We start from the raw sequence: 139211 nt of genomic DNA, 5'->3' as shown, positions 1-139211 counted from the left end.
GGAGATATGCTGGATATTTTGCTAGCCAAGGCAAGACGCCAATATTGTTGGCCGTTAAGAAGTTCCTTGTGGCAACAGCTGTGTGAGGAGGAGCATTGTTCTGTTGGAACAAGGTTCGTGGATTCCTTGGATGAAAAGGCAGTACAACAGGCCTCAAACGAGGTCAATATATCGAGTTGCATTCAAATTTTGTTCAATGATAACCAGTTCTGTCTTCTGGTTGCCACAAATGACCCCCAAACCACCACACTCGCACCTCCATAGGGCTCCACTTCCTGTAGGCAACACCGCGCAGACCTGAACCCGACCATCAGGTCTGTTCATTTGGAACCTGCTTCCATCTGTGAAAAGAGCTCGACACCAATTTCGTTGCTGCCACTGACGAACATTCCTGGCCAATACCAGTCTACGATGTCGATGTTCAACCGTAAACGCCATGCCCTTGAAAGGTCGGTAGGAACGGATACCATGTGCACGAAGACGTCTGCTACTGTCCATCTGCTGACTCAATGCCCAAGCCTTTGCGCCGCTGATGACGTCACAGTTCGGAATCTGTTCCGCAGATGAAGCACCCGTAAATGGTGGTGTTCCTGGGGGGGTGGTAAAGCTTGGTCTGCCGCTCCCTGGTTTGTCTTAAACGTGTGACCAATCTTCCAATTGTTCGTTTTGCACAGCCATGATTCTTGCAACATGAGAGTGCAAGGCTCCCACCCCCAGCATACCAATTGCTCGTTCTCTTTGCTCTGATATTAATGTTAAATGTTTTGATGGTCAAACGGGTGACAGAGAACAGTTCAGCTCGTGTTTTATATATAGATTGCATACGGGTACTTTTCTGCACGTGTGGGAGGTTTTGGCGCTCAATGTGATTTTTGCCACTTAGGACATGCAGCACGTGCTTTTCATTCACGTAAAACGTTAATGTGTGTTTGTGAGATGCACTTCCAACCATATTTCACGTATATGGCCACTTAGACGAAAATTATGATAATTTATATTTTGGGGACGTTTCTTTTGCACGTGAGTGTAATATGAAGTCATATTGGATTAAACACGGTACGCAATGACTGGGTAGCCCCACTGGAGCCACTCTACCACATACAACAGGGAAAAGTTAGTGAGTGAGTTTAGTGAGTGAGTGATTTTAGTTTTACGCCGCACTCAGCAATATTCCAGCTATATGGCGGAGGTCTGGAAATAATCGAGTATGGGCCAGACAATCCAGGGATCAACAACATGAGCATCTATCTGGGCAATTGGGAACCGATGACATGTGTCAACCAAGTCAGCGAGCCTGATCACCCGATCCCGTTAGTAGCCTCTTACAACAAGCATGGATTACTGAAGGTCAGTTTTCTAACCCGGACCTTCACGGGTCTGTTTTTGAGAGCCTGACAAGCGTTTATTGCAATTACTGAAAACAGAAAAGCCCTCTCAGCGACAACGACGTCGTTTGACAATTGAAGAATTTGCCAGATGCGTAGGGATGCTTGAAAAGTGGGACATCACAACCTGTGTGCGAAATAGCCACTGGCCCGCTAGCCCGTGGCCAGTAAAAATCCAGTCGGGCCAGTAAATCTCCAGTCACTGGGCCGACTGGCTCGTGAATGTTCATGAGGTCATTTGCAAATATATCACTCTCTCCGACTTCTTAAGTTATAATACACTATTAATTATGCAAGTTCATCATATTAGCAGCTTAATGATGTAACCCATGTCATGCCGACAATATCTTATTCTCATCTATTTTTGTAATCTTTTGCTTAGTTTCTACATTCAAATTTCGGGCTAGTGAAATATTTTGTGGGCTAGTAGCTTTCAGGGATAGCTAGCCCGACAGGCTAGCAAAATTTGGAAACTCTTTCGCACACTGAACACAACGTCACATTGCCAACGTCCATGGTTGGTCAAACGTGGTCTGCAGGGCTTGGAATTGGGAATCGGAATCAGACTCATGGCTTCAGCTACCCAGTGACATTCGGGTGGTCGAGCACGTTCCGCCACCAGCGCGATGCACACTATTGAGAAAAGTGTAAGTGTGAATGAGTGTGTGTGTGTGCGTGCGTGTGCGCACACACTCCATTTCCACCCGAGTTTCAATGGTCATTGAACAAACTTATAGGACAAAAGGAGGGTGCGCACCCGCAAAGCTCCCCCCTGGCATCGTGGTATCGTGGTATAAACTAGGGCTGTAACGATGCATCGAACTATCGATGGATTGCAATTGTTGATGGTAGAAAGAAAAGTATCGATGCATTGGCTTCCGTTGATAAATGCGCAGCGCAAAATTCAGGAATTCATTGAGTTTATGTTTTAACTGTTTGCTTGAACTGTTTCTTGTCAGTCATTAAAAGAGACTGGAATACTTCAACTTGTTTTTATCGGATATATAAACTATACATTCATTTGGGAAATAACTTCAAATGAGACATATCAAGAAGAAAAAAAACTATTGCAATAGTATTGCAATTGTTGGTCGCAACAGACTATCGCTATCGCAATAGTAGGTTGCAATAGACTATCGCTATCGCAATAGTTGTTTTCCCCTCAACAGTCACCCCTATGGTAAACACTCGCAAAGCATTCGTCACTACTCGCCCCTTTCCGTTACCTCTAAGAAGACCCGTCCCCAATCGATAAATGTAATGCGCGAAAATACGAAAAAAATCAATCCGTATGCGTGTGAGGATTGGAGTAATTTTATCAAAATAATCCCAAGTACTTAATACGTTTATAGCAGCATGTGAATGTTTATAAAATAGTGAAAAGTATATATCGTCATTTCGACATTACAGGGAACCTAGCTAGCATAATTGCGTTGCCCAATTTGAAGGTTTCTTTATAAGCAAGGGAGATATTCGAACGGACGCACGAGCGTTTTTTGCTTAACGGCTCCTATGGTCTCTCTCACGATCTTGCGGGGCTTGCTTTGGATATTTTACGTGCGCTTTCCCACGTGATCGGTCTTTCTCATTAGGGCTGTGACGGGTAGGAAAAAATGGAATCGAGTACCCGCATGAAATTACCCGAATCGGAATCGAGTACCCGAAAATGTAAGGAATACAGCGCTTCCGTCAACTTTCTGAATATTCAATCACGATTTGACAGAGATTATTATAGAAAACTTGAAAGGGTGGCAATAAGACATTAAATATGATCTCAAGCTATATAAGTTACGTCTGGTTAACCAATATGAGTAACACGATTGCTTACATTGCTCGTTAAAAAAACCCTTTTCGTTCCTACTGTTACTGTAACTTGATTACTCAGATAAATTACAGTCGTTAATAATAACCTCCATTAATCGACAATACCAATGATGTAAATGTGTGTTACGTCAATAATGAAAAAGACAAGTTACTATCTGCCCTTGTCATTACAGAATTCTCTCCCTTTCCGGGTACTCGATTCCCAGAAATAGGACTCGATTCCAGCTGTACCCGACCCGGATTCGAGTACCCGTCCCAGCCCTATTTCTCATAAGGTATTACGCTCTATTTGGTTTGATTGTTTTATTTCATTATTATACGTTGTCAAGTTCTGCAAGTGTCCGTGGACGATGGTGATGTTTACTGACGCGTCGATCAGGTTCGTTCCATAGTGGCTCGATCGGGTTCAGATCAGGCGATTTGGAAGGCCAGGGAAGGACATAGCCGTTTGCATTGGCGAGGATAAGCACCTGTTACACACACATGAAACACCGGGGATCAAACCACACAACTTCTCTTCTCTCACTATCCTGAAGGGGGCATTGTCAGCACAGGTGTTACAGGTGTGTTCTGGATACAGAAATATACACTGAACAAAGTCAAAATACAAAATCTCACCTGGTATCACCAGGTACACTAAACGTTCGGCGAGTACTTTTTCTTTTCCGCAACCAAAAATCAAAACTGTATGTAATAATGATAATAATAGGTGCATTTTATAATGGGCTAAACTCCTTTCACTATGTGAATGCTATAGTGCTAACAAAAGTCCTCTGGTATTTACAAAGTTTGTAATTTGGGGCAAGATTAGGCTCTGTTGTAAAACTGATTAAACAGGTAAGCTTTAAAGTCCTTTTGTAGGTGCAGATATTTTCAATTTTTACAAGTCAGCATGCAGTTCATTCCACAATGTTGCTGCATTGAAAGAAAAGGATCTTTTCCAAAACCATCTAAGCTTTGGTTTTGGCACACTGGTTTTGTTTTGGTTTTTGTTGTAGTATATGGTCATTGCCCTTCAACTGGTTGCGAGTGGTATTGTGCAATGCGAAATATTTGTTACTGTGTATGCTCGTACTTATATAAGGCAATCAAATGTATCTAATACAACAGTGTGACAGCTCCGATCAAGAAAACAGGACAAATCAGAATGGATCCGTCCTTGGGTAAATTTCTGTATACAGAAACGTACCTGGGGTAGATGTCTTTAGTACCTGTACCAACAAAGCCCCTTCAGCCTCACTATCCAATACACCACAGAGTGGGTCTTTCTTGCCAAAGAACAGTGAGTGAGCTGGGTTTTACGACGCTTTCAGCAATATTCTAGCAATGGTACAGTGGAGGACACCAGAAATGGGCTTCACACATTGTACCCATGTGGCGAATCGAAGCCGTGCCTTCAGGACAAAGAACACAATACCATCAATATATAAGAAACATTTATTCAGCACCAGACAATAGCAGCTGATAACACAGTTCTTAAAACGACCTTGAAAGAAGAAAATGCAGCAGAAGTGAAAAGCACTTATTGATCTTAAGCCAGTGCTCATTAATGTCAATTTATACATCAAGGTTAACAGATTCTCCTCCTAGATTAAATATACTGTATCAAAATAATAATCAAACCGCCTTTTGACCCTGGAAATTAATGTGACCTAATTCTATTTTTTCACACTTTTGATTTCCCCCTCACACCTCTGGATCTTTTGTTTGCATGTTGTTGAATTCTGCTGAAGCAACATTCCAGCCTTGTGACACAGCCTGTATATAACTGAGTCTGGACCAGACGATCCAGTGACTGACAAAATGAGCATTAAATCCATGACTGACTGAGTTTGGTTTTATGCTGCTTTTAGCAATATTCCAGCAACATCACAGCGGGGGACACCAGAAATGGGCTTCACACATTGTACCCATGGCGTGATGAGCCAATGCTTTGACCACTAGGCTCCCCCATCGCCCCGGTTAAATCCATGACAATCCTACAAGTCATGACAAATTGTATTCAAACCCATAACACCGCACATCCCTTTAGGCCACCTGCCACCATTTTGTTTTCTAGTATCTGTTCAATATGGCACTATGACTCTAACCTAACATAAGCGAAGTTCTTTTTCTAAAAGTACACATCAAAAGCCTCACAAAATCAGTGCAGTTTCACCTGGGAGATGATATTGAAGTTAGTGAAAATGGTTTTACACTGCTTTTAGCAATATCATGGAAAGGGACACCAGAAATATATTTACACATTGAATCAAACCTGTTGTTTTTGTGTGACGATTGCTCTAACCACGAGGCTAACCTATGGGTCACAGGAGTTGGATATCGTCTCTACTCCTACAGTTAACTGATGAAGGTGATTTGACAAAGAAACACAAATATATAAGGCTATCACTTGCACTTAGGAGTGCAGATTCTAAATAAAAATGACAGAATTTGACTTAAATGATTTATAATTTTCCTTCAGTCTCAATGTCTGAAAGGTACTGGAGACAAAACATTAAAAAATTGAATATTCCTCCTACATATTTTACTGATTACCTCAAATATTATATTATGAGGCTATGGCAGTTTTTTTACTGTATATTTACTAGTAAATTGTAACTGCCTACAACAAATATCCAACATATTTAAAAAAAGGCACTTGACCATCAAAAGGGAGATAATTGCAGAAGGCATTACAAACATCTGAAACACAAAGAAAACAGCAGTACAAAGATCCAACCTAAACACAGGGATTGTTTCCTTATTTCCAGGCAACACCTGTGCAGGTACAATGTTACCAAACAGGTGTCTTGTATTGTCAGGCTGGATCCAGCGCAGGTAACATTTCCCAGCACAAGAGCGTGGCAGCATTTCTATTGGTCTATTCAAGCTCTATGAAATCATACCCTGATATAAAATGTAATATCAATATTACCCATAAGGACATAGGTATAACCAAAAATGTTTTTGGTATTTGTCACTCAGATTTATTCTGTTAGCTGACAACTGATGAGTCAGTTGTCTTCATTGTTTGCTATGGGGCACATAGCATGATATCAAATGATTAAATATTATGTCATCCCGTGTTCAAGAAGTCAAAGAATGTGCATTCAGTTTGTCTGAGCTGATGCTGGACTTGAAATTTAGAAATGAAATTCAATCATCCTTTGGAATACTGACCTGACAATTACACTGCATCAAAGGAGAACAATCTCTGGCTGTTGTGATTGGATGATTTTTAATGCAAGATATTTGTAGTTTTAATGTGTATCCATCCTGTCACTGAGTGACCATATTTTAAACTATTTAGTACTGCCTTTTTCAACAAGATGACTTATGCTGGATGTGACCACAGTGAGTGTTGTTTTTTTACCTGTGTTTAGCAATATTCCTGTAATATCATGGCAGGGGACACCAGAAATGGGACACAAGCAATGGGCTTTAAGCACATATAAGTACCCTTTAAAGTTGATTCAAGGATGGGGAAACTTAGGACAAACTTTCCCGAGTCCTTCAGCGTGGCGAGTGAACGCTCTAACCACTAGGCTACCCCAACCGCCCGGATGTGACCACAGATATTTTGGAGACAGTCTGGTTGGAACTGGGGTTAGGCTGTTTATCTTCCTGTACTCTGACAAGGATCTAGTAGAGGTAGCCATCTTTTGGGTTTTATTGCAGCTTTAATGCCAGGGCTGTACATGACAAGGGGAGATAATTGTAGAATGAAATGATTGCAGATTGACAATGCAGATTGAATGAAGACAGGAGACAACTACATGAAGAGGGGAGACAACGGCTGATTGAATGGAAACAACCACATAAAGGGGAGACAACTGCTGAAGGTGACAATACATTGTACATGCTCATTTTGCAGCCTAATCAATGAATCATGCTTTCACTGGAATCAATATTTTTCATATTGCACAAAAGAGCAGCTTCAATACCTTGAGCTGTGGAATCATTGGCATGTTGGCTCGACATTTTTTTTGTATGTGGGTGTGTGCATGTATGCATGTGAGAAATTTGGCACGTGTGTTTGGTTGTGTGTATGTATGTCTGTGAGTGAGTGAGTTTAGTTTTACGCCACACTCAGCAATATTCAAGCCATATGGCGGCGGTCTGTAAATAACCGAGTCTGGACCAGGCAATCCAGTGATCAACAGCATCAGCATTGATCTGCACAATTGGGAGCCGATGACATGTGTCAACCAAGTCAGCGAGCCTGACCACCCGATCCTGTTAGTCGCCTCTTACAATAAGCATTGGTTGCTGAAGATCAATTCTAACCCGGACCTTCACGGGTCGTGTGTGTCTATGTATGTGTGTGGGCGCATTGTATTCTTTAGGCCAGACCAATTTTATTTCTTGTTTTATGGATCCGCCGGTCGTATTTTTTCAAGAATAAGAAAAACAATAAAAGTTAATTTTCCCCACTCAAAAAATAAAATCCTAATGTTTTTATGTTCAAAAATGTAAATTTACAAGAAAAGTTTGTTTCAGATTGTGTTTTGCCCCATATGCACTTCATAAATTGCCAAAAGTATAATACTCTTAGTATTTATTTATTTTTATCTTTTTTCCCTCCTGCCTTTAGGCTTTCTGAGTACAAAAATCCGTAAAACAAGAAATAAAATTGGTCTGGCCTTACTCAACTTATCATCAACCATTGTGTAGGTTTATGTCTTAATTTGTCTTATCATAATTGTATATACAAGATTGTACTTTCAGTGTCTCAAAGGCCATACCTGGACAGATTTTATTGTTCTGTGAACATGTAGTGTATATAACATGTGAAACTACAATAAACCTTATTCTCTCTCACTGATTGTTTTGTGGAATGGCAGCCAGGAAGGAGAATAATATCGATCATATTCCCAGCAGGACCAAGAGGAGGCCAATACAAATTCAGCATCACACATGGCAGACAGTTACCTGTGACTGGTGAATGTTGAATAGTTAAAGCTGAGCAGAACATAGCAATCTGTGAATTAGTGACTAGTGAATATCGGTTAGGCAAAAAAAAACCCATGTGTGTTTAGGGTAACATGAAATACTAAAACAGGGTCGGTAGGTAGGGTTTATCTTTTTTTTTTTTTCTTACTTTTTTTTTAAATGCACTCGCATTTTTTCATAAAATCACATATTTACGTAATATCAGGAACCAATTTTGAAAGAAAAGAGGGGAAACCAGTTTAAAATTTTAATAACTGAAGCAACAACACTTTCTAAATTTAACATTTATGAAAAACAGGAGTAAGTGAGCACAGGTCACATATGGTCGCCCCCCAACAGTGGGGAGGACATACTGTTGGAGTAGCAAAATGTTTCGCTGTCTTTCAAAAAAAAAGAGAAAAAAGTTTAGGGTTGTGAAGTATGTGATGGGTTCGGTCGGGAAACTGTAAACACACAATTTATTTTTTGGGGCCTTAGTAAAACCTGAGCTACAAACCACATCTAAAATTTCACAGCTACCCTTCCTAGAGATTGACCTTACATCAGAGGTCATGCTTAAAACATCTCAGTAGAACAACAGTGTACAATATTTACGTTCAGGGCACAATCTGTAATCCATGCTCCCCAATACACAAAGGTCCAAGATATCAGACCTCCCTGTGGAATGAGACTTATTAAAGTGACATCTGTTTAGTTTAACAGGCCATCTTTAGACATTTTTCATTGTTGGTTGTGAACATTTGAGACATATATATTGACAATGTACATGGCAAGCTTGACAATGATTTCTGAGACATTAATTTTTTAGCGTGGTTTTGAACTAAGAGAGAATGAGTGTGGTTTTATGCCGCTTTTAGCAATATTCCAGCAATATCATGGCAGGGGGACACCAGAAATGGGCTTCACACATTGTACCCATGTGGGGAATGGAACCTGGGTCTTCAGCGGGACAAGCGAACACTTCAACCGCTAGGCTACCCCACCACCCCGTTTTTGAGCTGAGATTTCCAGCATAAACACATACATTTGTATCAGTGTACAGGCATAACTATTTAAATCCTATTTGAAAATTATACTGAAAAATCAACATTAAGTTAAGCCAGGCTTTTAAAAAATAAAAACATTTAAATTTGAAAATGATTAAATATGAAAAGTAGTGGTTATATTATCATAAATTGCTATCAACTTGATCAATAGCCATAAAATACTCATATGGCAAGAATTAAAACCAGCTGAAAGGTTCAAAACGGAGCAAGTTATAATCTGAGGATGAATCATAACTAACTAAAATTCAGAGAAAATGAACAAAAATAATTTGATTTCTGAGTTATTTACCTTACCAACCTGAACGTTTTGGCTTTTTAACATAAATCGGGTCTCATGAACAAATTGTCCAATGACGTATATTGAACATCACAGCAACAACAATCACACAGGTAATTCAACCATAAAAAATATTTGCATCGTTTTCACAAGGAAAGTTCATACTTCACCTCATGAGAACATCAACCAGATAACACACAAACACATGTATCCTTCCGCCTCGTAATGCTGATTCTGTTAGGACAAACTACATTCGTCAACATGTATTCCTCCGACACAAGCATCACCAATGCCAAGGTGATGGATCATCTTCACAGTTCGATCCTTTTTCTTCTTCTTCTTCTCTGTCTTCTTATCGTCCCCCTTCTTTTTGTCATCAGCCTATAAACAAAGACACAATGTAAGTTGTCTCTTTTTGTATGAGTGAGTGAGTGAGTTGGTTTTATGCCGATTTTAGCAATATTCCAGCAATATCACGGCGGGGGACACCAGAAATGGGCTTCACACATTATACCCATGTGGGGAATCGAACCCGGGTCTTCGGTGAGACGAGAGAACACTTTAACCACTAGGCTACCCCAAGATTGAAATACAGGCTACCTCATGATGGGTCTTTTGGACGAGGGTTGTGGGGTAGCCTAGATTCTCAGAGCGTTTTGTCAGTGAAGTCATGCCTAAGACCCAGGTTTGATTCACCATATGTGTGAAGCCCATTTTCAGGTGTCCCACATCATGTCATTGCTGGAATACAGTCAAACCCTGTTTATCCGGACATTTTGGTTACACTCAGAAATCGCTCGGATAGCGAGGCATCCGGTTAACTGGATCAAACAAGCAAAACGTATTGATGTATATTGAAAAATTATTCATGTACAATACAATTACAATGTAGTTAATCCTAATCCAAATTAACATGTGTTTTCGTTGCTGATGAGATTCTCTCACACCTGCCAAATCCTAATGAACAACTGAAGTGACCCGCATCCCTAGTGTTTTGATGGGTATTTAATCAATTCACATCAAATGGCTGCCGAGAGAGATAAAAAACTGAATACACTTAGTCGTGCGGTAAACATGCACATACACATGCACATGAGTACAGATCTTTCCGTCTGGGTAACTGGTTCATTTTTCAATGGAAATCTATCGGAATGATTTGAAAATTCTCATCCGGGTCCGGAAGCGCGGGGTCCGGCTAAGGGAGTACAATTACAGAGGAACAGGCTGCACGCTTAGCCAGGGACTAGGGACCTGTCCTATAAAGACAGCAGCCTGGGGAACATGGGCGTATGGACAAGAGAGGCCTAAAGGAAAAGTTCTCATTCGTACCACTCAGCGTCGAAGCAAGAGAGAGAAATGCAAATCGTGAGATAGGATAAGTTTAAAAATCATAAATATGCGAAATGCAGTCCTGCTGGTATATTTGCTTTAATGTTTATTTACTACATCCCCCAAAAGTTTTTATGATAATGGGTATTGCATCCCAGATGAGAATCTCACCCCTCAACCCGCTCACCTTCTTGGGGGCCCCCTTCCCGGGGTAGTTCTGTCCTTCGATGGTCACCTCCTCACAGTTGTCTTGTTGCACCAGGAAGTCCTTCACGTCCCACGCCTTTGCCCCGTCCGACACCATGAACAACACACGGTTGCTGCCCACCACGTACCTGAAACAGGTGGCAGTCATCATCATCATCATCATCATCATCATCATCGTCGAAATCACAAAAATCATCAAAATCAAAGGCAAGACCAATTTTATTTCTTGTTTTATGGATCCGCCTGTCGTATTTTTTCAAGAATAAGAAAAAAATTAAAAATTAATTATCCCCGCTCAAAAAAATAATAAAAATAAAATTCTTATGTTTTTATTGGCCAAAGTGTAAACTTACACGGAATTGTTTTTAGATGGGTTTTTTTGCCCTATATACACTTCATGATTTGACAAAAGTAAAATACTTTTAGTACTTAAAAGAAATTTATTTATTTTCCTCCTGCCTTTAGGTTTTCTGAGGACCAAAATCCTTTAAACAAGAAATAAAATTGGTCTGGCCTTATCATAATTATAATCAATGTCGTCATCATCACCATCAAAAGGAATAGTGAATTTGTAAAGCATCTAAGTTCAACTTAGCCAGATAACATTGGTGCCCTGTGGTGCGGTATATATGACTATGTCATGATTGTCAGGTCTGGTGCTGACCATGCCGACTGAAGCTTCATTTTAATGTTCAGTGACGTAGGAGGGAAGATAGTTCTACAGCACAGGAGCTCCTATTGACTAGGCTTGGTCATAACTGGCTGGGTTAGCAGTTGGCCTGAGAAGTCAATATGGGTCATATGTCTTAAATTAAAAACATCTGTTCTACACTGGACACAAGGCATGGTTTCTAAATGGGGCACATAACCTGAGTCTTATACATGGTGACACAAGGCATGGGTTGTACACTGGACACAAGGCATGGGTTCTGTACAGTTCACAAGGCATGGGTTGTACACTGGACACAAGGCATGGGTTGTACACTGAACACAAGGCATGGGTTGTACACTGGACACATGGCATGGGTTGTACACTGGACACATGGCATGGGTTGTACACTGGACACAAGGCATGGGTTCTGTACAGTTCACAAGGCATGGGTTCTGTACAGTTCACAAGGCATGGGTTGTACACTGGACACAAGGCATGGGTTGTACACTGAACACAAGGCATGGGTTGTACACTGGACACAAGGCATGGGTTGTACACTGAACACAAGGCATGGGTTGTACACTGGACACAAGGCATGGGTTGTACACTGGACACAAAGGCATGGGTTGTACACTGGACACAAGGCATGGGTTGTACACTGGACACAAGGCATGGGTTGTACACTGGACAAAAGGCATGGGTTGTACACTGGACACAAGGCATGGGTTGTACACTGGACACAAGGCATGGGTTGTACACTGGACACAAGGCATGGGTTGTACACTGGACACAAGGCATGGGTTGTACACTGGACACAAGGCATGGCTTGTACACTGCACACAAGGCATGGCTTGTACACTGGACACAAGGCATGGGTTGTACACTGGACACAAGGCATGGGTTGTACACTGGACACAAGGCATGGGTTGTACACTGGACACAAGGCATGGGTTGTACACTGGACACAAGGCATGGGTTGTACACTGGACACAAGGCATGGGTTGTACACTGGACACAAGGCATGGGTTGTACACTGGACACAAGGCATGGGTTGTACACTGGACACAAGGCATGGGTTGTGTACAGTTCACAAGGCATGGGTTGTACACTGGACACAAGGCATAGGTTGTACACTGGACACAAGGCATGGGTTGTACACTGGACACAAGGCATGGGCTGTACACTGGACACAAGGCATGGGATGTACACTGGACACAGGGCATGGGTTGTACACTGGACACAAGGCATGGGCTGTACACTGGACACAAGGCATGTGCTGTACACTGGACACAGGGCATGGGTTCTGTACAGTTCACAAGGCTGGTGTTGTACATTGGACACAAGGCATGGGTTGTACACTGGACACAAGGCATGGGTTCTGTACAGTTCACAAGGCATGGGTTGTACACTGGACACAAGGCATGGGTTGTACACTGGACACAAGGCATGGGTTGTACACTGGACACAAGGCATGGGTTGTACACTGGACACAAGGCATAGGTTGTACACTGGACACAAGGCATGGGTTGTACACTGTACACAAGGCATGGGTTCTGTACAGTTCACAAGGCTGGTGTTGTACACTGGACCCAATGAGATCCACCTACCGTTGCATCTCCATGTTGGCGTTGAACATGCTGCTGTGCCACAAACCGGTGATCTTCTCCGTTTCCTTCTCTGTCGGGTTGCCTGTGTACAGAAACATCCAGTGAGTGAGTGAGTGAGTGAGTGAGTGAGTGAGTGAGTTTTTATGCCACTTTCAGCAATATTCCAGCAATATCACAGCAGGGGACACCAGAAATGAGCTTCACCCATTGTACCCAGGTAGAGAATCAAACCCAGGTGTTCAGCATGACGAGCGAACACTTTAACCACTAGGCTATCCCACCGCCCCTTAATGCAAAAGAAAGGAACAGACATAGTCTGCTTCATGTATGGAACATTTCTGGAGCGTACAAAAGATTGCTCTTACAGTATAAGGGCTGTGATACTGACCTGTTACTAGTGGTAGTCCGGTTAATTGAGATAATCAAAGATTGGTCGCGGTGACTAATCGACCAAGCAATCGATCATGTTTTCTCATGATCGAACACAAACAATTTTGGAACACTTGCTTGCTTAAACAATATTTTTAACAAGGTTGGTTTTGTCTGTTACATATCATAAGCACTACCAGCTCGTTCCAAGTCAGTATTGAATTTATCTTATGGTCCTAACATACTACTCATAAGTTAAAGATGTAACATTTGCAAATGCATTTTGTGAAATTTGCAAAACACTCAAAAGAACTACATGTTTATTCTTTATTTTTGGTACATTAGCAAACATAACCAGGAAAATTTGATGCATGACGCTAACCAATTATTTTTGATGATTTATCGGTTGTAATTACGATCCCAGAATCACCATCTACTTGTCATTCCTAAAGTTCGACTCTCATCCTATGGGAAAAGATCATTCCAACAACTTGCAGCCGCCAGTCTCTGGAACAACTTGCCCACTCACATCAAAGAATGCTGAATCTTTGGACACATTTAAATCGTCTCTACAAACCCACTTTTTCATCTTGCCTATTACTAGACTTTCTATGTTCAATTGTCTCTCTGTAAATAGTTTTAACTATTTTCTTTCTCCTATAGTATTGTAGCGCCACGAGCGGGTATTAGTACCTGGATGTAGCGCTATATAAATACCCACATTATTATTATTATTATTATTAATGAACCAATGATCAATTATGAGATTTTAACCAATTCCCAACACTACCTGCGACAGTGGCAAACATCATCAGTGACTTCCCCTTCTTGGTCTGCTGCATCAACTTTTCAGGGTTGCTCATGTCCAGCTTCGACATGTCGATGCCTTTCTGTTTCCTCTTCCACTCTGGCAACTCGTCCTCTGGTAGAGGCTCCTCATCCTCCTGGTCAACAAGAGTGAGTATGTGAGTTTAGTGTTTACACCGCTTTTAGCAATATTCCAGCAATATCACGGTGGGGGACATTGTGCCCATGTGGGAAATCATACCTGGGTCTTCAGCCTGACGAGCAAATACCTTAACCACTGGTCATGGGGTATTCTGGGAGGATAAGGAGTAAGTGAATAAGCAGGGCTCGATTTAAGAGATGTTAACCTACTTGCACCGGGTGCAATCTAAGATAATAACCTAGTTGGACCAACCAATTCCAGTTGCACCAACCAATTCCAGTTGCAGTGCTTTTATTGCAATATGTAGATGCAATTATTTAGATGTTTTATTCAGAAGTTTACCCACTCAAAAATTGACTTGAACCTAGTGCAAGTTCGACTAATAACTAGGTTGCACTTTGTAATATTGGGTTTTCACCAGTGCAAATAACAAGGCACTAAATCGAGCCCTGATATGGTTTTAAACTGTTTTTAATAATATTCAAGCAAAGCAACAGACCAATGTGGGAATTCAAACCCAGGTATTCGGAGTGACAAGTGTATGCTTTAACCAATAGGCTACCCCACCATATGTATAACCAGATACAAAATACTTCCCGATGTTGCACATCTTTACATTAGCCAGTGCAGCAGAGTACATGTACTGACTGAGTTTGGTTTTATGCTGCTTTTAGCAATATTCCAGCAACATCACGGCGGGGGACACCAGAAATGGGCTTCACACATTGTACCCATGTGGGGATTCGAACCCGGGTCTTCGACGTGACGAGTCAACGCTTTAACCATTAGGCTGCCACACCGCTCCAGAGTACATGTAAAAACTTGTGCATGAATGCCAAAACTGTATGATCCATTCATTCATTCATTCATTCAGTTTTCTGTTCCACTGCTTTCAGCAATATTCCAGCAATATGAAATTGATATACTTTTGTTTCTGTGAAATGAACTGCTTTGATCTGTTGTAAAAGATATTTCTTGTCTGCCACTGAACAGGGCTAAATCTCCCAGAAACATAACTGAGGGGGACAAAGTACACAATTTATTTGCAACCTGTAACTGATCTTAAACATAGAATCCAAATATCCAAGTCTGGTAACTATGGCAACATATTAGAATATTAAGAAATTGTGATTCATCAGTGAGTGAGTGAGTGAGTGAGTGAGTGAATGAGTTTAGTCTTACACCACACTCAGCAATATTCCAGCTATATGGCGGCGGTCTGTAAATAATCGAGTCTGGACAAGACAATCCAGTGATTAACAGCATGAGCATCGATCTACACAATTGGGAACCGATGACATGTGTCAGCCAAGTCAGCGAGCCTGACCACCGGATCCCGTTAGTCGCCTCTTACGACAAGCATGGGTTACTGAAGATCAATTCTAACCCGGTGTAACAGGCCAGAGTATACCCCTGTCTATACCCGGGGTTAAACTGGGCTAGCCCAGACTTCACGGGCCTTTGGTATCATAAGAATAGGACACAAATGGCTGTGGAAAATCAATGACTCTGATACACAGACAGTCTGATATGTCACAAGTTGACAGAAACAGTTTCAACCTTGACATTTCCACTTCCACCACCAGATTTGGCTCTTATTATAAAATATTTATAATCCTGAATTGATTTTTGACTGGCAGCATCAAAGCCCCGTGCTACGGGGAAAGATACAGCTTTGTTCATCTCACCGCAGTTCAGAATAGAACAATGTGTCTCTAATACATATGAAGCAATTATGAGTCTGACGTAATCACATTAATCATAGTTCAACACAAGAGAGTGTTTTATGGTCCTTCAGCTTTGGGTTTCAGATCCCTAATCTATGTGATATTTAGATTTACGCCACTTTTAGCAATATTCCAGCAATATCATGGTGGGGGACACCAGAAATGGACTTTACACATTGTACCCATGTGAGGAATCGAACTTGGGTCTTCAGCGTGATGAACGAATGCTTTAACCATGAGGCTACCCCACCGCTCCCTTAATCTAGGGATACCCTGAATCTTAACTCTCCAAATCAAAGATACCATGTATGCAACAAAGCGAATGAGTTTAGTTTTACTCAGCATTATTCCAGCAATATGGTGGCGGTCTGTAAATACTCGAGTCTGGACTAGACAATCCAGTGATCAACAGCATGACCATCGATCTACACAATTGGGAACCTATGGCATGTGTCAACCAAGCCAGCAAGCCTGACCACCCGATCCCGTTAGTCGCCTCTTGCGACAAAGACTCATTGACTGTTACTTTAAAATACTGATCACTGTAAAATTTTGCAACAGTCAGACTTGATATGTTTTGCTTACTTATTGCCAGCAACATTCATTTCATGATAACCATGATATCAAAGGACCTTAATTTCAGAATATCTCTGAAATATTTTGTTCATTTTAGTTGCCTGACATACAAAATCCCATAAGAATACAGTTTTGCTAAAAGAAAAAAAGTGTCAACTGTTCCATAATTTCTGTATAATGATTAGAGGTTGCAACAATACAGAAATCTCGCAAATGATATGTATCCATTTATATCTTGGAGCGATACAATTTGATTCGATGCATATCATGATATCCTATCTTTAGTTTTTTCTTTACAAAAGTATTTTATAATCTAATTGTGATAATGATTTTTGTACAACTTTCCTGCAAAACTGACTTTATGGACTTATTTGGGGGCATGGAAGGCCCAGTCATATCTTTACAAAGTTATGTCCCTTAGGTGTGTCGGGAGATTATGATTGTTTAGGGCTCGATTTAGTGTTATTTGCACTGGTGAAACCCAATATTACAAAGTGCAACCTAGTTATTAATCTAACTTCCACCAGGTGCAAGTCAATTTTTGAGTTGGTAAACTTCTGAATAAAACATCTAAATAATTGCACCTACATATTGCAATAAATGCAGTGCAACTGGATTTGGTTGGTCCAACGAGGTTTTATCTTAGATTGCACCGGTGCAAGTGGGTTAACATCTCTTAAATCCCGAGCCCTATCGTTGAGTTTAAATCCCAGATTTGCTGTGCTGATATTTCTTGTATGTCAGCACCATTGAGATTTCTCCAAAGTGGTATTGGTATTCATTACTCACCGTTGAAGAATACCACTGTTTAATAATTTTACAATGTTATTACTGGTTTACAGTTATGATGTCACAATGCTAATGCCTCTGTCACAATAGTATTAGAGCCTTGCTTGACTCGCTGAGCTGAAAGTCATCACACTCGTTGACCCTGTCTGGCGCTGAGGCATTAATGGGTACAACAAGGACTGGTCGGCTCGGAGTCAGTATAATGTGTCTGAGTGGGGTATTCATGCTTCACTTTCGGCATGGTATCTCAGTGGGGTAGCACTATAAAACCAGCTTTAGTCTGGGCTAGTACAAGCAGCTGCACATACACATACACATGCATGCATGCATAGTCATATGGCCGAAATATTCTCCAGCACTCGACGTTAAACCCAATTTAATTTAATTGCGTCCATTGTCAATTTTTATATCATTATAGGATGCAGGAATTTAATGTCCTGTAAATCCCTGCATACCCTCAGAGTGAGGCTGCCTATCATCTGGAAGCACCTAAACCAATCAGCCACTGATGCTTCCACAAATCTGTACGTCTAAGGTAGTCCTGATTTAGAAATTAAAACAATTCCCAATCTGTCACATTCATATAAATAATATCGCAAAATCAAACTAACGTTAGAAGTTTTAAAGGTTAGATATTTTACATTTTTTTTTAGGCTTTTATTCTTTTATTGAATGCAATATAAAAACAAAATGATACAAAACCTCTTATCTAAGAAAATGGGATCTTTACTTTTGACATATTTTCCCAGCTCAATTACAGATTTAGAGATATTGTAATTCTTTTTTAGGTTTTTATTATTTCATTGACTACAACATAAAAACAACACCTCTTATTTAAAGAAACTGGGATCTATATTTTTTGACACATTTCCCAAGTTTCCAGATTTCTAGATATTTTAATTTTTTATATTTTTTATTTTTATTTTGTTGAATGCAATATTAAAACAAAATGATACAACACCTCTTTTTTAAAGAAAATAAGATCATTATTATTGATGCATTTCAATAAATGTCCTCTAAAATGACACTTAAGTTTCAAATTCGAATAAATATTGACATAGTCTCTCAAGCTTATCTGAAACTGTTCAACTTAAACAGATTGCCTTACTTCTTCAGGTGTAATCTGAGACCATAACATAAACTGATATTAAAAATTCAGTGGACTAAATTTCCAGCGAATCAGAGACCAACACGAAACATCATTAAGCATTTAGTGTCTCATCTCAGATCAGCCATATCCATATCTCAAATAGTTCTTTGTGAAAAAAGCTGCAGCTTATATATCCAATTTCAGATATAGCACCCTTTGAATGAATTATTTCATGAGCACTGCAACATATGTAACACATTAGAAATATAGCAAGAAATGAATAGATAAATTTCCTGGATATTTTTGGTTGAAAACATTCAGTAACCTTGATACAGTTGTGTTATATATGTTATCTATATGTTATATAAAACTGTTATATATTTGACTCACTGACCAATCAAAGATAAAACTACCAATGAAATTGAGTCCACATTATAGTTTTATGCATTTGATATACATAATTTTTTTATTATCTATATGGTGAAACATAACCAGTGTCATAAATATCATATGTGCATATGTGCACATATTACTTTTGCCAAGCAACCATTGTTTCTGAGTTCATTAAACAATTGAACCTGACGTCTATGAACTGGGCAGTCACACTTGCTTACCGTGTTGTACTGCAAAATGCACATGAATAAAATGAATAATAAAGAAATTATTACACGAGCAAGTGTGTCATACGACTTATAAGAAACGAGTGCGAAATTTTGTATTGCCCGATTGAGAATCAAAGTTCAGAAATGAGATTATACTTGACATATAGATAGCTACTCATATTTGTAAAGTGTTTGTTGTTGTTCTTGATAATGTTCACAGTGTTTGAAATTTAGGGGTTTATGGGGTTCTTGAAATTTGCTCCTACATATTAATCTATGGATCTCTTAAATCTTTAATGCTTAACAAGTATAACAGACAATAATAAGGACTTTTTGTTGTGAAACTTACATTGAGCTATATTTAATTTCAACAGTGAAAAGATTAGTATTTCAAATGATAAAGCGAATAAGTCAAGGATCAAAATAAACATGTGATTTAAACAAAAAAGATAGCAAATCCTAACAAATTAAGGGAGGCAACTCTGCAAAATGGATCTTGGCATTTTGTAATAGGGGCAACTTCTACAAAACTGTAACTTGACCGAATGTATCCAAGCAAACTCAATACGTTTTGTTCATGACCATACTTTAAACATTGTGGAGCTGTAACATGACCAAATATATCCAAGCAAATTCATTACGTTTTGTTCATGACCATACTTTAAACATTGTGGAGCTGTAACATGACCAAATATATCCAAGCAAATTCATTACGTTTTGTTCATGACCATACTTTAAACATTGTGGAGCTGTAACATGACCAAATATATCCAAGCAAATTCATTACGTTTTGTTCATGACCATACTTTAAACATTGTGTAGCTGTAACATGACCAAATATATCCAAGCAAATTCATTACGTTTTGTTCATGACCATACTTTAAACATTGTGGAGCTGTAACATGACCAAATATATCCAAGCAAATTCATTACGTTTTGTTCATGACCATACTTTAAACATTGTGGAGCTGTAACATGACCAAATATATCCAAGCAAATTCATTACGTTTTGTTCATGACCATACTTTAAACATTGTGGAGCTGTAACATGACCGAATATATCCAAGCAAAATTCATTACGTTTTGTTCATGACCATACTTTAAACATTGTGGAGCTGTAACATGACCGAATATATCCAAGCAAATTCATTACGTTTTGTTCATGACCATACTTTAAACATTGTGGAGCTGTAACATGACCGAATGTATCCAAGCAAATTCATTACGTTTTGTTCATGACCATACTTTAAACATTGTGGAGCTGTAACATGACCGAATATATCCAAGCAAACTCAATACGTTTTGTTCATGACCATACTTTAAACATTGTGGAGCTGTAACATGACCGAATGTATCCAAGCAAATTCATTACGTTTTGTTCATGACCATACTTTAAACATTGTGGAGCTGTAACATGACCGAATATATCCAAGCAAATTCATTACGTTTTGTTCATGACCATACTTTAAACATTGTGGAGCTGTAACATGACCGAATATATCCAAGCAAATTCATTACGTTTTGTTCATGACCATACTTTAAACATTGTGGAGCTGTAACATGACCGAATGTATCCAAGCAAATTCATTACGTTTTGTTCATGACCATACTTTAAACATTGTGGAGCTGTAACATGACCGAATATATCCAAGCAAATTCATTACGTTTTTGTTCATGACCATACTTTAAACATTGTGGAGCTGTAACATGACCGAATATATCCAAGCAAATTCATTACGTTTTGTTCATGACCATACTTTAAACATTGTGGAGCTGTAACATGACCGAATATATCCAAGCAAACTCAATACGTTTTGTTCATGACCATACTTTAAACATTGTGGAGCTGTAACATGACCAAATATATCCAAGCAAATTCATTACGTTTTGTTCATGACCATACTTTAAACATTGTGGAGCTGTAACATGACCGAATATATCCAAGCAAATTCATTACGTTTTCGTTCATGACCATACTTTAAACATTGTGGAGCTGTAACATGACCGAATATATCCAAGCAAACTCAATACGTTTTGTTCATGACCATACTTTAAACATTGTGGAGCTGTAACATGACCAAATATATCCAAGCAAATTCATTCGTTTTGTTCATGACCATACTTTAAACATTGTGGAGCTGTAACATGACCGAATATATCCAAGCAAATTCATTACGTTTTGTTCATGACCATACTTTAAACATTGTGGAGCTGTAACATGACCGAATATATCCAAGCAAACTCAATACGTTTTGTTCATGACCATACTTTAAACATTGTGGAGCTGTAACATGACCAAATATATCCAAGCAAATTCATTACGTTTCGTTCATGACCATACTTTAAACATTGTGGAGCTGTAACATGACCGAATATATCCAAGCAAATTCATTACGTTTTGTTCATGACCATACTTTAAACATTGTGGAGCTGTAACATGACCGAATATATCCAAACAAATTCATTACGTTTAAGTTCATGACCATACTTTAAACATTGTGGAGCTGTAACATGACCAAATATATCCAAGCAAATTCATTACGTTTTGTTCATGACCATACTTTAAACATTGTGGAGCTGTAACATGACCGAATATATCCAAGCAAATTCATTACGTTTTGTTCATGACCATACTTTAAACATTGTGGAGCTGTAACATGACCAAATATATCCAAGCAAATTCATTACGTTTTGTTCATGACCATACTTTAAACATTGTGGAGCTGTAACATGACCCGAATATATCAAAAGCAAATTCATTACGTTTTGTTCATGACCATACTTTAAACATTGTGGAGCTGTAACATGACCCGAATATATCCAAGCAAATTCATTACGTTTTGTTCATGACCATACTTTAAACATTGTGGAGCTGTAACATGACCCGAGAATATATCCAAGCAAATTCATTACGTTTTGTTCATGACCATACTTTAAACATTGTGGAGCTGTAACATGACCCGAATATATCCAAGCAAATTCATTACGTTTTGTTCATGACCATACTTTAAACATTGTGGAGCTGTAACATGACCAAATATATCCAAGCAAATTCATTACGTTTTTGTTCATGACCATACTTTAAACATTGTGGAGCTGTAACATGACCCGAATGTATCCAAGCAAATTCATTACGTTTTGTTCATGACCATACTTTAAACATTGTGGAGCTGTAACATGACCGAATATATCCAAGCAAACTCAATACGTTTTGTTCATGACCATACTTTAAACATTGTGGAGCTGTAACATGACCAAATATATCCAAGCAAATTCATTACGTTTTGTTCATGACCATACTTTAAACATTGTGGAGCTGTAACATGACCGAATATATCCAAGCAAATTCATTACGTTTCGTTCATGACCATACTTTAAACATAGTGGAGCTGTAACATGACCGAATATATCCAAGCAAATTCATTACGTTTCGTTCATGACCATACTTTAAACATAGTGGAGCTGTAACATGACCGAATATATCCAAGCAAATTCATTACGTTTTGTTCATGACCATACTTTAAACATTGTGGAGCTGTAACATGACCGAATATATCCAAGCAAATTCATTACGTTTTGTTCATGACCATACTTTAAACATAGTGGGACTTTACCCTCCTGTGCATCCTGGTGTGTGTGTAGTTGGCAGGTGATCAGGGACATTCAGTCAAATTGAACCATTTAGCCACAATCAATCAGTAGCTCAGTGTATATTGATTCCTCATCTTCTTGGACACACAGGGTGCACTGCGTGTGAAATAGTTTCCAAATTTTGATAGCCTGTCAGGCTAGCTATGCCTGAAAGTTACTAGTCCACAAAGTAATTCACTAGTAGACCCGGGTCATCATTAGCTGCTAATAAGATGAACATTTTTATCAAGCTATAATCTTGCATGATTTAAAATTGTATTATAACATAACAAGTCGGAGAGAGTGATATATATTTTACAAAATGACCCCATGAAAATTCACTAGCCAGTCGGGCCCGTGACTCTTGAGATTTACTGGTACAACTGGATTTTTACTAGCCACGGGCTAGTGGGCCAGTGGCTATTACGCACACTGAGGAGTGCATTTGTGTATGACAAACTAAAAGCACGTACACCATGATGCCCCACCCTCCCACAATTTATGCGAACATCAAACATTCTTTGTTAGGTAGTTGTAAACACATGACACTATATGCTGTGCGATTGGATAAATTGAATAAATGTCATATGAAACATAAACGACCGTTTCCTGAATATAATTGTTCGTGAACTACCCATGGCTGCGCCTGACGCTTCCCACGCCCTCCCCTGTATTCCCTTTAAATGTATCGGCCCACATCTGTCTTGCAAATACATACGCTTTTAGGTTCGTTTCATAAAATGTCACACATACAAATCGGGGAAATGAATGCTTTACCTCCATTGATCATAGAGTCTTTCCAAGTCCGCTTCATCATAGTCTCGGATATTTTTCTTCTTAAACTTGTCTTTTTCTTTTTCGCTCTACCTCCTCCTCGTCGTCTTCTACTTTCCCATCTTCCTCGTCATCGTCTTCATCTTCGTCAACGGTCTTTTTGCTGCAGAAAGCAACAGCAAAGAAGCAGAGACATCAGCAGATATACGCGCCACGCTTTCATCTTGACTATATACAGCGTACACTTCACTCGTTCAAATCAACTTTATTTTAGTTATCTTTTCGTGTTGAAATGCGATTGGATTTTGAGACTTCCCGAACAGGAAGTTGGTTAATAAGAGCAAATGTAAAACTAAAACGGAATATGATTTTTTGTTTGGGACATTTTAAATATAATAGCTATTACAAATGACAAAATGTCAAATGAAATTAATCAGTATTGTTAAATAATGTATGTCTCTTGGAATATTAGCCAAACTATGATTACAGAGTCAAAGAATGTGCACCGTTTTCATCTTACGTTACGGCTTGATTTTTACTATTTCTAAAAATAGTATCATCCATGGCGGAAGCGAGAGATGTAAGTCGATGTTTTGATTCTGAAATATCGTAGAATGTTGACATGTTGGGGCTTTTATCAACATTTTATTGTGTCGTTGTTTAGATGAAATGCAGTAATGATAAGCATGTTTATTGTCAATGCCTTTAACTCCAGTTTGCGTTCAGTGGTTAACATGTTAAAGGAAATGGTTTGACAGTCACTGACATCAGTAGACTAAGTCACGATTGCGTTGGGTCATATGGGTTTGACAACAATTGTGTCACCGCTTCTGTGGCAATTGGCGATATTGTTAAATAATTTTTAGGGTCTGCGAAAATACTGTCTATCAGAAATTGCAAGTGTTAATCGTACAGAAAGGATATTGATAAAGTTTAGCTTTGCTGGAAATATCAGGAGATTTACAGGTGTGACAACCTTGTGCTTGCATAATAGGTTTGATACAAATTCTGATGTAGAATTAGACACAAGAGCTGCACTTTTGGGGATTTCAATCATAATGGTAAGCGTCACAGTTAGAGGTGTTGAATATGTTATCTGTTATTAACTTGGCTTAATTATCAAATTAGCACATCAGATGTCATTGGTATCTGTGATTCATAAAACCATCAACACCATTCTAATACATCACCATGCTCTCTTATACGCATACAAGGCGGCGGGGTAGCCTAGTGGTTAAAGCGTTCGCTCGTCACACCGAAGACACAGGTTCGATTTCCCTCTTGGGTACAAATACTACAATGTGTGAAGCCCATTTCTGGTGTCCCCTGCCGTGATATTGCTGAAATATATAATAAAGGTGGCGTAAAACCCTACTCACTCACTCATATACACATACACACAAATACGATTATACAAAGTTTTCATTGCTTCAGCAATATTCCAACAATAAACATGATAAATGACTCATGGGCTAAGTCAAGTGTCTTCAAAAGTTCTTGAGTTTGCAACTCTGGTATCATGAATAGTATTTTATTAAATGCATATGTAACTGTTATGTTTTTCAAAATAATGCATGATAACATCAGTCAATACATTGCCAAATTTCACCAAGTGTATGAGTGGGAGCGTCTACCTTCAAACATTCACATTTAGATATTTATCATTCGTTTCCATACGTCATGTCTGTGAAATATTCAATTGCATTTTTAGAAAATTGACTACCCATTTGTTTCTGACATGCAGGTAAACAGTTTTCCATTTTATAAGATCACTGTATATATCATGATATGTTATCATCCAAGAAGCCTCTTTTACAATTCAGATACTAGAAAAGATTCACAAACAGTAATGCTTCATTCCCGGTTTGAGTTGTAACCAGTAACCATGACATATGATGATCTTCATTGGTGCTACATTTTAGAATGAACAAAGTAGTGATCTGTGGATTTCAACATTTTAAATTGAATATGTAAAGCGGGTCATTGTGACGTGAAACTAACGTATATCACAAGTTGTATCATGTTGTATACTCCCCAGGGAGTTGAGATTGATAATACAATATGCCGTTTGAGATTGACATCCAATGATCGAGGTAAAAACAACTTGTGAAGAGCCTTAGAGTGATCTAGAAGTACTTCAAATAGGGCACTATAGCAATGTGGCAGATAATGATAATGGGAATGTACCAATAAATCTGTTTGAAATACCACTGAGCATTATTTAGAGCCTGGAAAAGTGTAATCATTAAATGGAGAGGACGATAGATTTTGTGGTTCATGATTTCTATACATGTACATGCTGCTGAGACGTTGCTGGAATATTGCAAGCCAACAGAGAAAACTGCTCATTCCTCTTGAGACCAGGAGTTTGTATGATAAACTTGTATGAAATATCCAGCTTTGTTGCCTGTTTCAGATTACATGTTGAAGACGTTGCTGATCAAACAACGCAACCACCATGCCGGGGAAAAGCCCCAAGAAGAAGGACCTGTACCTGGGTAAAAACATGGCTGACCTCAACAAGCTGGGGGAGTGCAAAGACCTGGGGAATAATGTCACAATGTAAGTGGAGAATGTCAACCACCCTATTATCTCAGTATTCAGAGTCATGAGCTGATTCAACATTCGGCAGTGGCTCCTCACACTGTTGGACCGTTCCTCTTTAGTTGAGGACACCCCAGGAACTACCTCTGAAGATCCAAGTTACTGTATACGTATTATATTTCGCGCAGGTTTTATTTTCGCGCTTTTCGTGCAAAACATTTTAGCGCGAAAATTTATACACCGCGAATAAACCTGTCATTCATTCAGTCTAGCCACGCTCGCCCCTGAGTTGTTACCATAACACATCACGTTTGAAGACAGAAATCAACGGGAATCTTAAAATGACGACTGATCATACAATGGATTTCCCAAAACATAATTAAATAATGAGCCAAATCCCATCGCCGAATTAGCGAAAACAGCAGTGTGTGTTGTGGCCGCCATGGAAATTGGTCACATGACAGATGGTTTGATACAAAACAGATTACCGTGAAACGACTCGGAAAGAAATAATACAGCAGTATTTTATTTATTCATTAAGATTTTATTCACCAGTACATCATGAAGCGAATAGTCACTAACACTCAATCATCTCATTCACAACAACCCGGCTTGTTTGAAATCACAAAGAGCTTCATATACAGTATAAGTTTATTCGTCAAATCGTCAGAATTCGGAACATAACTTCCGGGAGTAAACGGATTACTGTGTACTAGTATATCGCACAGATAGGGATTTCCTGTGAGTAAGCAATAAACGCCGCCTGACAGGTTCAGCCACTCTGTTTGTTTTCACTGCTATTAGTGGCGGCCAAAGAGACAGCTGGCAGTTCCGGCAATTACTGATTGCGCGAATAATTGACCGCGCGATGTAGTCTAAACTGTCAATTCCGCGAAAATTGCACCACGCGAAAATAAGTACGTTTACAGTAGTACTGATCTTAAGCAACTCATGCTTGCCGTAAGAGGCGACTAACAGGGTCAGGTGGTCACATTCGCTGATTTGGTTGGCACATCTCATGGTTTCCCAATTGCGTAGATCAATGCTTTTGATGATGATCACTGGATTGTCTGGTCCAGACTTGATTATTTTATACTGCGACATGTCTATAGCTGGAATATTGCTGAGTGTGGTGTTAATCAAACAACAAACTCCAGGAACTTGACTGCTTTAAATCCAGTGTTAAGACTCATTTGTTTAGAAAAACATTCGTTAATGGACACCTAATGTTTCTGTTTGCCAAACTCTTCAGTGCTTTAGCACAGTTTCCTAGTCAACTGGATATTATCCCCATGAAAATCTCTCTCTAAAAATATTCACTAGAAATACCTCCAAGAGCAGAATCTTTTGTGATATCAAAGCATATTTTTACGAATCTGTCAAGTAGTGATCACATGATGATGCCAAGTGTTTGTGAAAAGATGAGCATATTCTTCCTCAACCTTAATAAACGCATGCAAAGACATGTCAATGGTTCATCAGAACGATTTCTTTATTATTCAATCCATACTCAGCAATATTCCAGCTATATGGCGGTCTGTAAATAATCAAGTCTAGACCAGACAATCCTGTGATTAACACCATGAGCATCGTTTTACGCAACTGGGATATGATGACATTTGGCAACCAAGTCAGTCACCAGAAAGAAACACGGAAACGTATGGTACAAGTCACGACAAGGAATTGCATCGGACATTATAGTCTGAAAGATAATGTCACTGTGTATGTTAAGTAGATTGATGTTCATGATGTCTGTCACTGGATTTTACAATTTACTTTTCAATTTTTGACTGACGGGGTAGCCTACTGGTTAAAGCGTTCGCTCCTTGCGCCAAAGACCCAGGTTCAATTCCCCACATGGGTGCAATGTGTGAAGCCAATTTCTGGTGTTCCCGCCCTGATATTGCCGGAATAAAACTAAACTCACTCACTCTTGTCCTCACTTGATTATTTCAAAAAATAACTGAGACTTTGATTTTGAAGTATTTATCAAACTGAATCTGTGACGACTATTTCCAGCATCATAAGATCTGCAGACAAGACATTTCGTGAAGCTGTGCACCAAGATGAACTTTCGGACGAGGAGCGAGCTTATGTCCTGTACATGCGGTACTTCAACGTCATACAGACGGCCAAGCGAAAGGCTGAATATATCAAGCAGAAGGTAAATAGTGACAGCATAATGTAAATTGAAAAGCAGAGGTGAATCAGTGTGTCAGAGAAGTGGCATTAGATGATATATGCCAATAGACTCACAAACATCCAGAATGTAATCCCTGTCTTGAGTGAGTGAGTGATTCTAGTGCAGTTCAGGAACTTATTTCAGTCGACTTGTTTATGTGAAATGATGATGACAAGAGTAGTCCCTCTGTATTTTCACTTGCCTCGGCCTAGTGACTGTGTCTAATTCTAATGAGTGTTTCTTCTTCAGGAGTACTTTGACAACCTCATTGGGAAGAAGAACCAGCTTCATGCTATAGAGAGAGCAGAGGGCTTGTCCCAGAACCTTAAAGAAAGGTAAAACTTAAAAATGAACACACATGTGCAGGTGTGAATGCAGGTGTGTTATGTAACCATAGCTAGAACAGTCATGTATTTGGAGACTGTGATGTAAGCCCAGGGTTTGCACGGGCGAATTCGTTTAAACCTTGTTATTTGCCAGTGATTTGCCCTGAGAAGGCCCTAAATTAAGCCGAACTTGTCAAGTTACAGGAAACTAATGTATCAAAAATATGTTCCAATGACAATGCGTGTTATTTAATCTCCATCACGAACCAAAACTTTCCCCGCGCCAAGAGTGATGGTGAGGATATAGTTTAAGAGTGGCTTGGACCAGAAGATGGGTCAATGCCATGATGTATCTGGAAGTTGATGTTTGATGATTGGCCCCACATTAAAAAAAACACGAATCCAACTACTTATATGTTTATTATGCGTTTCTACAGGGCCTTAAAATTGTTATTTTTCCTTATCCTGACTCATGCTAAATGCTTGTCTCCTTCTTGCGAATGATAGTGGAACACTTGAAATCCCTTGAAGTTCCCTTCTAATAAAAGTGGACGTAAAATCACCACTCACCCACGAGTTGCCTCCCTTGCACCTTTTGGCGCCCTTTTCAGTCACCTGACTGGCCATGCTTGTCACTCTGTCCTTCTTCACCCTTAAGGACGGTTGTGAGAGCACCTGGGTCCCTATACAGCACATATCCTTTTCTCTTTGGACCTATTACATCCTAAATTCAGCTGTATTCTGTTTTGGATTAGTATACTAATAATATGGTTTGGAATTTGTCTAAAATTTACGTTGATTGTACTTGATTTTCATCGTGTTTACATTTGATGAAAACTTCAAGTATAAAATATCAATATTAATCAGTAAATTACATATTTTTCCTTATCCTGACTCATGCTAAATGCTTGCAGAATCCGTCGGAAACGGTGGTGGGTCAGGCCACTTCCTGGATTCACTGGCTGTTGATTTACATCCTGTATTACCCCCCATGGGAACTTATGACAGTACTGCTGATGACTGTTCTTCCAACTTCCATCTGATGAGTCTGGGGGGGACCACAACTTGTCAGATTTCCTCCAAACTTCTGACATTTTCATTGGGACTTGAAAAGACCTTAAATGGGCCTAAAATATGATGGCTGATAATCTGTATGAACCCTGTGTGTGTTCCAGATATGACCTCATAGAAGCCGAGGCAGTGGCGAAGAAGCTGGAAGCTCTCGATGAGAAGAAGAAAGAGGACAAAAAGGAGGAGAAGAAAGATGTTGAGAAGGACGCAGCTGAGGAGAAGGGAAATGACAAAGAAAATGGCTCATCTACAGGTACAGGCTTTCAAGTTGTCTTGCTTTCAGTACCAACACTTTTAGGATCAAACCCGCGGAGATTCTAGATTAGAATAGGCCCCCTGCAAGCTGTGCATGAATATTGCTTAAAGCGGCGTAAAACCATACTCACTCACTAGTATGATGATTAGTCTACTTAACTGTCCAGTCAATAACATGGATGGAAACATAGGTGGATCCAGATCCCCCTTTTGTCCTGAAAGTTTATTAAATGACCATGGAAAATGGGTGAAAATGGGTGAAAACAAACACACACCACCAAATCACCCCCCATTCTGAACTGAGCACCCCTCCTTTCTCAAAAAGCTGTATCCGCCCCTGGTATACGATGACATGTGTCAACCAAATCAGCGAGCTGGAACATCCATCCATAGTCAGGTCCAGAGCATGGATGCAGGGGTGCCCCCCACCTCTGCCCTTTTTGTCCTGAAAGATTATTAAATGACCTTTGAAAATGAAGTGTGCACCCTCCCTTTCTCTAGAGTGTGCACACAGCAGTGTTCGAAATACCTGCCTGCCCAACCGCCCGGGACAGGTTATTTTCAACATTGACTGCTAGATTCTCAAATCCACCTGCCTGACGGCCGGGTTAAAATTTAGACAGGTATATAAAGATTTTCAGGATAATAAATCATTATTAATTCACTCGTAAATTTAGAGTAAATAAGTAAATTAGTATTTTTTGTGGGCAGGTAAATTTTGGTCGGGGCTGGCAAGTTTTACATCTAACCAGCCTTGTGGTCTGGCTGAAAATGTTGGGTGTTCATACCCTGGCACATACCCTTTGTCAAAAAGCTGTATCGGCCCCTGTCCCATGTTAATGTAGGATGGCATAACAGGGATTTACCTTGAGTCCTGTATTTGAGGGTCCCTGGCACCCATACTCTTAATTTTCAGGGGTCCTGGACAACACAATGGGGGTCCCACACACTTAAATATTTTTATTAATACTGTTATTTAGGAGATAAACATCATGTGTTGGCCAATTTCCGGGTGTTATTGAGTATTTGAAGCACGGGAATTCATTTGGAACCGACGGCATCAGCCGGAGGTTTCAAATGGAATATTCCTATTAGCTTCAAATACTCAATAACACCTCGAAGTTCAACTATTGATGTTTATCGACATTAATAACTTCAAAGTAAACCAAAGGTCCACACACATATTTGTGTCTGCACTCATTGACATAGAGTACGGGTACAGCAGTGCAATGTCATCAGCCGGCCGTTTCGGCTGTCTCTCATGGTAGCATCTGGAACTGCTCATTGGTGACGTCATTCGGACTTTACGTCACAATATGATTTGAATGACGTCATCACAGCTGACGACGTAACAATACAATGGTGTGAGCGATGTTTGTATGTATTAATACGCAGCGAATTTCCGGGAATCGAATACCATTTGATCACGTTTTTCAACCAATCAGATTAAAGAACACAGTGACTTTTGGTTTACAATGTATTGTGTATACATCATGATCATCACATTAATTGTTACAGTAACTAAATTGCAAATAATACCATAACCCAGCTAGTAGCAAACTCAGTTATAACTTATTGTTACTTGATTGCAACTTTTACAAAAGGTATTTTGACTTTTTCTGAGTCCCTCTGGATGCACTTATAAAGTTTGTTGCGTCCATTGTCAATTTGTATGCGTATAGGACGCATTAGGAATTCAAGTCCTGTAAATCCCTGACATAATGATGTATTGTCTGTGACTGCAGTGCCACCAGTGACGGCTCCAGGCAGCATCTCACCGATGGAGCTGTTTACACTGCTCAACGATCGGGAAACTCAGCTCATACTGATGGACGTCCGTCCGGAAGAGGACTACGCCGACTCCCACATCAGCCACAAGTCCTGTGTCAATGTTCCTGCCAGCATACTACAACCTGGGTAGGTGGTCTTTAATGTAGATATTGTAGCTATTGACTGCAGAGACTAATTTGTCCGGAGACTAATTTGTGCTGAGGACAGTTAGTAGTGAGTACCATGGTTTTACTCCGCTTTCAGCAATATTCCAGCAATATCACAGCAATGGTCTTCACACATTGTACTCATGTGAGGAATCGAACCCAAGTCTTCGGTGTGACGAGCTGACACTTTCACCAATAGGCTACCCCACCACCCTTGAGGACAAGTAAAACTCCAGTGATGTTAGCTCTCATTGTCTGATATCGTTTGAGGGTTATAATTCTGGACCTGTTCTTGATGCTGAGATTGTGAAGTTCTTGAAAGGCACCTGATGAACATTCACCTGATATACAGCATTAAACTTGATTCTCTCATCTGTCGACAGAACCACCGTCAACTACATCAGTAATGCATTGCCAGAAGCATCCAGGTCGCTATGGAAACAACGCGGTCAGGTCGATCATGTTATTCTATTAGACTGGCGGTCTACGTCACAAGAGGTCAAGATTGGATCAACTCTGAGAACACTAAAGGATGCCTTATTCAAGGTAGGTGGGAGCACATCTAGACAGACCTTAATGACAATGTCATCGTATCCCAATTGCTTAGATCGATGCTCATGCTGTTGATCACTGGATTGTCTGGTCCAGACTCGATCATGTACAGACCGCCACCATATAGCTGGAATATTGGTGGGAGCACATCTAGACAGTCCTTAATGACAATGTCATGGTATCCCAATTGCTTAGATCGATGCTCATGCTTTTGATCACTGGATTGTCTGGTCCAGACTCGATCATGTACAGACCGCCACCATATAGCTGGAATATTGCTAAGTGTGGCATTAAACAACAAACCTAACCAAACTGTAATGACAAGAACATCAGATCTAGAAATAAAAAAGGCAATACATCGCCTACAATGCTGTTTATAGCCTAATAGCAGTGCTGTAAGGGTCCACCTTAAACTAACACAAGATATTCCATTTTGTGTAGAAATGATTTGAATTCATGAACGGAAATGGTTAGATTTACCGAAATGTAACGGGAAAAGCCAATACAGTTCTTCATATGTACCATGTGAAATTTTACTACATGTAGTATTAGTTAACAGAGAGTGAGTGAGTATGGTTTGACACCTCTTTTAGCAATATTCTAGCAATATCATGGCGGGGGACACCAGAAATGGGCTTCACACATTGTACCCATGTGGGGAATCAAACACGGGCCTTCGGCATAATGAGCAAACGCTTTAACCACTAGGCTAACCCACGTTAACAGAGAAATAAGAACTCTCTCTTACGCCTTCAAAAAGATGTTTTATTTGTGAAGGTTATACTGCTCGTATCACCTGTGTAGTACATGTAAGTGTTCTGTCTGCAGTACGACGTCACAGTGATCCTGAAGAGCGAGCCCCTCGTGTTGGAGGGGGGCTATGAGCAGTGGCTGCTGTACTACCCCACCGTTACCACCAACTCCCACATCCTGTGTCCCTCTCGCCCCGAGGACTTCATCACATCATCAGCATGTACGTGTCAGGCTGCCGTTGTACAAAGCAATCTTAGCGCTAAGGTGTTGTTATCCCCGTACTTTAACATGGACTTAAGACAGTCGTAGTGCTAAGGTGATTGTAACTCCCACACCTTGTCATGGATTTACAACAGTCGTAGTGCCAAAGTGATCGTAACTCCCATACTCTAACATAGAGTTACAACAGTCTAGCGCTAGGGTGACATTGTCTCCCATACCTTAACAGGATTATGAAAGTCGTAGTGCTACGGTGATCGTATATCCCACACCTTAACATGGATTTACAACAGTCGTAATGCCAAAGTGATCGTAACTCCCATACCGTAACATAATTTTAAGACAGTCGTAGTGCTAAGGTGATTGTAACTCCCATACCTTAACATGGATTTATGACAGTCGTAGCGCTAAGGTGATCGTAACTCCCATACCTTAAGATAGACTTACGACAGTTGTTGTGCCAAAATGATCGTAACTTACATACCATAACATAAATTTCCAACAGTCGTAGTGCTAAGGTGACCGTAGCTCCCATACCTTAAGATGGATTTATGACAGTCGTAGCGCTAAGGTGATCGTAACTCCCATACCTTAACATGGATTTATGACAGTCGTAGCTCTAAGGTGATCGTAACTCCCATACCTTAACATGGATTTATGACAGTCGTAGCGCTAAGGTGATTGTAACTCCCATACCTTAACATGGATTTATGACAGTTGTAGCGCTAAAGTGATTGCAACTCCCAAACTAACATGGACTTGAGACAGTTGTAATGCCAAAGTGATCGTAACTCCCATACCGAAACACCAATTTACGACAGCTGCAGCGCTAAGGTGATTGTAACTCCTAAACCTTAACATGGATTTATGACAGTCGTAGCGCTAAGGTGATCGTAACTCCCAAACTAACATGGACTTGAGACAGTCGTAATGCCAAAATGATCGTAACTCCCATACCGTAACATCAATTTACGACAGTTGCAGCGCTAAGGTGATTGTAACTCCCAAACCTTAACATGGACTTACAACAATCGTTGTGCCAAAGTGATCGTAACTTACATACCTAACGTGGACTTATGAAAGTCTCAGCACTGAGATGAACAGTAATTTGTATCTGTCATAGTTTGAAATTCGAATGCGTAAACTCACTGACCTTAAGACAGAAGAGATAATCATTCCCCATCAAGAGGAGACAAATCATGCCAGTCCACTTTTCTGAAAGCTTAAGACCCCAGGGTCTCCTTTCACGAAGCAACCTTTACTAAGGTTAACCTTAACTCCTATTCTTTAACATTGCACTAAGGTTACCTTAGTGACTTATGATCACCTTAGTGCTTTGTGAAAGGAGGCCCATGGCCCTTATTCTCGAAATGTTCGTAGCCCTAAGTATTCTTAACTTTGATTGTAGCCAATGTGTTAAGAATGGGCCTAACAAGTTCGTTGGGCTACGAACGTTTCCAGAATAACTAACCAGTTGCCATAGTTGCTGTCCTTTTTATAGCCTTCAAAATTCACGCTTGTCCTCGAGCCGAAGACAATTAAGTTTTGCAGATGAGAAGTAAAAATCAAATGAACAGTTTTTCATATTTCAAATTTATCACAAATTTGAAGTAAAAAACAGTGACAGAAAATGTAATGTATGATCTTTACAAAAAAGAAAATTCAGCTTTTATAATATCTCAATGCCATCATTATCAGTATTATCAAATGGTTTATTTTTCAGTGGATTTTGATTACCCTGACTTTGATGAACCCTCCAATGATAAACAGCCACTTATCAACCAATCAGGAGCCTCTATCCCAACTCAAGCTCCCAATGGAATGTCACAGCCTTTACTTCCTTCCGTAGATCGCTCACTTAAACCCAAACCAGTCACAAGATCTGTTAATGCTGCCCCACTAAACAACAAGACCTCCGAACCCAAAGTAGCAAACAATCTCAAAAACACAAACACAGAACCACAGGGTGATAAACTTGATGGTTTTAAGATCATTTCAAATTCGCTCTATCCCAGTGTTGGGCAAATGGTTGCTAAGAACATTGTGCGAAGTAACTCAAGGACCGATTCTGGTGTGGCGCCAGTGGACGTGAAACCTAAGATAGAGAACAGCGATGTTGATCAGGAACTTGTGGAGTTGACAGAGATAAAGAAGAAGAAGGAGGAAGAACTACATGACTTCAAGTCTGAGCGGAAACGGATGGCGGCCGAGCACAAGGCACGGACAGCGAAGTTGGAGGAAGAGGAGGAGAAGTTGCGTCAGTTGGAGAAACTGCGGAGGAAAGAGGAGAAGGATGTTGTGGAGCTGATGCGGCTGAAAAGGAACCTGCAGGAAGAGATGAAGAATGAACAGATCAAGCAGGATGGAGAGAACAAACAAACAGAGGAGGAAGAGAGGAAGAGGTAAGCCAAAACAAATTTTGTAAGCAGGCTCTTGTGCTGTGATCAGTGTGCGAAATAGTTTCCAATTCATTTTCAGAAGAAGTCCTCCTTGGGGTACATATAAGCATTTAAATGTCCATTTTAAATCCTACGACAGTTGTAACAATATTGTAATAAAAATATTTACAAAACAAAAAACTCATTTTTGCCTTGTGAGACCACCCCTACAGGCCCCCCCATGGCCCCCTATATGGCCCCCCTACAGCCAAGAGCAGGTAACTCTGTCTGTTTACCTCGTATCTCACTTTTCATGCTGTCGTTCTCTAGAACAGATGTGTGTGATGTCCTTATAGTCTTATCTCTTCCTATAATCGACGATGAGTGATAAAGATTCTCCAACTGTATGTATGGTTCCTCTCTTTACGCACGGGCGTTAGATGGACGTCACATATTGATATTTTCATTCATCATTTGTTGTAACTTTGTGCTGTGGGTCTCTGTTTTCCAGCCATGTGGCAGGCAAAATGGCGGACCACACGGTTGTGGTTTCCTCTCTACATGTTAGATGTTTAGCCTGTAGTTGTGATATTATGTTTGCATATTATATGATAGGCTTGCCTTAATTCTCGTTTTTTAAAGCGAATTTACGGTAAGTCGTTGTGAGTAATTTGATGATGTGTTTGTTTCTTTTCACAGTCAATTTTACTCCATTGGCTGTAGGTGATAACATTTAAATATTGCTCGTGCATTTTATTTATTGCTTTTTTACTTGTATTTATATGTGTGCTGCTTCACAGTTCCGGCTAGTAACACTGACGTGGTTCTGTTTGTTGCGGTTTAAGCCCTGTGCGTTGTGTAGTGCCACACTACCGCACAGGTGTGCCTCCGGTGTTTAGTCGAGGAGGCTCACGCCCATCAAGGATGTTTATAATTAGTGCCCTTGCATTAATGTTTTCCTGTTAAGTTATGTTGTGTTATGTTTTCATACGTATACACACAACGTGCCTCATGGTGACCAAGGTTGTGTTTTTTGCGCTTCACGCGTTTTGTTTTATGTTTTGTTTCACTAATCTGCTTCAGGCGGGGGGTGATATTTTCCATGATTTATCAGGCTACTCCTACGTGTCTCATTTCTAGCACTGACCTGGGCTTGGGAAACCAGTCGGAAGCAGATCCCCGGCGCCGGTAGTTCAGCTTGACCAAGAGGCTATCGAGTGTGCCGGATATGCCAGTCACCTCGACGCTCCACGGTTTGTCTGAGTGCTTGGGGTACCCTGATTTATCAGGCCACTCTCATGTGCCTCGGAGTTTGGGTCTATCGTCAGTCGGCTGTCCTTTCTCCTTAACAGCTCTACGCTGTATGCTACACTCGGTTCATTGCTCTGCGGAGCTGGTAGAAAGGGGAAAGAGCGCCGGTGATTCTTCCACTCTGACGGAGGTCCACACTCATCTGGCCAGGGACTGCATTGTAGCTGTGCCAGCCAAATGATGAGTGCGGAAGTCTGTTGGGCTTCTTGTTAATCCCTCGTTATTTTGCCGGCTGCAGGGGTTTACTGTATTCTGCCGCAAATCTCGGTGGGAGTGCGACACGCACCAGTGTCAGCTTCCCTGGAGATGACGGAAATACTTCGTGCCCAGATCCAGTCTCTGCTGGGCATGGCAACCATCGAGGTGGTTTCAAATGGTCAGGGAAATGTGGGGTTAGACTCCACTTAGTTCCTCGTTACCATAAAGAACGGAATGTTCAGATCCTTTCTCATCTGAGAGCTGAACAAGTTAATAGAGGTACTGTCCTTTAGGATTGAGACACCGCGCTCAGTGATCTCATCCGTCGAGACAGGGAATTGGCGGACGTCAATCGACCTCAAGGTCGCATACTTCCTTGTTCCAATGCACCCCAATTTCAAGAATTACCTTCGGTTCTTCTTCAGCAGGACGTGCTACCAGTTTTGTGTGCTCCCCTTAGGCTTCTTTACGGCGCCAATGATGTTCACAAAATTGGGGTTTATTCAAGCTCAGATAGCCAGATAGCAGTGCTGGTGTTGTCACCCGTAACTAGGCGACTGGCTCATCGGGGTTCTAGAATAACAGTTGAGTCTAGAAACCTAGCGATCAGTGTTGGTCACTCTTATGAAACAGGGCTGAATTGGCAATCTCAAGAAGTCGGACCTCGCCTTGGAGCAGATTCCGGTCTTTCTTGGGGGTGATGCGAGTTTGAGGATGAGACCCATGCAGCAAGCTTTTGCAGCTGGGGTCCTACTCATGGAGCTACGAGAACTTTCTCGAGACCAGAGTGGTTGATTCCTCTTTGCAGTGGTGGGCAGACATCGGGCGTCTCTCCAAGGGGCTCCCCTGGAGATGCCGTCGCTCTCAGTCCAGACAGATACATCCCGGATTGGGGCGATGTTCTGGGCGACGTGTGATCTCTTGACAACGAAGTCACTACCTGCACATCAATGTGCTGGAATTGACAGCAGTCAGGTTGGTGTTCGATCCCTCACGCAGGGTTTCGAATTACCTTTAAGGCCAGACATTCTCTCTCTGAATGGGACGCCACACCCGAACCTCAGATTCTCTGGGTGGGTGGGTCTCTGTCGGGTCTAATCTCCAGACACGCGGAATTCCTGCAGCAGTTGCAGACACAATTCTGGTTTCGAGGCTTCTGACACCCATTCAGTATGTTGATAGGTGGGGCGCACTGGTGTGCAGATTCTGCGGATTTAGTTCGGATATTGGAGTTACTATAACCCCGTTTTGGTTGAGAGCCTTATGGCCTCCACCATTCCCGTGTACTCCATGGGTATTTCCACGTTTCACACCCAATTCGATTGTGCTCTGCCTAGGCAGCACTCTCTCGTACAGCGCTTCGTGTCTGCCCCTGACTTTTCAAGTATATCGTCTCTCTCACTTCACTTGTTGATGTGGAAGACGGCTTTACTTGTGGTGGTGAGCTCTGGTAGAAGGGTCGGGTACATCCATGCGATACCCACCGACCCAACACTGACAGTATTTTATACTGATCATGTCCGTATTCGCCTCCCGGATACCTACCACTCTCAGATCGATATTGCTTTCCAAGTGACAGCTCATATCGAACTTCCACCGCTTACCCAGCCTTCCACATCGGGGCCGATCTTTCGAGTGCTCACCCGTTGGAGTGACTATAACAAACAAATGAAAGGGATCCGTACGGGTACCGATGTGTTCTGTTTGGTGGTGGGAAGACTGGGAAATCTGCTAGCAAGCAGACTTTACCTTGTTGGCATGTTCCGTAATTATTCGGTTACAATGCTAAGGTTTATCTTCATCCGAGGGGTTGAAGGCACACTTGGTGAGGGCAGATCCTGCTTTGTTGACAATACACAGTGGCACTGCTCAATGAAACAAACACACACACACACACACACACACACACACACATTCATGTTAAAGGTAGTAACCGGGGACACTAAAAAAACACATGCAACTGGGGACTTTTTCCCCTGTTGGTCTAGAGCTATAAGATTTACAAGAGTTGCCTACCCGGCTATGTAACGTACTTCGGGATGTTGACAGAAACTCTAGGAAATTTTAAAGCAAGAATGATTTTTTACATTGGAACCGGGGTCACACACGAAGAGTGTGTGTGTAATTTTCACCGTGCAACCGGGGACAGTGTGTATAATTTTCACCGTGCAACCGGGGACAGTGTGTATAATTTTCACCATGCAACCGGGGACAGTGTGTGTAATTTCACCATGCAACCGGGGACAGTGTGTGTAATTTTCACCGTGTAACCGGGGACAGTGTTTGAAATTTTCACCATGCAACCGGGGACAATGTGTGTAATTTTCACCGTGTAAACGGGGACAGTGTGTGTAATTTTCACCATGTAACCGGGGACAGTGTATATGTCTTCACTACGCAAATGGGGACAGTGTGTATAAGAAACGGGGACAGAGTTTAGAAGAATTTGCTAAGCAAACGGGGACGTGTGTATAAAAATTGTTCTAAGCAATCGGGGACACTTTATAATGTTTAACAACCAAACCTGAACAGTGCTTATTTGATTTACTCAATACAACTAGGGAGTGTGTATAGGAATTTGTTCTGAGCAGCCGGAGTTCGTAAAAATAGAGTTGACTTGTGAACCAATGTCAATATCTGATTTAAGATCCCTCCTCGTTTATGCTTGGGGGAGTATACCCCCTCGGGAAGAAAGCATCGGAAAGCTACTTTGGAAGGGAGATCGTGTGTGGGGACTATTTTCGAGACAAAAATTGTCAAATCTACTGTATTTTAAGGTATGTTGTATGAGAAAAATGAAGAGCGGCCTAATGCAGCACACAGAATATATAACTGAAACAATACGGACCATTGCAGGCCGTCATCTAGTCCCCGAAATATTTTGATATCATAATTATATTTTTGATGTTATATAATAAAGTTTAAGTTAAGACATTTACATTTTAATTCTTAGGCGCCCACTGGAGGCAGCTTAGCTTATACAGACTTTCTGAAACTAATCTGGACTTGAAATTTTCTCTCATTTATCATAAACAGATAAATGGATGGCAAGACTAGAAAAGTCCTAATGGCTTAAAATGATTAATGACAATTATATTAATTAACGTCTATTAGGCATGAGTGTCCAAGGTGACCTTGTTGACGGGAATATATGTTGCTGTTTGATGTTATTGTTGTCGCCAAAGAGTGTTCAGTAAAAGAACTGTCCTCGGTCAAAAAAAGTATTGGTAAAAAGTCCTAAATGTGCCTTGTTAAAAAAACTGCCGGTAATCAGTTATTATTTTTTCTATTGACATACATACAAAAGATATATGATATGTCGTGTCATGACGACAGCTTGTTGATATGACTTAAAGTCTGTATCTTGATCAAGACAGTTCTATTTGAGAGTTCTTCATGTTTTTATCAAAATCTTTGATGTCACTCTTATCAAAATACATAAGTTTTTTTCTGCATTAGACGTTTTTAACTGGTGCTTTTTATTACCGAGGACTTTCTTACAAAGGACGTTTTTCTAATAATCTCGCCAAGGATCTTTGCTCACATTGCATCTCATAGGTGATGATAATTCCGATCACCAGACAGTATAAAATGACAAATCAAAGGCAGGGTCAAGTTGAACAATGTATTGTAGACTTCAGGCTTCCAAATTGAGAAACTCCAAGACGAAGTTATAGTTCTAAGGTCCTATGTCTAAGTTCAATCTAACTATCAAAAAGTCTCAGCTGTTCGTGTGGCGAAAGCAGACCGTCGGTGTGCATGCGTCAATTAAAGACGTGCATCACTGTAATATTTTAGATAACCTATTTATCAATTTCACAATGCCATTTCAACAACTTACGGCCAAAGAGGTGTGCATACAAAGGTAGCAGGACAATTGTAACCGTGACATTTCCCACCCAGTCAAGTGCTAACTGGACAATTGTCATCTTGGACAAATGCCACCAAACCAACATATTAAAACATTCGATTTAATGACAAGAAGACACAGACAACTGTATCCAAAAACTTATAACATGGTGACACATCATTATCTATCTAAATGTCTATTTGTATATATCTGCATTCGGGAGCTGTTTTATAGCTTATATAACAAACATCACCTGATATGACAAGCTATAGAACACATGTTCAATATACATTGTTTGCATTTGATCAATATTAACGCAAACATATACACTGTCCAGTGTATATTTGTTTGTTAAGGAACTTTCTTTGCCAAAGTACGGTTCCTAACAAAGTCCTTGACGTTTCGCCATGAACGTTCTCTCAGACACGGTTCCTGTGATAGGCACCTATCAATCTCCCTTTTTCCGGGAAGTTTCTTTAACATAATATTTCTCTCGAAATGTTTGATAACGGCAGCTTTCTCGATTTCCGACCAGGGTCGTTTGACCAATTTTGAAGAACCTGTTAAATAGAAAAGGATACAAATTATTCATTGCCGACAAACCTACAAACATGTATTCCATACCCGTGCCAATGACACGTGTCGCGTAATACCAACTCGGAGCATACCCAAGGTAATAAATAAATGCAGAAACATACCAGTTTGATTTTTAAGTAAATGAGCTGCATTGTCACTTATAGTGAGTGAAATGGCCAGTAATCAGAAATTATTGTTCACTTATCATTAACAAACACGTGAAATATTTTGTTTTGTAATAAATGTTCATCTCATTCACCTTTCGTCCTACGTTTTTTGCTTGGTGCCACTTCGACGCCAGGGCAATCCTCGTCACTGGATTCATTTCCGTCTTGAATGATAGACAATAGGATAGTATTTAGTGATGGCAATAAATTATGTTTTCTTTATACATACACTTGTTCCATTATCCCCTTAATTCATTATTAGTTCAATCAATAGTAGTTCTGTACAGTCAAACCGATGAACAGTTACACATTCTGCATATCTACATACCAAAGTAGTCAAGTGGCGACCCACATCCTCTTTTCCGCGTCTCAGTCCCCTTGCTCTCTGCAATACAGGAACGCTTTGTTTTAATCGCTGTTTAATAATAGACAATGATATTATCGTGAATAGGTACGTTTGGAGATAACATTTATGTCAGTACTTACCAGGAACATACTCATCTCCACTGGATTCTTCATCGCTCTGCACACCTTCGAGATCAACATCTGTAAAAGAGAAACATTTAAATTGAGAATGTTATTAATCCTAAGAACTTACTTAGATTACATCACTTTCTCTAAGAAACATTGGGTACTCTATAAAAAAATGCCTGTTCTGCCATAATTACAACAACAATATTGGTGAATATTGATTTTAGATCAGATATTTCTTACAACTTCTACTATCTACACATAACTGTCTGCACATTAGGGTAATAACATCTAACCTTCTTGTAAATCCACATCAATTTCATCCAAATTTCTCCCTTTCTGTTTGGTGTATTTGCCTTGTTCAAGTGTCAAGAGCAGTTTTGAAACTTTAGCCACCTGTAACGTTTCATCTGGGAGGCGGTAATACTCGCGATGCACCCGGATGTCATGTCCCATGAAGTTAGCCAGGATGTCCAGTTCGTGGTCTCTGAGATTAAGAATCTGTGACAAAGTCCCAATTTGTTTCCTGAGTTTTGTTGACCGAAGAAGTTCTGGCTCCTCTGCACCACATTGTTGACTGACTTCTCGCAGTACGTCCGACCCTCGAATATGGCCGAGGGAACCATAGTGGTTTCTTGCAAACACATGTGTGTTTTCATGGTGGACGCCAGCTATGTCTCTCTTGGCTAACAAGAGATTGACCCAACTTGTTAATTCTGATGTGAAGATCATTGGAACGGTCCTTCCTCGCTTACCGATGATCTCCACCCTCTGTAGTTTATGACAAAGGTCCTTCTCAAGTGGGGAGAGACTTTCCATTGCATCTCCTTGGCGCGTAAGACTTAACTTCTGAAAATCCTCAATTTGTAACTTCGATGCCTCACCTTGTCTTCTCCGATTAAATAGAATGACTCGTGCCAGTGAAGCTTCGTTGAGGATCTGCCATGCATTGACATCGTCAGATTGGTGTAAGGTAGCTGCCGCCTTGTTGCCAACAGACCGGAGGTATGCTGATAACAACATCGTATCTTTGACTAAAGGTACAAACTTAACCTTGTTCCTGCTTCTTTCATTGAGTGTCCTGTTAGCATGGGCGCTGACTTCATAAGGCCATTCCATTTCGATTAGATCAAGGAAATCATGGGCTTGCTGCTTTAGGTATTCATCTTGTGAAATCATGGCGTCTCTTCTTACAATGCCCGCGCAAGTCTTCAGTGACCCTCCTAGTTTTTTGGCTAATGACGGAGTGTCATAAGTATGAGTTCTGTCATTAAAACCAGCTATTTGTCTTGCTGAAGTCACAACCTGTTGGAACGAACCTGGATTGATGAAACTTTGCAAGTCTGCACCTGATGGCCCGACAGTAGCTCTTAGATTCAACAGAAGTCTCCCCAGTTCCCTCAGTGTATTTCGGATAAAAGCAAACTGGTCATTGTCGTGTCCATGTTTAAGAAAGAGTCTTTCTCCAAATTTCCGAATCAAAAGGTCACCTTTACAACAGAGACCAATGCTGTCTGCCCTCATAGTGGTGAATATTGCGTTGAATCCTCTTGATGAGCTCTCTGGGGCTGGTAACAATAAACGAGCTCTTTGAAGTACCCGTTTATGTTTTTTTTGTGATGGAGCAAGGCCACATCGTTTAACGTGTTGCCAAAGCTCTTTCTTTACATAGTAACCCAGGCAGTGTTCACAGGGAACATAATCACTCCAGGATGTATTTCCACTTGGTCTGTAGGCGACTATTATTTCTCCTGAACCCCTTTTAATCACCTCTGTGTTATGAAGGTGACTTCCTAGATTCCTCAGCTTGGTCATGATTCTGGTTCGTTCGACTTTGTTGCTAGTAGCAAGATACTTTGCTACCTCGGCTTCTTCTTTGTGCTTGCCTTCCAGGTGTCTTGGTAACTTTGACTGTTTTGAAAGACAGTACGGACAGTGAAATGGTTTGTCGTATGACCGGCCATTTGCATTGTTCGTAGTTGTAACTAATATATTTGGAGGAATTGCCGCTGTCTCACACGGCAAGGCTTTTGCTTTTTGAGACATAGGATAGATGTACGAATCCCCTGAATCGCTTTCAGAATCCTCTATCTTGTAACTGCTCCCCGAATCACTCCATGCTTGTTCCGAATTTGTTGAACTTTCCCAAGTGTCTTGAGTCTCCCCTCGAGAAGTTTCGTCAACTGCAAATGGCGCCAACGGAACTGGTGACTGTTTTCTAGAATCATTTGCAGTTGTAGATATTTCCTCAGCGGTTTCCGTAGTGCCTTGAGTCTCCCCCCGAGAAGTTTCGTCAACTGCAAATGGCGCCAACGGAACTGGTGACTGTTTGCTAGAATCATTTGCAGTTGTAGATATTTCCTCAGCGGTTTCCGTAGTGCCTTGAGTCTCCCCCCGAGAAGTTTCGTCAACTGCAAATGGCGCCAACGGAACTGGTGACTGTTTGCTAGAATCATTTGCAGTTGTAGATATTTCCTCAGCGGTTTCCGTAGTGCCTTGAGTCTCCCGAGAAGTTTTCGAAGTTTCGTCAATTGCAAATGGCGCCAACGGAACTGGTGTCTGTTTGCTAGAATCATTTGCAGTTGTAGATATTTCCTCAGCGGTTTCCGTAGTGCCTTGAGTCTCCCCGAGAGTTTTCGTCAATTGCAAATGGCGCCAACGGAACTGGTGTCTGTTTGCTAGAATCATTTGCAGTTGTAGATATTTCCTCAGCGGTTTCCGTAGTGCCTTGAGTCTCCCCCCGAGAAGTTTCGTCAACTGCAAATGGCGCCAACGGAACTGGTGTCTGTTTGCTAGAATCATTTGCAGTTGTAGATATTTCCTCAGCGGTTCCGTAGTGCCTTGAGTCTCCCCCCGAGAAGTTTCGTCAACTGCAAATGGCGCCAACGGAACTGGTGTCTGTTTGCTAGAATCATTTGCAGTTGTAGATATTTCCTCAGCGGTTTCAGCGTAGTGCCTTGAGTCTCCCCCGAAAGTTTCGTCAACTGCAAATGGCCAACGGAACTGGTGTCTGTTTGCTAGAATCATTTGCAGTTGTAGATATTTCCTCAGCGGTTTCCGTAGTGCCTTGAGTCTCCCCCCGAGAAGTTTCGTCAATTGCAAATGGCGCCAACGGAACTGGTGACTGTTTGCTAGAATCATTTGCAGTTGTAGATATTTCCTCAGCAGTTTCCGTAGTGCCTTGAGTCTCCCCCCGAGAAGTTTCGTCAATTGCAAATGGCGCCAACGGAACTGGTGACTGTTTGCTAGAATCATTTGCAGTTGTAGATATTTCCTCAGCAGTTTCCGTAGTGCCTTGAGTCTCCCCCCGAGAAGTTTCGTCAATTGCAAATGGCGCCAAATGAACTGGTGTCTGTTCGCTAGAATCATTCGCATTAGTTGATCTTTTCTTGGAATTTATGGAACCTTGGTCTTCATTATCCCCAGGCGAAGTGGTGGTACTAGTCCTTTCAGCGGCATTTTTCTACAAAAGATTGAAATGCTATATATCATGAACGACTGAGAGCCAACCCTACAAAAATCTTTTTACCTTTGTTGTCTGAGCGATTTGTTAGAGTTATCTTATTTACATTTATTGAATGAAAAAAGTATGATAATGATAGATACCTTACGCCAAGGGTATTGCTTGGAATCCTTGCCATAACAATACCGCAGCTCCTGTCCTTTAGTGATTGGTCTAAGAGCAAAAAAACCAATGCCAAGCCTTCCTTCCTCTTCTAAAACCTTTGGCATGCAGTTTGGCCTTTTAGGTTCATCATTAATCAGCCTTCCTAAGGTTCCATCTTCTCTTGTTGCATCAATCCTGGGAGTGCAAAATATATCTGTCAAGTGACTTAGTAACTTTTAGTTCTATTTTTCAATGTTTATCAGTTATCATTAATCAATCAGATATTACAAACTCAATATGTATTAAAGTCATATGATCCCTAAAATACCGTGAAGCCGATTAACGCACTGTTCTTTAAATAAATGCAAGTTTCCAATGAGGCAGATGATCCCAACTCACCAAAATGTGGACCCTTTATGTTGTACCTCAAACACGTATGTGTCATTGTCTTCGGGGCTTTTTGTAGTGACGGTACCTTCATATTTAAGCAGGAACTGACCAGTTTCAAAATCTCTTCTGCTGTAAACACCTCTTCCTGTAATGAGTAGTTTATCAAAGCTACATCGTAGGAACTACCCAGTTTCACAATTATTTTCATGATATATTATTTTATACTTTGTTCATTGCGTATGTTCTTTGTCTTTATTTCAAGGCATTACATTTTACATACCTGAGCCATCCGTATTAATCTGTACTCGAAAATCCTTCTTATTCCAAACATACTGCAGAACTTGTCCTTTTTGCTTATTTCTTTCGGATCGCCTTGTCCCTGTGAAATACCATAATCAGTATTAAATCCATGCTGGTAAATTAAATGTAAAATACATTACAAGCATTTTGGATGCTATCATTGGTACACAGTAGCCAGTATAGCTTGCTACCATGCGATATTAATTACATAAAGCATGCACTATCAGGGTACATATTAGTATTTCGGTGCGTGCAGTAAATGCAGGTAGTATTTATATGACAAACCCGAGCAGCCAGTCACAGAATGGGTACTATATTAATCAAAATGACACCATAGAATGGTTTCCTTGCCATCCAAGATTTACCTCCACATTCAAAGGCTTCGCTTCTGGCACGAAACTATGTTGCAAATTGATATTAGGTTTTGAAGAACTTATGATAAAAGTAATGAACATATTAATTCAGTTTAAACAGAAACATGTATTATGAAACAAAAAACCCCATTACTGGTGACCATTTAATTATTAGAATAGGACTTCAAGCAAAGATGTGAAACAAATGATTGTGCTATGCCAATATTCCAAGTGGGTCGTTTTTCATTATACTGTGCCTGTAATAATGCATGTGCCTGATTGAATCCCTTTTGAGGTTTCAATGCACAAATGCATGTAGTGTCAACATGTACATGTATGTATGTATGACTTCACCTGGCTTTAGGGGTGTCGCGATACGCGAATGTATCGATACATCGATACATTTTTACTGACGATACGATACGCGATACATGCTTGCGTGTATCGATTCCTATTTTAAAACTTTATCGATTCAAATTTTTATGCTATATCCATCTCCGTCAAAGTCTTGATAGTAAAATTATACCAGACCACTCCGATAAATAGATGTAGTTAGCTTTACTTAAAAAATAGGTTGGAAACTAACAGCTTTTGTGATTGGCTAGACTATTTTGATGGACCAGTCAGCGAACGTGTACGTTGCCGGTAAGGTAATGCTATGAAAAGGCGCGATAATTATGTATCGCGATACGTATCGTATCGTGACCTTAAAATCGTGATACGTATCGTATCGTGAAATTGGTGTATCGTGACACCCCTACCTGGCTTACTCCCATCGCTCTACCGTCCAGCAGTACATCAACAAAATCAACCTCAAATTTCAGATTCTGTCCAACAACTCTGCCACGCTTAAAATAGCTGTGGAATTCCTTGTTTTCATCGTGAGTCTTGACATGTATCACCAGAGGATCAGCCGATAAATAAGTATGTGCAAAAGTACATTATTATACTATGATTATTTTTTAAAATAATATTATGCATGGAATTGTGATTGTATCAATAAGAATTAATGTAAATTGGGTTAATGAAATAGTCTACAGGCTGGTCACTTGTAATATGATTGTACTTCTTTAGAACTAGAAATTCAAGATACGAACAATTTGTTCACTTGTAACGGACTTATGTTTCCTTACGGTTAACATCTGAACACATAGAAGTTATTGGAAATACAAGGAATGAATTTGCTTCCAGTTGTAGTTCAAGACAGAAGCAATCGTGTCGATAAATAGTTAGAGAATACCTACATCGGAGGGGATAATGTTACAGCTATCTACCAGGTACTAACATCATGGGTATATCTACCTATTTCGTATTTCAAATTAATTAAGATTTTAGGTGGGGAAGGTGAGATAGGTTGAAATGAGAGGGCAAGTGACTTGAACTTAGACTTGGGGTCTGAGCTTGACTTCCAGAGCGGAGCGGAAACACCAACCACCCCTTTTCATTAATGCATTTTCATTATCTATCTACCCCCTCCACATATAGAAAGTTAACAAAAAACCTAATACATGGAATAATATTTCATAAAAAATGTATAAATATCCACAATTATATGTGAACAAACCCGACGTAAGAGAATGGTCCCGTGTATTGTCTATTTTCGTCATATCTTCCTTTATTTCTGCGCATAGAAGAAAATACTAAGGAAATACGTTTGGTATACCTAGATTGCATGCATATACATAGTAGCATGCTTGTTTCCATTAGTTTTCTAAATCACATAATCATCATTCACAGATGCACTTTCACCATACCTTCTTGGACGTTGACGGTATCTTGGTTTGTTAAGTGTTTCTGAAGACATATTTTTATTGACATAAGCCAAATATCACACCTTGACAAGCACTATTTCATGAAATATACATGTCTTATGCTTTTAGAGGTGATATAGACATTACGTCCCTTGAACAATATTTCGGTCATTCTAGGTGTGTCATCCAATAGAGAGTGGGCTGACCATGATTGATTGACATAGAAAAAGACAGATACAGCAAGAGAAAGACAGTGGGATTACGAAAGATCCCTATCTAGTCTAGATTTTAGTCTACCATTTGACCAATGAGAATGGTAGGCACATACCTTAACATTTGAACAGTTGCCGTGGTTAAAAGTTCAACACGGTCGCTTCTGTGAGGTTCTGAGCATTTTACCACAAAGAATATTAAATAATATTTTGTCAAATGTTTTTTGTGAAAGAAATAATTTTTTAAAATTGGGAATTTCTGAAAACTCACACTTACCCGAAATGCCTTCATCTTCCCTCTTTCTAATGTCTTTCTGAATGTACACAATATAAGTTCTGCCTTCTGCCTGATGCGCCCACAGTAGGCAAAGTGCCGACACTGCAAGTCAATATGCCATCTTTATTACTTTATCATTGTAGCTTGAAATAAAATGGTTAATTAGCTCGAAAGCCTTAGAAATTGAACAACAAATATCGAACAGTTTGTTTAGTGAACAATTATCTTTTTCATAAACACATAACAATGAGAAATACATAACAGTCTAAAACACGTTGCTTTGTGCTAATAATTATACGTACCTTCTTCACAGTTGAGATAATTTCAGGATACTTTCTTAGTGCTGCTCCATACACAGTCAGGGTTCCCAGCTTTGATATAGCTTTCAAACACTGTGGCAAGTTCTGTAATGAAAGACTTCTCCTTGCGCTAATCCGTTTAAACATTTACGCAATGATGACGTAGATCAATCACCATTCTAAAACATGGTTTAAGAAAAATATGTGAAATATAACCTTACGTGAATAACAAGATATTTCAAAACTAAACTATGATAGCTCAAGGCAAAACTATTCTTTAATGCAAAACGTAATAGTATGATGCCTGAGGCCACTGCGTCTTGAAATAAGGAAACCTGGCGTCACTATTAAGTGTTGTATTTTATCGAACTATGTTTAGTTATTATCATTTAGTTATTAGCTCATTATTATTAAAATGTTGCTGAATAAACAAAGATCACAATCAAACCTGTTTTCCCAATTGAAGAGAATTCCTAATTTCTTTGTCAATGCAGCTTAGCTTGATAACTGTTTGTTGCACTGAAATAAATATTTATCCATAATTATAAAAAGTGTGTTAGCGGAGGTTATCAGATTTCTTTGTCATAAATATGTTTGTATATAGACACTATGTGTAGATCAAAGCTGACTTTCACTGAGCAGTTTAAATGCATGGAGATACAATCAGGTCCGGGATAAATACGTGTAGATATTTGGGATATAACCTATGAATACATATATTTTACAGTACCTTCCAAAATGAGGAGCACAATCATATGCTGAGATTATCAAGCAACTGCATGTATTTTCTTTTGCTGCTAAACTTACTTGTTTGACGTTGATATATATCCTAGCAACTAACATTCAAAATTACGACTGAACATGTTCAATGATAATTGTATATCTTCTTTAAACTACTTGACACATTTCTTTATCAGCGGGTAATTTTCCGCCAGCAAGTTATCAAAGTGGGCGCGTCATAGCGTATCAAATTACAACACTGCCTTCGCGATTCTTCCATACTGCACTAAAAACATGGGACTAAACTGAACCTGAACGTATTACTTGATATTGTAGCCTACAATCATTATTAATAATGTGTTGTTGATTGTCAAGAAGATGTAAATACAATGTGATAATACGATGTAATAGCCTAATTCAATACATATATCTGTTGAATATTGTCATTAGTACAGGCAGAAAAAAAGCGAAAAACATAATACTCGACTTATTTAATGAATTCCCGTCACACTTACACTACAAAAACTACATCTACAAATAATTTACCTTGACTGAGCAGAAACTGATCTTCCTTCATGTCGGCGAGTCCATGGCGGTAATCAATGCCGTTCCGTGTAAGCGGGGACACGTGTGTATAAGCGCGAAAGTTCGACCAATGCTATACACGAAGCGTGTGTGTAGGCGATTGTGAAATTTACATGCAACCGGGACAAGATACAGTTTCAACTAAAAATACATTTTCTAGCCTTGAAAGGGTCGCGGAAACCATTTTTACTCAGTATCTCAACCGGGGACGTCCCCGGTTCCGTGTGTGTCCCCGGTTGAAGGGTGTGTATAGATACCAATGTCCCCGGTTGCTACCTTTAACAAACACACACACACACACACACACACACACACACATGTTAAACACACACACCTTTAACGTTTTCTGTTGTTAAAAGACCTGTTGAACAGATAACATAGATATCTTAGATGAAGAAAATGTGAGAGATGTTGGACTGTTTCCTCTCTGATGTTTTGCAGATTGGCTGAACTGGAACAGATGCAGAAACTGGAAGAAGACAAGAGACGTCGCCAGGAGGATGTCGAGAAACTCCGACGAGAACGACGCAAGAAGGAAGATGACAAGCGAGCCCAAGATCTGGAGGTAGGTGTAACCATGGTCATAACTTAGAGCTGTAGATACAAAGTTAAGATTGGGTTGACTGGCTCACTACCTTCTTATCATTGTCATATTTCATTCAGCAGTTCCCTCCCTTGTTCAGTTTTCTCCCTTAGTTTGGTGTTGATAGTGAATGTTTACATATTGTGTATGGGTGTGGTTAAGTAACTAACACCAGAGTTTTATTATCCCGCACCACAAAGTGGGAGGGGGATATTGGTTTGAGCTCCGTCTGTGTGTCCGTCAGACATCATGGGGACAGATCAAAAACTCTTATAGATAGGGAAACCAAATTTGATATGTGTTTTCATGACATGACTGCCTTGATGGAGTTCAAAAACGGAAACCAGGTTACAATTTGTTACAGAGTTATGGCCCTTGTCATGTGTTCTTGATTCGTGCACGGTATCCCCAATGGGGCAGATTTTCTCAAAAAACGTTACAGATAGGGAAACCAAATGTGGTAAGCATTTTCAGGACACAAATGCCTTGATGCATTTCGAAAACAGAAACTGTGTTGCGATTCTTTACAGAGTTATGGCCCTTGTTTAGTGGTGGTTAGAGGCAGATGCTCACTCACTCACTGACCTTTCATTCCCCTATTCCATCCACCTTTCACGCCTCACCCTACCACCTTTCCTCTTTCCTCGTTCACTCACTCACTCACTCACCTTTCATCTTCCTTATTCCTTCCATCCTTCACAGGGGCATTGGGGTAGCCTAATGGTTAAAGCGTCGGCTTGTCACGCTGACGTCCCGGGTTCGAATCCCCACATGGGCACAATGTGTGAAGCCCATTTATGGTGTCCCCCACTGTGATATTACTGGAATATTGCTAAAAGCGGCGTAAAACCCAACTCACTCACTCACTCACTCCATCCTTCACACACTCACCCACCCTCTTTCCTCTTCACACTCTCAACTCACTCACTCACTGACCTTTCATCCTTCCTCAGTCCCTCCATTCATCATTCACTCACTCGATCACTCACTCACTCTTGTTTGTGAAGATGAAGGACAACATCCTCCGTGAGGCTGCTGAAGCTGCCCGGCAGGAGGAGGAGCAACGCAGACAGGAAGCTGCTGCCGCCGCTGCCAAGAGAGCCGAGGAGGAGAGACAGGAGGCAGAGAGAGAGAAGAAAGAAGAGGAGAGAAAGAAGAGAGAAGAAATCAAAATACAACAACTTAAAAAAGAAAAGCAAGAGCAAGAGAAGGTATGTTGACATGTCAAAGGTTATTCAGTGCTTGTCCCTGGCTGTGATCTTGGTGCTACGGTGATCATAACTTGCATACTTTAATACTGACTTACGACAGTCGTAGAGCTTTAGTTGTTTCAGAACTGGTTGCGGTTGTACAATGTGATGTTAACTCCCATACTTTAATACTGACTTACGACAGTCGTAGCGCTTTGGTTGTTTCATAATTGGCTGCTGTTGTACAATGTGATCTTAACTCCCATACTTACACTGACTTACGACAGTAGTAGTGCTTTGGTTGTAACGTAACTGGCTGCCGTTGTACAATGTGATCTTAACTCCCATACTTTAATACTGACTTTCGACAGTCGTAGCGCTTTGGTTGTTTCATAACTGGCTGCCGTTGTACAATGTGATGTTAACTCCCATACTTAAACTGACTTACGACAGTCGTAGCGCTTTGGTTGTTTCGTAACTGGCTGCTGTTGCACAATGTGATCTTAACTCCCATACTTTAACAGTGACTTACGACAGTCGTAGCGCTTTGGTTGTTTCATAACTGGCTGCCGTTGTACAATGTGATGTTAACTCCCATACTTTAATACTGGCTTAAGACAGTCGTAGCGCTTTGGTTGTTTCGTAACTGGCTGCCGTTGTACAATGTGATGTTAACTCCCATACTTACACTGGCTTATGACAGTCGTAGTGCTTTGGTTGTTTCATAACTGGCTGCCTTTGTACAATGTGATGTTAACTCCCATACTTACATTGACTTACGACAGTCGTAGCGCTTTGGTTGTTTCATAACTGGCTGCCGTTGTACAATGTGATGTTAACTCCCATACTTACATTGACTTACGACAGTCGTAGCGCTTTGGTTGTTTCATAACTGGCTGCCGTTGTACAATGTGATGTTAACTCCCATACTTACATTGACTTACGACAGTCGTAGCGCTTTGGTTGTTTCATAACTGGCTGCCGTTGTACAATGTGATGTTAACTCCCATACTTTAATACTGGCTTAAGACAGTCGTAGCGCTTTGGTTGTTTCGTAACTGGCTGCCGTTGTACAATGTGATGTTAACTCCCATACTTACACTGGCTTATGACAGTCGTAGTGCTTTGGTTGTTTCATAACTGGCTGCCTTTGTACAATGTGATGTTAACTCCCATACTTACATTGACTTACGACAGTCGTAGCGCTTTGGTTGTTTCATAACTGGCTGCCGTTGTACAATGTGATGTTAACTCCCATACCTACATTGACTTACGACAGTCGTAGCGCTTTGGTTGTTTCATAACTGGCTGCCGTTGTACAATGTGATGTTAACTCCCATACTTACTTTGACTTACGACAGTCGTAGCGCTTTGGTTGTTTCATAACTGGCTGCCGTTGTACAATGTGATGTTAACTCCCATACTTACATTGACTTACGACAGTCGTATCGCTTTGGTTGTTTCATAACTGGCTGCTGTTGTACAATGTGATCTTAACTCCCATACTTTAATACTGGCTTATGACAGTCGTAGCACTTTGGTTGTTTCGTAACTGGCTGCCGTTGTACAATGTGATGTTAACTCCCATACTTTAATACTGGCTTACGACAGTCGTAGCGCTTTGGTTGTTTCAGTAACTGGCTGCCGTTGTACAATGTGATGTTAACTCCCATACTTACACTGGCTTATGACAGTCGTAGTGCTTTGGTTGTTTCATAACTGGCTGCCTTTGTACAATGTGATGTTAACTCCCATACTTACATTGACTTACGACAGTCGTAGCGCTTTGGTTGTTTCATAACTGGCTGCCGTTGTACAATGTGATGTTAACTCCCATACTTACATTGACTTACGACAGTCGTAGCGCTTTGGTTGTTTCATAACTGGCTGCCTTTGTACAATGTGATGTTAACTCCCATACTTACATTGACTTACGACAGTCGTAGCGCTTTGGTTGTTTCATAACTGGCTGCCGTTGTACAATGTGATGTTAACTCCCATACTTACATTGACTTACGACAGTCGTAGCGCTTTGGTTGTTTCATAACTGGCTGCCGTTGTACAATGTGATGTTAACTCCCATACTTACATTGACTTACGACAGTCGTAGCGCTTTGGTTGTTTCATAACTGGCTGCCGTTGTACAATGTGATCTTAACTCCCATACTTACTTTGACTTACGACAGTCGTAGCGCTTTGGTTGTTTCATAACTGGCTGCCTTTGTACAATGTGATGTTAACTCCCATACTTACATTGACTTACGACAGTCGTAGCGCTTTGGTTGTAACGTAACTGGCTGCTGTTGTACAATGTGATGTTAACTCCCATACTTTAATACTGGCTTACGACAGTAGTAGCGCTTTTGTGGTTTCATACAATGGCACTCTGTCAGAGGCTATTCAGTGCATGTCCCTGGCTGCTGATGTACAATGTGATCTTAACTCCCATACGACAATCGTAGCGCTTTGGTTGTTTCATAAAATGGCACCCTAAAATGGTGCCATAAAATGGCATTCTGTAGCCTGGTGTTGATTATACTTCCTAATCTACTGAATAATGTGGGTAATGGTGTAGCTGAGTGGCTAAAGTGTTTATTTTGAAACTTACCGTATCTCACGGTATGCACCTCTGTTCTTCTACGACCATGTGTGGAAACGTGCTGTAGGCTAAGTTGAATGAAAACTTCCAGGCCTCTGACCATCTGACCTCTGCCCCCACTCCAACAGCAGACCTGTCAATCATCTCAATAAGTGTGCCGATCACTCAGATGATCACGTGATGTTCTGTGCCTGTCATACTCGTCTTGGAGCGTCCAGAGAGTCCAGTAATCTGTGATGTGGGGCAGGTCGGGTGGGTATCCATCGCGTGAGATAGGATAAGTATATAAATATACAATTTATAGCAAAATTTTCAAATTTTTAAACTTATCCTATCTCACGGTATGCATTATTCCACGGATGGCTGGTGGGCCGCAGATTACCCTGTGTCAACTCTACAACCGTGAGGTCGCATAACACAAGGAGGCCAGGAGAAAGCACCAACTCCCGATATGCTAACTCCAAACTTGTGATGGGTTGTTTCTGATAACCCCTTAGCTTACACAGCACAAAAACTCTAGGGAGTGGGCGGTCCCGAATTAATGTGGTTTTCGGCCGCACCTTTTGACAAGCAAAAGGACGCAGTTTGGCAAGTAGGCCCCGCCTCCCCGCGATTTATTAAGTGACCTCAGACTCCTACTTGAGCGAGTATCTCCGTCGTCTCTTTCGTCCTCAACATATTAGGGCTGTAATGAATACACTATGTTGCGAATATGATACGTATCACGAATATTGGGTAACGAATACGAATAATTATTCACGAATACAATATTGTAGTTAAGTGATTGATGCACAATATTGAATGCCCATGTTGACAGTGTTAATTTGTCACAGCAATAACCAGTCATCTCATGACACTCAAATTTTGTATGTAATAGTTATAGTTGACAGTAACATGTGCAGCCTTGGCAAACTAACATGACTTGCGCTACTACAAGGATAGTACATGTTCCATTCTTGCATATCTCATTTTGAAAAAGGACATAAGGGTTCAAGTAAAACACACTCCCTTAAAAAAATTGTAAATATTCATGAAAATTCGGTTCTGGTGACCACGAATAACAATTGAATTCATGAAGGGCTACGGTTCGATTCACCGAATATGCGAGTGAATCGTAACAGCCTTAATAACTATATAAATATACAATTTATGGGAAAATTTTCAACCTTGTCACACCAAAGACTTGGGTTCCTGGGTTCAGCTCCCAACATGGTTTCTATGTGTGAAGCCAATTATTGGTGCAACCTCTAGTGATATTACTGAAGTATTCTAAAAGCACCATAAAACCATACTCACTACTGACTTATTGCTTGTTTTAATTTGGTTTTGATTTGTTTTATACTAGACTTTCACCTTACAGGTTTACTGTCCGATGTTGACTGGTATTATGACAATGAATTATTAAGATATGGCTTAAGTAAAGCTGATGCAGTGTTCGTGTTAATGCAAAACCTGCGTGTTTCACACAAATAAATCTGCATTTCATGTACAATATTTTCTACCTGCGTGTTTTGTGTTCTGGGAACAAGTAACTGAGAAACGTATTTTCCCAAAGGAACAGCAAAATAAAATAAAGTTTCTCTTTGCTAATTTGACTTGGGCATGATGACAGTGATGCTCTGATATGCAAAGAAATGACGTCTAAATTTCCAAATTTTTGGGGGGGAACCCCAGCCGCCCCCCAAGAGACCTTGCAGATTTCGGGCACACACCTGCAGTGCATGCACCCTCAAGATTTTTGGGGCTATACACTGTGATGCAAGGTAAACATTTACCTCGTTTACAGAAGTTGAAAGAGCAGCGTGAACGTGAGGAGAAGATGAAGGCTGACGAGGAGTTAGCTGAGCGGCTGAAACATGAGGAGGCCGAGAGAGCCAAGGCTGAGAGGGATCAGAAGATGGCTGCCGAGAAGGCTCGGGCTGAAGAGGCTCGCCGGTTAGCAGAGGAGAAAATAAAGAAAGTCAATGGTAAAAATATGCAGATCATAGAGATCAGTTATCATTTACTAAATATTGTTAGATTATTTACTAAATATTGTTAGATTATTTACTAAATATTGTTAGATTATTTACTAAATATTGTTAGATTATTTACTAAATATTGTTAGATCATTTACTAATGAGCAAAAATAAAAGAAATGTCTGCCAAAATCAGCATATTTTTAAGAATAACAATTTCAACACTGATCTGTTTGAATGGCATTCTAGAAGTTGATGAATAATAAGAAAGCTATGAAACATTATGGATGACAATTTCTATATTATATTATGATGCGACATATAAGAACCTGTAATAATACATCATAATATAAAAAAAGTTTTCATCCATAAAGTATCATTTCTTTCTTAAATGTGAACACTTTGTCCCAATTTGCCTCCTCAGAGCGGTGGGGTAGCCTGGTGTTTAAAGCGTTCGCTCGTCACGCCGAAACCCAGGGGTTCGATTCCCCACATGGGTACAATGTGTGAAGCCCATTTCTGGTGTCCCCTGACATGATATTGCTGGAATATTGCTGAAAGCTGCGTAAAACCCAACTCTCGTACTCCTAAGAGTACTCCGAGAAACATCAGACAAAATTCAGAACTGCTGTTACCCACTTACACACTTGTGATAATTGTCATGAATACACAAAACCATTTAGAGAGGGGAATTGAGGAAAGGATACTTCAGACTCAAACATGGTCTTGACGAACAGGCACAGCTGGTTGAGTAATCTGAGGCACTAACATTCATTGCAGAGTAGTTTCCCTTTGGTGTGCCAGAATCCAGTGATCTTGGTGTTGAATCCCATTATTTGCAACAGTGCATTTATAACATATGGCTGTTGTCATGTTGTGACTGTTGCAGAGACGAAGCCACAGTGGAAACAGGTCCCGTCCAACAACCTGCCTGTTGGTTGGGAGAAGCGGCTTGACAAAAGCACCAACAGATACTTCTACATCAACCACAACCTTACTACAACACAGTGGGAGCCGCCAGTCAAGATTCAACCAGCTTCTACTACAGGTACGTGGTCACTCTCAACTCACTCACACAGCAAGGGGCCCAGGTGACCCAGTCCTGTTGCATTGTAAGACTTAACATTGTAGAGTTGCATTCCTTACGCTTGCCAGGATCTGGTGATCGATTGTATTATGTGTTGTCGCGTAATGAGGTGTAACGTCACGTGACTAATAACTGTTTCTCCAACAACAAGCTTATGCAAATTCTCCAGAATACCTGATTGGTTACAAATAACATAAGTTTCACAGCGCCCTCTTGCCTATATGTTCATGCCCCATTTTCAATTTGTAAATAAATTTAGGCTGTGCTTCACCTGCACAGAGAAATAATATCACCTGATGATGTAACAAGTATGGCAGGATATGAATCATATGACACCCATATTATCCATTCTCTTCCCACAGAGGTTACTTGTCATATCTTCCTACGAACCTCTGTTCTGATACGGCCATATTTCCCGGTTCTTGTAAAATCCCCTAGCGGCAAAAGATCACAACACGAATTATCTCCCTTCTTTCTATCCAATCAGAACACGTGTTACATCGACTTAGATTCAACTTGACTAACACAAGCAAATGTGAGGCCACAAATATCCCCCATCTGCCGGGGACTTGTGTTCATGTTACACACAAGACGTTTAATGGCTAGCTTGTCCGTTGTCAACGAGGGCGATGGAGACGCCACTGATACGCCATAACATGACTGAGTTCTGTCTATAAGAAACGTTTACGCATCGCGCAGGGGAAGAAGTTTAGTTTTCTCGAAGCATATGGAAATTACCGAGGCCTTGCGAATGATCACTTTTGAAACAACGTCGCTGATTGCACAACTAAATCTGATTGCCTCCAATCACGAGTCTTGAACGCTCACACCATGAAAGGGCCGTATTAGAACAGAGGTTACGTAGGAAGATATGACAGGAGTAACCTCTGTGGGAAGAGAATGATATTATCAGGAAACGTATCGTATCACACCCCTACTCAAGTATTACACCGCTGATAAACACCACCATTTTGCAGGAACGTTCACCACCAAGTTGAAAGAAGAACCTGCACAGTCATCACGGGGTCTAACTCGATCTTTCTCGTCTCCTGACATCATGAAACAGATGGCGGAGGAAGGAGACAAGCCACTCCATACGCTCAACTTTGACCGTGCCAGCAAGCCATCACAGAGGTAAAAACGTTTGGTAGAGCTGAAGTGAAGATGTCAAGATTATGTGACTATTTGAGAAAAGGATGCTTCAGACTCAATCAAACATGGTCTTGATGAAGAGGCACAGCTGGTTGAGTAATCTGAGGCACTAAAATTCACTGCAGAGTAGTGTCCCTTTGGTGTGACAGAATCCAGTGATCATGGTGTTGAATCCCATTATTTGCAACATGTGCATTTGTGATGTCATGACATCTTAAACTACTCAGAAACAATAGAAGCAAATTATGAAGCAAAGATTAACACGCCGTATGAATATTACTGAAATAATTTCATTATATCCGTGTTCTCCAAAATGTCAGCTCAGTGAATGTGTCCGTGTTTAGGTTCGAGCCTCCTGTGAGTAAGCCAGTGCAGAGACAGTATGTGGTGAAGAGACGAGACCTCAACCCCGTCTACGGCAGTGTGGTAAGTCGAATTACCCAGATTACATACAGGTCTGGTAGTCAGTATGTGATAAGTGTCTCTGTGTTGAATAATTACCCAATTACATAGATTACATACAGACTCATTCTCAATGTTTCCATTTTGTTATGTGATGTGCAAATACCTTGGAACAATCCATTCACGAGGAGCTTCATTTTGAGGCGCCAAAGGTAGCTTTGTGGTTTAACCACCAGGCTACCCCACATGGGTACAATGTGTGAAGCCCATTTCTGGTGTCCCCCCATATTTAGAACAAGTAAACCATTTCCCATCTTGATTTGAACCCATGTTGGCACCAAACTTTTAAATTCTTGATAAATCCTGTGTTTGTAAAAAGTTATTGATGATTTATTTTTGTTCATCTTCAGTTTCCAGATTATGCCAATATATGTATTGTTCTTGTGATTGACAGGGTGCTGCGTTGACTGGTCTGCGTAACCTTGGCAACACGTGTTACATGAACTCCACCATCCAGTGCCTAAATAACTGTACTCCACTCGTAGCCTACTTCCTTAACGACTTGTACTTGGATGACATCAACAGGTAAAACGATAATAAACTAGAATCTCCCTTTGAAGTCATGAGATAGGAGAAGTATATAAATATACAATTTATATTAAAATTTTCAATTTTGATAAATCTTTCTTAATACATGAATCAATGTTTTTCTCATGGTTTGATGAATACACAAACCGTTTTGAAAAAGGTCAGATGTTAAATATGTTTTATTTGTGATTACACTTTCTCCGTTAAGTTCAGACTCAGTATTTCTGTGTGTTGAGTCCCCTCTGGAATTCAAACCCACACTCTCAGATTAAGGCACCAAATCGCCAGCACGTTAAGTCAACAATCTAACCTGCTTGACCACCATGGCTTCCACAAAAAATGGATGTCTGAAAATTAGTAGTCTAGAGTTGTCTCCCACCATGATGATACGGGTGGAAGACGTCTTCAGCAGCTGACTGGCTAGCCCTATGAAGATCAATTGGGATAAAATTGGTCTTCACCAACCGATGCTTGTCATTCCCAGTGAACCGCTATCATATAGCCAAAACAATGCCGATTGTTTTGTTAAACAACAAACAAACTTTCCATGTGAAGAACTGAGTTTTCTGATTTTCTGCAACCCATGCTTGTCTCCCCATAAGAAACTGGTTGTTTTTGTAACATGAGTACACAACATCTACTGTGTGAGTGAGTGAGTGAGTGAATTTAGTTTTACGCCGCACTCAGCAATATTCCCACTGTATAGCAGTCAGTCAGTCAGTATGGCAGTGGTCTGTAAATAATCGAGTCTGGACCAGACAATCCAGTAGTAAACATCATGAGCATCAATCTACACAATTAGGATACGATGACATGTGTCAACCAAGTGAGCGAGCCTGACCACCCGATCCCGTTAGTCGCGTCTTACGACAAGCATGGGTTGCTGAAGACCAATACTAACCCAGATCTTCATGGGGTACATCAAGCATAGGTTGCTGAAGACCAGTTCTAACCGGATCTTCCCGGGCATCATCAGTACATGTTTGACTTTGACAGGGATAGCTTTCGGGAGGGCATGCATGGTGAGATGGTGGACGACTATGCTATTGTCCTGAAGGCCTTGTGGAATGGCCAGAACAGATGTATCACGCCCAGAGACCTGAAGGTAGGACACTAACAGTAGACAGGGTCAGGGCTCGATTTAACATAGGTTAACCTACTTGCACCAGGTGCAACCTCAGATAGAAACATAGTTGCACAAGCCAAATTCCAGGTGCACTGCTCTTATTGCAATATATAATGAAAGAAATGTCCTATTGAATTATTCAAAGTTTAGAAGAGCTGACTTATTTATGCTTATAATGTTAGTTTTATTGTTGATCCATTTCTCAGAAATTGACTTGCACCTGGTGCAAGCTAGACAAATAACTAGTTTCTTGTTTATGGCTGTTTGTCCTAGAGCAGAGTAAGGTTTCATAGTGCCAGCCCAGTGAGACACTATGTCACAGATACCATATCATGCAATCAAATCATCAGGGTACTCACTGTAGCCATCAGGTTTATACTGTTGCAGAATTTCTGTAAAGAGTGAGATGGGTTTATTTGGACCATATCTAACAAGGTGATACGATCCTATATTACAGAATACAGTTGGGAAATACAACCCCATGTTTGCTGGCTATCAGCAGCAGGACTCACAGGAGTTCCTCACCTTCCTCTTGGACGGTCTACACGAGGGACTGAACGAGGTGAGTAGCAGGTCAGAACATTGACTCACAGGAGTTCCTCACCTTCCTCTTGTACGGTCTACATGAGGGGCTGAACGAGGTGAGTAGCAGGTCGGAACATTGACTCACAGGAGTTCCTCACCTTCCTCTTGGACGGTCTACACGAGGGACTGAACGAGGTGAGTAGCAGGTCAGAATATTGACTCACAGGAGTTCCTCACCTTCCTCTTGGACAGTCTACACGAGGGACTGAACGAGGTGAGTAGAAGGTCAGAACATTGACTCACAGGAGTTCCTCACCTTCCTTTTGGACGGTCTACACGAGGGACTGAACGAGGTGAGTAGCAGGTTGGAACACTGGGTAGCTAGACCAGCAAGGTGGATATCGTGGGCTGAACATAAGGGTTTGATTGGGGTCACAACATGGGGGTTTAAAGCGGTGTATATTGGGGGTTTAACAAACGTGTAGCTGGACTTATGGGGTTTAAAGCTGTGTGTAGTCAGGGTTTAAAAAATGTTTAGCTGGGCTTATGGGGTTTAAAGCTGTGTGTATTCAGGGTTTTTATATGATAAGTAGTGAGGCCTATGGCATCATGGTGGTTTAAAGCTGTGAGTATTGGGGGTTTAACAAGATGGGTATTTGCGCCTATGGCTTGGTGGTTTAAAGCAGTGAGTATGGGGGTTTAAAGCTGTGAGTATTGGGGGTTTAACAAGATGGGTATTTGCACCTATTGCATGGTGGTTTAAAGCAGTGAGTATTGGGGTTTAAAGCTGTCAGTATTGGGGGTTTAACAAGATGGGTATTTACGCCTATGGCATGGGGGTTTAAAGCAGTGAGTATGGGGGTTTAAAGCTGTGAGTATTGGGGGTTTAACATGATGGGTATTTACGCCTATGGCATGGGGGTTTAAAGCAGTGAGTATGGGGGTTCACCATTAAAGGTCACGGTCGCCGTTAAAGAGGGACTGGATGTAGGTAGGGATTGAAATGTGGAGTATTAACAAGCACTCCAAATGAGTAGTGAAGGTACGAATAAGACAAGAAGGCAGAGATTGTATGATACCAATTTCTCGCTTTAATTGTCTGTAAAAGTATAATTTATCAACTGGAGTAAATTCATGTCCTGAACTGACCGCTTCACTGTAAAGAAATTATGCTGAGAGATTATTGTGTGTGTACTAGGTGAAGGTTCGGCCCAAGATACCGGAGCAAGAAAATGACCATCTCCCGGACCACCGGGCGGCAGAGATAGCCTGGCGTGACCACAAACGCCTGCACAAGTCCATAATTGTGGAACTGTTCCAGGTAATACCATCTGTGCCCTTTGGGGGGTGCTTGTGGTTTAGAATGCCTTTTTCTTTGAAGACCCTTGCTTTCCGATATCAATATGTACATGAATATTGCAACTTCTTTGTTGTCCCCCGCCGCAACGAGGAACAGGGGACTATGTATTTAGCGGCATCCGTACGTCTGTACGTACGTCCCGATTCTTGTTAACGCAATATTTCATGAACTGTTGTACCTAATGTTTTCAAATTTAGTGACAGCCTACATTGGGGGGATTACCCACACACCAGTCGATTTGGGTTACATTGACCTTATTTTCAAACTGTTGTTAACGTGATATCTCATGCACTGTTGTATCCAATGTCTTCAAATTTGGTGACAGCTTACGTTAGGGGATTACCCAGACATCAGTTGATATGGGTGATCTTGACCTTATCTTCAAGGTCACCACGACACTTTAACCACTTTTCAAACTTATTTTAACGCGATATCTCATAAACATTGCACCCAATGTTTTCAATTGTGTCGACAGCGTACATTGAGTACTTTTGCAGACACCAGTCATTTCAAGCATCTTGTATGTGACCAAAAAATAAAAAGTAGTAAATATGTTATAGATATTCCATCAGTGGCAAACACTTGTTGAGATTTGAATCTTGGACCATCTGATGCAAGGTATGCAGACCAATTGTATAGCCAGGACTGAAAACAGACAGTATAGTTGTTTCCTTTTTGTTTCACGCCACACTTAGCAATACTCCAGCTATATTCTGGCAGTCTGTAAATAATCATAAATAAAAGCTAGACCAGACAATCCAATGATTGATCTCATGATCTACACAATTTTGATACTGTGACTCACTTAACAAGCCAGGCTACCCAATTCCATTGGTCACTTTTTACAACAAGCAGGGGATGCTGTGGAACAATTCTTTACACAAATCTTTACAGATTTTACACCTGAAATAACTCTATTTCCCCAACTGTAATGATCTATCACAGTATTCGGTGATACATTTATGTAATGCTGCAGTGACCAGTGTTTGCATGTTACTGTACTATTTCATGTTACTCTACTTCTTACAGGGGCAGTTGAAGTCCACTCTTCAGTGTAAACACTGTAGCAAGAAGTCGGTGACGTTTCAGGCTTTCATGTTCCTCTCCCTGCCCCTTCCACAGCAGTCCAGGTGCTCTCTGAAGGTGAGTTATGAGCTTCAAAGTGTCAGACACAGGTTGAGGTGAGCTTCAGTGCCAAGTGCACGTCTACATCTTGAGCTCTTCCACAGCAGTCCAGGTGTTCTCTAAGGGTGAGTATGAGCTTCAAACTGTCAGACACAGGTTGAGGTGAGCTTCAGTGCCAAGTGCACGCCTACATCTTGAGCTCTTCCACAGCAGTCCAGGTGTTCTCTGTGGGAGAGTATGAGCTTCAAACTGTCAGACACAGGTTGAGGTGAGCTTCAGTGCCAAGTGCACGCCTACATCTTCAGCTCTTCCACAGCAGTCCAGGTGTTCTCTAAGGGTGAGTATGAGCTTCAAACTGTCAGACACAGGTTGAGGTGAGCTTCAGTTCCTAGTGCACGTCTACATCTTCAGCTCACCCACAGCAGTCCAGGTGTTCTCTAAGGGTGAGTATGAGCTTCAAAATGTCAGAGACAGGTTGAGATGAGCTTCAGTGCCAAGTGCACGCCTACATCTTCAGCTCTTCCACAGCAGTCCAGGTGCTCTCTGTGGGAGAGTATGAGCTTCAAACTGTCAGACACAGGTTGAGGTGAGCTTCAGTGCCAAGTGCACGCCTACATCTTCAGCTCTTCCACAGCAGTCCAGGTGTTCTCTAAGGGTGAGTATGAGCTTCAAACAGTCAGACACAGGTTGAGGTGAGCTTCAGTGCCTAGTGCACGTCTACATCTTCAGCTCACCCACAGCAGTCCAGGTGTTCTCTAAGGGTGAGTATGAGCTTCAAACAGTCAGACACAGGTTGAGGTGAGCTTCAGTGCCTAGTGCACGTCTACATCTTGAGCTCTTCCACAGCAGTCCAGGTGTTCTCTAAGGGTGAGTATGAGCTTCAAACTGTCAGACACAGGTTGAGGTGAGCTTCAGTGCCAAGTGTACGTCTACATCTTGAGCTCTTCCACAGCAGTCCAGGTGTTCTCTAAGGGTGAGTATGAGCTTCAAAATGTCAGAGACAGGTTGAGATGAGCTTCAGTGCCAAGTGCACGTCTACATCTTCAGCTCTTCCACAGCAGTCCAGGTGTTCTCTAAGGGTGAGTATGAGCTTCAAAATGTCAGAGACAGGTTGAGATGAGCTTCAGTGCCAAGTGCACGTCTACATCTTCAGCTCTTCCACAGCAGTCCAGGTGTTCTCTGTGGGAGAGTATGAGCTTCAAACTGTCAGACACAGGTTGAGGTGAGCTTCAGTGCCTAGTGCACGTCTACATCTTCAGCTCTTCCACAGCAGTCCAGGTGTTCTCTGTGGGAGAGTATGAGCTTCAAACTGTCAGACACAGGTTGAGATGAGCTTCAGTGCCAAGTGCACGCCTACATCTTCAGCTCTTCCACAGCAGTCCAGGTGTTCTCTAAGGGTGAGTATGAGCTTCAAACAGTCAGACACAGGTTGAGGTGAGCTTCAGTGCCTAGTGCACGTCTACATCTTGAGCTCTTCCACAGCAGTCCAGGTGTTCTCTAAGGGTGAGTATGAGCTTCAAAATGTCAGAGACAGGTTGAGATGAGCTTCAGTGCCAAGTGCACGCCTACATCTTCAGCTCTTCCACAGCAGTCCAGGTGCTCTCTGTGGGAGAGTATGAGCTTCAAACTGTCAGACACAGGTTGAGGTGAGCTTCAGTGCCAAGTGCACGCCTACATCTTCAGCTCTTCCACAGCAGTCCAGGTGCTCTCTGTGGGAGAGTATGAGCTTCAAACTGTCAGACACAGGTTGAGGTGAGCTTCAGTGCCAAGTGCACGCCTACATCTTCAGCTCTTCCACAGCAGTCCAGGTGCTCTCTGTGGAAGAGTATGAGCCACTCGCCCACAAAATGACAGACACAGGTTGAGGTACAGTGCCTAGGGCAGGACTCCATGGGGTGTTCTGTAAGGATGAGTATGAAGCACTGACCATCAAAACCTCTGGCACAAGCTGAGGTGCATGTTGTGCAACATGTTCAACTCCTGTTCAACTTAGTGTTGGAAATTGGTTAAAATCTCATAATTGATGATTGGTTCATTACAACCGATCAATCATCGAAAATAATTGGTTAGCGTCATTTATGAATGTGTAAATGCACAAAAAAATAAGGAAAAAAACATGTAGTTCTTTGGGGTTTTTTTTGGCAAAATTTCACATCTTTAAAGGATGACTAGTATGGAGGAACGTAAATTTCTTAGAGTCTTTAAGATAAATTCAATCATGACTTGGAACGAGCTTGTAGTGCTTATCAAATGTAACAGACAAAACCAACCTAGTGAAAAATACTGTTAATGAAAACAAGTGTTCTAGAATTATTTGTGTTTGATTATGAGAAAACATGATCGATTGCTTGGTCGTTTAGTCACTGCGACCAATCTTTGATTATTTCAATTAATCGGACCACCACTAGTTCAACTAACTCACCTTATGCAATGGGTCTTGGTCTGTTACCTGCCCTTCAGTTCGGAACTCTTCTCCCACACTGTTCAACATTAGCCTTGTTGTTTTATCACAATATGACCTATATGAGATAAATCAGCAAGTAATTAATTAATTAATTAATTAATATAATTAATCTGATTTCCTACAGGATTGCATATACAAGTTCCTCAGCCCCGAGATGATGACGGGCAGCTGTAAGTGGAAGTGCCCAAAATGTCGCGTTGAGAGAGATGCCGTCAAAAAAATCGACATCTGGAAACTTCCGCCTATTCTGCTCATCGGTCTCAACAGGTGAGCAGATTATCATTGCCACTGTTTTATTTCATCTATCACAGATTTGTCGTGTCCTCACCGCTTCCATTAGGTCCCAGAGTCCCGATCCACAAAGTGAGTGAGTGAGTTTAGTTTTACGCCAAATTCAGCAATATTCCAGTTATGTGGCAGCGATCTGTATATAATCAAGTCTGGACCAGACAATCCAGTGATCAACAGCATGAGCATCGATCTGCGCAATTGGGAACCGATGACATGTGTCAACCAAGTCAGCGAGCCTGACCATCCGATCCCGTTATTAGTCGCCTCTTACAATAAGCATGGGTGACTGAAGGCCACTTCACGGGTAGTGATGTATGGAGTGATCTGAAGCAGGAGTATATTAGTAATGTACTTGTAGTTCCACGGATCCATTCTCAAGGTGAAGTACCGTGAGAATGTACTTAGCGATCTGAAGCACATGTCACGATGATGTGTGTTAGACTTAATCTTGAAAGTCAAATTCAGTAGCGCTTCTAATGATGTTAGTCACATCTTCATATTTGTGTGAAACTTTTCTGACAGTATGAGGTTGGTGGTACAGCCTAGTGGTTAAAGTGTTCGCTTGTTACGCCAAAGGTCTGTGTGAAGCCCATTTCCCGCCTTGATATTGCTGGAATATTGCTAACAGCTGCGTAAAACCATACTTACACACCCATCAGGTGAAGGAGTAAGTATAAACTCTGAAATGTGTCTGCTCATCACGCAAAAGACCTGGGTTGGATTCCCCGATGTGTGAAGACATTTCTGATGTCCCCTGCTGTGATATTGCTGAAATATCGCTAACAGCGGCGTAAAACCACTCACTCACCCTTACGTATATATCAAAATACAGACGAGCGTTTCATACTCAACGCTTTTAAAATGATGTACTTCAGATTTGTGAGTGACGGGATGTGGACCCAGAAATCGACAAGCTACGTGGACTTCCCGGTGAGCGATATGGACATGAGAGAGCATGTCAGCGACCCCAAGTCCACCACCAGATACAACCTCTATGGCATCTCGGTAAGTACACCCTTTGGCTAGACTGACAAATTCCAGTTACCTTACGCCATTTTGGTAAAGAATTTACATGAGCTCGGTCCTTTGTAGGGGAGATTGGTATCTTAACGGTTAATGTGTCTGCTCATCACGCCAAAGGCCCAGGTTCAATTCCCCACATAGGTACAATGTGTGAAGCCCATTTCTGGTGTCAATAAATGTCATTTTTTCCAAAGTTGAAGAAAAATAAGAAGTTGTTGAAATATGTGACAATGCTCTTAAATTCTCACAAAAACAAACTGACACTGATCGTTTCACCTCAGAAAAAAATGAGACTTTGTAAGCTGACAATTGTCTCTACTTTGGTATCATGACATCATATTTTGTTCAAATGGTTAGATTTTAGTTTTTAGTTATTTATGCGGATGATATTTGAATTCAAATGCTGACAGTAATATTTTAGAACTGTACGTCTTTTTGGATGCTTTTAACTGACTCCATACTTTGCTGTGGCAGTATCTTTTTAGGGAAGGTGAGCTTCTGTACCTGTGTTATTTTCTTGTTTCAGAATCACTACGGGACCATGGAAGGAGGCCACTGTAAGTGACATGAAGGACTTTGTACATAAAGGGAACAATGAAATCTCAGAGTTGGGATAAATATTTCTTATAAGTTACAAAGTCTTTCTGTTGTTAAGCACTGTTCTTCTAGTATTCAGTGCCCTGTTTCAGAAAGCCATCATAGCGCCCTGACTGTGGTAAGTCTATGTTACAGTATAGGAGGTACGACAGTCGTAGCGCTACGATAGCTTTGTGAAACGGGGCCCAGGGCAGCGCCATGTAACTGAATTAGCTGACAGACTGACAGTCACAGTCACTTGCTGATATTTAACCAGTGTTTGCCCTGTTGGAAAGCGGTGGGACCCAGAACCACAAAAAAGTTGTGGGTCCTGATCAGAATTTATAGGACCTATATTTAATATGGCAATAATACTCTTGTTTATTGGGGATGAAAAAGCTGTCAGCTATGAGTACCTGCAGAAAACATAAGTTGTGGGTCTGAGTGGTTTTCAGTCGGCTTCGGGCCTAAGGACAGACGTTAATTTCGAACGCTGTATTTAACAAAAACTAAGTTTTTTGTTTTGTAAATATTTATTTTTAAAATGTTTGCTTATGTATACCACAAGGAGGACTCATCAAAGAATCAGCAACCTCTACAGGTTTGTTCGAATGTTTAGGGTCTTGCAGACAATGAGTGTCCTCTAAAGCGAGGAAAGGTGTAGCGTACTGTTGTTTTGATGATAGAACCAGCAATGTATCAGTGATCATGTAGACAGTTGTCTAAGTGAAATGTCCGATGCCCATAGCTGCTCCTGATACCCTGTAGAACGGTTGGGTAGCCTAGTGGTTAAAGCGTTCACTCGTCACGCTGAAGACTCGGGTTCAATCCCCACATGGGTACAATGTGTGAAGCCCATTTCTGGTGTCCCCCGCCGTGATATTGCTGGGATATTGCTAAAAGCAGTGTAAAACCTCGCCGCTCGCTCGCTCACCCACCCACCCAACCACTCACTCACTCACCACATGCCCTGTAGGTACAATGAATATGTTGGTGCATCAGTTAAGATGCAGTTTATTTTTTTTCTGCATCTCATCACAGCATGTATACAAACAGGACGCACATTGGTTGTCTGTGCAAAACTTGACCCATGAAGTGACCAAACAAACATATTTTTCAAACGGCATTAAACTCACCTCACTCACTCACCCTTCTTTCAGACACAGCCTTCTGTCGAAACCCCTGCACCAAGAAATGGTACAAGTATGATGACCACGAGGTGTATGAAATGTCACGCTCCGATGTCAAGGTAAGTTTTTCAGTTTTGCAGTGTTTTCAAATTTAGTGCATAAGTCCCAAAACTTCCAAAGTTAAATTTAAGCTTACCAGATTTTTAAACGTAGTATTTTTGTTCTTAAAATTCGGCTAAACTTTTCCTACAATCGCCAGCGGCTGAAGGGATGGTGTAAATCCAGCTAGGGCCCATGCAGGAAGCAATTGTGTAAGTCCCCATGGTTCCTAGTATGGTGATCTACCTTCAGTTGTTGGCGATCTATAGCCTGTTTTTTATACTGTATTGTCCTCTATAGTTAAAGTATTTTAGATTTCATTACTAGTTTTAAATATATATCTGTGATAGTCTAGTTGGTTTTACTGTCCTTTGTCGACAGATATTTTAAATTGATTACCTTGTTTTTATCGCTATATGGCTGTAATATTGCCGAAGCGATGTAAATTTTTAACTCACTCACTCAAATTTAGGGTAATGGGGTTAGTGAGGTCTTTGAATCAAGCAACCTCCAACTTGGATGTTTAACATGGAGTTTGCTTGCTATCTTCTAAACACTGCTGGTTAACAGTGGGTTAGGTGTTGGATTATTTTCAAGCCTGATAGGTTGAATGTTGACAACAAACACACACTCATGTTAGGGAAATTGCTTTTGATAAATTTTACTTTAAGTTTGAATTTTAATGGCAGCCAGTATGGTTAAAAAGACAAAAATACAGGAGTCGGAGACATGAGTCAACCACAGTGTATATGTTATCAGGGTTTGTTATCTGTTAAAATCCGTTATCTGTTGTTATGAATCTGTATTCTGTGTTCTCAGTGTTAGCTAAGGCTGGGACGATACACTATGTCACGATACGATACCTATTGCGATATTTTACCTGCGATACGATACGTATCACGATACATACACCTTGAAAGAATGACACAGTATTAAGATTTAAAATGATCAAGGTATTTGTGTAAAACAATAACACTATTGTAATAAGCAATCAAGTAACTCTATCATGCTTGCGTATTTTTCTCTAAATAATTACTTTAACATGTTTAAGAAATTACTGTTTTGAAAAAAGTTGTGTATCGTTTTGTATCGATACACCAGTCAACGATACGATAGCTGTATCAAACTTAAATGTATCGTGATGTATCGGTGCATCGGTGAATCGTCCCATTCCTAGTGTTAGCTGTATTGCCAGAATCACTAATTCAGTCATTTGTTTTGTTTTTGTTGCAGACATCCGCCGCCTTTGTACTGTACTACACGTCCATAGAACTTACAGCACCTATTTTCAGCCCTTCCCAGTAAAGCTTACAGCGTCTAAATACAGCCCTCAGCTGTAGCGCTGACAGCATCTAAATACAGCCCTCAGCTGTAGCGCTGACAGCTTCTAAATACAGCCCTCAGCTGTAGCGCTGACAGCATCTAAATACAGCCCTCAGCTGTAGCGCTGACAGCATCTCAATGACATTTTGTCGTAATCTTGGGTTTCGTTGTAATGAGAAGAAACTAACAATGCAAATTAAATATCTTAGTTAAAATTGACAAGTGAGGGATGGTCAGTTGACGTGGCACACGTGTGATGAGTTAACGACTTATCTGGCCCTTTGTACAGTTCTTGGATGGCTGTATGGATAGGTGGATATATGGATTTGTGGCTGGCTGGATGGATGGATCGATAAGTGGATGGGTGGGTGGGTGAATGGATGGATTGGACGATGGATGGATGGATGGGTGGACATTTATTTAGGTGTAGATATATATTCAGAATCAGACTCCACAATGGTGCAAGGTCTTGTTCTATATCATAGTGAGAACAAACAAATGATTCCGGCCAATTAATGAAAAACTGTCATTTAAAGTTAAAATATTCAAAGCACATTGGAGAACAACCTTTATCCTCAATCCAAAAGGCTAATATTGCCGATTGATGAAAATCGGAGTTATTTATAGAAAACAATTGATCTCAAGATCAATTACTGAAGATTTATAATCTTTAGTCCAGCTACCCGTATGGGTATGAAAGTAGTTTGTTACTGTATTTGAAGCAGTGGATTTCAGCAGAAAAAATACTCTCGATGTGATGCAGTGTTTAAAACTCCCAAAATTTCAAGCCAGGCGGCCGGACTGGTAACTTAAAAAAATTACCAGTCCGGATACAAACTTGCCTGTGCGGTTGTCAACAATAGAAAAACTGATTGCCATTTCCAACTTGCGCAAGCTCCATTTACTGTTTGTAGGCATCGCTGTGAACTACATAGCACTAACAGGCAATGCACCGAGTTTAGGTAAACTGATGGTACATGTGTTATGATTGGTTATCGTAACATGAACTGTACAATCGTATGTAGTTTAACATGATTTTCATAATACCTTAAACACCTCAAACTGACGACAAGAGAACCTGTCTGATATTATGAAATATTTACTCTTAGGGGTAAAAATATCTACCAGACCACAGGACAGGCTACTTTTGAAATAGACTGTTCCGGACAGTCTGGCAGGCGGGAGTTTTAAACGCTGTGTGATGGTTAGTTCCAGTGAGGAATCCAAGGAAGAACTTGCGCTCTCTGAAAATGTGTTGGAAGTAATGGAGTTACTGTAGGTACAATTTCCCAGCTGTAGTTATCTTCATTAAAACATTGTTGTCAGAAGTGACTAATAGGATCAGGTGGTCAAGTTTGCTGACTTCGTTGACACATACATCACATCCCAATTGCGTAGATTGATGCTCATGATGTTGATCACCGGATTATCTGGTCCAGACTCGATTATTCAGTCAGAAAAATTTGGGTGTTTACTATGTTAGCCAGGTGAGGTTTTTATATTTTATCATGAACCAAGAGGAGTCCTTTTAAGCCCTTATTTGTAGATTACTGATGGATTCACAGTAAGTCTTTCATTATCTCAAGTCACAAGTCCTGTATAAGTTACCTCCCTTGTTTGAGACAGGGACAACCCAGTTGTCTTAATGCCACTTGTCTGTACAGTGTTGCCTCCCTTGGATTCACTATCATTCAGGGTTCAAATCCCAAGTAAGGCCTGATGATGTTTCTGGTTTTGTTGGCGGCATATCCATAGCCCTGGTTTCACTGACAGTAAACTGAAGGGCCAGCCTCACTTTGGGCGTTCGTCCCATATCATACCGACTTGCCATGATATAACTGGAATACTGTTCAAATTGATATTAAACCCACTTTCACACAAACCCACTTTCACACACACTGGAAGCTCTTCAAGATGTATGTTACCAATGAAGAATCTCTCCAGAACTCAACATGATTGTGATCCAAAAGGAAGTAACTCTTCAAGATATATGTTTATAGCCATTGTTGTGTAACCAGGTTGATTTTGTAGACTTTTATGGTGTCCATCTTGTCATGCACACTGACATTTGCACACTGTCAGTGGCATTTGTTTGTTATTATTTTGTGCCAATATGAGACATGCGAGTTACGTCATTGTCAAATTGTTGTCACCTGTAACAGGCTTTTCTCATGTTTTTCGGTGTTTCTCATCTGCCTACGCTAGATATCCCAAGTGAAATAACTCAGAATTTTCTTATCTCAAATTTTCTTCACACTGTCAAATGTTTTTAACTGATATGAAAAAAATTTGCAGTCTCATAAAAACAAGTCAGTTTGCATTTTTTCGTCTATATTTGTAAAGATATTGTTTCTGTTAGGGTAGCCTTGTGGTTAAAGCATTCACTCATCATGCCAAAGACCTGGGTTCGATTCCCCACATGGGTACAATGTGTGAATCCCTTTTCGGTGTGCCCTGCCATGATATTGCTAGAATATTGCCAAAAAACGGCATAAAACTAAACTCACTCACCCATCTCTAAAAGTTTAGGGATGTTGGGTATGTTCTGTTAAGGAAGAAAGGGTATACAATTTGATGATGACGTATCCACTGGTGTCAGGATATTTGGGGGTGTTTTCTTGTGATGCTATCAAAACAATGGCCAATACTTTGTGTTATTGAACTTGATTTTATGCATGAGTAATCTGTATATTATGATGGTAGTATTTTGTGCAATGAAATCAATTTAATGTAAATAGTTTCAAGTATTTGTGCATTGTTATATTTATTGGACAAATCCAAAGTGATGTTTTTGTGTTTGATAAACTTAAAATCATGGCTGTGTAGGTATTTGGTTTAACTCTCAAGGTTAGGTAAATCTTGTTTATTGTGGTCCATGCAAACTGCTTTTTGCCAAACATATGATTACCCCAGTGGAACTACCAGATCAGCCAATCAGAAGACTTCTTTCAGATCTATGATAGAGCTTTTCAGCCAATCAAGACTCTCCTCTTTTATGCATCTTTATGTTGTGTATTGTTTCCATGAAGATCAGTTGTGCTGTATGGTTACTTTGGGGAAAGTATAAACACAATGGAACTACTAGATCACCCAATCAGAAGGCTTCAACCAGATCTGTGATAGAGCTTTTCAGCCAATCAAGTCTCTCCTCTTGTATGAATCTTCATGTCGTGTAATGCTTCAAGCAAGATCAGAAGCGCTGTATGGTTTCTTTGGGGAAAATGTATTGTCATTATTGCCTCTGGGAAGATCCAGGTTAGTATTGTCATTCAACATCCCATATCCCATTGGGTGGCTCAGTTGATGTATGTCATAGCATCCCAATTGTATAGATAAGTGCTCATGATGTCAGTCACTGGATTGTCTGGACCAGACTCAAATATTTACAATCTTGAATCACTTCAGTAATGTTCTTTCAGATAAGCAGATTATATAGCTGAAATATTGCTGAGCGTAACATATGTTATATTTGGGATTACACTTTCTTAGTAAAGTACATTTGTTGGGTTGAGTCCGATCCGGGAATTCAAGCCCACACCCTCACAGTCAGGCGCCTAATCGCCAGCACAAAAAGTCAGACGCCTAACACAGAGATGCCAACGTCTACGATTTTATCGTAGTCACTACGAATGTTAGCCTCAAACTACGCCATTGCGATTGCATAAGAAAAACTACGAAATTTGAAGAAAAAATTCATTAAAATTCGGATATATAGACAAAAACATATATGTTCGTCGATTAAATACATTTTTGGACTTCACTTACCTTCCATTCATCAAATTTAATGACATATTTGAACTGGAATCATTGCAAGTTACAAACGTAAGTTTAGCAAAATTGTCTATATATCAGAAATCTGAAACTGATTTCAATTTGCGATTTGACCCACTTATTGTTTACCGGCGGAAAATGACGATCCTATGGGAATGATTTAACCACGTGACTGTTCCTTCCGTTCGATTATACGAAACCGGTATGTGAAATTAGAGCTTCATTCTTGATTTTAAGTATTTAGAGGACTACTAATTTTATGGTCTACTGATTTTGATCCTTGACACTACTACTTGCAACACTTTGGGGTTGGCATCTCTGCTAACCCGTTCAGCCACCGCGACTTCCAGAAAACGGATGTCGGACGACTGGTAGTCTAGACCATAGTCTTTGTGTACGCCTCTGAGAAGTGTAAACGGCTCCCACGGCACATTGTTTACATTTAACCCCAATCTAAATGGCATTGTGTATTCACATTGCTGAGTGGGTTAAAGTACAAGGTGAGGTGATATGGGGTTTAACGTCGTGCTTGAGAATATTTCGCTCATATGTCGACGTGCATGCGTGTGTATGTGTATGTGTGGCTGCTTGTACTAGCCCAGACTTAAGCTGGTTTTATAGTGCTAGCCCACTGAGATACCTTGCCGCAGTGAAGCATGAATACCCCACTCAGACGCATTATACTGACTCCGAGCCGACCAGTCCTTGTTGTACCCATTAATGCCGAGCGCCAGGCAGGGACCAACAAGTACCATATTTAACGTCTTTTGGTATGACGCGGTCTGGGATCGAACCCGCGACCTTCCGTTCTCCGGGCGGACGCTCTAACCACTACACCACGGAGGCGGTCGGTTAAAGTACAAACAATGATGTACCTTGGACCTTACGGAATTAAATGTACTGCTCTGTCACTGTACGGGGTTATTCCCATCATGCTTAGAGTGTAGAGTTTGTTACTATTGTAAATAAACATATGCTGTGAGCTCATGGCCTGTAGGGCGGTGGGGTAGCTTAGTGGTTAAAGCGTTCGCTCGTCACGCTGAAGACCCGGGTTCGAATCCCCACATGGGTACAATGTGTGAAGCCCATTTCTGGTGTCCCCCGCCGTGATGTTGCTGGAATATTGCTAAAAGCGGCGTAAAACCAAACTCAGTCAGTCAGTCAGTCAGTCATGGCCTGTACAGTAATAGCTTAATTCAGCATAGCAGAAAACTTGCCCTTGTAATAACTTCTACATCTGTCTGTATGTACACGTGTCTATTCAAGACGATTGTAAATAAATATTTCAAAGCATGGTTGTTAGTTTTGCATGCCTGGATATTCTGGACTCAAATCCCGCGATTCTGATTTCGCTAGTCCTATTACCAGCAAGACGCCCGGGTTAGAATTGCTCTTCGGCAACCTTTGCTTGTCCTAAGAGGCGACTAACGGAATCGGGTGGTCAGGCTCGCTGGCTTGGTTGACACATGACGTATCTTAGTTGCGTAGGTCGATACCCATTCTACTGATCACTGGATTATTTGGTCCAGACACGACGCGATTCCTTGGATCTTGATTATATACAAACCGCCGCCATATGCCTGAAAAATTGCTGAGTGTAGCGTTAAACAAAGAACAGCAAGACGCTTTATCCCTGAGAGTTAATGGGCAAGTTATGGAATTAACCTTTTTGTCTTGCATTTTTTCTGTATAAAAAGTGTTTGTCAATTAGTCTTTTATCATCCAAAACTGTTCCACAGGAGATATTGCTTGTGTGAGATTTTTTATTACCCACGTGGTCAACGTATGAGTAGTTGCATACTGATCTCGTACGTCACACGAGTGTCCAATCTCCTACCCAGAGTTCCATGCGGCCAGCCAGCATAGTACCTCTGCCACATCCCAGATAGATGTGACGATTTGTCACATCTTGCACCATCCATTCAATATAATGTACAGATTTCTGAACTCTTTTATTTTTGACGAGCCTAAACATCTAATTAAACATCTTTGATAGAATGGTTTAGTTTCACTGAGAAAATATCCTAAAACATGTAACACTATTTCGATTTGCGTAGCGATCCTTTGTTTACATAGGTTGTACGGCGCCACTAGCTGTCATCGAAGCCGACAGAGAGCAAACGATGCAACCAGTTTGATATCTAAATATGTACTGTCATAAATGTTACTGTCGCAATTGTGGCAAAATATATATGTAACAATGTAAAACATTGTAAAGAGCGCGCCGAAAAGCTTGCGTAAGACCAGTCTCTTCTTCTCATGAATATGCGCGTTTGTTTACAAACGAGAAAAGTCCGGTCACGTGATATGCAAATTAGCCTGTGGCAGTGATGTTATGCTAAGTCATCACTGCGCCGGAGTGTGACGAGTGCCGTATCGCGTTGACCTGTGTCGACTTGACCTGAGATTCTAACGATTTGATTGGATAACCGATGACCTCTCAGTCAGGTAACGTTGTGACGGAACTACTTTTTCATTCATAACAAGCCCGTTTCACAAAGCCCTCTTACCGGTACGACCTCGTAAAGCAGGTCGTAGACCACCTCTTACTTTTTTACCCTGTTTCACAAAGACCTCGTATATTTACACTGTGCCGTAAACAGCCCGAAACTTAGGACCCCGACTGACCTGTCGTAAATGCTTTAGGAGGTCGTAAACACTCCAAAGATGGCGTGAACGATTATGGCGCTGTAAGTGATTAAAACGCGCTAACAAAGAAGACCTGAGAAATTTGGAGACAGGTCGAACGTGCTCGACACGACAAGTTAGAGCCCCAACTGAACAAACCTACAAGGCGTTCACATGCTATTCCGACCTCCCTGCAAGTGTTGTGTACACAGAGGTATTTGGCAAAAGGGGTTTTGCTCAGTGAAATCGGGGATCTCAATGGAGTATCCCGAGTTAGTGTGTCAAGAATACTCCGCGACACCGCTATTGCTCTGGCCGTGTATCTGGACTTGATTAAAAAACCCTGGGTGCCACAGGGACATATGTCCTTCCTCTTCACCCCTCAATTTGAAGTCCAATAAAATTCTTTAATATGTCACGCACACAAATATACTTCAAAGTTTTGTATTCTGCGGGAAATTCCCTGTTTCTTGATACCATCCACTAAAATCTCAGACAAAGCTAAAGTGCTTAAAGAACCTTTCAAAATAGGCTTCATCGTAAATGTCGCCATTTTATACACAATACGAAATCACGATTCACAGCATTATTTGCTGTACAGTGTAGACAGTATGTTTTCAAATGTGAAAATCGGATAATTACTGGGAGTACTGAATTTCAAAAATAACATATTAATGATCACTGAAATCAGTTTTTCATGATATCACTAATGATAATCTGAAACGCTGCCGATGAACCTAGAATCGGTTTGGATGTTTTCGAAAATATATTTACACGAACGCCGAAGTGCGCTTTCCACCATATTGGATAGTGTTTACAAAATCACGTCTCGCAAAGGCCGGTATTGAGTATATTTCATAGTCAGCTGCGACAAATGCATCACTGAATTGATTCCCATACATTTTAAAATCAAATCACAGTTGGTCTTTGTTACCAAAACCGCTGTGCTCGGAAGACTGCGCTACTGTAGTTTGAAATGTTACATATGGACAATAATCGACATCCCAAATCATGTTATGAAATGTTAAAGCTGCAAGACGATAGTGGCAGCTGCAACTGGGTTACGCATGCACGTCTACTTTTATTCCGAACTGGATTTTCTTACGTTTGCATTACACAGGAATGTGGGAATATAGAAACGTTTATAAGTGATTATTATTTTGTGCCAATATGAGACATGCGAGTTACGTCATTGACAAATTGTTGTCACCTGTAAAAGGCGTTTCTCATGTTTTTGGGTGTTTCTCATCTGACTACGCTAGATATCCCAAGTGAAATAACTCAGAATTTTCTTATCTCAAATTTTCTTGACACTGTCAAAGATTTTTTAACTGATATGAAAAAAATTTGCAGTCTCATAAAACAAGTCAGTTTGCATTTTTTCGTCTACATTTATAAAGATATTGTTTCTGTTAGGGTAGCCTTGTGGTTAAAGCATTCACTCCTCATGCCAAAGACCCGGGTTCGATTCCTCACATGGGTACAATGTGTGAATCCCTTTTCGGTGTGCCCTGCCATGATATTGCTAGAATATTGCCCAAAACGGCATAAAACTAAACTCACTCATCCATCTCTAAAAGTTTAGGGATGTTGGGTATGTTCTGTTAAGGAAGAAAGGGTATACAATTTGATGATGACGTATCCACTGGTGTCAGGATATTTGGGGGTGTTTTTTGTGATACTATCAAAACAATGGCCAATACTTTGTGTTATTGAACTTGATTTAATGCATGAGTAATCTGTATATTATGATGGTAGTATTTTGTGCAATGAAATCAATTTAATGTAAATAGTTTCAAGTATTTGTGCATTGTTATATTTATTGGACTAATCCAAAGTGATGTTTTTGTGTTTGATAAACTTAAAATCATGGCTGTGTAGGTATTTTGTATTTGTTTTAACTCTCAAGGTTAGGTAAATCTTGTTTATTGTGGTCCATGCAAACTGCTTTTTGCCAAACATATGATTACCCCAGTGGAACTACCAGATCAGCCAATCAGAAGACTTCTTTCAGATCTGTGATAGAGCTTTTCAGCCAATCAAGACTCTCCTCTTTTATGCATCTTTATGTTGTGTATTGTTTCCATGAAGATCAGTTGTGCTGTATGGTTACTTTGGGGAAAGTATAAACACAATGGAACTACTAGATCACCCAATCAGAAGGCTTCAACCAGATCTGTGATAGAGCTTTTCAGCCAATCAAGTCTCTCCTCTTGTATGAATCTTCATGTCGTGTAATGCTTCAAGCAAGATCAGAAGGGCTGTATCAGTTACTTTGGGGGAAATGTATTGTCATTATTGCCCCTGGGAAGATCCAGGTTAGTATCGTCATTCAGCATCCCATATCCGATTGGGTGGCTCAGTTGATGTATGTCATAGCATCCCAGTTGTATAGATCAGCGCTCATGATGTCAGTCACTAGGTTGTCTGGACCAGACTCAAATATTTACAATCTTGTATCACTTCAATAATGTTCTTTCAGATAAGCAGATTATATAGCTGAAATATTGCTGAGCTTAACATGTGTTATATTTGGAATTACACTTTCTTAGTAAAGAACATTTGTTGGGTTGAGTCCCCTCCGGAATTTAAACCCACACCCTCACAGTCAGGCACCTAATCGCCAGCACAAAAAGTCAGACGCCTAACCCAGAGATGCCAACGTCTACGATTTTATCGTAGTCGCTACAAATTTTAGCCTCAAACTACGCCAGTACGATTGCATTAGAAATACTACGAAATTTGAAGAAAATATTCATTAAAATTCGGATATATAGACAAAAACATATATGTTCGTCGATTAAATACATTTTCGGACTTCACTTACCTTCCATTCATCCAATTTTATGACATATTTTAACTGGAATCATTGCAAGTTACAAACGTAAATTTAGTAAAAATGTCTATATATCAGAAATCTGAAACTGATTTCAATTTGCGATTTGACCCACTTATTGTTTACCAGCGGAAACTGACGATCCTATCGGAATGATTTAACCATGTGACCGTTCCTTCCATTCGATTATACGAATTAGAGCTTCATTCTTGATTTTCAGTATTTAGAGGACTACTAATTTTATGGTCAAATTATTGATTTTGATCCATGACACTACTACTTGCAACACTTTGGGGTTGGCATCTCTGCTAACCCATTCAGCCACCGCGACTTCCAGAAAACGGATATCGGACGACTGGTAGTCTAGACCATAGTCTTTGTGTACCCCTCTGAGAAATGTAAACGGCTCCCATGGCACATTGTTTACATGAAACCCCAATCTAAATGGCATTGTGTATTCACATTGCTGAGTGGGTTAAGTACAAGGTGAGGTGATATGGGGTTTAACGTCGTGCTTGAGAATATTTCGCTCATATGATGACGTGCATGTGTGTGTATGTGTATGTGTGGCTGCTTGTACTAGCCCAGACTTAAGCTGGTCTTATAGTGCTAGCCCACTGAGATACCATGCCGCAGTGAAGCATGAATACCCCACTCAGACACATTATACTTACTCATAGCCGACCAGTCCTTGTTGTACCATTAATGCCGAGCGCCAGGCAGGGACCAACAAGTACCATATTTAATGTCTTTTGGTATGACGCGGTCGGGGATCGAACCTGCAACCTTCCGCTCTCCAGGCGGACGCTCTAACCACTACACCACGGAGGCGGTCGGTTAAAGTACAAACACAATGATGTACCTTGGACCTTACAGAATTAAATGTACTGCTCTGTCACTGTACGGGGTTATTCCCATCATGCTTAGAGTGTAGAGTTTGTTACTATTGTACATAAACCTAAGCTGTCAGTTCATGGCCTGTAGGGCAGTGGGGTAGCTTAGTGGTAAAAGCGTTCGCTCGTCACGCTGAAGACCCGGGTTCGAATCCCTACATGGGTACAATGTGTGAAGCCCATTTATGGTGTCCTCTGCCGTGATGTTTCTCGAATATTACTAAAAGCGGCGTAAAACCAAACTCAGTCAAACAGTCATGGCATGTACAGTAATAGCTTAATTCAGCATAGCAGAAAACTTGCCCTTGTAATAACTTCTACATCTGTCTGTATGTACACGTGTCTATTCAAGACGATTGTAAATAAATATTTCAAAGCATGGTTGTTATTTTTTGCATGCCTGGATATTCTGGACTCAAATCCCACGATTCTGATTTCGCTAGTGCTATTACCAGCAAGATGCCCGGGTTAGAATTGATCTTCGGCAACCTATGCTTTTAAGAGGCAACTAACGGAATAGGGTGGTCAGGCTTGCTGACACAATTGACACATGATGTATCTTAGTTGCGTAGATCGATACCCATTCTATTGATCACTGGATTATTTGGTCCAGACACGACGCGATTCCTTGGATCTTGATTATTTACAAACGGCCGCCATATGCCTGAAATATTGCTGAGTGTAGCGTTAAACAAAGAACAGCAAGACGCAAAGTAGTATATACAATAGCGGTACGAGATCAATTCCAAAAAAAGACTCGAAAATAAAGCTTTTGTCAGGCCCTTATCTCTCTCTACGCTAGTGTGTATACCACTGTTTGAACCCCCAGTTAATTTCCTGGTCACTATGACCGCGAACCCCCATTTCCTGATCACGTGATGCTATTGTGATTGCCCTTTGTTGTGTTGACCTTGACGAAACAGTTTAATGTGAATCGCCTATGAGCTGGTTGCAGGATACTATTGGGATTACTCGACAAGGTAAGTGTTAAATATTTTGCTTGGGGGCCGTCTGGTATGACCAATAATTCCTCTCCGACGAAACCTCTTTCTGGCCCATCTTTCAAGTAGTACAAGTTCGGCTCGTCGGCTTTGATGTCCACTTTATCTTATTGTAAGTTTTGACTGACCATGTCGGGTCGGTGGCTCGTTTCAGAGTGTCCCCTTCATGTTCTCCCGGCTGGTAGAGGTACCTCACGAGGACCCGGTCAGGTATCTGTTTCTCCATCCCACGCGATGGTGCAGCCGGTTCGGCCGTCACTGATTTCAGTTTGATAGCGTCAGCCGGTTTCTTGCCGGTGAAAAAGTGGTTTCGTTATTGATAGCCGACACCACTTGAGGTAGCTGCGCTACCCATTCCGTCGATCGTCTCCCCAGGTTGGCCATCTCTCTCGTATACTGATACCCGAATAAGCGCTTGGCCAAAGTCCTATTGAATCTCTCGACTATGGCTTGACTGCGATGAGCCCCGGCCGTGTCACGCCTGGCCTGGACGCTGTGCTTAGTTAGTAGTTGTGACACGGCACCCATGAACTCCCTTCCGGGATCGACTTGCAGTTCCATGGATCATGTCAGCAGGCTGCGATCGATGCCCACATTGTCCGTGAAAAGACCAAACTCAGTCAGGCTGACGAGTCTCTGAAAGCCACCATCGAGGAACGAATAAGCAATTTGGAAGAGGAAAGGTCGACCTGGCTGGAAGCAGCATCCTCCTCCCGAGAACAGCTTCGATTCCAGATCAGCCGCGTACGGGAAACCATCGATCGAGTCCTCTACCAGGACATACCGCTAGCTGACAGGATCCGAATCCTCTTCCGAGAGCAAGGGATCACCATCGCCAGCATTCTGACGGCATTGGGCTTCATCATATCAACCCTGGTCGTATCGCTGACGGGTGGAGGTGGTGGAGGTACACCAACACCCCCAAGTGGTGGCGACGCCAGAGACTGGGTGAGAAGACACCTGAAATCCCTCGGAGAGGCCCAGGCTAAACACGCGGGTAAGGCTGCGGAAGCCCTGCACAGCATCCTGGGTAGCATCGTCTCGTGGTTGCTGAGCACGCTAGCTAAAACTGTCACGTGGCTCGGACAAAACCTGTGGGAAGCCATCATTGCCGTGGCCGGGCTGGTGTACGTCTCGGCTAAGGAGATTTTAACAAAATGAGGCCGATTGCGACCCCAGCAATGACTAGCGTGGTTTTACTATCGATATGTTCCTTGTTCTCAGCCATTTCATGTAATGGAAGTGGCTGTGGCTGTGTGGGCCGAACCCTGGGCTCCAGGTGTGGTACAACTATACACGTATATGTTCGAATTGAGTCGTTCAATCTGGTGACACCGGCACGAGTAAACCCTTTCGAGGTGTCCAGCATGAATATTTTCCAATCGTCCGCGGTGGGCTGCTCCACTTTCTGGACGGTGAAAGCAACACCACCTTTAAAGTTTATACGGTCATCTCGCCATTCATTACTCGACAAAGCAAAGTCCTGGTGTAGTACATCTCGTTTCAGTAAATCATCACTGACTTCTTTCACGGGTCGCCCCCCATCGTATAGAATACCCAACCCGTGGTTCGGCCCCAGCAAATGCCAATCTGTCTTCGGGTCTCGTTCGAATTCACTGCAAACGCGTTCGTAGGCCAGTCTATCGTATGGGTTGTTTACTGCGTCCCATGCTTTGTCCTGTGGGAGCGGAGCGCTGATCTCTTTGAGGATACGCCTGACCTGGTAGTATACGTGAAATGTGAACACAGACTGACTCAGCGGTCCCTGCCGAGTATCGATGCTACACCAGACGGCGAAGTTGAGTTGATTCTGCCAGAATTGCATTGGGTTGTTTAACCAGGCGTGGACTGCCTTGACGTTCGTCACCGAAGCCTATAAGTGCCGAACACATCAATGAAATGGGCTCCAAAGTGCAACCCGGCCACGTCGACCACGATCTTCATGTTCGTGAAGTCTATGTCCATCTTAGGGTAAAACACTCCCGGGGTGTACATTTTAAAAGTATTATATATATATATATATATATATATATATATATATATATATATATATACTCTAATATGTACGTGACACTTCCAGGGATAACGAGCGGTGAGGCCGTTCAGCTGCTACATGTGATCAATAACACGTCGGGTCACCTCGAAGTCGCACTCTGCGATATCACCTACCTGCCGCGGTGGACCAACATCAACGATTCCAACAACAAGCTGTTCGTCAGTGGCGTCCGCAATCACATAACTGACGGCCACTACAGTGTGTGCTCCCTAAGCAATGAAGTCTTCGAGCCCGTGGGAGCCGAACTCAAGATTAACGACTCAAACGGCACGGTCGTGTTAACCAACAACAGAGTAAAGGCCTTGAGGCTCGGCTGACCATTGGTGAGGACACTCGGGCTCTCAGTCAGGTAACGTTGTGACGGAACTACTTTTTCATTCATAACAAGCCCGTTTCACAAAGCCCTCTTACCGGTACGACCTCGTAAAGCAGGTCGTAGACCACCTCTTACTTTTTTACCCTGTTTCACAAAGACCCCGTATATTTACACTGTTCCGTAAACAGCCCAAAACTTAGGACCCCGATTGACCTGTCGTAAATGCTTTAGGAGGTCGTCAACACACCAAAGATGGCGTGAACGATTATGGCACTGTAAGTGATTAAAACGCGCTAACAAAGAAGACCTAAGAAATTTTGAGACAGGTCGAACGTGCTCGACACTCATGTTGTTTGCTAACTGTGCAGAAAGTTAGAGACTCAACTGAACAAACCTACAAGGCGTTCACATGCTATTCCGACCTCCCTGCAAGTGTTGTGTACACAGTGGTATTTGGCAAAAGGGGTTTTCCTCAGTGAAATCGGGGATCTCCATTGAGTATCCCGAGCTAGTGTGTCAAGAATACTCCGCGACACCGCTAGTGCTCTGGCCGTGTATCTGGACTTGATTAAAAAAACCTGGGTGCCACAGGGACATATGTCCTTCCTCTTCAACCCTCACTTTGAAGTCCATTAAAATTCTTTAATATGTCATGCACACAAATATACTTCAAAGTTTTGTATTCTGCGGGAAATTCCCTGTTTCTTGATACCATCCACTAAAATCTCAGACAAAGCTAAAGTGCTTAAATAACCTTTCAAAATAGGCTTCATCGTAAATGTCGCCATTTTATACACAATACGAACTCACGATTCACAGCATTATTTGCTGTACAGTGTAGACAGTATGTTTTCAAATGTGAAAATCGGATAATTACTGGGAGTAGTGATTTTCAAAAATAACATATTATTGATCATTGAAATCAGTTTTTCATGATATCACTAATGATACTCTGAAACGCTGCCGATGGACATAGAATCGGTTTGGATGTTTTCGAAAATATATTTACACGAACGCCGAAGTGCGCTTTCCACCATATTGGATAGTGTTTACAAAATCTCGTCTTGCAAAGGCCGGTATTGAGTATATTTCATAGTCAGCTGCGACAAATGCATCACTGAATTCCCATACATTTTAAAATCAAATCACAGTTGGTCTTTGTTACCAATACCAACTGCGCTACTGTAGTTTGAAATGTAAACAAAGAAAAATTCCGATTAATACTGCGTAGCAGCCGGCTATTCATTGCTTGCGATGGCTCAATACCTTTAGAATATGTATGGAAAGAGTATCGATCATAGCAAGAAAGAGGAAATTAAAAATAGATACAATGCAATGATTTGATACTTCATAATAACTTGTCAAAGTTTCCGTGCAGCGTGACGCCATTACAGACGCAAAATCACGCAGAATGACAACGGTATAATTATCAGCATTTCTGGCTTCTTCTCTTACTTACAAAGAAAACTGATAACAATACACAGATAGTCAGAGTCACTCTGATTACTTACATTTCATATTTATGTACAAACGATCCCTGAATCAAGGGAATAAGAGTCCTAGCAAAATCCTGTGTACCCTTGTCAGCGGAGCCGCCATTTTGTAAGAAATCGGTCATCGGTTGTGATGTCACACGTCAACATTGTGGTAGTACTACATATTAGGCAATATCTTTGAGGTGAAGGTCGGATGAAAAAAAAAGTAAACACAATCGTCCTATCCTTCTGATTACACTTTCAGTACTATGTATATTTTGCGTATCATTCAGATATTATTTTTTTTATGAAACCAATTTCAGTACCTACATTTAGCCTTGTTCAATATCATATCATACGTGGATATAGGGTATACGTTTATATTCCTTGAGAGTTTTTGATGGTTTGAATAAAATGTACAAAAGAAATTGACACATTTAGAGTATCACACCATATTTTAAACCTTTACACAAGTGTTAGTAGATCAAGCGTAGCCATAACTGCAACATTGACTTTAGGTCCTATAGTGTGCAATATTCAATACATTGGGACTAATATTGCAGTTTCATATGAACAAGTTAATGGACAGCGACTTAATTCAAACCTTGTAAGTAAAACTGATAATATTAATGGAAATGATTTACACATTTTATCTTGTAATTTTCAATGGAAAATCCAAACTAATTCATTTATTGATATTTTTTTACGATAAGATAACCTGTACATTGAATTAAAAACATAACATTTGTATTGTTATTCAAACTGTTTTTCTATTTTGAAATACTTTGGGAATAAAAAGATAAGCAGGTGCTCGCTTTATGCGTTGCTATGCAACCAAGTACCTCTTATACAATGTACGACATGGATTTAGGACCGCGTCGTACGACTTGGATATGACGTCGGTTTGTGAAACGGTCGTAAAGGAGGTCGGAAGAGGGTCGTAAACAAGGTCGTAGGGTCTACGACCTCCTAAATTTAGGAGGCTTTTGTAAAACGCGGGCCAGGGTGCTACGGAGTAGTTTATGTAGGAGGCTGTACGAGGCGATGACAACTGACATGCATCGTGACGTCGGTTACCAAGGGCGCAGACGAGCAAGGCGTAGTGACGTCATTACAGTGTGACGTCATGCAAAAAGTGTACTACAGAACAATAGAGATTACTAAACGAGTGTCTGTCAGATACCATTTATCTTACAACGAGTTGTTTCAAAACGTATTTAACGAACGAAAGCGAGTTAAATACGTTTTGAAACAACGAGTTGTAAGATAAATGGTATCTGACAGACACGAGTACAGTAATCTGTTTCTTACACACCATAAAATCGTATCATTTTATGGTCGAATAGATTCAAATTTCATGTTTTCCTATCGTAGGTGCGCAATAACACACAACACAACGTTTATGAATGAGTGACGTCACTTGGCTTCCTAATCACTACTCATCCCCATGGTGACCCTCCACAAAAAGGTTTCTGCCACCTCTTCGCTTCATCAAGGCAATGGTGATAATGATAACTAGATAAGATCACTGAAAATTAATTAAACCCTCTAAAACGATGATGTTACCATGCAAATGTGGATGATTTTAATTCTTGCAAGCGTAAAATATTTGAGCGTGTGACGTCATCGTTATCGCTTGGTGGTTGTCGTCATCATCGGAAGATTGTTTTGGATATCTCTGCACATTGGGGATCTGTACTTGTGTACCAGTTTACGTTCAATGTTCTACCATCGACCGGAACCAAAAGTTTTGAGTGTGTGTAATTAGGTGTACCCCGTGTGCTTGAATGTGACATTGCTGAGGTTACGTTCACTATCACACCCTTCTCGTTTTACCGAGCCAGAAACTGCCACTTGGAATGTAATGGAATTTACGGAGTTGTCAGTATGAAATGAGAGTTGATTACATCCTGTAAGTTATCAAGACATAAACTTTTCATTATCATGCGTCGGAGGAATATCTTGAGCAATGACTTATGTGTAGATCAACCGTTCCTGTACATGTTCGATTGAACAGAAAGGACGTGTGCCGCCATTTGCACTCATGAAGCCTTGCAAAACGTACCATGTTGTACATTGTTTCAACGAGTGTGTTTTGGTTCAGATTGTCATGAGTGAATTTGATAACATTGGAATCACATAGTATCTCGGAGCTGGAAGTGGGTCTCCATCATGTGTATCAGTGAAAAATGTCATCTTCATCAATGCATTAAAGAAACAACAAGGCAAATTGATCTCTCGACAGGCACTGACTTTATCGTGTCAGGTATTTTTGCAAGACGACACATGACACTTGTCGCATCTCTCCAGTAAAAGTACCAGTGTTGTACATTTTGAATATTCGAAGGGAATCACGGGCTTTATCTCTAACGGTGATTTTCACATAATTGTTTACACAGGTATCACAGATTGTTGGAGCCATTTTGAATTCATGACTAGAAATCAAAAGTTTTAATAAAAGGAATTAGAAAATAATAAATTTGTGTTATATTTATTCTACTTGTGACTCATTGTATAAATACCTGTTTATGTTGCAATCGCGAAAATAACAGGTAGGTGTAAAGGGGTATTTTTTGCACGAGTAACAGGTTTCTGTTCGATTGAAGCACGAGTAACTTATCAATGAATTTTAATCAGGAAAGTAGTCCGTCATACCCTGACCCTAGGTCATCACCATGGAGTAGCCAATCACGGGATGAGAAATCGATCTCACACATATGTGTGATACCAGTTTTCTCACATGGATTTCTCACCCACGGGTGTGTAAGAAACATTCTTCTGCAACCTCTGTATGAAACCGGTTCCGGTTTGAAACCCAAAAATAACAAAAGTACGCTATTTTGTCAATTTAAAGCATGTAAGACGTGGGTAATAAATAAAATACCACACTCGGTCTCATAACAAACTCATGACCTTCCTATGGTTTCTGAACTCGCTTTCGCTCGGTCAGAAGCCATAGGAAGGACATTCGTTTCGTATAATTCGTATGTTATGAGACCTCGTGTAGTATTCTCTATTATTACCCACGTGGTCAACGTATGGGTAGTTGCATACTATTCTCGTACGTCACACGAGTGTCGTATCGCGTTGACCTGTGTCGTAACGACTTGACCTGAGATTCTAACGATTTGATTGGATAACCGATGACCTCTCGATTAGGTCACATTCTGACGTAACTATTTTTTCATTCAATACAAACACGTGAATTCATTCATTCTACAACTTAAATGCATTGTGGGAATGTAAACATTGCGAACGTTGCCGTGTCGCTGTTTAATTGTGAGTCGAACTGAGACATTATATCCGTCGAAAAACAAAAACCCAATGATTCCACCAGTGATGTTAGCCGAATGAAGCAACTGCAAACCAAGAAACGGGGTGCTACGGAGTAGTTTACTGTAGGAGGCTGTAGGAGGCGATGACAACTGACATGCATCGTGGCGTCGGTTACCAAGGCAGTGACGTCATTACAGTGTGACGTCATGCAAATATTGTAATACAGTATAAAACTCTTGCAACCTCTTTATGAAACCGGTTTCGGTTTGAAACCATAAAAATAACAAAAATACGCTATTTTGTCAATTTAATGCATGTAAGACGTGGTTAATAAATAAAATGCCACACTCGGTCTCATTACATACGAATTATACGAAACTCGTGACCTTCCTATGTTATCTGACCTCGCTTTCGCTCGGTCAGATACCAAAGGAAGGACACTCGTTTCGTATAATTCGTATGTAATGAGACCTCGTGTAGTATTCTCTATTGACAGTAGATTTTGTACGATGCTATGACGTCGAGAACTTGATGACGTCACAATGCTATGACATCACTGCACTGCAAGCCAAATATGGCAGGACCGTGTTCAGAGATGTACATTTTCATTGAAAACTAATGAAGAGTGAGTTTTGGATGATAAATAGAATCTCACCCACGTGTCTTCTGATACCAAATTTATCAACACTCGTTGAGAAAAGTAAAAATATCCTCTGCAAGCCCCGTACATTTGTAACTTTAACAACTCGTTGTGATATATTTAATATCAAAAGACACTCGGGTGAGATTCTCTATTTAACCCAGTACAGAAATCATAAGTAACTGATATACGTTTTGCATTATATGGATTCATATTTTGAACATTTACCGAGAGTAAAGTGCAAGAAATGGCCAAATGTTTGTTAGTCTTTAATAATCGTGTTTGCTTGGTCCTATATAAGACCGTGAATATGATATCTTTGATATGGACAGTTCTGTCCATTGTTGAAATAAGTAATTTCATGAGAAAATACCCCTTGACATTAAAAAGAACAAACATACAGGTCAGTTATACCATGGATGAAGTAATAAGTACTGCAGATCTACAATTTGTGCAGAACATTGGCGATATTAGGAAAGTCTTGCAATTTAGTTATCTTTTAACCTCAAATACAGAATCGTGATAAGGCTTGCGGTCAATCGATCAATGTTAATAATTTTGCACCAATGTAAGTGTTTACGTTTTTAAAAGTTAACAAATGTTGTCCTCAAACAAATGGCGAGAAGTCATCGGAATTCGTAAGTTAGAAGATAGTCTTAAGTTAATGTCAATGTATGGCACTTACGACTATCTTAGCGCTAAGAGAGCTTCGAAAATCTAGGCCTAGAATAGTAAATCGTGAAATATATTTATCACATATTTATATGCAAGAAACGTATTTTTTTTTCAATGCAGATGTTATATTTCACAAGATACTGAGGAAGTACAAATAATGTTTCTACGTTTTATACAGAAATAGTACTCGATTATATCAGGGTTATCCTGAACAGACCGTAAGTGACCAGTCAAATCACACTTCTAATTGATGCTACCATGGCTTATTGGTACCTTTTAGTCAGGCTGAATATGTCTCTCTGGTGAACTTTCTCTCTATATAAACACTTGGATTATTCAAAATGAACTTTCAGCCAATGACATTTAGTTTCTTTGTATTTTTGCAATTCCAAATGAACAATGAACATAGCTTTAGAAAACAGTTTAGTCCCAATTTTGACAGTGAAATTTCACACTTCTGTAATTGATCTAGCGAGTTGTCCCAATTTTGACAGTGAGCTTACCAGCACACAGATGTGGCGCCATAACTCTGTCACATGTCATGTATTCCAAACCACATTGGTACAAAGTTGCTGAAGCATTTTCAACACGACGTCTCTTCATCTGCTTCTTCCCACCTTGCAGCACCATAATAATCTTAATAATAATAATCTCCATAATCTTTGTCGGAATGTTCTTGTTTGAAAAGTAAAATAAGTTCATACACATTAAGGTGGCTCTTCTGGGCCCTCTTTGACAGTCTGCCGTTGTAACCTTCACAAGAGTTGTTGGTACGTGGTGTCTCTAAAGTGATACCAGGACAGATAAACAGTGATAATTATCATCTCCAAGCGGTATTAGTGTTCAGGAGTGTTACTTCTGTTATTTGTTCTGCATTCACATAATTACCCTTAATTGGTACAGATAGTTTTTCACAGTGGCCATTCTGTTTGTCCTAGTTTTGACAGCGAAACTTCACACCTTAACGGATCAGTGACACTACCGCAGCAAACTAGTAGTCACGTGAAAATGTGGGTAATCCGAAATAACTGTCCTGCATTACTTCATAGTTAATGTGGAAATCGAGTTTTCTATGAATTTCTAATATTTTAAACACATTCTGTGTTTTTACTGATCAAAAACGTTAATAAACTGACACACTTTCAGTTCAAAACAATTCTACACGTAATAGAGCACACTTGCACCAGTTCAGTGCATAATTTCGAATTGCAGAATGGACGCTGTCCCGGCAGTGGCACTATATATTGGACCATGTTTCCTCCGTCCGTCACTAGTACTTCATCTCCAGACATGGTTAGACATAACAAAGACCTTTGATATGAAATGCCATATACTGGAGATGAGAGTACCGATCTCTAATAGAGGCAAGTCTGTAACAGACGGAGGTTTGGTCTTCGTAATGCTCTTGAAATAAGCTTCATCCCCAAATCATCTCACGTTCTTCTCACTAAATTTCTTAATTTACTCAGGTGCCTCCAACGTTGCCGTTTAAAAAACTTTTCCTGTTTGGAATTTGGGGCAATGTTTTACATGTTACATCTTTGTTAGAATTTCAATATTTTGACGTCAATTCTCTATTTACAGATACTATCGATCAATTAACTCTTTCCTCTTTCCTCGTTCCCCTGTAACTAAACCTATAAATTTCTTTCCTCGTTCCTGTTACTAAACCTATAAATTTCAGTAACAGGAACGAGGAAAGTGTTTATCTTTGGATCACCAACAGATTGAGTGTCCCATACAATTCCAAACCCATGCCTAAGCAATAAAGGCTTTTCATAACTTGCCCATATTAGGCGTTTTCTAGATTCGATTGACATTAAAACTTGATAACATTGATAAGGGTATCTATCTTGGTGCATGTGTAATAATCTTATCCAATATTTAAAACATTTTACATAATAAACATTTGACAGAGGAAATCGTCCGCTTTCCCCATAAGCAACAACATTAGGAGATCTGTAACCAATTTGTAACATGAATTTGCAAAACGTACGATGGATGATTTCAATATTCTCTCTTTTTTGAAAACCCCAGATCTCAGCGCCATATGTAAGAATTGGAGCAATAAATATAAAAGGCATCAGAAAAACACATAATATACCGTCTTATCAATGATTTACTGAACAGTTCTTTCTTAGTATTACTTATTGCTTGATGCTATATACACATAAGAACTTCATTAAGCATCCCCTTTACAATGATAGGTTTCCAAAATGCACATAAAACATCTCGTTTTTCTGACCTGTATGATCCTTTGACTCATAAAGAACACCAATATGATTGGAATCCATGTTGATTTTATGATAATATTTGCTCATTTTTAAAAACACACACTGATTTTCCTACAAAACCTTGTCTGTACAAGTATGCCCCTGGAATGTTTAATGTTGAATTTATTGGTGAATTTGAACATTCTAAATGTCATTTTGCGTCTTACACGATTCAAGGTCAATAGCGAGTGTAACCTCCATGCCAGCCAGCACTCTCCTCATGCCTCCTGTTAGCCTCCTGATTCTCTGAATTGGCAGTCTACACCATTCCTTGTGTAAAGCAGCTTCCAGTTGGGCCAGGTTCTGTACAGGAGGATCCCATTGTTGCACACGACGACCAATCATGTCCCAGATATGCTCCAAAGGGTTAGGGTCGGGGCTCATTCAATCGTGAGGTATGCCAGGGAGTGCTTAACTAAGTTCATTGTGTATAATCTTACGGAAAAGTGATAGGGGGATGAAAAATGTACAGATCTTGAAGTTTTTTGCGAACATTTTAGAAACCTGAATCAGGGTGTTGTTGATTACTCATGACGAAGAAGACATTATGAAAATGGGACAATCGACTGAAAGTTACGACACTCTTAACAAACCTATCGATAGATGCGAGATAGATAAAGCGATTGTAACAAAGTAAGGAACGACAAAGAGGTAGAGATGGATTAATTCTTGTTTATTAGTCACATCAGCAGCGGCTTGGCAGTCGGGCAGCTGGGGTGATCCGGACCTGTTTGCTGAAATCAGCTGGGGTTGTTGCTGTCTTTGCTGCTGTCTGTGGTCTCTCTGCTTTCTGTCTGTCCACCTTCCCTTGGTCAATTTTAGTGGCTCAGCCATCTGTATCCCACAGGCTGTGCAACCAGCTGGACAGATGTCAGAAACGTCAGCGTTAATTCCCCATAGATTAGTTTCATCACCGGTCACAGGTAGTGTCCAAACATTAAAGTGTCATTGTCATCGTGGTGGATTACTTCACAGCAGTTCCTTGCCGCATGTTGACACATTCAGGGGACTGACCACGGATTCATCGCGTCCAAACATTAATATGCCATTGTCGTCATGGTGCCCATGGTTTACTTCACAGCACTTCTTTCCTGCATATTGATCTGTTGACATATTCAGGGACTGACCATGGATTGACGTGGGACTGACCGAGGGAGGGGCCATCAACTATGTTCCATTCGCCGAGCAGAACAGTCTATGTCCATTTGGACAAGACCAGAGGGTGGTTCTACAGTCAATAATCGCAGTTTCTGATCCTTACAAATGATCGTGAAATGCAGATCGGTAATGGTAGTAATTATCCACTTCCCATTACTGATATACCGTGCCATCGGTAATACTGAACGCAGGGTAACCTCTGTTTGACACTGCTCTCTAACTCTCTGCCCTGCCTTCACGAACAGTGCAATGATACAATTTTTGCTAAGATTGATCGGATACACTGGACTTTGAATGTGGCAATATGACGTCAACGACATGGTGCACACATGCTCCTCTGAACCCTGAAGGAACATATACTGGGTTCGCGCGGCATAGCAGCAATCATGTTTGCCTCTAGTTTATATGTGGCAACCGTACTGTTAATACCGTTTGGTTTAGACTCGATAGCATTTTGCATCATAGGCGTTGGCATATAATGGGCTTTGTAGATTTCAAACTGACCATTGAGATCTAGGAGGGGTAGGGTCACGATAATTAAGATTTCTCTTTCCTACAATACCGTCAGAGTCTTACAGAAATGCCATAATTCTTTCTGTGGGTCTCCAGTTAACTTGAAATTAGGGGGTAAATGGATTTTCACATCCTGTAATAATGCTTGCAAATGTGTAGGGCTAATTGTACTTGGCGACAAGTGTCCAAGATAGATAGATATATTTTATTTCCTCCATAGCATATGAAGATAAATACAAGATTTACAGGTACATTACAACAAGTAAATCAATATGGTATTATATGGATATACACATATGGTATTATGTGTATGGTATTTACACATGTCAGAAATTATACACATTCATAGAAATATCGTTTCCACAACTTAATAGTTCTGCATAATCGGCTTATGCACATTGTCCATGTTTCATAGTCGAGGTCCTTCGTGCACTGAGTAGAGCGACCCCCAAGCAGAAAACAGAGTAATATATCGTCATCATTATTCCAAAGGTTACTAAACGTTTCTACATCAAGAATGTCGATTAAATCTTTAGTTAGTCTGTCTCTTTCATACTGCGTTTCATTACAATAAAGAAATACATGTTTAACAATGTCATAGGCAAACGTACCACAAAGACATTCATGAGATTGAATTACGTAAGTACCGATGTGTAATAGTACTGCAATATCAAAGAAGCACAGGTGGTTTTTCTAAGGCAAGACACCACAACCTGCTCGGACAGTTTTCATAAGTAAGGTTATACCGTGCTAAAGCTGCTCTTGTAGAAAGTTCTGAAATAATACATTTGGTGTCTGCTTCATATGGTGGCTGATTAGGGCCATCGCTTTCTTTCTCGTCTCGCGCTATCGCTTTCTCGTCTCGTGCTATCGCTTTCTCGTCTCGTGCTATCGCTTTCTCGTCTCGTGTTATCGCTTTCTCATCTCGTGATATCGCTTTCTCGCTTTCTCGCCTCCGAATTTTAAGGCGAGAAAGCGATGGCCCTAATCAGCCACCATAGCTTCATGAATAGCTGTTTTAACCTGATGTGCCCATAGTTGTTTACTGGGAAATACAGAAGTTTCCAGGTACATATTTAAGTCATATATTCTATATTTTCTAACCAAAGCCAACATATGAAAGATGGGTGAGGTCTTACACTTTACACATATTGAAGGAGCGTCATCGCACATGAACTGTATAAATCTATAACAAAACATTTTCTTAAAAACAAAACTGATATCAGCACGTATTAATCTCCCGAGGAATATGAGGGTTTGCTGCTCTATGTATGGCTGCATAGAAATGAGTCCCAAACAGCTTCTGGCAATAACTGAGCTGGATCGTTTGTATAGACCTTGAACCTTTTTGCGGAAATATTTTTGTATCAATTCCAGCATATCATATTCTTTGGGAGATAACTCACACCAAACATTACAACCATACAAAGCACATGGTAGAATTACATTTTGCCAAATGCGTACAGCATGTCAGGGATTAAGACCACCAAAGTACAAGCCATGATTATGATTAACATTTACAATGAGTCGCAGTTTTCACATACCTGGATAGTGCGAGCAGAGGATGATCTTGATGTACAGAGGTTCACACTGGCATAAACAACACTTGTTTTCACAGGGATGTTGTTTCTGCCAATGTAGACGTCTGGAAAAGCACCGTTGCAAATGCTGTTAAAAACAATAATTGCACTTTTGCATGCGTTGAACTTGAGATGCCACCTGTTTGCATAATCATATAGAATATTCAAGACAGACTGAGTCCCTTTAGTAGTACAGCTAAGCAGTGTGGTGTCATCAGTTAGAGGAATACCTGGTGTATTACCCCAAGGGAGACAGAATCCATAGTTTGAGTGATTGAGTTCATGCAACAAATCATTGATATAAAGCGTAAACAACCAGGCTGATAAAACACGACCCTGGCCAACACCCTGACTTACATGGAAGATGTGGGATGATTGGCCATTACACTTAACGTAAGATTGCATGGATGAACACATAATATAGAGAAGACGCCATAGTTTTCCGGTTATTCCAAAATGATATAGTTTATAAAACAATCCATTAAGCAAAACTCTATCAAAAGCCTTTTCGTTGTCCATAAACGTACAATACACTGTAGAGTCTCTTTCCGTATAGTAAGAGATACTTTCGCGTAACATAAGCGCAGCAATCTCTGCACCAGCTCCCTTTTTAAATCCAATTTGAAAGGGGTGTGGAAAGCCTTTGTATTCTTTTGCCCACTTTTCAATTCTACACAGCAGAAGCCTTTCAAATAATTTACCAATGACAGAAGTAAGTACAATCCCTCTATAATTAGAGGGATTATCCTTACTTTTACCATGGCCTTATGTACTGGTAAAATGCTACCAATATTACACATCTGAGGAACATATTCATGTGAAACAATAGCGTTATACAACGTAAGGATATGGGGAAATAGCGATCTTCCCGCACGTTTAACATGTTCATTAAAGATGCCATCTGGTCCAGGAGATTTACCACATTTTAAACGTTTAATGGATACAGACAGTTCATCATTGTTGAAGGGGCACAGTAATAGTGGATTTACATCTTTGTGAAAATAACGATGGTCTTCTGGGGATGACAAGATATCACCAACAAAATTATTTACATGCTCAGTAAAAGATACATCAAATGATTCATCGTGATATGGTTGCGATAGGTCGTTAAAGTACTGACCAAACAGATTACATATATCTTCCTGTGTGTCGCAGGAGTCACCATTGTAATGTAAAACTCGTATATGATCTTAACTGCGTTTGTTACGCTTTGTAACTCTGAGATATTCTTGTATGTCAACTTCAGCAGCTTCATATATATCTTGAAATTTATCATTTTTGAATTTGCTTTTGAAGTGACGATGTTGTTTTCTAAAGATACGCTTCGCTTGTTTATATTTTACATAATACTAAGTATATATCGTCACTACTGCGTGGTTTTCCATGGAGACCCATTCTTTACGAGCAGCCTGCATTGAATTATGGTAATGTTTTAGATTATCATTTTTCCAGTAAGGTTTTAATTGGGATTGGAATTTTGCTGTGGGGTTCGAAATTTCAGCAGAAGCGTGAAGTGATTGGACTATGTATTCAAGATAATAGTCCATGTATGCTTTAGGGGAGGAGAAATCATGTAAATTTAATGAGACGTTTCTGAAATAGTTCTCAGTCTCATATCTATATAACATAAAGTCAACGTCACTGGCTTTCCTCCAGTTAACACGAGCGTTACCATAGGACCGGTGACGAGTGTCTGGAGCTAAGTATACCTGTATGGGATAGTGATCAGATATACTGTAAGGTTGACGGTTATGTATGGCGTAACCAATGACATTACATCTATGCTCTGTGTTGACAAAAACATAATCAATCATAGTTTTGATATCCCTACATTTGCTTGTATAAGTATATAATGTAGGATCATCAAGTGGAATGACAGATATCAAATTCCGTTCATGCAAGGCTCGAAGGAGCATTCTCGATCTAGATTTCATGTATTTACAGTCACGTAGATCTGTGTTAAAGTCACCGACCAGGACAGTCTCACCCTTATAGGAATGTCTGTCATATGCCTCAAAGAGGGTATTAATTTCTTCACTGTATATACATACTGTCCAAGACATTGGTAGATGGAAGACGTGCACCTATGATGTGGATCGGAGTCTTATCCGTAGTTAGCTGCACACCAATCACATGATCACTCCCGGGGATGTGCAGACTAGAGGTGGAGTAACTATCCCTTTTCCGTACAAACATAGCGACCCCTCCTGCTCCTCTGAGTGAGGAGTGATCAGTCTGACAATTAACATACACATCGAAGTCTGTATGTAGATCTGTAAGGAGGGATAGCTGATCCGTCTGTAGTCAATGTTCACTGATAAACATCACATCTGTGCAGTCTAGTTTGGTGTTGATTTCGTCTAGACACGTAGCGGCACCCCTAACGTTCCAAGTGATAATACGGGAGAGCGTCATTGCCATAAGTAAAATGTTCATGACGTTCATCATGGTCATTATTGTCTGTTATCACCGTACCATTGTTGCTTTGGCACCCACTCACGACAGTTGACGTTTTCGGGCCAGAAACGTCACTGGAGACAGCTATCCTGATGGCGTAGGTTGGGTTGTATCTGCTGTCCCAATGTTTTAGCAGCACAGTGTTCGTGACACTGTAATAATGCTTGCAAATGTGTAGGGCTAATTGTACTTGGCGACAAGTGTCCAAGTGAGAGCATATTAAGTTGAAGCTGAAGATGTTCTACATAAGCCATTAATATTTCAATGGTTTGTCGCAGTTCCTCAATTACCATACTTAATCTCATATAAGTGACTGTTATCCATTCAAGTTTATCTATCCGATCATTGAGGGTTAATGATACATTTGAAATTTTAATGTCCATTTTGTGTACGCTATTGATAATCGTATTGATTGCGTGTCTATTCTCGTTTATCTGCACCCTAGATAAATTTAGTATAGTTAATCCTTCATGTACAACATGTCCTAGTGTTTCCTGACTTCTGGCTAACTTACCGATATTTCTTTTTATAGTAGAGATGTCTGCTTCCGAGACTGTTCCAAACAAGAAGCTCATTCAAGCTGTTTACCTCCTTGTCTAATCTAACGAACATATAGTGAGTCAAAAAAGAAACTTCACAAAATGTAATTTGAAAAATAATGAATAATTTTTCTCTGATGATACATCTATGTATCCGAAATGGGATCCCTATCTTTCGACTCTAGAAAAACGTTAGCAAAACCCACTCAAACCCATCCATTCGTCGTGCAAATGACGTTAGTGCCAAATCAGGTTTTGCACGTGCAGTCGATCACGTGATTTTCGCATCGAAGTTTTCTTCATATGCACTTGTTTGCATTGGCCTCAAGAATTGAAAAAACACTTTGAAACCACAGTTCTAACGGTACTTGAAATGCCACGATTGTCAAATGTGCAATGTGAACGTGCCGTTGGCATGTTGCAAGCGGGAAGATCAGTTATTGACGTCGCAAGAGCAATGGGATGCAGCCGTCGTACTGTGTATGACCTGCGAGGTCGTCTACAACAAACTGGCACCACGTCTGATCGCCCAAGGTCGGGTCGTCCACGTGTGACGTCATGAGCAGAAGACTGTCAAATCGTCCTACGTCACCTACGTGACAGATTTCTGCCGGCTACACGAACCAGGGCTGAGATGTTTAGAGGTCGACTGTCCTCACAGACCATTCGAAATCTGTTGCGGGCTGCCAATTTCCACTCTCGCATCCATATCGTGGGCCAATATTGACGCCGTTTCATCAACGTCAACGTCTGCTGTGGGCCCAACGTCACATCCGATGGACCCAGAGAGACTGGAATCAAGTCGTCTTTAGCGATGAATCCAGGTTTACCCTCAGATTCGCGGACGGCAGGCATAGAGTCTGGAGACGACGTCATGAACGGTATGGCCAATGTTGTGTACAGGAAGTCGACAGATTCGGGGGCGGAAGTTGCATGGTGTGGGGTGCTTTCTGTGGGAACAACCGTTCCCGACTTCTGGTCATCTGTGGAAACCTCACAGCTGCTGCTGCACCGACCAGGTGCTCACCCCTGAACTCGTTCCTTTCATGGCGGCTCATGGCCCAGGTCTACAGTTCCAGCATGATAATGCTCGGCTGCATACCGCGATGTTGACACGAAATTTCCTTCAAAACGCTGGAATCAACGTCATGGACTGGCCATCGAGGTCCCCTGACCTAATCCAATAGAGCACGTTTGGGATGCACTTGGGAGAAGGCTTCGTGGTCTTAGGAACCAACCTCAGAATTTGCAGAAACTTGGCGCTGCCTTGCAAGAGCAATGGCGCAGAATCCCCAACCACGTGTTCACAAGCCTCAGGCTTGAGGATGAGGAGACTGTGTTTGGCAGTGGTGAATGCTTGGGGCGGCCATACACGATATGGAACTGAGAAATTTCGCATTTTTATTCTTGTGACTTGACATTCTGTATACCAATGTTTTGGAACGGCGGTGTAGCCTAATGGAACTGATTATGGCACTGTCAGTGTATCGAGTACATCACACAGATCTCAGCAATGAAATAATAACAATTTAACCATCTTACCATCTCTTGTTCTTTTATAGTGCCCTGAAGAAAGAATGTGAAGTTTCTTTTTTGACTCAGTATACTTTCTACTCCTTCGTTATTTTTGCGGTGATACCGGTCTACAAGAGTATGAACTTAAAGTGCAGTAGCTTCAATATCCCTACGACATTTGTCAAGATAAGTGTAATAAGGGTTTAAATCCATGAAAAATTACATTTTCAAAGACAACACTACCACTGGCTAGACCAATTATCAAAACAACGGCAAGAACACTCATGCTCAATTCTGAAACATCAGAATGATATGTTTATAATAGATTGAGCACATATATATATATGCTTCGGACTAACATCATTCCCCATGGCTATGTATCTTCCGCCATTATTAATCTAAGCCCTTTTAGTTACATGTTAAACTTTTTTTTTCTTTTTTTCTTTTTTTTTAAAAACGTGTCACTAACTATTATGAAGCCTTATAATAGTACCGCCACTGCCTCTAGTAGTCGTTTGACCTCTGCCTTGCCCTTAGGGGTTTCCGGTTTGCAGTCAATCATGCAAACTGCATGGTCATCGGATTGCGTGTCCGATCGTCTGTCGGTTTCGTCAGATTCACTGTCGTGTGTGGAATGATCTCTTGTCTTGTGATTTCTCATGCATAACCGCCTTGCTAGTTCAGCCAGTGGGATATCGTCCTCTTCTTCTAAGTCTGAACTCTGATGGCGGTAACGCTTTGCAATTCTCCTCGATGGGGGAACAACATATGTTGTTGTGTTGTTGTTGGAGTGCAATATTATGGGGTGAATTTTGATGATTCACAGATATTGAATCTTATAACAACCAGTGTTTGGTTGAGACACTGGTCCCAAGTTGTTAGATTATCTTCCAGCTTTTTAGCAAGAACGTCATGTAACGTTCTGTTGAACCGTTCAACTCTGCTGTTTGACTGGGGATGGTAATAGGAGGTCATCACGTGATTTATACCCAAGGATGCCAGAGTATCTCTGACTACTCTGTTCACATTCTCTGTCCCATTGTCAGTCACTATCTGCAAGAGAGACCCGTACCATGGAAATATCTCTTCAATCAGTAGGTGGGCACCATTTCCGCAGTTTTGTCTGGTACTGTGAATGCCTCTGGCCATCCACTAAAATGGTCCACAAAGCTTATGATATATTTATTTCCTGACAGAGTTGTTGGATATGGACCCGACAGATCCATACTGACCTTTGCAAAAGGATATGGGGGGCATATCCGTTGAAGAGGGGGGCTTCTGAGCCTTCATTGACCTTGTTTGACAGGCTACACATTTTGAAATGTATCCATATAATTGTTTATACAGATTTGGCCAATAATACTTGGTTTTGATGGCTTCAAATGTCTTGTCAATACCCATGTGTCCGTTTTCATCATAATATTGGTTGATCACCATTGGTTGTTATCTTGTCGGAATACATAGTCTCGGGTTTGGTTCTTCGTCTGCATCGCTTAGGAAATATAACAGTCCATCTATGATCAGGAACCTCTTAATGGCAGGTTGATCACCTTGGCCTTTCTCTAGTTGTACCTTTATGCCCTTAATGGTTTCATCTTCCGACTGTTCCTTGAGCATGTTTAGGCCTTTACCACAGGATCTTGCCATTTTCTTTATCCTGTCTGCCTTCGGTCGACAAGTAGCGAAATCCTTGGACTGAAACTTACCTGAATCAAGGACGATGATTTCAAATCCATTTTCTGGGCCATCGATTTCAATGTCGTCTTCAACATCATTTTCCAGGCTAAACTGGGGGGTTGGTACCTGGGATAGTAGGTCAGCGCAGGTATTAGTCGTTCCTGATATGTACTCAAATTGACAGGTATAGCCAGCAATTCCTAATGCCCATAAGTGTATCTTCTTGTTTTGCATAGGTGATTCTAACAGATATTTCAAAGGCTTGTGGTCCGTTCTGATGGTAAACTGGGCATTATGCAGGTAATGATCCAAATTTTGTGGGGCATAATGTATGGCAAATGCTTCCTTTTCGATTATAGACCAGCGGCCTTGAGTGTCGGTCAGTTTATGTGACAAGAAGTGAATTGGCTTTTCTACTTCTTTGTTCCCAAGATCTGCATCATCATCAGGATGAATCTGTGACAGGCAGGTACCAATACAACTATCACTTGCATCTTTGGTCAGTATATATGGTTTCAAGGGATCTGGGTACGTCAATAGAGGTACAATTGTGAGGCTGTTCTTTAAAAAAATCAAATGCTTGTTGAGTGACATCTGTCCAAGAAAACCTGGCCTACTTTTTTGTCAGATGAACAATTGGCTCGGCAATTTTTGTAAAGTTTGGGATGAACCTCCGGTAATAGCTACACATCACCAATGAAGCTTCGTACCTCCGCTTCTATTTTCTTTTCATTGGGCTTAATTCCTTGTTGATTAACAACAAACCCCAAATAATGAGTTTCTTCTTGGGCAAAACTGCATTTTGCAAGTTTTAGTTTCAATGGGTGCTGTCATACCCACTGGAATACGGTTTCAATGTGGTTGATGTGTTCAGATATAGAACTTTGAAAAGATGAGAATGTCATCCAGATATGCAATCGCAAAAGCCTCCAAATCTTCCAGGACAATTTTCATGAGTTCCATAAAAATAGATGGTGCGTTGCATAGACCACATGGCATCACTGAGAATTCAAATAACCCTCTATGACAGACAAAAGCAGTCTTTTCACTATCTTGTTGGTCCATCTGCGCCTGCCAAAAGCTGATTTCAAATCTAGAGTCGTGAAATACTTTGTGTCGTCTAATTGCGTAAGTATGTCGTCAATCAAAGGAAGAAGCGTTCAGATGGGACGAGTGATCTTGTTCAGAGCTCGAAAATCTATGCAGGATCTTTTGCTACCATCTTTTTTGTCAACAACAAAGACAGGAAAACTGCAGGGGCACCTGGAACGTTGTATTATCTTAGTCTCCAGCATCTGGTTGATGGCCTTTTCCACAATCTGGTGCTTGTTTAACGGGGTGCAATATGGTTTCTGTCAGATGTCTATCTTCATTCTTACTGTGTCAGTATGCCCTAAGTCTAGGTCGGTTCTTGCAAAGAGGTCCATGTTCCGTCCTACAAGTTCCTGTATGGCCTCCTTATGTTCGCTAGGTACGTCTGTGTCTGTCTCTTCAACTATTTCTGTCTTATCCTGGCCTAGGAGGTCTTTGATTCCAACTACATTTCTGATTGGTACATTTTCAGTTTTACCCAACACACACCCTCGCTTAAAGGGCCACTGATGCAGAGCGTTTAAAGTTTCCAGCACACAGGCAAATTACGAAACCTAGCTGCAAACTGGTCAGCACCTGCTCCCTCGACCGTGACAGACACGGGGACTTGGCTACTGTCCACCTGGGCAGAATTTCTTCAACCTAATCAGTGGGACATTAGGAAGGGTGGATGCCCATCAGATGCCGTTATTTGAAAATATCCCCGGTAGTTCTTGTTTGATTGTAATAAAGTATCCCAGCAGTGTAGGCATTTTCAGATTTACAAATGTTTCCACGGTATAGTGACTGATCCAATTTGATCCTATTTCTGTGTTTTTTACCTCGATATTTAATCATGTAAAAATATGATGTCTATTACGTATGCTATGATATCAATAACACACATTTGATATGTTTTAATCCATAAACTTAACAAACGCACTTTGCCATTGCTAAAAAAAATCTGAAATTGTACTTAGGTATATAGGTATATACAGTTTCTAAATAAGTACACAGCAAATGTTTATATATATTTCTTTTGTAACAATGAAGTTCGATTCGTTCGTATTGTCAAAACAGTGTCGGCCCATAAGGGTTTTTTCAGACAATCAAACTTGTAGCAATACAGCAATTACAACTCTCTTGCTGTAACCCTTGTTTGGTGGTAAATCTACACAGGTAATTTGTCATCATTCACTTGATGGTCAGTTAATGAATTTATAACAGGTATAATTAGTGATAACACCACTCAGATTACCCGACAAAGGTTCCCGTTTGGCATTTTTTGTGTCTGAAGTAAATACTCATCATAATAAATTTAGGTCTGATGTGGCAAATGTATTACATCTTTTGTAATATGCGCATGGAAGTGCAGCAAGAGGAATTATCAGCTGAGTTCCAAAACAAACATTGATCAAAGGATTAACTGATAACATGCTGATTGATTAATTGCTTTTATCCTACACAGCGGATTTGTCAAAAAGGTAGTGTTAATGTATGTAGATTCACTAATCTATACTGAATACACCCTGTCGTAAACTTTCTTTATAAAAACAACGTCCTTCCTTCAAAGGATTAACTGCCAAACCTTTATTGGTAGGTCATTATTGGCTAACTAATGGCGGACATCATGCCATTACTTACCAGGTGTGCTATCTTGGGTGACCAATGGGATACACCAATGTGAAAAACCTGAAACGATAGATCACTTTTTCGCATATTAGACTGTTAAAAGACACATGACATGGAACAGGATTCTTTGTCAGCTGCAGATGAATGGCATCTCATTACTTTATGTGGATATTGATGGATACATCCCCCTAACAAGGTAATAGCCTGATATTGTTGCTATAACTTTAGTCTGTTTTAATTTTAATATTTGCATTTTGTTTTAATCTATTTGTTATGGCATTCAACAGAATCATTTTTTGCCGAGTAAGGTAATGAGACAGACAGCATACACTAGATCGCACTTAGGGCGTGTGTGTGAAATATGATACACGTCTAGATATTACTGTCATGTTATAAATTCACTAAGTATAAGCAGATCGTGTGCATTTTATTAAGTTCCAAAATGCATACAAATATGATAAAAAAACTAATTAGGATTATAAGACAAAATATAAATACGTACATTGACTTAGTTATTAGAGTCCTAACATTTTTTACCACTGGCAGATGGTTAAACTTAAAATGTTTTCATTTGTTATCAAAAAAATGCCATTTAATACAACATTAAGATTGACTTGTAGTGAACCCAAGATTACTACTCTCCCCAAGATTCCCCATGTACTTAGTTACTCTTACTTTCAAAATATGCTATTATATCAGGCTTCTCACCAATTTCAAGGTCAAACTATTTCTTAAATCAAATTCTACATCCATTTACGTGTTTATAAAGTCAACATTACTATGAAATCAAACTTTTACATCAAAATCAACATTTTTATCAAAGTGAATATTTTTTTTATAAGAAACCAAATTATTCATCACAGTCTACATAGTTTTACAACATCAAGATTATCGAGTAAAAAAGATTTCATCTTTGTTGATCAGTCTATACATTTTCTATCAATTGTACATGGTGGTGGCGCAGCAGAGGTAACGAACCAGTCATGAATTCTGGGATATCATCCGGGTACTCACGGAAGAAAAACCATTACAAAAGCAATAAACCAGTTCACGGAAATTGCTCTGCATCAGTGGCCCTTTAAGCCTAATAGATCTGTTTGTGTTATTGATAATCATAACAGGGATTCATCTATCCACTGAATCACTGATGAGAAGTCCTGGTTCATTCTGTAAGTAAGTAGTGTCACTTGCAGACATCTGATAAACGTTGCCAATATCATTGCCTGGTCTGTTCTTAACCTTTCGCCTTGGGACGTTATTACTCTGAGGTTTAATAGTAATATATCCCACTAATCTAACAATAGATGAGATGTGGATTTCTTCTTCGAGGGGAACATAGGTTTTCCCCACTCTTCAACTGCCTAATCAAAGTAAATTCTGACCCCTGCCTGCGTAAGCCAGTCATGTCCTAAAATCATATTCCTATTCATGTTGTCCACTACATAAAACGTGTGGGTCAAGGATGAGCCTCTTAACTTAAAGTCTACTTTGACACTACCTAGGACCTCTAGGGGGTCACCGTTGACTCCCTGTAGCAAAATCTTTTTCTTATCTAACTTGAGGACAGCCTTCAACGACTGACCACAGAGTTATCGCAGATCACATGTCGTGTCCAAACATTAATGTGTCATTGTTGTCATGGTGGTTTACTTCACAGCACTTCTTTCCTGCATATTGATCTGTTGACACATTCAGGGGCTGACCATGGATTGCCCTGGGACTGACCGAGGGAGGGGCCATCAACTATGTTACACGATTTCCAGACTGAAAAACCACAAAGCAAGTGGAATTGACAATGTTATTAATGAATATTTTAAACATGCAACTGATGATGTATTATACATGCTTGTTAGCCTTTTCAACCTTATGTTAGATACAGGATATTTCCCACGGATCTGGTTATAAGGAATCATGTTTCCTATTTATAAGGGCAAAGGTAACCCTGTACATCCTCATAACTATCGTGGTATTAGTCTACTTAGCTGTGCTGGGAAATTATTCACGTCAGTCTTCAGTACTAGAATATCTACTTTCTGTGAAATAAATGCGGTTTTAACAGAACCACAAGCCGGTTTTAGATCAGGATACTCTACAACTGATCATATTTATTCTTTACATTGTTTGATGAGTTTGATTGTTTGAGTTTGATTGTTTGATTTATTGACTTGAAAAAGCCTTTGATTTTATATGGAGAATTGGGTTGTGACAAAAGATAACAAAATATGGTGTAGGTGGAAAATGTTTTTGTTTAATTCTTAATACGTACAAAGACATTAAGTCATGTGCGAAAGTTAGTGGTCAACTGTCAGACTTCTTTTGTTGTAATTCAGGTGTCAGACAAGGAGAAAATTTAGCACCAATTTTTTTAGTTTATACATGAATGACCTTGAAGACCACTTATCAGAAAATAGTTGTACTGGCATCACATTAGATTAGATTGACTTATATACAGACATTGCCATTGTTCTATTTTTGATGTTATACAATCTTAGCAAAACGCATTCAGATATGCAACTTATGTTAAATAGCTTTAGTAATTATTGTACCACATGGAAACTTAAAGTTAATATTGAAAAACCAAAGTGATGCTTATTGGTGGAACTAAGCGAGACACTCAACAATTATTTATTTTGAGTGAGTCAAGTCTAGAATTTGTAGATGAATTTAAATATTTGGGAGTAATATTTCATTAAAAAACAGGTTTACAATAACACACAAATCTCTTGTTGAGCAAGCCACCAAAGCCATGTACTTCGTATTAAGAAAGGGTTGAGAAAATATTTTATCTTTAAAATGTCAATTACATCTTTTCGATGTTATGGTAGTACCAGTTCTATTGTATGGTTGTGAAATATGGGGTCATGAAAACCTTAATATGATAGAAAATGTAGATTTACTCTTTCTTAGAAAACTTTTACCTTTAAAGAAATCCACTCCATCATACATGATATATGGTGAGTTGGGACGAAACCGCTGTACATACAAATGGTTAAGTTTTGGGCACGTCTTCTGACTGGTAAAGAAAAGAAATTATCTGTTGCGTTTTTTCAATTCATGTCTGCTGATCATTACTTGGGAAAGCATCCGCATAAATGGAGAAAATGTCTGGAGTCTATTTTCACAGAGACAAGCTTTTTTGTACATATGGTATAACCAACACCATGTTTCATTGTCATATCTTACAAACATTATCAGAGTAAGGCTAGAGGATCAGTATGTAAAGACTTGGTTCTCAGATATGTTTAATTCCTCAAAGGCCAAAACTTACCGGATCTTTAAGACACAGTTTGGATTTGAAAGGTATTTAAGCATTTTACCACAAACCAGCTGGTTTAAATTGCTTCTTTTTCGAACATCTAATCACCGTCTACCAGTTGATGTCGGACGTTGGAATGGTGTACCTCTACACGAGCGTATATGTACTCTCTGTAATATCCCTGTGGGTGATGAATACCATGCAATTTTAGAATGTCCCTATTTTGTTGATTCGAGAAACCAATTTATTAAAGCTTACTTTTACAAAAGACCAAACCCTGTTAAATTCTGTCAATTGTTCCAAAGTGAAAAAGCAATAAAGCTCTGTTCTGTTCTATACAGCACAAAAGGAAATAGGCGGGGTATGGTGCGAGCTGTTCGGTAAAACCCAATACTCTATATCTTAATTTCAATGGCGAATCTTACTGGGAGTGTTGAAAAAAATCCCGTTTGGTCATTCTGGAACATCGTCAATGAACCGAGAATCGCTGAGAATGTTTGGAAAACAAGGATGTTTAGCAAGATTGCAGAGTATTGCACCCGTATGTCGGTTATGTTTCGCCCATTACATCACAACTAATTCAATACCAGATTCCTAACACGAATTTCTGAATTCCTCATACATTTCACAATAGAATGACAAATGGTCTTTGTCACCAATACCAAGTGTCTCAAGGAAAACTGGGGAAATATACCAAATGTGAAAACAAATGCCGCGCTGGGAAAGAATAAATCAAAAGAACATCGCCATTCAGGACAATACAAAATAAATAACGGGCTACAGACCGCCAGTAACTGGAGGTAAATCAACAAATAGAACTGATTGCAAAATTGATCTGTTTTGTAGAAATATACTCATGCCAATAATGGTTGTCAAGGACCCTCCCACCCCAACCCCACACACACTTCACACCCCACCCCACACCCTCTCCAATTAAAAATTGAAGGGGCTGACAACCATTATTGGCATGAGTATACATATGTCATCATAAAGTTAGTAGATCAAAGTAGCAACTAATATTGTTTGTGGTGGTATCCCCGAAAGGGGGTTGAAGCAACGTAAAAATATTGCATTGTCGTTTCACTGCTGTAGCAGTTTGTTCTTTTAGCTCTGTAGCAATGTCCTCTTCAGCCATGTCAGAAAGACAACGAGCTCTGTCACGAACAATGCCGTGACAGGAATTTAATGTTCTGTGCACAGACACAGCAACCCCAATATTTGCAATTGCTTTGATGGACAAAGATTGCTGTTTCAATCAGAAGCGAGCCACTATGAAGACAGTTGGCATTTTTCACCTGCCCACAGTATGATAATGCAAAACAGTTCTGGAACTCCTTGCAGAAGCTTGCTCGCAGGTCTGAAACCACCAGCACTATCACGATAGGTAGTTGGTATACTCATTTTTCACATGTGTTCCAGTCATGTAATGATGTTTTGAATTTAGAGAATTCAGACAATGATGACTCGTCATATTCCGACGAGACTATATTCTTGATTCCCCTATAAGCAGACAAGGGATTAAAGATTGTATATTTGATATGAAATGCAGTAAAGCGTCTGGTAATGACGGACTGATAAATGAGATTTTCAAATCCCCAACAGGCATTTTGCTTCCATATCTTGAATCGATATTTAATGTTTCATTTGATCAATCTCATTTCCCTGCATCTAGGAGTATTGGGCTGATAATACCTATCCATAACGCTGGAGATAATAATCTACTTGTTAATTATCGAGGTATCACACTACTTACACAATTAGTAAATTATATACGGGGATACTGAATAAACGTTTAGTATCAGACTTATCAGATTCCTTACTTGTCCGATTGGGCTTAAGACAAGGTTGTGTGTTAACTCCCTTCCTCATTTCTATGTTTATAAACGAATTAGCGTGTTTCCATTTGGTATACAACTTCACCCTGATTTAGTACACTTCTTTTTGTTATTATTTGCAGATGACATCAAGCACTGTTATGACTTTACAGAAGCAAATTAATGTACTGATTGTTATGATTATGCTTTAACTGTTAATCTTAAAAAAACACGTATTGTCTGTTTTAAGAATGGGGGGATTCTATCAAAACATGAAACATGGTATTTTAGAGGCGCACAAATCGAAAATGCTCCTGCATACAAATATTTTGGTGGTCTGCACATTTCGCAAATGCCACTAACCAGGCTAGCAGAGCACTACATGGTATATTTAAATCTTTGTTTTCTTTGAACCCGCTGCCTTGGGTTGTATTCTTCAAGATTTTTTACACTCAAATTACCACAATATTGTTATATGGGTCAGAGGTGTGGGGATTGTCCTATCCTCATAGTTAGATTGAAAAGGTTCATTTCTCTGCATGCAAACGTTTTCTACGTGTAAAATGTTGTACACCCAAGCACACTGTACATGGTGAATTTGGTAGATACCCTTTGTATATATTTTGCTGTAAAAGAGTTATGAAATATTGGTGTAGACTGATTCGGTTACCTGATGACAGATATGTAAAAAAATGCTATAATATGATGTTAAACGACTTCGAAAATGGTAAGGTAAATTGGGCATCCAGACTACGGCCTCTTATATATCAAAATGGTTTTGGATACATCTGGGAACTACAACAAGTCAGTGATATAAACCGATTCCTCTACAGATTTGTTATCTTATGAATAAGATCGGCATTATGATTTATGCAATGGTTAAAAAACATCCCTATATTCTTCGTTTAAAGCGTCATTTGGTCTTGAAATGTACATAGACACTTTAGCACTTTCAAAATTTCGAAATTCTATAGCTCGCCTTAGGTATGATTCCCACAAGTTACCTTAGAAACGGGCCGATATTTTAAGCAGGATAGACCAGATAGAACGAGTTTAGTTTGTAAAAAGCTTTACATCGAGAATGAATATAATTTTATTTGTATTTGTAGTGCCAATGAGGAAATAAGAACCAAATATATATCTGAAAAATACTTTGCCCATCCTACATATCACAAATTTACAATATTGTTGTCCACAAATAACGGAACTATTTTGATCAACTTAGGTATTTACGTGTACAAAACAATGCATGTCAGACAAAATATCCTCATTGTATGAAATGTTAATGTCTCCCATGTATGTAATAGTTATGGGTCTAGGTCAAAAGCCCCACGGGACAAAAGCCCCTTGGTACAAAAGCCACTCGAAAAATGACCAAAAGCCCCTCACTTTATGTATTAATGAGAAAATAAGATTAAAGACCAGAAATGATTAATAACATGAAACATTTTATTGCTTCATAAAATAATGACCCTCATTACTACATAAGTTAATATGTAATTAGCAAATAATTTTAGTGAATAAGAAATATATAACATCAGTAGTAGTACAGTGGGGGTTCTACATCAGATGCGTCTTTTAGAGGCATATTTGTGGGAATTAAGCCTCCAAGCACCCCTTAAAAACGGCGAAGGTCTATCGAGAGCCATTCTTCAATGTGCCGCCAGCCTAGAGGTGCCTGAACGTCAATGTGTCCTTTATTTCGTGATATTATGTATGCATGTAGGTAGGGGATTGGTTTTGATTTGGACTTGAATGCGTTGCTAAGTTGAACGAGCTGGTTGCCTAACCTAACAGCCAAGCTCGCCGTTACTAAGCTTAACAACATGGCTGCCGAGCTTGACAATGGCGAGCATACCAATCACGGCGTTGCTAAGCCAAGCAAGATGGCTGCCGAGCTTGACAACGGCGAGCAGACAGATCACGGCATTGCTAGGCGGTCACCCAACCTGGCAACAGTCAAACTCAATAGCTCTAACACCAGAAGGTGAGTGTTGCTTATTTTTCCATACTATGTCGGATATTAGTGAACCAGGTTATTGGAATGAAAGCCAGAAAGCAGTGTTAAGTTCTCATCGGGAATTTTATCAAGGAATGATATTATTTATTAACCAACTTGAACAGGATGGCCCCGATGGAAAAAGATTGTCTGAAAAACCGAAGGGAGATGTAAAAAGTCAAATATCCTAACAGGCGAAGATCTTCATACCTATTTAGCTGATAATTTAATGACAATCAATTCCGTCAGCTGTCCCACAGTGTCTGAGGTAGGCGTTTTCACAAGCCTGGAAGGAATGTTATCCAATCTCAAAAAAGGTTATGCTTTGTTGTCAAAACAAAATTCATCTTCTTTATCATCCTCCCTCGATTATGGGTAATGGCTTAATGTAGCATATGAAATTCACAGTAAAAAAAAAAGGCAGAGTCTCCATTACCTGGAAAGACTGGCTGAAAGAAAAAGTTGGCATTGATGACAGTTATGCCCGAAAACTAAGGGAACTTTGGAAATTGTTCGGTAAATATACTTGATTCAGGGCGTTGGGTCTTTCGTTTTCGGACGTTTATCATCGAAGAAAAGAAATTAACAGTATGCTACTAACAAACAGTCGGGCAGCTGAATTCTGGCAGCATGCTAACTAATATAGTTAGTTTGTTGTTTAATCTCATTCCTACTTACATAAACGGATTGTTGAGTCTGGTAGCAGGCTAACTAATATAGTTCGTTTGTTGTTCAATCTCATTCCTACTTACATAAACGGATTGTTGAGTCTGGTAGCAGGCTAACTAATATAGTTAGTTTGTTTAGTCTCATTTATCCCACATCAATGGTTTCCCTGGTTCACTAGATATCTGACAGTGTATGGAAAAATAGCCTGTCACGCAGGTATTGAATACAAAGCAAGGCATGAATATTTGAGCCACTCGCGCCTCCTGAGCTCGGCTCCATCTATACTAGCTACAGTAGCGAAAAGGATGTTTGAAACCAGACGCTGAAAACATTTTTAGAAGCCACAATCAATTATTATGAAATCTGGTTATATAAGCTTGGAAAGCATATGAGTTATATATAGCAATGTTAAAATCTACAAAAACAGTTTGCTTGATGTGCATTGATCTAAACAGTAGCTGTTGCCTAGCTGCTCTCGATTGACTGCCTACGGTCGGGTTGACCTAATGTGGGTTTCTTGAAAAGTAGTAGTACAATGATGGTTCCGTCGCAGATGTGGCTTAGATGCTTATTTGTGGGAGCTAAGTCTCCCAGCACCAAGTAAAATAAGAGCTGAGGTTTATTATTTTTTACTAGGCTATGTTTACATCAACAAAACGGTTTAAGGTGAATCTTTGATGAGATCTTTGTTCTTGGTAAGGAAGGTTTGAATGATTTGTTGTCGACCCTGTTCTATGAGCTTTTTTTATCGTCTTCGCTGATGTCAGCGGTTTTCCAAGTCTTGGTTCGAATCTCTTCTTTCATTTGGTGGTATTTAGCGATTTCCGACATCACCAAACGAAACTCTTCCTCGGAGATTTTGCTATCGGTGATCGCGGTGGAAATATGATCATCGATCGTGTGTAACTTGGCTTCGGCCAGAACCCTGATATCGTCATGCTCTCCCACCTCCCCTGATACCCCGGCGGTTATTTCTAACCTGAGGAAGACGCGTGCCGCAACGATGGTGGATAATAAGCCAACGCCTGTTACGCCTAATCCCATGCTAGCTGCTATGAGAGATGTGTCCACACCATCGATGGCATTGATGGCTCAATGGTATTTTTTGTGCAATCTGAGTTGTGCGTTCTCGTTCAAATTGGGGTTTAATTTCGCTTATCCGTCAAACGAAATCCATCGACGGTTTCGAGCGTTTGATACACTTCGTCCATGGCCAGATACAATCCCATCTCGAGTGTATTATAAGTTAGGAAAAAATCTTCAATTGGTCCTCCGTCAATCTTTGATGAATATACATTAAGCTGATGAGGTACAAGTGCTCAGATAAAAAAATGGTCCGGAGTAAAATGAGAGGCTTCTGAAAAACCATGACCCCCTCGTATATAAATACGACGTTTATTTTGATGGCGATCGTGCCAGCATATTTTTAACCACAACAGAATTGCCACATCTTCTGCGGCGGCATCTCCAAGAAAGACTTCATTAATAAGTGTAGAACCTTGTATCACACTGATCCACGAGTTTGGGACTTCAGTATATCTTCTTAATTCAAACCATTTATGTTTATGTTTTCCGGATGGGTGACTAACATATTACCCGTTTGATATGGTAATGTAGATACGTATATATCCCTTTTATTATACCCGGAATAAAACTATTTAGTACGATCACATTATTTTTTGGTTTGAAGACATTACCATCCTCATCCATGACGATATACGGGTAGGTCAGGATGATATTGATGATCCAGTTCAATTCGATGAATTTCAACATCTCGGTCGGGTGATGCTTCCCCGAGAAGGACTTCAATATAAAGCATAAAATTGTTTGGAATCCCTTCAGGGAAATCGGTCGTGTCTTCAAATTCAAGCAAAACTGTAAACTCATATTTCAACAATACGAACCGCATTAGCAAATGACCCGCTTTATTCGGGATGAGGCTCATGAGCACAATTCTTCGTTGTGAGGGTACGTAAGCCGTGACGAGAATCCCCTTATTGAGGACTTTCGTTAAATAATGATCCTTGGACTCCACAAACACGTAGGGAGAAACGAGGGTGATATCGCGTAGCCAGTCGATTAAGGAGGAGATCAGCGTCCATTGGTTATCATCGGTTAGGAACTTGTACAACATGTTTTTGAAGAGACCTCGACATTGTTGAAATCGCCTAGATTGCCATCGAATGCCGGGACCATCACCCATTTGTTATTGTCATTGAAGACGAGATTGTACTCGGTGTTTTTCAAAAGCCCACCGGTAAGACATCATCTGAATCTCCTAGGTTACCACCACCACCACCTTGGACTTCCGCTCGTCTGTAAGTGTTATTTCTTAATTCTAAAACGTATATTTTGCCTTTGACCCCGGGGTCGTCGAAGCCACGTGCGATAGACGAGGCTCGTGTGATAAACGCTTTTTGTGGAAACGTAAATTTGCTAATTTAATCTTTTGAACTAAACACTAATTGTCTACAAAGTAAAACTGAGGAACTAAACGTGATAACAATTATTTCTAATGAGGAACTGAAGAACTAAATATGATAACACTTATGGGTAAAGAACGAATGTGTGAAGAACTAACTGAATGTGTAAACTTTTGCGATGAAGAATTGCTAAGAATTTAACTAATTTCACTAACCCCTAATATCTAATTCTAACTCTAATAATGTTCAAAACCCGACTAATACTAAACTAATCTAACCTCTAACTTTCTTTACTAATTAAACCCCACTAATTGTCCAATGTAATTTATGAATATCTAACAACTGACTGACTTTCCAACCTAACTCTAAATGTTCGTATCGTGTTAGCGAAGTTGAAAACCGAAATTCAATTCAAGTTCTAACATATGAAATCTGGGAGCGTGTCTAGTTCACTCGCAGGCAAATCTCGTGCAGTCAGTGTCTATGCGTTTCCATGAATGTTTTTAAATTCCATAAACACTAACTGAACGAGATGCGTTTGAGTGAACTCTCCCGAACAACATAGTCAGTTAGAGCGTGTCTCTATCAGACATCAGACTGTTGCCAGAAGATATTCATGGATGTCATCACATGCCTTGAAATTAAATTAAGAGAAAACAGAGTCCATTCTTCTGGGACAGGCTGGAAAACGCAAGCAGTGTGACATTACTAATGTGTGTGTCTGTGGAGCAATCATTCCTCTTTCTTCCACTGTCAACGATCTGGATGTTGTCATCGATCAAGGTCTAAGTATGACAGAACACGTCAAGTATGTTACTAAAACTTGCTACTCCCATCTCCACAATATCCAAGGCCAGACCGTTCTTACCAAAGATGCCTCAAAAACTATCTGCCTCAGCCTAGTCACATCTCGTATGGACTACTGTAACAGCCTTTTGGCCGGATCTCCATCTTGTGTCACTGACAACTCCAATGCATACAGAGTTTAGCTGCTCGCATTACGTCCCAGATCACCAGAAAAAAGCACATCACACCAACTCTAAAGGACCTTCATTGGCTGCCCGTGAAACACAGAATCTCCTTCAAACTGTTCTGTCTCGCATACCAGTGCATGACTAACACGGCTCCAGTCTACCTCTCCGATCTTCTTCAGGCTTATGCACCATCTAGATCTCTCAGATCAGGGAATAAACACCTTCTTGTTATCCCCAAAGTCAAACAATCTAAATATGGACACCGTGTCTTCTCCTGTCCCGCTGATAAAAAGATTTCCCCCCACATTTATTTGTATATATTTCTTTTCAAAGATTATAACCATTTTAGAATGATCCGATCCGATGACTTGAAAATTACTTCAAGGGATTTAATTGGGAGAGTGTGAAGCAGAAAATAGTGTTTTCTCCACATCATTTCATTATATTCTTATCTATTTTCATAGAACTCTGCTTTTAGAAGAAAAACTTCAAGCGTAATAATAAGAAATTGATAAATCATAATTTGATATTGACCAACTACATTTTTAAATAAATACTGCTCCCTTCCTGACAGTCTCACCAAACAAAAATAAACATCTCTTTTTTTGTTTCCTACATAACTGTTCTTTAATAACTTGATTTACATTGAGTTGATGAAATGAAGCAATCATATACTTACGAAATGCACAAAACCTACATCTGCTTAAATTCGTCTGCTAGCTGCAACTGTGAGAGAGGGAGTGTTCATTATAAAAAAAAATTAATTTAAAAAAAATATATTTTGGGATTTTCTTTCAATAACATATTTCATGAAATAGAGAAACAAACTTGGATAAAGTTAATAGCCTCAAACTCTAAATATTCAACTCTCCCATTATGACCTTCTGACCTTTTAGCATCCTTTTCCACAACCATTTTGTACAGTGCTCAAAAGTACTATTTGCACCATATTTCAACTTGGAAGCAAACTTTTTATTTAACTAGCATGTCTGATGAATACATAAAACACAATGTCTTGCTTTCATCCCAAAACTTCCACAGGACTTGAATGCTGTACCCATCCTACCAGACTAGAAGGTGAGATCACAGAGAGCGATTTCGAGATCCCCGGCGTGTTATCGATCACGCAGTAGCAGTAAAACGGGCTCACCGCTCGTGATTCCCGAGAGCTTGACGTACATGTTACACATATACGAGACACTGCGGTATACTTTCAACATGAGTGATGCGCTAACGAATATGGAAATTGTGGTGGACGCGGACGGAATGAGTTTTAAAATGAATTTTATCGATATTTTCAAAAAATATATCGTGACCGTCAGTAATGCTAAGGTGGTGGTGAATTGGAATCAAAACCCGATTCAGTTTTGGCAAAACTAACTCAATTTAGCCGTGTGGTGCGCGACGACGGGGTCGTGTATGACACTCGACTATGGAACGGACAAACTGAGTGAGGCGGTCACCTTGTTTCACGTTTATTATCAGACGAGACGGAATTTGAAGGAAATAGGTGCAAGATACAGCATGGACCATGCTCGATAACCCGTACGATCGACGTGTGTACGAACGTATTTGCGGGGAATTTATGATTCCAACCAATAAAGACTTTCACCTTCCCGGTGTGAACCACGGTTTAGGTAAAGTCTACACTTATTTCTATAAATCCAAAACGTTTAGACTCGCTTATACAGACGGTGAGTACATACCCGGGTACCATACGTTTACAGGCCCCACGACGAACGAGCAAATTCACGTTTCGTACATCAAACAAACCGATCCCGATCCGGCCACCGCCTGGATGATAATGATATCGAAAAAGGTGAAAAGGGTTTACTTGCACGGTACCATATGATTCGATTCGAACATACGTGGGGGCCGTGCTGGGCTCTACAGGCGCAGATGCGTTCCCGTATTATCGGTAAGGGAACCGCTTAAGACGCAGAAACAGTTCGTGGTGAACGTCGAGGACGTCATCGCCAAACCGGTGGATTTACCAACGGCCATCAAGCGTTACCAGGACACGTTAGAATGCACCCGGTCGAAAGTCGACTACGCATTCGATCAGAAACTGGGCATCAATCCCGATGTCAACACGAGTCGAGTCCCACCACCCATGCATACCGGCGAAACGGGCATAGTAAAACCACCCCCGGAGCCACCCTGCGTTTGACGCGCACCACCACGCCCCACATCGGCGGTCGAACATCAGCACCACCTCGATCGTGAAACATATATCTCACGCCAAGAAAAAATTACATATCCATTTTTTAAAGATAGATAATCAAGTTTATTAAAACATAGCTACATGTATTACAATGTATGTGATAACTTTTTGAAAACCAAAGTGTTCTGTATAGATACACCTCAGAACAGGATTACGTTAACCAATATGACCGAAAGTACCCATGTAGATAATAAACACTTCTTAGCTGAGGATATGAAAGTAGACACTCGGAGTCATAACAACAGCAGCAGGGATCCCGTTTGTGAAAAAGCAAGATATATGCTGGTCTCTTTCTTTAAGGTGTGTATCTGCACCACTATAAAACACTTCATAATTTTCATATGTCAAGGGAGTAGATTTTGAGGATTTTGCTGGATAGCTCCAGCAACTGCTTCTCCAACTCCCTGCACGAGTCTACGTGACCACTCATACACATTGAAGATGTTTGTGCGTATTTCTTCTCTCAGAACCGCCATCCAAATGCCACCTTCTCTAAAACGTAAGATGTATCGATTGCTTTCATCTCCAGACACGAACTTTACATCAACTGACGAGCACATGACTTCGATGGAGCAATTTTGCCAAACGAAATCTGGCTTCGATTCAAAAAGATCGTAGCAGCCCTGAAGTATCCGTCTATCCTCCCCTTGGATGTCATGCGTCCTGATGAAGTTCGACACATCCGAGTGTCCAACATGCTGTCCACAGTCAATCACCTGAAGCAAAAACAATATTAAGAAAACATACCCTAGACAATGATACTTTCACAAATTTCGTTGAGTCGATTGTCTCGGGATTCATGTGTTTCAAATAGTGATGATGTTAACTATTGGAAAGTTGAATGCAATCTCACAGGTCTCATTGTTTGTATTTCAGGTCGGAATCAAATATCAATTTGAGGGAACGGAGTATTACACACACACACACACACACACACACACACACACACACACACACACACACACACACACTATCATACACACACACACACACACGTCTGAAGATCCTTGGTACAGATATTTTTTCGATTCTTATGAATGTGTGTGTGTGTGTGTGTGTGTGTGGATAGGTGAGTTTTGATCATTTCAAAGCTAAATGATCGGCTATGTTTTATGTTTCATGAATAGAACATTGAACATAATTCAGCATATTTAATATGATTATCCGCCTTGTCATCTGTAACTAAACATCGAAATATAACTCTCACCTCTCCATGAAAATTCCTCGAATTCCCCTGAAACAATAAATAGACGGGTTAGAGCATGTAGAATCATAGAAAGATATCGGTTGCTGTACTGTCACAGGCAAAGAAAAAACTAAAATTGATTCAGGAAAATAAAATAGTGATGGCACTTGGGTTGTAGAAATGTGCCAACATGAAACCATAAAACGTTGAAAATACCAGTTTTCATTTGCTGTCTTTTCACATTGATCCTACTACGAGGGTAGGGTAGTTGATAATACGTGTGCTGTCTGGTATCGTTCGACAGCTCTGGAACATCAACAATATCACTGTACCCTTGCCGAGAGTATTTTCACAGTTGTAAAAAAGCGATTTTATTGGATAAAGATTGGTTTCTAATGACGCTTTTTCGCCACAGCCTGCTTTGATTTGTCAAAATCAGACACGTGACCTAAGGCAGCCAATCATACTACGGCAATGGATACCGTCCCTCGTCAACGAAAACTTTCGTTTTTCATAACGTTGTGACCGATTATTCGGCCTGCGGTGTTGAATGGGTTAAACACGATATGTTTGTTTTGTTAATTAATTAATGACCATCAAACAATGTTGATTCACCGCCAACAAGATTGATGTATACTGTACCACTAAGTGGCTGAGCTGACACTGAGTGAGTTCGCTAATCACGTCGTTAATTGGGTCTTGGGGGGGTAGTAAATCAGTTCGCTATAGCCGTTAATTTGCTACTCACGAGTTCGTTATTCACGTATAAGACAGTACAGACAGACAGATATATTACAGTACAAGGCCTCGTCCCAAAAATACAGTATTGAAATGGACTGATATTGCATATTGAATGCAGTAATTTTAGCTTTAAAGTTCAAGAGTTTACAGGACGTGCGTTGAACACCTTGTACGGGAACATAGCTGTAGCTTGGATTATCTTTTTATCAGTGGATTGCATGAGCTGAGCGAATTTATGCAAAGTTGGGATGTTCAAATAACTGTACAATTCCTTTTATATTTTTTCAATCACTAGGCATATCAACGTCCTATTCGTTTATATCACACTGGCTATAGTAATGACGTTTTCAAATATTTAACCTGTTGCTGTAGAAAAACATTGGAGATTGTAAGGTGTTATTTGAAGACAATGTCCAGGGTTGCTCATCAGATCATACCTAGGATATTATACCCTATTAGTGAGTGAATGAATTTAGTTTTACGCCACACTCAGCAATATTCAAGCTATATGGCGGCGGTCTCTAAATAATCGAGTCTTGACCAGACAATCCAGTGATCAACAGCATGAGCATCGATCTGTGCAACTGGGAACCGATGACATGTGTCAACCAAGTCAGCGAGCCTGATCACCAGATCCCCTTAGTCGCTTATTTTATGAATGATTTGCTGGCGGGCTGGGAGTATATGTTCTCATGTGACAGTGTTTGTAAATGCCTGAATCTGAACTTCTGGAAACATTTGTATGTTCATGTTACCATTGAAATGTTGTTGTTTGTAATTTGAAAGACACTCATGTTTCGTCTTTTCATACAGATAAGCGAAACAAAGGGATTTACTTCAGATTCTGCTAAGGTTTATGTAAGTATTCTTGGCAAATGTAAAAAGCCCATGTGCAGTGAGTGGTTGCTCGTTTTTCACGTGAATTTGTTAACTGTAAATATATTACGCCTGGAATAATATGGTGTAGAGTAAATTTTCTTAAATCAAATTTGGCTGTATTAAGGTTTATTGTCCCAATAAACTCAATAACACTGTGTCTTACAGACTTGCGGGAATAAATTAATACACATGTATGGATATACACTTCTTAGTTATACTGTGGAATTGTCATCTGCCAACTTCATCATTATAGTCACCCCTGTACAACCCCAATATGTAAAATCAATCACGTCCCAGTCTTCTATACCTATATTCAAAATATTATCACCCTCAAGACATACCCGTCTTGGTATACAGGGGTTGTACAACCCCAATATGTAAAATCAAGACAATATGTAAAAACTAACGCAATATGTAAAAGCTTAACGCAAAACGTAAAAACTAACGCAATAGGTAAAAAATTAACGCCAAATGTAAAAAATATCTTAAACGCAATACGAAAACACCTAACGCAAAATGTAAAACCAATTTTTAACGCAATTTGTAAAAGATTAACAGTATATGTAAAATCAAGCTTTTTTGTTGTTTTTATGTCTTGGTGACTGAAACTTTTTAGTAACTTCACTTTATTGTCTTTCAAAATAAGATATTGCAATATTTCTGTCAAAATTAACCTCATTTCTAATTTAGCTGAAATCTGGTCTGTAGGGTCATTAAACATCAAGGTAAAGCCGATAATTGTATTATGTAGAGATACTTTACATCATATTCTATATTCGACAGTATCAAAAGAAATCATTGTATTCTTCATAGATATTTTTTATATAAATGGTCAGATTGGTTGTATTATTCATCATGTCCCGTTCAAGGTTTTACCTTTTGGCCTTTAGTTATCCCACAACTGGCATTCAGCGTTAAGTTGGGGATAAAAAAATACCGTCTGTCCGTTCAAAGAACAGGTTTGGGCGATATCTCAAGAAGTGGTTAATCAATGTTTAATGATATTTGGCACTGTAACAAAGGTTCCACTTGAAATTCTGCATACATCAGTTTGTTGTATTCTTTTCCTTGTTTTTGTTGAGAGACCAGTTTGTTCAGGCTTGTCTTTTTTAGTGGGGAATTAATAGCAAATTATTTTCCTTTTTTGGAGACCGCCTCCGTGGTGTAGTGGTTAGAGCGTCCGCCCGGAGAGCGGAAGGTCGCGGGTTCGATCACCGACCGCGTCATACCAAAAGACGTTAAAATATGGTACTTGTTGGTCCCTGTCTGGCGCTCGGAATTAATGGGTACAACAAGGACTGGTCGGCTCGGAGTCAGTGTCCTGTGTCTGAGTGGGGTCATCATGCTTCACTGCGGCATGGTATCTCAGTGGGCTAGCTCTATAAAACCAGCTTAAGTCTGGGCTAGTACAAGCAGACGCACATACACATACACACGCATGTACGTCGTCATATGAGCGAAATATTCTCAAGCATGACGTAAAACCCAATTTCACCTCACCTCACCTTTTTTGGAATTTATGTATCAGTTACTTTTTGCACCACAACTTAGGGTACGCTCACTAAATTTAGATGTAACGCTCACAACTTCAAAGTCCAAGCGGCACGATAAATTCTGTATGCTACTTCCCACAGAAAATATTGACTTGTTGTTTAAGGTAGCCATTGTGTTGTACCACATACTTATGTTGAGAGAGAAAATGTAAATTGTGAATGGGTGTTTATGGATTTATTGATGTTCCTATAACTCGCGTATTTACAGGTTGCGCATAAATGCACTGTTATTAGTTTACACATATTATTTTACACTTATACAAATAAATCTGTCTGTCTGTCTGTTACTTTTGTGGTAGGCAGACAAATAGTGTGTCTTTTTAATCTCCCCTCAAATTGCATTGATTAAATGCAACAAATCATGATAAAATGTTTGAGACATCCCATATAGGGATTACTTGATTTTAGAGACTGACTGACTGAGTTTTGGTTTTACGCCGCTTTTAGCAATATTCCAGCAACATCACGGCGGGGGACACCAGAAATGGGCTTCACACATTGTACCAATGTGGGGATTCGAACCCGGGTCTTAGGCGTGACGAGCCAACGCTTTAACCATTAGGCTACCCCACCGCTCCTGATTTTAGAGAAAATGTCATATTTATCATGATGTATTTACATGTATTATATTATTCCAAATCTTGAAAATTTCTGTTTAAGTATGAATGTGTCGCTGTACACAAATATCTTTGATTTGGAAATGGTAAATCCATCTCGCAGTTTTAGGTATAATGGACATGCAAGATCCTTCCCAGTGATTCGGGTATTTCAATTCCAATCATATCTGATACCCTTCAATAAAGTCACAGCTAATATTTCTGCCAATGAAATCGAGTAAGACCAGAATACCAGAGACAGTACAGTGGTTTTGTGTAGGTCCTGTCACAGTATCATTTCTGTTAATAATAATAATAATAATAATAATAATAATAATGTGTCCATTTATAAAGCGCCAAACTCCACACCAGGTATGCTCATAGCGCTAACAATCAATAAGGCAGTATTGAAGTCCATGTTACTTTGAAATAATCCAAATTTGCGATTTTTCTTGATTTTTCGCTTCTAATCTCCCATTCCTAAAAGAAATGCACGCATCAAATAAGCGTGATGATAACGTGACTGAAAATACTTGCATGTACATCCATGTATATACAGTGAAATCAAAAGTTGTAGCCTACCTGTGAAATGTTTTATTGTGGTATTGAAAGTGATGCTTGATATGACTTAAAGATACAAATATGAATACAATTACAGTCACCTACAATCTATGCAGTGTATTGAGAATCTGTACTATAGTACTGTCGGAAATAGAAAAAATCTGTTTTAGGCTCTTACTCTGTATCCCTAAAATTTACACAAATGCAAATAGCTTATGTCGAAATAACCCACTTCGGCCTAACTTGGCATTCAGTGGGATGCGTACTAGGATATCCAGAAAAACATGTTTACTCGTAAAATCGGGCAAAACTTAGAAAAAATACGAATAGGTGCTGAAAACAATAGATCAGACTATAGAGGGCAATTAGGTCGCTCAGCCAGGTATGACGACGGACCGTCATGAAATGCATGTGATGCCTACAGCCGCCCAAGGGGTCATCTCAAAGATATTTTGTGCTTTTTCATGTGTGTTGACTATGCCTCATCTATTGATTAACAGCTTATATTTTTTTTGTATAAGTGTCTTTCTTTCATTAAGTTTATGTTGAGATATGTAAAAGAGTTTGATACCTGATAACCATAGAAACGCATCGTATTAAATGTCTCAAAATATATAGGTGGCATGACCGCCCGATCGCGAAGATCGACAGGACTGGATATTATTTGTAAATTGTTATGACATGCCGTTTACTTCCCCAGTATAATTCCCCTTAAGGATTATCGTATCTTAGCTGATATCTCTGTCCCCAAGCCCCACCCCAACGATCGTCTGCGACACCCGTCCAAGTTTTGCTTTTGAGACGAACCCTCCTATCTGTTTCTTTTTATAGTGACAGTGAGACTCCATGGTAGCTACATCCTTAATAGTTTCAGCATGAAAGTTATTATTTTTTACACCAGCTATCGTTTATAATGAAGCTACGTCTAATTTCAAATTGGTCACTTAAAAAGTGTCCTTTATAATACAATATCGTCGCACACTAATTTGCATACAGCCATGGTCTATATACACATATTGTGTTGATTTTACATATTGGGGTTACCTGTACAACCCCAATATGTAAAATCAACACAATATGTAAAAGCTGACGCAATATGGAAAAACTTAACGCAAAACGTAAAATATAACGTAATATGTAAAAGATTAAAGCCAAATATAAAAATGGTTTTAACGCAATATGTAAACACCTAACGCAAAATGTAAAAACAATTTTTAACGCAATTTGTAAAAGATTAACGGAATCTGTAAAATACAGCTTTATTGTTGTTTATTGTTTTGGCGACTGAAATTCATTTTTTTAGATACTTGCTTTTTTGTGTTTCAAATAACTAAGCTATTGCAATATTTCTGACAAACTAACCTCATTTCTAACTTAATTGATACCTAATCTTTTGGGTCGTTTAACATCACAGTAAAGCCGATAATTGTGTAATATACATGTATAGCGATACTTGATATCATAATCTATTTTCGACAGTATCCAAGGAAATCATTTTATTCTTCATAGTATTTTTACATAAATGGTCGTATGGGTTGTATTTATTATGTCCAAGGAGGATTTACCTTTTGGTCTTTTTTTATCCCACAACGCGCATGTAGCGCAAAGTTGGGGACATAAAATTATCCTCTGCATTTGGTACGGTGACCAAGGTTCAACTTGGAATTCGGTAGATAGAAGTTTTTGTAATTTTTTCTTTTTCTTTTGTATGTTTTGGCTGAGAGACCAGTCTTGTTTTCAAATTTGTCCTATTTAGAGGTGAATTAATAGCAAAACATGTTCCTTTTTGGAATCAATGCATACGCTATTTTCCTGGCAGTGTGTTTTTTAATCTCACCTCAAAATACTTAAATGAAATACAACAAATCCTGATAAAAAGTTTGAGCCATCCCATAGACATTACGAGAGACTTTGTCTGAATTTGTTTCAGAAACACTTTGAATGAATCTAGAGAAAATATAATATTGATGATGATGTATTTACAAATATTATATTACTCCAAAATGTGAAAAATACTGTTTAAGTATTAATGTGTCACTGGACACAAGTATCTTTGATTTAGAAATGGTAAATCCATCTTGCAGTTTTAGGTGTAATGGACATGATGCATCACAGTGATTCGGGTATTTGCATTACAATCACATTTGATTTCCTTCAATCAAGTCACAGGTAATATCGCTGCAAATGAAATCGAGTTATACCAGAGACATTTGAGATTGGATCCCGATGTTCATCGCTCAAATTTAATGAAATAAAGTTATTGCATTTGATGCAATTTAAGTAATATGTAATATTGATGTAAACGGGTAACATGACTTGTTCAATCCATCAAACATGCCAATGCCAAGATCAATGATACCTGAATAGAATTGCAAAATAACATACCACGCCTAAGATATTATAATCGTAATTCACCATTTAATCACATAGATTGCCATTCGCTGTGTATTCTGTGACATTCGTGTGATTATTTGACGTAGTACCAAACATTAGTATAAATGGAACCAGTTATTCTATTGCTTACTAAATGGAGACATCTCTGTGTAATTAACGTCTTCAATATCTGAAAAATTGCTGAAGGGGTGTTTAACCATATTAACCCCCTCATTCACGGGGCATATGGTGATCAACTGGTTCTCACGGTTGTATCAGGAATCTTATGACAGAGGTCAGAATCTTTGATGTAAACGGAACAGTGACACAAGTTCATCCAAAAGAGATTCTACCCGGAGAGAGTCCAGTTATATATTTTGGCTACTTTCATGAAAATGAAGGGAAACACTACATGACCCTAAATCCACCTGATCAAATTAAGAGTGTAACAGGTAGAATGGGCAAAGAGAGAGAGAGAGTGATTTAATAAATGTACACATTGGTTTACTTAAAGATGTTGCCCACCCGCAAATGAAGCTATGACATCTAGGTACTATTCTAGTATTCCCTTTAACCGCCCATCGTTGTTTCATGTACATAGTCAAATCATAACTTTTGGCGCTCTCTCCTAGATCAGCGGCTAGGTCCGAAGTCCAATGGTCAGAGCTACCATCTCGATGCCCAGTACCAGCTGCAATTAATTGCAACCCCCATACACAATTAATTAAAATTGGAAACATTACTACAACAGGCATGTTATTTCAAACCAAATTAAGAAGGATCAATAAGTGGTTTTCTTTAAAACCCAAATTCGGTAATCACAGATTATCAACAACGGAATGGACAGTTTCAAGGAAAGGTCCATCCTTCTGGAATAAGACATAATGAATATAATCAAAAATACAATTTATGAAAACAAGTTTGAAGAATATAATTATCCCTTTAAAACTTTCGAAAATAGACTATAAGATCGATTAAAATATCTCTATATACAAGGAAATTATATGTTTATCGACTCTGCTTACATGTATACTGAACGAGGTAAAATTTTGAAATTTTGCATAAAAATGTAATATGAAATTTATTTTGTAAAAAACATTGCGATATCTTAGTTTTTGTAAATAAAGTCAATTTTTGCCACATTTGTGACTAAAATGGATTTCGACTGCTACCCCTACTATTCAAACCTAAAACTGGATTTTACATATTGCGTTAATTTTTTACATATTAAGTTAAAAATTGTTTTTACATTTTGCGTTAGGTGTTTTACTTTTTGCGTTAAAGACATCTTTTACATATTGCGTTAATATTTTACATATAGCGTTATTTTTTACGTTTTGCGTTAAGTTTTTACATATTGCGTTAGTTTTTACATATTGTCTTGATTTTACATATTGGGGTTGTACAACCCCTGTATACCAAGACGGGTATATCTTGAGGGTGATAATATTTTGAATATAGGTATAGAAGACTGGGACGTGATTGATGTGTAATCATTCTATTCAGGTCATGGTGGAAGAAATCAACAAACGTTCTCTTGGAAAGCTGATAGTAAAGGTTGTAGGACATGAAGGATGGGAAAATACAGAAGTTGAACAAGTAATAAGACGACAAATCCAAACCTGCATCACTCACATTGACAATTATTCGCCAGATACTTGGGAAGATGCGCGAGTAACGTTCCTCGGTATGGACGGATCTGCCTACGTTATTCAGTCAGGTGATGGGAAGAAGAGGTTCATTGTTCGTCTTGATGCACGGGATAAAATTTAATTCGTGGACTTTCAAAAATTAAGTAAATCTTAACCATCTCCCTGTATGTTGAGGGATGTATTGATGAAATCTTCTACTATCTACTGTCACACTGGTTTGGTTGTGACCTGACAATTAACAATATATGGCAATGTACGTGGTCTATCAACTTCACTCAAAAGCTGTGAAACTATTTCACAATCAACATTATGTTGATCCAAATAACATTAATCCAATTTTATCCCAACTACTATGGTTCAATCACAACTTCAAAAACTCTACATATTTATAAAGAATTGGGCAGAGAAAGGGATTATGAATATTAGGGATATATGTGATGAGAATGGATTACTATCAATAGGATCTTTAAAAGAAAATTATCATATCAAAGGCACTTTTTTAGATTTCAGATATTTACTGAACATATTACCTGAATCTTGGAAATACACTTTAAAGCATTGTCTCTCTATTCCAGTCAGTAATTTGAATGTTAACCAATGCCAGATACATTTAGTAAAAGCATCCAAAGGCTGCAGAACTTTTTACGATAAACTTATTTGTAATGATATATATCCAAACATTTGTAATAAATGGCAGCTTTTATTTCCCGAAACTGACTTTGATTGGAAAAATGAAAAAAATTGACAACAGTTTGTGTTGCTTTTGCAAAGATGTAAATGAGAGTGTGTGTCATGTGTACTGGGAATGTTAGGAGACTCAAACATTTTGGATAAACCTACAAATTTGGCTTAAAGGTCACATAAACCCTAGGGGGTACAAATACATAATCACTGACTGGCATCGTTATAGATGAAACCCCGTCATTAAAACTACTCATTTCGACCTTTAATTGACTTAAATCGACCTTTTTGACAACAGTGCACAATTCTAACCCGCGAACGAAATTTCAACCAATCAGAGCGGCGCGACTCTGTGACGTCATATGAGGAATAGTTTTGAGGGCCGATGCAGAATTCATCTACATTTTAGGGGTTAAATTATCTTGTTTACAGGCTTGTATAAACCTGAAATCGTGACAGTTGTTGTGGAAAATTAAAGCTATATGTTCTCATAATCTACTGTCATTTAATTTTGTCTCCTGCTTTGCCTAGTTTCCGAGTTACAACTTGTTTTCATAGACGATTCTGTCAAAATCGATTGGTGTCGTTAGGCCCTATTTGTATAATGACTGATCCAAATTGATCCCATTTCTGTGTTTTTTTACCTCGATAATTAATCATGTCATGTAAAAATCTGTTTGTATTCTCAAAACAGTGTCGGCCCATAAGTTTTCACATGCAATACAGCAATTAATACTCCCTTGTTGTAACCCGTGTTAGGTGGTATAAACCTACACATGTTATTTGTCATCATTCACTTGATGGTCAGTTAATGAATTTATAACAGGTATAATTAGTGGTAACACACTTAGATTACCCGACAAAGGTTCCCATTTGGCATTTCTTGTGTCTGGAGTAAATATTCAACATTATAAACATCGATCAAGGGTTTAACCGATAACACGCTGATTGATTAATTACTTTTATCTTACACAGCGGAATTGTCAAAAGGTAGTGTTTATGTATGTAGATTTACTAATCTATACTGAATACACTCTGTCGTGTCGGTGTCTGCGTAAAAACAACGTCCTTCTTTCAAAGGATTAACCGGCAATACATTGATTGATTGCCCATTATTGGCTAACTAAATTACTGTTTTTAAAGAAAGGGGACATTATGCAATTAGTTGCCAGGTGTGCTATCTTGGGTGACCAATGAGACTTTACACCAATACCTGAAAAGATTTATCACTTTTTCGTATATTAAACTGTTAAAAGACACATCATTTGGAACAGTTTTGTGGATATTGATGGATACATTCCTCGAACAAGGTAATGGCCTGATATTGTTCCTATAACTTTAATCTGTTTTAATTTTAATATTTGCATTTTGTTTTTATTCATTTGTCGTAGCATTCAACAGAATCATTGTTTTCGCCTTGAAGTGTAATGAGACAGACAACATACACTAGGGTGTGTGTGCGAATTATGATTCACATTGGCAAACTATAAAATGTCTAGATATTACAGTTCTGTTATAAATTCACTATAAGTATCAGCAGATCGTCTGCTTTTTAGTTGGTTTCAAAATGCATACAAGTATGATAATAAACTAATTAGGATTATAAGACCAAATATAAAGACGCACATTGACTAGTATCTACATACTGGTGAGTGGACATTAACCATGGGAATGTAGAAGGAATTTGTCGCGCAGTATTGTGACTTCGACCCCCACCTCGCTTCCGTGGAAGAAATCGTTATGTTATAAGTTGTGTCATGCAAAATCCGTTTGGTTATGATTCCAATACATATTTAACTACGAGTAGAAAGTAGTCTTGATTTTCTAACTTGATGAAAACAAACTATAATCTCATTAATTCTAACAGATTTTTTTATTTTTAAAAATGGCGGCGCCCTGTCGGGAACATCCGCCAGTCTGAGGATAAATGGTATTTAGGTTTGTTTTCACCGAGTTACAAAATCAAAACTACTTTCTACTGGTAGTAAAATATGTATTTTATTGATGGCCAATAGGATTTTGCATGACATAGCGTATAACATAACAATTTCTCTCGTGGCAGCGAGGTGGGTGTGAATATAATACTACTTACAATATTATTGTTACTTCGACCACAAACTCACTTCCGAGGAAGAAATCGTTATGTTACAAGTTGTGTCATAGAAATTTTTATGGTCATCAATCATATGCATATTTTACTAGAATTAGTAAGTAGTTTTGATTCTTTAACTTCCGTGAAGCGATCTGAACACAAGTAAGATATCGTTTCAGGCTTCCACAACGCTCGCTTCGCACTCACAAACATAACCCATTTAGCACGAACTGCGGGGTCCTGTGGAAATCTGTGCATGGGGACACCATCGCCCGACCCCTAGGAGCAATTGACGACAAAGCAACGATTCGGCATGTCGTCGTTGATGTCGAGAAATCATCAAAATGATGAGCGTGCTACACATTTTCTATACAACTAACTGAAAATCGTTCCTCATATGACGTCACTGCAGTGCTCTGGCGACAGAGTTACGTAACCTGTCTGTGGTTTCGTTGGCGGGCGAGAGGGAGGCAGGCGACTTTTTGGCCACTTTTAATCGCTCGGTATTAATTAACCACAAGTTTTTAAAGAATAAATTTGGTGTTCCGCATAAGACTAACCACAAATCTTTCATATGTAATGGTTAAAAGAGTAACAGTGGTTCTTTAACAATTATTATCCACATCTATTGAAATTATCAAAAAACATGATTTGGTTTGGTACTCAACATGAAAATAGATTACTAAATCACATCATCATTGCTGCAAAGAGACATATTCACTTATGCTGTATTAAAAATATGCTTCCAAATCTAACTTTCTATATAAAAACTCTAAAAGAAATATTCTTTGTGGAAAAACATATATCAGCAAAATATGATAAAATAAATAATTTCCATCATAAATGGAGCCTTCTCTCCCCAGTACTTAGATGACTCAAACTGTATTCACTTGTACCTGACATTATCTATACATTATCTATTTAATGAATTATGCATGTTTATAAATATATTAATACAAAAATATCTCACCTGTACATCATGTAGCCATATTACTTTAAGCCGTACGTATCACGGCTTGGTATATCTGCAATATTGTAATCTTGGGAACCAATAAAAAAATAAACAAAAAACAAAAAAAACTTCACTCAAACGCGTTTTGTGAGTTACTTCAAGCTATCCCGGACTAAGTTTTGGGTTTGCTCCCAATTGACAGACACCCATTTGACAGACACCCAATTGACAGACACTGAACTAGAAGGTTAATTAGGGTAACACCTACGGGTATGATGGAACAGTCCACTGTCTAGTGAGTAGAGCAGAGTGAGCCTGAAACAGGTTCGTTACTGAGAAGTTTGATTGTGGGTAAATAGAACTTTGTTGTGATTAAATGATTTCTCTTCTCAAAATTGATTTTACTATCAATTACTATCGAATATAAAACAGCTTTGTTACTGAGAAGTTTGATTGTGTTTATTGATAGAAAAGACCCCAATAATAGCATATGTACAACAAAAGTTAACTGAGAAAACGTTTTGTTGGAGAGATATAGATGTGTACATATTTGAAAACATTCTGATTTACAGGAAATGATACACCTGCATTGCCATGTAAGACGCGATTAATACAAATCAGTGTTCTAATTTTAACAATACTTTCTAAAGATTGTAACAGTTTGTGTCTTTAAGTAGTGTACAATGGACATTCAAGGAAGTAATGAAAAACATTCTCACACCCATGGCCACATGGCCTCTCTCTCTCTCTCTCTCTCTCTCTCTCTCAATCTCACTCACACTGACACTCAAATACCTCATGCCTCTACTCAGGCTATTTATGTGCTGAACGAAAATGAGTTTGTTGTGAGAGAATTCAATATTTAGTGAGCTGTTGCAATCGGCTATTGTGTACACCAAATCAGTAGCATTTTTTTACATGTGGTATGTTATGGATATGTTATTTTTCGAGAACAGTCTCTGTTTCTATGAAAGGTGGATAACTCTTATGCTACTTTGATGCCAACATGGTGTCTAGCACACCAAAAACAACTGACTAGTATTTCAAGATTTCATCCGTGAAAGATGATACTAATGAGCTTGCTCCCCAGCCAGAGGAGAAGAAAGTATCCGTTCCAGAGTCCCATGCACCACCATATTTAGATCCGGTCAATTATGAAAATGGTTTGGCTGATCAGGAAAAGAAACATTTCCTTTCATCGAAATGGCAACATTGTCACTTGTTCAAATTATGTTAGATAAAGTAATTAGGAGCTAGCATTCTAGCGTTCAGTATGTATTCACAACATTACATGCAACAGTTGGCTTCAGCCGTTATAACCAGCACTAGTCTACAGATCTACAGACTCGTACGTCCAGGTGTGCCTACACTTCATTTCTTTCCTGGGTACGCCCAAGTTGGTAACTATCAACTCAAGCATCAGATCAACGTGTGCTTCTTACTGCCCCCAGCAAGCAATTGCAATCCAAGAGCATTAGTGAGTGAGTGATTTTAAGCCACATCGGTAGTTTTTCAGCTATATCCTGACTAAAACAGGTTATACATTCATGTAACATAAAGTTAAATTATAAAATCTGTCAAAAAAATACAGTAATAACTTCTAGAATAGCACAGATGTACATATAGATATATAGTGTCACCCCTCTAACAACGGTAAACTTTACAGTAAGTTATCACCATGCACATGCAATTCATCAGCATATGTCACATACTACAGCGTGTGTCTGAAACACTGAACGTCATCAAGGTGAGTGTCATGTAGTGGTGTGTGTGCCTGTGTGACTGTAAACCATGGAACCGTGTCTCCCAATCCATCCATCCATCCATCCATCCTGGGAGATTGTATGTCTTGTTCTCAAAACATTGTTTGGAATTTCTCACTGTTGACATCTTTACGACAATGGACAAAACCTCTCGCGAACTAGTATTTTCCCCTTCAACATGTAAATGGAAGTTAATGATTGTTCCATATTTTAACTAAAAATGTGATTCATGAAGATTACTTCTGGCGGCCCAGTGATAAAATTTTGCAAAATATACATAATTTCGGAAAGCGCACGTACAATTTCCAAAGCAAGCTTTTGGAGAAAACACTGAATGGAAAACATGGGAGGCGTTAAGTTCGTGGCTTTATCTTTATTAAAATCTTCAAATTACACGACATAATTCTGATCGCTATATGCTTAGTTAAGTCAAAATTACCTGTATGTTTCAGGATATTTCCAAAAATCACATACTGCCTTAAACCAATTTAAGTACTAAGGATTACATGTAACAAAGCACCGCAATCCTTCGAAACATCCATCGACAGAGGATAGCAGTCTTCTTGCAGGCGGGTACCTTCTTTCTTGCAGGTGGGTACCCCTGGTATTATGACTAACAGAAGCTTCTGATATGGCCAAAATCGTACTTCGACTGACTGCCTTGGCCTGCAAATTCACCGGATCTCTCCCCGATAGAGCATGTTTGGGACGAGATGGATCGACGTCTACGCCGTCTTCCTCATCCGCAGGTTAACGTCCTTGACCTTGCAACAGAACTTGAGAGAATCTAGCGTGACATCCCACAAGCCTTCCTTGCACGTTTGATAGGCTCTATGCGTCGTCGATGCACTGCTGTTCTCAATGCCGATGGTGGACATACCCGTTATTGAGCTTGTGACATGGTCGTTTGACCCCTGGACTCATGACGTCATTGTGATTGACTTTTCAATTGAAATTCTCCCGACTTGTTATGGTCTCATGATCCCTCCATTAAAGTTTAAATGTACCTTTGACATTGTTATCGGACTTATCAACTGGGATAATATTTTTACAATGCACAGTTTCTTTATGTGGCTAGTATATATAGCACGAACTATCTTTAAGCGAACTGGTGAGGTGAGGTGAAATTGGGTTTAACGTCGTGCTTGAGAATATTTCGCTCATATGGCGACGTGCATGCGTGTGTATGTGTATGTGCGGCTACTTGTACTAGCCCAGACTGAAGCTGGTTTTATAGTGCTAGCCCACTGAGATACCATGCCCCAGTGAAGCATGAATACCCCACTCAGACACATTATACTGACTCCGAGCCGACCAGTCCCTATTGTACCCATTAATGCCGAGCGCCAGGCAGGGACCAACAAGTACCATATTTTAACGTCTTTTGGTATGACGCGGTCGGGGATCGAACCCGCAACCTTCCGCTCTCCGGGCGGACGCTCTAACCACTACACCACGGAGGCGGTCGCTGACTTTAAGTAGAAGTGCTTACATTGTACTATGGTTATAACGAGCTAATATCAGTGGTCCCTTTGTGGATAACCTTGATTTAGATTTATTGTAAACACAATTCAAGCCATTCAAACACATCGAAGAAAAGGGATTTAAATCACCATTCTTTACCCAAAAAGGAGGGGTACACAAACATAATCGTCTTATGTCAGTATTTTCAAGGGAAACTGGCCTTAATGACAATGATAAAAAAGAGTAAAAAAGATAAAAACGCGAAACAATTAAGTACTGTCATAAATTCTAAATTTTCGTTCAATTTTACGAGAGTATTCCCTTTTGACGTTCACCACAAAGGCATTCCAATGAGGTTTATTTACACACGCATACTCTACTTGATAATGTTCTTTGCAGTAAAAATAAATCAATGTTTAAAGCAAAGTAACACTTTCATGATGTCACAAGAAAAGAATGATGGTCCAAATGTTTCAATTTCAGTTTAGCAAATTATTCATTTCTATCTGTTTGATTGTCATTTTAGAAGTTCGTGAGTAATAAGAAAGTAAGATACTTTATGGATAACAACTTCTTTATAATATATGATGCGACGTTTCGGTATGGATTCTTATACCGTAGTCAAGCAAGAGTGACTCTTGCTTGACAAATTAGAAGTAACTTGTATTTCTATTCACGTGACATTATGAACAGAAACAAATATTTGAAGTAGTAATGATGGTACTATGGTCGGATAACCTTTGACCTTCATTTGCATGTCATAGCAGACTATCCCACCTCAGTGGAATGACACTCAGAAGTATCTACCTATCCACATAAAGAAACTGTGCACGCAGAAAATTGTTCAAAAAATGGAATACAACGCAGAAAAGACGAAATGATGTAGACACTTTATAAGCTGAAGTATCGGGCCACAACAACATGTCAAAAGAACATGAACAATATCCGTAACGGTGACGTCAGAAGTTCAAAATTGAGTAGGGGGTCACACGACGAAGTCACAAAGTCAATAACGGGTATGACCATCATGCGCGTGAAGCACAGCGGTGCATCGACGACGCATATAGGCTACCAAATGAGCATTGAAGGCCTGGGGAATGGTTTGGGACGTGGTCACTGCCGTCTGGAACCTGTGTCTGAGATTATCACCCGAATCCATCTGTCCTTTCTTGGCGTCGTTACTCGGGGACGCCCAAAACGTGGGTGGTCGGCGACGTCATTACTGTTTCCATAACGCCTGACCAATGCAGATATCGCGTTACGATGGCATTGGAAATGTGCTGCCACCTGTTGATGGCTCATGCCTGCTCGAACCATTCCAGTGCAGTAACAAATTGCAAGGCCATAGGCCACCATCAATAACGTCCAGTCGCCTGGCACCTGCATGACCGTTTGATTGTCTCCAATACTTGCTATGTTCACACCTATATTTATGTATAAAGACACTGTCTGTCTATCTTCATATTTCCTGTGTGCACAGTTTCTTTATGTGGCCAGTATAGATAAGCCCCTTACTTGTAAACCCACATGTTCCATACTCCAACCAACACACGGAGCAGTAGTGCCTCATGACCTGGACACTGTACCTAGTTTAGTCGTGTACAACTTGTTTAGGAGTCATTCGAAGATGGCAGTAGATGTCCACATTGCCAATGTTACGACTAGGACAGTAACCATACCCACAGGTGATGAGCAACCTGTCAGTGAGTGAGTGAGTTTAGTTTTACGCCACACTCAGCAATATTCCAGCTATATGGCGCCGGTCTGTGAATAATCGAGTCTGGACCAGACAATCTAATGATCAACAGCATGAGCATTCATCTGCGCAATTGGCAACCGATGTAAGTCAGCGAGCCTGACCACCCGATCCCGTTACTCGCCTCTTACGACAAGCAGTGGTTACTGAAGGTTCATTCTAACTCGGACCTTCACAGGTCAGCAACCTGTCAGTATTGAGGATACAGATACATTGTATTACAAGGGGGTAAGTGCAGTAGTTGGAAGAGTGAAACAAATGCACGTGTGGTACGTGATGAGCATTAACTTAGACTAACCCTACTTGTTCTCGGTGTTTCATTTAATGTGCATACCCCTTTGCAATACAAATCAATAATATCGATTTGAAACTATGATCGTTTGTTAAACAACTTTTATCCTAGGTTGAATACAATTCTGAGATTTAAATGCTCAATTGGCAAGGTAAATGTATGATTCGCAATATTAATTTCACTTTATTCGAGTTGGTTTTTTTTGTTTAAAGTGAAATTCATCGGTACGTGTTCACTGCAAACAGACTATAGTTGCGGGTACAGCAACGTGCAGTAAACTTGGACAAGTAGTGTGTCTGTGTTTCCCAGTCCACCCAGCTGTGATTGGGTACCTCGTATGGATGCGAAAGTCACATTAACTTGGTGCGCCTAGTGGCTGCAAGAGTTGTATACTCCCAAGGGAGTTGAGATTGATAATACGATGTGCTGTTGAGTTTGACGATTGATCAAGGGGGAAAACCAGCGCCTCAAGCATGTACTAGTGCACTATATAAATATCCTATAATAAAATACGGCATTCGTTTTCACATCTGATATATTTCGCTGGATTTTACGGAGACACAAAGACCATTTGTCATTTCAAGGTTTTGAAAGGCATTTAGAAGTTGGACGAACATGAATACATGACACGTTTTATGGATAACAACTTCTTCTATATTCTTTACACGACGTTTCAGAGATAATTCTTGCTCCTTCATCATTTTCCAAAAACGTCGCATAAAGAACAAATAGAAGTTTTTTCAGACACGTGTCATGTATTCATGTTCGTCCAACTTCAAAATACCTTTCAAGAACACCATGACATACATAATCACATGTTTATTTCTCATATAATTTACTAACACTTGATTAACGTCCTTGATGTGTCTTTAAGCAAGGAGTGAAACTGATTAACTACGGAAGCAACCAAAACTTGCCGAGTCAGTATAAAGAGTGAATATATAGAGATTAAATCATGTTTACACAATGCAAGTTGGGAGAATGTACAACAATATAATACGAAGCCAGTTAGATTGGATTAATGCACAAAGATAACAATATAATTGCTATGACAAAGCCAAGAGTGGGGTGGGGTGTGTTGATGTCCCCATCATTTCATTATATTCTTATCTATTTTCATAGAACTCTGCTTTTAGAAGAAAAAGTTCAAGCGTAATAATAAGAAATTGATAAATCATAATTTGATATTGACCAACTACATTTTGAAATAAGGACTGCTCCCTTACTGACAGTCTCACCAAACAAAAATAAACATCTCTTTTTTGTTTCCTACATAACTGTTCTTTAATAACTTGATTTACATTGAGTTGATGAAATGAGGCAATCATATACTTACAACATGCACAAAACCTACATCTGCTTAAATTTGTCTGCTAGCTGCCACTGTGAGAGAGGGAGTGTTCATTATAAAAAAAATTAATTTAAAAAATATATAGTTTGGGGTTTTCTTTCAATAAAATATTTCATGAAATAGAGAAACACACTTTGATAAAGTTAATAGCCTCAAACTTTAAATATTCAACTCTCCCATTATGACCTTCTGACCTTTTAGCAACCTTTTCCACAACCACTTTGTACAGTGCTCAAAAAAGTACTATTTGCACCATATTTCAACTTGGAACCAAACTTTTTATTTAACTAGCATGTCTGATGAATACATAAAACACAATGTCTTG

At 40.0% G+C, this 139211-nt stretch overlaps 2 protein-coding genes and 2 long non-coding RNA genes across 4 annotated transcripts; 1 reads left to right on the top strand and 3 right to left on the bottom strand.

Moving 5' to 3' along the window:
* Positions 1-7776: 7776 nt before the first annotated feature.
* Positions 7777-14584, bottom strand: LOC124254201 (LRP chaperone MESD-like; the record flags this gene model as incomplete). The annotated part of the gene is made up of 4 exons (XM_046688087.1): positions 7777-9848; positions 10984-11131; positions 13263-13344; positions 14422-14584. Coding segments are annotated over 4 exons (537 nt in total), but the record flags the coding sequence as incomplete, so codon positions are not given.
* A 9717-nt stretch (positions 14585-24301) lies between these two features.
* On the top strand, positions 24302-71635 carry LOC124254200 (ubiquitin carboxyl-terminal hydrolase 8-like). Its single transcript, XM_046688086.1, has 25 exons — positions 24302-24348; positions 26185-26330; positions 28332-28476; positions 28744-28829; positions 29996-30144; positions 31892-32063; positions 32467-32629; positions 33464-33608; positions 35331-36009; positions 51494-51617; positions 52643-52846; positions 57211-57391; positions 58272-58430; positions 59447-59603; positions 59966-60047; positions 60478-60608; positions 61608-61716; positions 62195-62299; positions 63461-63583; positions 64652-64765; positions 67336-67478; positions 68378-68507; positions 69052-69082; positions 70262-70350; positions 71564-71635. Exons 2-25 carry the CDS (start codon positions 26227-26229, stop codon positions 71633-71635), a joined length of 3597 nt encoding a protein of 1198 aa, XP_046544042.1. The 5' UTR covers positions 24302-24348; positions 26185-26226.
* On the bottom strand, positions 49448-51332 carry LOC124254194. Its single transcript, XR_006892414.1, has 3 exons — positions 50196-51332; positions 49751-49852; positions 49448-49550 (listed from the first exon to the last, which is right to left on the bottom strand). It is a non-coding gene; the product is annotated as an uncharacterized LOC124254194 (long non-coding RNA).
* A 47722-nt stretch (positions 71636-119357) lies between the features above and the next one.
* LOC124254207 lies at positions 119358-120508 on the bottom strand. Its single transcript, XR_006892416.1, has 2 exons — positions 120202-120508; positions 119358-119710 (listed from the first exon to the last, which is right to left on the bottom strand). It is a non-coding gene; the product is annotated as an uncharacterized LOC124254207 (long non-coding RNA).
* Positions 120509-139211: the final 18703 nt, after the last annotated feature.

The sequence above is a fragment of the Haliotis rubra genome, unplaced genomic scaffold (genome assembly GCF_003918875.1).
Source record: "Haliotis rubra isolate DU_JTF1 unplaced genomic scaffold, ASM391887v1 Scf568, whole genome shotgun sequence".
Lineage (NCBI taxonomy): Eukaryota > Metazoa > Mollusca > Gastropoda > Lepetellida > Haliotidae > Haliotis > Haliotis rubra.
The sequence above is the reverse complement of the archived record's forward strand: the minus strand, read 5'-3'. Positions and strand labels throughout refer to the sequence as shown.

Excerpts from the sequence above, each read along its gene's own strand:
- LOC124254200 (XM_046688086.1), top strand. The coding sequence starts at position 26,227 with ATGCCGGGGAAAAGCCCCAAGAAGAAGGACCTGTACCTGGGTAAAAAC. Across the intron at positions 64,766-67,335 it reads AGTCCAGGTGCTCTCTGAAG|GATTGCATATACAAGTTCCT; the intron begins GTGAGTTATGAG and ends GATTTCCTACAG. Across the intron at positions 70,351-71,563 it reads TGTCACGCTCCGATGTCAAG|ACATCCGCCGCCTTTGTACT; the intron begins GTAAGTTTTTCA and ends TTTTTGTTGCAG.